We start from the raw sequence: 137139 nt of genomic DNA on the forward strand, positions 1-137139 counted from the left end.
TACATCCTGGAGACTGAGGGCCGGGCTCAGGCTCCAATCGCCTTTATACCGGGGTCTGTGGGAGGAGCCACAGGAGCAGTCAGCGGGGGGGGGGGGGTGTCCAGACAGGTATATGTAGTTCACCACATTCATCAACCCCCAGACACCCCTCTCCCCACACAAAAAACAAAGAGAAAGAATGGGCAACAACACAAAATATAAAAACTTTTAAGAATGAAAAAGTTCATAGTCCACAGTCCAAATCCATAAACACAGAACCTTGGTAACATCCTCCAACATCATCGAAAGAGAGAGATACAGCTCAAATGCTGAGGCCTACTCTCAGGGCACAGTGGCAGACTACGTAGTCTCTCTCTCCAGATCCCATAGGCAAATAAAAGGCAGGTAGTCAGTGCTCGCCTTCTGCAATTGCCTCGATATTTCAATCTTCCTTGTCGCTTTAATTGGTAAATCATGGAAGCATTAATTGGTGAAATGGAGTTGAACATCAGCTCATGCCACGTCTCATAGTTTCTTCATCTCATGGCTTGCCTTCCCTGCTTTCTGAATCTTCTCAGAGACAGCAAAGTGCTGGATCACTCAATCGATCTCTAAACTGTAAATCACAGGCTACAACAGTTCCAGGAACACACTTAAGATGAAAGAAAAATATGTAAAATAAGTGAAATAAACAATTTTGTGGTCTATCCAGAAGATGTCGACTGAGGGAGCATTGAACGTAAGCACCATCTTGACCAGAATCCTTTCCCTTGTATAGAAATGTCAAGCACCAAAGGACATGTTTTTAATGATAGAAGGAAGAAATTTAAAGTTGATGTGAGAGGCAAGTATTTTTTTGACACAAAGAATGGCTGGTAGAATGAAATAGGTTATCAGGGGAAGTAGTGGAGGCAGGCAGTTTGGTGGAGTTTAAGAGGCTTTTAGATAGACATATGAAAATGAAGTGTTGGTGGAATATGGGTGATACGTAGGAGACACTTAGTACAAATTGGCCTCAAGATTGGCACAGTATATCAGGGCCTGAATGGCTTGTCCCATCTGTTCCATGTCTTTGGTATGTGGGAGGAAACATGGACACTTGGAAGAAACCCAAGTGGTCACAGCAAGAATGTGCAAACTCGCCACAGACTTTGTGCAAGTTCAGCATTTATTCCAGGGACCTGATGCTGTGAGGCCACAGCATCAGATCTACTAGCTGAACTAAAATGCCACCCCAGCATTTACATCATGTCAAAGTAGTGTTACTTTTCGCCCCTAAACATCACTGAGGGCCAAGCTGGGTACATAATTTCCCCGTTTTAATCAAAATTTGTACATCAGATCCTTGAGCAAATGTTCCACTCTGGATCCCAAATGAAATGGTAAATGCCTTCAGTGACAACACAGCACAGGGATGGGGTTTTGTTCACATCAACATTGCATAGCAACACAAAGGGCATCTTATGTTTCATGACCAGATTCTTTCCTGCATTTGGTATATAGACAAATCCTAGTCTCCAAAATTACATTGAAGAAATTTTCCTCAGGGAGAAAGGCAACTTTAGTAAAACGTAAAGAAATAAAAATGGATTTATAAGAAGCATGAATAGGAGTAAGAGAATAGGAAAATTAAATGGCACAGCCCTCAATGTGCAAATACTCCCATGCAAATATGAGTTGTTATCTTCACTGGATATTTCCTCACTATCACTATGGAGAACTGGAACTACCAGGGGCCTGGATCAGTTTCTCAGCTCATTTGCCTCTATCAGAAAAAGAGTTAATATTTCAGGTTAATGATCTATTAAAGAGATTCGTACACCATGCAAACAGCCTGTGGCCCACAGAGTCTAGTTGATAAATTAAGTGCTTGTTCAGCTTAATCTTACATCATTCCCATTTTATTCTCCCCGTATTCCCATCAACTACCCACAGATTCTACCACTCAACTACACATTAAAGGTAATTTACAGTGCCATTGGCTTTCCTATGCTCGTGCCTTTGAGATATGGGAGGGAAATTAAGCAAACAGGAAAGCCCACACAAGTCACAGGAAACACATACAGATTCCACACGGGCAGCATCAAGTTCAGGATTGAATCCCGATCATAGAAGCTGTGGGGTTGAAGCTCTATTAGCTGCAGCACTATTTGACTCTTTTGGGGCCACAAGATTCAGCAGGGCAAACAGGGGTAGGAGCTCAGGTATGATAAGCATCATTGACATGTGAAAAGTTTTGGTTAAAAAAAATCATCAGCCTGAAGTGTTAAATTTAACGCAAATATTTTTTATTTTATTTGACTTCAATACAATTCTGTGAACTATGTGCAAACATAGAGTCATAGGATAATGTAGAATGGAAGCAGACCCACTAGATAATTGAATCCATGCTGACTGTAGTTCACTCCAACTTACTCCCATTTTCTCTCATTTGCTCTATATCCCTCTAAACCATTCCTATCCATGTGCTTATCTAAATAACTTTTAAGTTTTGTTATTGTACCTACCTTAATCACTTTCTCTGGCAGCTCTTTCAATACACATGCCACTTTCTGCATAAAGAAGTTGCCCCTTGGGTCCCTTTTAAATTTTTCACTTCTTACCTTAAATCCATTTCCCCTAGCTTTTACTTCTCTTGACATGGGAAAATATAGTGTGCATTCACTCTATCTATACCCCTATTCAATTTTTGAGAAAAAGCTAACCTGGCCAAAATATTTACAGAAATACACCAATTTGATCAGAATAACCTGAAATGAATTCTTCCCGATTGATGTAAACTTTGCACTCATCTTTCTGTCATTATCCTTTGCTGAACTGATATCATGGATATCTCACACTGTCTGTGCAATGCTTCAACTAAAGAAACAAGTTTCCATTTTCACAACAGTCCAAAACAGTTAACTTAGAGGGATTACAGAAATGACCAATCTTCTGCAAACACACAGATAGATGCAGTCAAAAATATAATTCAGGACTATGGCTGCATTTAAATCTCTGCCAGTGGCTATTTTGATAAAATGGTGGAGATTAACTGATAAAAGATTTAACACTCAATAAACTGGTTACATTCATGTAGTTTAGCACTTGTAGGTTGATCCATGGTGCATCAAAATGAAAAAAAAGAGTTTGAAATCTGTCCATAAAAACACAAAATGCTGGCAGAACTCAGCAGGCCAGACAGCATCTATGGGAGGAGGTAGTGACGATGTTTCGGGCCGAAACCCTTCATCACGTTTGGCCATAATGACCATCATTATGTTTGAAGGGAAAAGGATGAGGCTTGTAAGCTGAACAACACCATCCCAACCATGAAGCATGGGGGTGGCAGCATTATGTTGTGGGAGTACTTTGTTGCAGGAGGGGCTGGTGCACTTCACAAAATAGATGGCATCATGAGGAAGGAAAATTATGTGGCTATATTGAAGCAACATCTCAAGACATCAGCCAGGAAGTTAAAGCTCGGTCGCAAATGGGTCTTCCAAATGAACAATGACCCCAAGTATACCACCAAAGTTGTGGCAAAATTGCTTAAGGACAACAGAGTCAAGGTATTGGAGTGACCATCACAAAGTCCTGACCTCAATCTGATAGAAAATTTGTGGGCAGAAAAAGCATGTGCGAGCAAGGAGGCCTACAAACCTGACTCAGTTACACCAGTTCTGTCTGGAGGAATGGAACAAAATTCCAGTAACTTACTGTGAGAAGCTTGTGGAAGGCTACCCAAAATGTTTGGCCCAAGTTAAACAATTTAAAGGCAATGCTACCAAATACTAACAAAGTGTATGTAAACTTCTAACCCACTGAGAATGTGATGAAAGAATTAAAAGCTGAAATAAATCATTCTCTCTACTATTATTCTGACATTTCACATTCTTAAAATAAAGTAGTAATCCTAACTGACCTAAGACAGGGAATGCTTTCTAGGATTAAATGTCAGGAATTGGGAAAAACTGAGTTTAAATGTGTTTGGCTAGGGTGTATGTAAACTTCTGACTTCAACTGTATGTAATTGATTTGTTTATTTAATATATTTTATTTTATTTATTATTTTTTCTCTCCCTGCTAGATTATGTATTGCATTGAACTGCTTCTGCTAAGTTAACAAATTTCACGCCACATGCCGGTGATAATAAATCTGATTCTGATTCTGATTCATAAGTAGTGAGTACCAGGTGATGATGATGATGATGATGATGATAATAATAATAATAATTTTTAAAAAGCAGAAATGGCTGGCTACATCAGAAATATAGATGCAATTCAATTACACAATAGATAACTGGATGATGTACACTGAATGAATTGAACAGTATTTTGAAGCAAATGAAATAGCCAATGAAAAGTAAGTGCCAGCTTTGCTGAGTGTATTAGGTGGAAAAGCATACAGTTTGCTGAGAAGTTTAACAGCTCCAACCAAACCAGAAAAAATTAGGTTTGCTGATCTTGTGAATGTAAATCAGGAACATTTAGAACCAAAACCATTGTTGATTGCGGAGCACTTTAGGTTTCATAAGCAGAATCAAAAGGAAAGGGAGCCCAATTCAGCTAACATGGCTGAATTGAAGAAGTTGTCTGAGCATTGTCAGTTCAGTGGTGGGCTCAATGACGCACTGAGTGATTGTTTAATTTGTGGAATTTTACAAAACAAACCATTCAAAAGTGGCTCCTAACTGAAGCACAACTCACATTTAAAAGAGCAGTTGAAATTTCTGTATTAATGAAAATAGCATCCAGAGATGCAATTAAGTTGAGCATACACAAAATTGCAATGTCTAAACAGAAACCGGCTTGGCTGAACAAATTGTGTTTACCATTGTGGCAGGGACTCACATGTCAGCCCAATGCAGATCTAAAGGTGAAACTTACAGAAAATGCCACAAAGTATAACACATACAAAGAGCATGTCATGCAGACAAAGATAAATGGACTGCACATGGAAGGGAAAAAGCTACAAAGTCAAGTTGCAGATTCAAAAAGAGCAATAATGTGGATGCTGTTGATCACAAATCTGATAATGATGAGAGTGACATGGGACTGGGTAGATTTAAGCTTTACAATGTGAAATTTAATGAGACAAGCAATATGGCTTACAGCAGAAGTGAACGGCAAATTCATTAAAATGGAATTGTACACTGACTCAGCTGTTTCAGTCATTACACAAAATTAGTTTGAATTGCATTTCAAAGATACTGAACTGAAGCCTGCTGATATTCCACTAAGAACTCATACTGGAGAAAAGCTAAAAGCTGTGGGAATGACAATTGTAACAGTGAAATACAACAGCCAACAAGCCACATTGGCCTTGTATATAGTAAAAGCAGGAAGGCCAGCATTGTGGGCCCATGAGTGGCTGATACAAATATAACTTTATTAAAGATCCATCCACTAACTGCATGCCACATTTCCTGAATGAAGGTGATGGGTCAAATGAAAATGAATTAAGAAAGGTACTGGATGATGCCACAGCAGTGCTCAAGGATGACATTGGAAAACTCAAACATATCAAAGGTAAACTAATGTTAAATGAAAAAGCCACACCCAAGTTTTACAAAGTCCGTCCAGTTCCTTATACCACCCATGACAAAATAGCCAGTGAGCTAGATCATATGGAGACAGAAGGAATTCTTTCCAAGATCAAGTGGAGCCCATGGACAACCCCAATGGGTCCAGTAGCCAAGAAGAATGGGTCTGTCAGGATGGTGATTTTAAGATCACCATCAACCCAGTACTGAAAGTAGATCAATACCTTCTGGCTGGATAGACGATATCTTTGTAAATCTTTCTGGAGGGAAACACTTAAACAAATTGGACTTAGATGAGGCCTACCTACAGATGGAGATGGAAGAAGAGTCCGAAGTTTTTCTCACCACAAACATGCACAAAGTGATTTATTGCTATATTAGGCTTGTTTTTGGAGTACCATCTGTACCTGCACTCAAAGCTGTAGACCAGGTCCAGGTCCTGCATGGCTGCTCAGACACTCTACTTGGTTGACATCATTGAGGATGACAAGGAACATCTCCAAAATCTCAAGACGATGTTAAAAAGATTAGAAGATAATGGGCTCAGAGCATGTTGTAGTAAGTGTGAATTCTTTAAACCGAACATTACTTACCGTGCTCACATGATTGATGCACCAGGATTACACAAGCGTGCCGAGAAAATTCAAGCAGTGGTGGATGCCCCAAGGCCAAAGGACATGTCACAGTTGCGTCCCTTTTAAGGATTTGCCAATTACTATACCAGGCTCCTGCTAAACCTGGCTACTGTACTTCACCCCTTGAATTCATTAAGACAGACCAGGAAGAAGAGGCAATGGACAAAGCAGAGTGTGGTGATTTTACAAAAGGCAAAGGAAATGGTAATGTCAGACATTGTACTCACACATTATATCATTGAGTGAAGCTTTCCTGTGATGCCTCACATTATGATGTAGGAACAGTCATGTCACATGACCTGACTGATGGAAGAGAACACCCCCATAGCCTTTGCATCGCATTTCCTTACTACTGCAGAGAAAAATTACACATAGGTTGACAAAGAGGCCTTGAGTCTGGTGTGTGATGTAAAACGTTTGAACTGGTACTTGTATAGGACAGAGTTTACCATCAGCCACTAGAGTCCATTTTCAATCCACAGAAGGGTGTTCCACTAACAGCAGCAGCACAAATGCAGAGATGTGCTCTATTTCTCAGAGGGCACAATTACAAGTTCAAATTCAAGAGCACAACTAATCATGGAAATGCTGATGGATTGTCTAGTTTACCCTTGGAAAAGGAAATAAATTGCAATGCAGCATACTCCACAGCCGTCAATTCACCAGCCATGTGGTGCTTTGTACTCATGTTTGGAGTTCCTCAGACCCAACTGAGGGCTTCTCAAACAAGGAGGTTTGATGTTTCACTCTTGGACAAGCAGTCTGGGCAAGGGACTATAGACGTGATCAAAAGTGTGCACTTGGAAAGATTAAGGGCAGAACTAGACCATTCTCCTACACAGTAGAGATCACGTCTGATGTCATCTGAAAATGACACATCAATCACTTGAGGAGAGCAGAGTCAATTGTTAGAGAATAAAAGTGTCCAGAGCTGTCAGAACTAATTTCTGCTGTCCCAGAGTCAACTCCTACAACCGTCATGGAGAACGCCCCAGAACCTGAGATTGTTTCACAGCCACAGGTCTCAGCTGTGAAGCAGAGTGATCCCCCTAACCCGTGCCACCACCCCCCCCCCCCCACCCCCGGTCGGGAAAGGCGTTATCCCAGAAGAGTAGGAAATCCTCCACAGTGATTAAATCTTTAAGCCTGAATGGGACCATTTAAAATTTACTATGCTGTGAGTGTCTGTATATATATATATACATACACACACACACACATATATATATATATATATATATAGAGAGAGAGAGAGAGTGTGTGTGTGTGTGTGTGTGTGTGTGTAGATACTGTATCTCAGAATCAGTGGGCCCTCCATACCAGTGATGCAGCCAGTTAGAATGGTCTCCGCAGTACATCAGTCAAAATTTGACTGTCTTTGATTATCTGTCTCTATCAATCCGTTGGGCCCAGGATCCCTTGATGAGGACTAGTGTGTGTCCCCTTGCCTTCCCCTCCTGAAGTCCATAACCAATTCCTTGGGTTTACTGATGTTGAGTGCAAGGTTGTTGCAACACTGCATAACCAGCTGATCTATCTCAGTCTTGTACACCTCTTCATCACCATCTGAGATTCTGCTGACAACAGTTGTGTCATTGGCGAATTTATAGATGGTACTTGTGCTGTGCCTAGCCACACTGTCATGGATGTAAAGAGAGTAGAACAGTGGGCTAAGCACGCATCCTCAAGGTGCGTTAATATAGATGGTCAGCAAAGAGAGATGGAATTTCCAATGCACACAGATTGTGGTCTTCCAGTGAGGAGGTCAAGGATCCAGTTGCAGAGGGAGGAACAAAGGCCTAGGTTTTGAAACTCGTTGATTAGAACTGACGGGATGATGATGTTGAACGCTGAGCTGGTATCTATAAGCAGCAGCTTGGTGTAGGCATTGCTCTTGTCCAGGTGGTCCAATGCTGAGTAGGGAGCCAGTATGAAATAAATGTACGAGGGGTGATTGACAAGTTTGTAGCCTAAGGTAGAAGGAGATGAGTTATTAACTTCAAACTTTCACTCAAAGAGTTGAACTGCATGTGCATGTAACGAGAGCTGTATAACTCATCTCCTTCTACCTTAGGCCACAAACTTATCAATCACCCGTGCTGTGGACACTTTCTGGAGGTCCAAGATCCATATGTTCCACAACCACTGTACTAAATGTGTAAATGTAGGAGGGGACTATGTCGAAAAATAAATGTGCTAGGTTATCTAAAATTGAGCACAAACTTATCAATCACCCCTTGTGTGTCAAATGAAAGATACTGGGAACCTGCAATCTGTAAATCTGTTGCTCATTGTTGTCCATAGAAACCATAAAACTACTTGCTCACGTTGTAATTGCTAATTTCTCCAACAAACCCTTTAAGTGGAGTTGAATTAAATTGATGAGGGAAGCAGTCATTGCAAAAGCACATTTTGTCCTACTGAAGCTCTGTGGATTCACAGCACTGTCAGAATCTCCATGATAAATCTGAATTTCCCGTAACTGTTCTCTTATCTCAGCTACTGATGATTTTTCTTAGGTTACTGAATTTTATGGGAAAAGTAACATAAAAGCCTTCTGCATGTTCAGATATTTCACTTCCTGAGCCTCTATCAGTTCTTCTGTATATCATCTTTACAGACTTCAAAGCATCACCTATAAAATGGGATTTTGAATGGAAATAAGTCTTATGATAATGGAGATAGTGAGGGCAGAGTATAACATGTAAGTTGCCAATTTTTCTTCAAATTTCAGCAAGACAGTACAAGCCAAATATGCAGTATGCAATATCTTTGAAATTTTCCATCCAAGTTGCCATAAATTTTCAGCAATTTTTTTTTCGACAGCTTTGGCTCTGGAATGCAATAGTGTTAGCACTTCACCCATTACAAATATGGGATGAGCTTGACAAAATAGGCAGTGAAAGAATTAATTCATATATTTAGCAATAAAGTAGCTTTGTTTCGCACATAGTTGTGTTCCTTCCTAGAATTGGCAGGAATAAATGAATGTCAATTGCAAATAAACTGGAACCAGTTATAAATTGGGAAAAAATTAATTTATTGCTCTGTATAATAAGTAAACCTTAAGTGATTATATTGTAATCTCCTGAATATCATTGAAATAATTGGCAATGAAGTTGTACTTGACATTCAAAGAGGAAGACAAGCTACAGTGGTGCACTTTCTGAGCAGTTATACCTTTCAATTTAATAACCTAATATTATGATTGCAATATTGTACCTCTGAGAGAATAAAGTACCTTTTAGTCTGTTTCTCTCTCTCTCAGATATTCTTTCTTTGCAAACAGAATTGTTTGCAGAAAGAGAAAGTGATAAGTGGTTGTGTCAAGAAAAGATGAATTAAAACCAAGTCCTCCGTGCATCCTGTGACATGAACATATGACTTTGGTTGGAACGATGTGATTGAAAGTACACTACCAGGTGGATGTAAGTGAAAAATGCATTATGCTGCATGATGGATGTTCATAGTAAGGCTTGAAGTACTTTGACAACATGAGCCATTTGTGGGTCATTTTGTTGAAAGAGAGAAAGATAAAGGGACTTGAGGCAAAGTGCATCTGCTGATTTGCATAATCTTTCAGGAACACATTTATCTAATAATCAAAATTGGAGGCTTGTTGAGGATCTTGTTATCCATTGCTGATATAATTCTTTATACTATTTGCTTCCAAGAATACAGAATGCTGAAAGATTATTTTTCTCTAATAGATCTCTTCCTTGGAGTCCCTCCCGTCTCCTCTGAGCTCTTAACTCTGTCTTATTTCCTCTCCATAAGCTTCTGTTGCTATGAGTAAGGAAGCAGGGGAACCTGTGGTTTCCTGTACGCTCTGCAGACAACGATTTCTGAACATCTTTACTTTGTTTCAAATTGACCAAGCTGATATCTTAAGCTGCTGCAATGCTTCATATTCTGCAGTAGAAAGCAATTTCCTGTTCACTGAGGTCAGCCCCAGAATCATAGGCTTTTTTCACATGGGAAGTACAGTATGTCTGCACTGTTTAAATGACACTGGCCCAAGAAATACAGTATATACCAGACTGAGCAGGTGAGTGCAAATTCCACATCCGTCCACTTATGAAGGTGTAAAGATATAAATTAAGCTGGCCATTTGAACCTGTTTTGGTATTCAATAACTTCATCTTCAAACTGTGCCATCTATCCACACCTGCCCTGTATCCCAAAAGCAATTGATCAGTCACAGACATAAATTGAGGAACTGGCTAATGTCAGTTCCTTTTTGTGGAAAGGAGTTCAAACTTACACCATCTTTTGATAAAGGAATGTTTCCTAACTTCAATTCTGAGTGGCCCAGCCATTATCCACCAGGTTCTGGAGACTCCTAACAGCAAAGCTATTTTAGTCACTGCATCATTTTCCATGATTAGATTTCAATCAAATCAGTTCCTAAATTCTATGGGAACCCTGGTTTGTAGTTTAACCCTCCTCAAAGCATAGTCCTCACAGTACCCCAAGGGTTAAGATCATACACGCAGGAGCAGAATTAGGCCATTTGGTCCTTCAAGTCCACTCTGTCATTCCATCATGGCTGGTTTATTATCTCTCAACCCATTCTCCTGCCTTCTTCCTATAACCCTTTGATACACTGACGAATCAAGAACCTATCAACCATATGCTTTAAATATATCCAATGACTTGGTCTCTACAGCCATCTGTAGCAATGAATTCTACAGATTCACTCCTGACTGACTAAAGGAATTTCTCCTCATCTCAGTTCTAAATGGACGAACCTTTATTCTGAGGCTGTGCCCTCTGGCCGTAGACTCCCCCAATATAGGAAACATTCTCTCCACATCCACCCTATCAAGGCCTTTCAATGTTCAGTAGGTTTTAATGAGATCCACACCTCGTTCTTCTAAACTCCAGCAAATACAGTCCCAAAACCATCAAGCGCTCCTCATATGTTAACCCTTTCAATCGCGGAATCATTCTCGTGAACCTCCTCTTGACCCTGTCCAATGCCGGCACATATTTTCTTAGAAAAGGGAGCACAAAACTGCTCACAATACTGCGAGTAGGATCTGGCCAATGTCTTTCAAAGTCTCAGCATTACATCCTTACTTTTATATTCTAGTACTCTCAAAATGAATGCTGATATTGCATTTGCCTTCCTCACCACTGACTCATTCTGTAAGTTAACCTTTAGGGAATCCTATACGAGGACTCCCAAATCCCTTTGCACCTCGGATTTCTGAATTTTCTCCATTTAGAAAATAGTACACAACTTTATTCCTTGTACCAATGTGGATTACCATATTCTTCCTTACACTATTTTCAACCTGCTATTTCTTTGTCCATTTTCCCCCCTGCCCCTCCACCTTTCTTCGTATCATTTGCAAACTTAGCCACAAAGCCATCAATTCTGTCACACACTGTAGTGCTGAGAGAAGAGCTGCCTATCTTAGCCTCAACAGAGTTGGATCACATCAATCCAGTCATAGGTTAAGGGTCAAAGGTGAATTATTTAAAGGGAACTTGAGGGGGAATTTCTTCACTCAGAGAGTGGTAGAAGTGTGGAATGAGCTGCCAGTGGAAATGGTGAATGTTGAATGATTTCACCATTTATGATAAAATTGGATGATATATGTATGGAGGGCTGTGTCCAGGTAAGGGTCAATGGAAATAGCTGAATAACAGTTTGGTACAGACTAGATGGGTCGAAAGTTCTGATTTTGTGATGTAGAACTCTAGGACTCTATAAGTGGCCTGGTCCTCCAGATATATTGACTGGCATCGTAAAAGTCATTTTCATTATTTTCTACACAAGCCCAAGGTGTTGTAATGATTTACATATAATGAACCCTGAAGTGTCTCTGTATTCCCCTCTGCTACTCTTTCTTATCACATAGAAAGTACATTATTTTAGGCAAAGGCTGGAATGACCTCTCATTCTAACTCCGCAGAAATTTCCTCCAGTTTGTAGTACAGTGGTAAATGAGCAGAGCTGCTGCCTCACGATGCCAGAAACCCGGGTTCAATCTCACCCCAGTGTACAGGGTATCCAGGTTCAATCTCACCCCAGTGTACAGGGTATCCAGGTTCAATCTCACCCCAGTGTACAGGGGTATCCGGGTTCAATCTCACCCCAGTGTACAGGGTATCCAGGTTCAATCTCACCCCAGTGTACAGCAGTATCTGGGTTCAATCTCACCCCAGTGTACAGCAGTATCTGGGTTCGATCTCACCCCAGTGTACAGGGGTATCCGGGTTCAATCTAACCCCAGTGTACAGGGTATCTGGGTTCAATCTCACCCCAGTGTATAGGGGTATCCGGGTTCAATCTCACCCCAGTGTACAGGGGTATCCGGGTTCAATCTCACCCCAGTGTACAGGGTATCCGGGTTCAATCTAACCCCAGTGTACAGGGGTATCCGGGTTCAATCTAACCCCAGGTACAGCAGTATCTGGGTTCGATCTCACCCCAGTGTACAGGGGTATCTGGGTTCAATCTAACCCCAGTGTACAGGGGTATCCAGGTTCAATCTAACCCCAGTGTACAGCGTATCTGGGTTCAATCTAACCCCAGTGTACAGGGGTATCCCGGTTCAATTTCACTCCAGTGGACAGGGGTATCCGGGTTCAATCTCACCCCAGTGTACAGGGGTATCCAGGTTCAATCTCACCCCAGTGTACAGGGTATCCAGGTTCAATCTCACCCCAGTGTACAGGAGTATCCGGGTTCAATTTCACCCCAGTGTACAGCAGTATCTGGGCTCGATCTCACCCCAGTGTACAGCGGTATCCGGGTAAAATCTCACCCCAGTGTACAGGGTATCTGGGTTCAATCTCACCCCAGTGTACAGGGTATCCAGGTTCAATCTCACCCCAGTGTACAGGGGTATCCGGGTTCAATTTCACCCCAGTGTACAGGGGTATCTGGGTTCAATCTCACCCCAGTGTACAGGGTATCCAGGTTCAATCTCACCCCAGTGTACAGTAGTATCTGGGTTTGATCTCACCCCAGTGTACAGGGCTATCCAGGTTCAATCTAACCCCAGTGTACAGGGGTATCCGGGTTCAATCTAACCCCAGTGTACAGGGTATCTGGGTTCAATCTAACCCCAGTGTACAGGGTATCCAGGTTCAATCTCACCCCAGTGTACAGCAGTATCTGGGTTCGATCTCACCCCAGTGTACAGGGGTATCCGGGTTCAATTTCACCCCAGTGTACAGGGGTATCCGGGTTCAATCTCACCCCAGTGTACAGCAGTATCTGGGTTCGATCTCACCCCAGTGTACAGCAGTGTACACCAGGACTTAAGAACTTTTTAAAAGCTATTATTAATGCTTTTTGAGATAGTGATTTAGATGCATATCATTTTTTTTTACTGAGTTAAGTATTGTATGTAATTAGTTTTGCTACAACAAGTGTATGGGACATTGGAAAAAAAAAGTTGTATTTCCCCATGGGGATGAATAAAGTATCTATCTATCTATCTATCTAACCCCAGTGTACAGGGGTATCCGGGTTCAATTTCACCCCAGTGGACAGGGGTAACCGGGTTCAATCTCACCCCAGTGTACAGGGGTATCCGGGTTCAATCTCACCCCAGTGTACAGGGGTATCTGTGTTCAATCTCACCCCAGTGTACAGGGGTATCTGGGTTCAATCTCACCCTAGTGCTAGAGGATTACAGATGTTCCAGACATGATGGGGGCATTGCAATATGCTTGAGGATGTTGCACTGTTGATCAGGAGGTGTATTTCTGTAGAACCCAGAGAGGATATCCTGGAAGCGTATGGATATAACTTGGAAATGAGAAAAGGTAATCTCTTTGATAGGGTTATACTTCAGGCCTCACAAGAGTTACCCAGAACCAGATAGGAAGACAAAGCACAGTATAGTGAAAAACGTTGGGTTCAAAGGTTCAAAGTTTCATTTTGTTATCAAAGTGTACAACTTGAAATTCTTATTCTCTGGGTAGCCATGAAACCAAGAAAGCAAAGAAAGGCAGTGTGATCATCAAGCCCCTAAACCCCCTCCCTGCACAAAAACAAACAGAAACGGAACAGGCACATCAACCCCCAAATCCATCCACCTGCACAAAAAACCTAACAAAACAGGACAGGCACATCAGCTCCCTAATCCCTCCTCTCACACAAAAAAAAGGGAACAGGCGCATCAACCCCCAAATCCCCCTCCCCGCACAGACAAACAAGAAAGATCCTGTGGGATACACAGAATATAAAAAACGATAAGACTGAGAAAAGTCAGTAGTCCAAGTCCATATCCAAAATGCAGGAAACTTGGGCAGCATCCTCTGGGCCCAGCGGCGGCCCTTTCCCTCGCGGTAGCAGAGCCTCCAAAAGCCAAGCAGCCGCCGCTCACACTCCACAATCGCATCAATGCTTCAATCTCTCTCCTTGCCTTTAATGGCGAACAATGGACGCTCTGATCAACAAAATAGAGTCGAACAACTGCCCTGTCCTGCAGCCTTCTCGCCATGAAGTTTGCACACTGTCTCTGTCTCCTGAAATCCTCTTGGAGACTGCAGAGCGTTGAAGCACCTTAACAATCTCCATGCTTCTGCATTCACCTCAGTGTTTCGATCTCCCTCGACACTTTAATCGGCAAACAATGGAAGCTTTAATCAGTGAAATGGAGACGAACATCGGCTCACAACCTGTCTGCCATGATGTTCCCGCACGCTACCTCTGCCTCCCAGAATCCTCTGGGAGACTGCAGAGCGTTGGAACACCCAAACTACCTCCAAACAGCAAATCAGAGGCTCCAACAGTTCTAGGATCACATCCTAATGGTGACTCCTTTGCCTGCATCTTTGGAAACAGCTCTATTTCTATCTTTAATATCCCTAGTTTTCCCTTTCAGGGTTTTTTTTGAAGACCCTGACCTGGAGTTATGTGCTGACTTTGGTTCGTTGTGGGAATGGGACATGCAATTGGGGTCTCACGACTGGTCGTTATCATTATACCAAGGACACAGCCTAGAAGATTAGCTCACCTTCAGAGTTTTGGGATTTCGTGGCTCTGGAGGCAGACAGACTCGAGGTTGATGCCTCTGCAGGAGATCGGTGCGTCGTGGGAGACAGAAGATCTCTGGCTGTGTGCCCAGAGACCCGAGTTCTTTGGGCACAGAGCTCAGAAAAAGTGACACAACAGACTTTTAATATTGTCAATCAGTGAGTTGTTTGTTACGTCTTCCGTCTTGCTGTGAAATGGGGACACCTCTTTTTCCCTTATTAGGGAGAGAGAGGGAGTTTGTGTATGTCGAATACCGAGTGAACGAGTAGTCTTTGGGGTACTGCAAGTCTGTGTCTTTATTGATGCCTTGCTACATGCTTGAGTGCTCAGTGGGGGGGGGGTGCCGATTCTTTTTATTGCTGGTGGGGGGGGGGGATCGTTGCTTTGCTGCTGCTTACGCATGGGAGAGGGGAGCTGGGCGGGACTTTGGGGTTCTAACATTTAACTGTCATTCATTCTTTGGGGCACTCCTCTGTTTTCGTGGATGGTTGCAAAGTAAAAGAATTTCAGGATGTATATTGTATATATTTCTCTGACATGAAATGTACCTTTGAAAACGAAAAACAAATGTAAACAACATGAAAGGAGTGAAATATATGGTTACATGGTTTATCCAGGAGACGTCGACCAAAGGAGCATTGTATGCAGGCACCATTTTGACTGGGAGTCCTCACTTCCGTTTGATTGCGTGGACTTGTAGTAGTGAGAGATTTTAACTTTCCCAATATTGTGTAGGGTTGCCTTCAAGTCATAGAACTGAATGGCGTAGTAGGCCCTTCTGATCACTATGTCAATGTTGGCCATCATACCTATCTATACTAATCACACTGGCATGCATTAGTTCCATATCCTTCTTTGCCTCACTCGTGCTGGTACCTGTTCAAATGTCTCTTAAATCATACTGTTCCGCCCTCCATCGCTTCTTTTGGCAACCCCTTCCAGACACAAACTACTCTTTGTGTGAATTACTCCTCGTATCCCTTTACAATCTTCCCCCTCTCACCTTAAACCTAAGCCTTCTTCACCTGTGCTGTCACTTTCCGCAAACACAGTACTTGTATCCTTAGATCTTTCTGTACAACCTCCCTCCTGAGGCTCAGCAGTTCATTGTTTATGTCCTGCCCTGGCTTAACTTCTCTAAATATGTCAATTCATTGAGTCTGAGTTAAATTCAATCTGCCATTCCTTTACCTACTTTCCCATTTGAAGTAGGTCCTGTTGTAACCTTAACATTTTTCACTGTACACAGTACACTGATCTTGGTGTCATTTGCGAACTTATTAACTATGCCATCTAAATTCTCATCCAGATCATTAATATGAATGCACCTGGTCCTGATCTGTGCAGCCCACTCTTCACAGAGCTCCAATCTGAATTGACTTTACTACTTACATCTTTCATATACATGAAGAGTAAAAATCTTTACGTTATGTTTCCGTTCAAATGTGCAATTACAGTCATTTATAATAAATATTATGTACAACAGGATTATCAATATAACATAGAAATGCATTTGTGTCAGCATGAATTAATCAGTCTGATGGCCTGGTGGAAGGAGCTGTCCTGGAGCCTGTTGGTCCTGGCTTTAATGCTGCGGTACCATTTCCCGGATGGTAACAGCTGGATCAGTTTGTGGTTGGGGTGTCTCGGGTCTCCAAAGATCCTTCGGGCTCTTTTTACACACCTGTCTTTGTAAATGTCCTGAATAGTGGGAAGTTCACATCTACAGATGCGCTGGGCTGTCCGCACCACTCTCTGCAGAGTCCTGCGATTGAGGGAGGTACAGTTCCCATACCAGGCAGTGATGTAGCCAGTCAGGATGCTCTCAATCCTGCCCCTATAGAAAGTTCTTAGAAGTTGAGCGGCCATACCAAATTTCTTCATCCATCTGAGGTGAAAGAGGAGCTGTTGTGCCTTTTTCACCACACAGCCGGTATATACAGACCATGTGAGATCCTCGGTGCTGAGGAACTTAAAGCTGTTCACCCTCTCAACCCCAGATCTATTGATGTCAATAGGGGTCAGCCTGTCTCCATTCCTCCTGTAATCCAGAACCAGCTCCTTTGTTTTTGCGACATTGAGGGAGAGCTTGTTTTGTTGACATCACTGTGTTAGGGTGATGACTTCCTCTGTAGGCTACCTCATTACTATCTGAGATTAGTCTCATCAGCAAATTTAATTAACAGATTGGAGCTGTGGGTGGCGTCAAAGTCATGGGTATACAGAGAGTAAAGGAGGGGACTTAGTACACAGCCTTGAGGGGTACCTGTGTTGAGGGTCAGAGGGGCAGAGGTGAGAGATCTGAAAAACAACCCTCCACTACCACCCTCTGACTGCTTCTGCCAAATCTATTTCGTGTCATTTGGCTATTTCACACTGGATCCCATATGATCTAATCTTCCAGAGTAACCTACCATGCAGGACCTTGTCAACGTCCTTGTCAAAATCCATGCAGACATTGTCCTCCATCCTACCTTCATCAATCCTCTTTGCAACTCTTCAAAATACCCTACCAAATTTGTGAGACGTGATTTCCCATGCACAAATCGAAGGTGACTATCCCTAACCAGCCCTTGCTTTTCTATGGACTATTTTTTCCCCATAGATGCTGAGTTCCTCCAGCATTTTGTGTCTTCAGCATCTACAGATTTTCTCTTGTTTCCAGATGCAAGTTGTTCCTGTTGCTCAAAATTCCCGCCAGTAACACTGTCACAAGTGATGAAGTGCCTTGGCTTGTTCTTGCGGCCATTTTTAAAATCAAGGCACAACATTACCTACAGTCTAGTCTTCCAGTGCCTCGCTCATGGCTAAAGATCATGCAAATGGATGAGACACCATACACCCTCATCCTCAGGCCAGCAAATTGTCAGCTGGTTCCAGAGTTGGAGTTCCATGCGGGCATGAGGAATCCCTAGATTTACGAATTGCTGAGACCAGAGTTCGAGATCTAGTGTTCAGGGTCCTGTCATCAGTGAGGCTGGAGTCTGGGGCATCTCTTATCCCTTCCTCTATCATGATTGCAGCATCTATACCTGCAATACTGAACAGGCTCCTCCATCAGCTAGGTTTCTATCATGTCTATGGTATCCTGGTCCTATGTATAAGTCCATGAATCGATGCCCTGAGTTCTTCTGCCTTACACATCAGGCTTCTTGCACTAAAAAAGATGCTGTTCTGTCTATCATATTTTCCTCACTTCTATTCTAGCCCTTGCCGGTCCTGTCTACTGGGCTTGCACACTTTAGCATTTATATATGCTTCAACTTACCCATCAATTTTCCAGTCTTCCAGTTCCAGAAGAATGGAAAATTGCAAATGTCACTCCACTCTTCAAGGAGGGAGAGAGACAGAAGAAAGTAAATTATAGGCCAGTTAGTCTGGCCTCAATGGTTAGGAAGATGTTGGAGTCAATTATTAAGAACAAGATCTCAGGGTACCTCGAGGCACATGATAAAATAGGTGATAGTCAGCAAGGGAAAACCTTGCCTGACAAATCTGTTGGAATTCTTTGAAGAAATAACAAGCAGCATAGACAAAGAAGAATTGGTTGATGTTGTGTTCTTGGATTTTCAGAAGGTCTTTGACAAGGTGCCACACATGAGGCTGTTCAATAAGTTACGAGCCCATGGTATTACAGGAAAGATTCTAGCACGGATAAAGCAGTGGGCTCATTGCAAGGAGGCAAAGAGTAGGAGCAAATTGAGCCTTTGCTGGCTGGCTGCCAGTGGACTAGTGATGTTCCACATGGGTCTGTGTTAAGGCTGATCCGTTTAATGTTTTATGTCAATGATTTGGATGATGGAACCGATGGCTTTGTTGCAAAGTCTGTACACGAGATGAAGAGAGGTGGAGGAATAGGTAGTTTTGAGGAAGTAGAGAGGCTCCAGAAGGACTTAGACAGATTAGGAGAATGGACAAGGAAATGACAGATGGAATATTGTGTTGGGAAGTGTATGGTTGAAGAAATGAAAGGATTGACTATTTTCTAAGTGGAGAGAAAATACAAAAATCTGAGGCGCAAAGGGTCTTGGGAGTCCTTGTGCAGGATTCCCTAAAAGTTAATGTGCAGGTTGAGTCTGTGGTGAGGAAGGCAAATGCAATGTTAGCATTAATTTGAAGAGGACTAGAATATAACCATATAACAATTACAGCACGAAAACAGGCCATCTCGGCCCTTCTAGTCCGTGCCGAATGCTTACTCTCACCTAGTCCCACCGACCTGCACTCAGCCCATAACCCTCCATTCCTTTCTTGTCCATATACCTATCCAATTTTACTTTAAAAGCAAGGATGTAATGTTGAGACTTTAAAAAACACTGGTGAGGCCTCACATGGAATATTGTGAGCAATTCTGGGCTCCTTATCTTAGAAAAGATGTGCTGAAACTGGATGGAGTAGTGGATGGACATACTAACCCAGACAGGAGAAGACACAAGAACTGCCAGGCTGTGTGGGCTAACTGGCACTCAATTTCTAACACTAATTAGTTCTCCTTCAACTAACCTCACACATTCCAGCCAGGTCAGAATTGGAGAACGCTGGCAAATACAAGTTTGGTTTCCATTCCCAGACAATTTCAGGACCACAATGAAGTGTGCCATATGCTTTGTTATGAAGAAAGGTCCTCATACTATTTCCCTTGGACATGTTCCAATTTTATTCCTTTGTGGAGATGAGGTCCTGGCAACAATTCACCAACTTAACGTGAAGTGAATTCCGAGAGAGTTTGTTGACTTCCCTTTGTAAGAAACAGAAGCCCCAAAAAACTGCTAAAATTGTCATTTATGATATTATTATTTGGGTATTGCCTTCTTGTTCTGATCCACAGAGCTGTCTGTGGATATTGGATGGATCCAGTAACATAGGAAATATAATAATACTTGCAACATAGGTGAAAGTCAATATAATCTCTACCTTGATCTAAGTAAATTAATTTTATTACCATGGCATAAATTCATTTTATTACCACGGACTGTAATTAAAGATATTTTAAGTGTCAGCTGTATTTACCTTTAGTATGTTTTACTTAGAAGTTCACTATTTATTTTAAGAAGTAGATAAACTGAAATAATTTAGGAGGAATTAAATGTTTCCATTTATTTGTTCCTTTATCTTAAACTCTCAAGGCAAGTTGCGACAAGATCAGTTCGCTACAACTAGCCCTGGGTCACTTGTTAGCAATGATATTCTGCAGAATTAGAAAAAGGCAACAGCCAAAATTGAAAACACTTCTGCCAGTGTATTAATTTTGTTCTGTTGAAGACTTGGAACTAAACAGACCTTTTCTAAATTGATAGATGATATAAGTACAAGGGCAATTAGTTTTTGCAACGTGAGATTCAGTGTAGCATAATAACTGAATGTTGCATTTTTTTGAACAAGTTTCCCCTTTGCCAAAATGTTTACTGTTGAATACTTTCCTATATCTTCAAGTTCTGTTTTGAATAACAAAAAAGGCAGCTATAGATTTTATATATATATATATATATGTGGCATGTTTAAGTACCTAAAGTGTGTCACAAGTACATTATCAACAGAATTTGACACCAAGCTACAATAAGTGATCAAATGAACACAGGGCTAGAATTCAAGGAATGCTGGGATGCTGGAGGACTTTAGGGTCTGAAGGAAAAAAAGTGTTAGCATGAAATTGTCTTATGTTCCAATGATACAAAATGGCTCTCAGCATCCAGAGGCCATTTTGGTCACACGTCTTTGCCTTTTCTACATCTGACCAGTTTTTTAAAGCACTATTCTCTTCCTTCACCTTTTTAAGTTCTAATCTTTTTCTTCACCTCCTTGCCCGAGTCTTTCACTCGGGTAAAGGGGCAGACCGCTCTCTGTCATTATCGTGCAGTCCCCCTATAGCTGTGGACACACGACAGACTGCAGGAGCTAGAATCTGGAGCAACAAGCAATTTGCTGGAGGAACTCAGTGGCTTCAGCAGCATCTGCAAGAAGGAAAGAATTATTGACAATTTTGGGTTGAAACCCTGCTTCAGGATTTAATCATCTGCAGCATGCTATGCTGAGTCTGTAACAATGATAATCACAGATGGTTACTGGTTACAGAAGCTTGACACCTACTATTTATTGCCCTGGGCACCTAAAAACCAACCTATTAGCACAGGATTGTAAAAACAAATATGAACTCTTTGAGGAAAGTACTGCTCTTCAGAGGCACCTGCTGGCCAGATTGTGGAATTGCAGGATGCCACCAAATGTACAAAGAAGATCTTGATAAAATATAATAGGTTTGGTTTTATGACGTGTGATGTAGATATGGATTTTACTGATATTGGACCATTGATTGTAACATACATTATAATAGATGGTTCTTCTTTAAGAATTGTAAAATATGACCAACTCTTCTTCATATTGTTACAGCATAGAGGCTACCAGAAAGTCAGTCTACCTTTGTAAAAGCTGACGGAAACTATTTGTCTTAATAGACAAAAACACTGCTTTGAATAAAGCACATGATTTTATAAATAAAGTACCTTCATCTTATTAGTTTAAGTCTCTGGATATCCATTAAAGAGAAATTCCAAGACCAATACATTAAAAAATACAGATGACAGGATCCAGAAATTCATCAATGCCACAGTTTAATTGCACAATAACCATTCCAGTGCCATACCAAACTTGTTCTGACACTGTCAAAATAACGTACTAAGCAAAATGCCTTGAATTCTGGAGGCTCTCAGCAAATTGGACATCTTTGGAGAGCAGAACAGGATGATGTGGTATCAACAGAAATGGAAATATTGTATACCAATGTCCATACAAAATTAGAGAGGAAGCAGGTTACTCAGTCCCTTGTGCCTGATCTCTCATCGAATAAATTCAATGGATTTGATTGTAATTACATCTCTCCAGTGCTCCTTGCCTATTCAGATTCTATTTACTGCCTCTTAAACAAACATTCAAGGACTTTATTCCTACTACCCTTTGAAGGAAAGAGTTTCCAAGGCTCAAGTGCCCCATGAGAAAAGATTTTGCCTCAATTCCATCTTAAGTTGGTGGTTCTTTCTTTCAAAATAATGCCCTGCCCAAATGGTCTCTTACTCTCTCCCAATTTCAATCCATCCCCTCCCCATCAGGTTCTGTCTGCCCATCATCCCTCACTCCACCTAGGTCTACCAATCACCTACCAGCCCCTGCTTCACTCCTCCCCCTTGCTTTTTTATATTGGCTATATTCTTTCTCCATTCTCACTTCTAATGCAGGGTCTCAACCCAAAACATCGCCCATTCCTTTGCCTCCACAGGTACTCCCTGAGCTGCTGTGTTCCTCCACAGTTTTATGCCACCATTGTCATCTCTACAAAACCCTTCGTACACAGAAGAGTTGCCAACCAATATCAGTGACCTCTCTCAAACCAGCAATCTCTGCATTGAGACCCAAGTTATACTCAATATGTTAGTTGGGCAGGCCACATCATTTGCATGTCTAATGCCAGACTCTTAGAATGGACACATAATTCCAAAAGCTCCTTCATGAGAAGGGGTTACAAGGTGGGCAGTAAAAAAGATGCAAGGATGTGCTGAAGTATTACTTGAATAAATGAAATAACGCCACGGACTCCTTAAAGCTCTCCCAGTGTAAGTCCATGTCTCAGAAACTACTGATGCCAAGTGCACCATCAATTCTTCTCCAGATATGAGTTTTTGATCTTCAAATACCATTTCTTCAAACAGAAACTCAAATATCATTTGCATACTAAGACTGTTAACAAATCCAGTAGGTTAGGCTCATCTGGAAGGTTATATTACACGGATAAGCTAGCTAATCTGATGCAAAATAGGTTTGATGATTGGACTTAGAGTGTTGTAGTTCAGAATAGAGTCCTGTGATCAGTGGTGTGCCACAGGAATCAGTGATGGGTGCTTTATTGTTCATCATATATGTTGTTTAAGGAGACTTGGCATATCATTGAAGACTCAACTTCTACAGATGGACAGTGGAAAGAATTTTGACTGGTTGTGTCATAGCCTGGGATGGAAATTCCAATGCACAGGAATGCAAAAGGCTACTGAGTGTGGTAGACTCAGCTACATCCATCACAGGTACAACTTTCCCTAGCATTAAGGACAGCTGCTGAAGATGATACCTCAAGGGTCGTTGGGGGGGGAGGGCGACATCCATCATTAGGGTCCTCCACCATCCATGCCAGAAGGTACAGGAACCTGAAGACACTCACCTCAAGTTCAACAATAGCTTATTTGCCATTGCCATTTGGTTCTTAAACTGAGCTGTAAACAATCCCTTGTACTATATTTCATTCTCTCGCTTTCTCCCTCTATCATGATGCTAGTTTATCATGTAAATTACATACAATTTATGCTAACTTAATTTATGTTAAGTTTTTTCGGAGTATTGTTTGTAGTCTTGGTCACCTACCTACAGGAAGTATGTAAATAAGGTTGAAAAAGTATAGAGCAAATTTACAAGGATGTTGCTGAGTCTGAAGGACCTGAGGTATATGGAAAATTGGATAAGTTAGGAACTTATTCCTTGGAATATAGAAGACTGAGCGGAGATTGATAGAGGTATACAAAATTATGAGGCCTATAGATAAGATAAATGCAAGTAGGCTTTTTTCCACTGAGGTTGGATTGGACTACAACCAGAGGTCAAGGGTTAAGGGTGAAAGGTGAAATGTTTAAGGAGAACATGAGGGGAAACTTCTTCACTCAGAGGGTGGTGAGAGTGAGAAAGGAGCTGTCAGCACAAGTAGTGCACGTGAACTCAATTTCAACGTATAAAGAGAAGTTTGGACAGCTACCTGTATGGGAGAGGTATGGAGGCCATAGTCCGGGGTTGATAGGACTAGGCAGTTTAAATGGCTCAGCACAGACTAGAAGGGCTGAATGGATTGTTTCACTGTTATTCTTCTCTATGACTCTGACTCTAATTTATGCTTGTCAATATTTTGAATGTACTCTGTTGTTCAGCAAAATATAAATTTTAATGACATGTATACCTTGTGTCTGGATGCCGAAAGCAATAAATTTGAACTTATACGATGTATACAATATGGATGAGAATTTAGATGGGATGGTTGATAGCTTTGCGGATGACACCACAATTGATGGTGTAGTATTCAGCGAAGAAGGTTACCTGAAGTCACAACAGGATCAAGTTCAACAGGGAAATTAGGCAAAGGGATGGCTGTTGGAATTTAACACAGACTAGTACCAAATAATGCTTTTTGGGAACTCAAGCCAGGATGGGACAAACACTGTGAAATACAGGACTCCAAGGAGTGTTTAGCACCAAGAGAACTTGGAGTAAAAGTGGACACAGCAGTGGACAAGTGTAGCATATATGCCTTCATTCGTCAGGGCACTGAGTACAGGAAGTGGGACATTATATTACCGCACTTGCAGTATTGTGTGCAGTTGTGATCACCATGCTGTAGGAAGGTTATGATTAAGCCAGAGTGGGAGCAGTAAAAATTCACAAGGATGGAGCTTGACTAGTGGTATAAATGAGACTCCTTTCCTGGGGACAAGGAGGCTGAGGGGCTGAACTTATAAAAGTATGAAAGGTATAGATAAAGTTGGTGGCCACAGTCTTTTCCCCAGGGCAGGGAAGTCTAAAACTAGAGAGTACAGGTGAAAGGTGAGAGGGGAAAGATTTGTGAGATCTGTGGAGCAGATTTCTCATATTGTGGGTATATAGAATGAGCTACCAGAAGAAGTGGTACAATCACAGTATGTTGACAGGCCGACTAGGGGGAATGCCATACTAGATCTAGTATTAGGTAACAAACCGGGTCAGGTCACAGATCTCTCAGTGGGTGAGCATCTGGCTGACAGTGATCACTGCTCCCTGACCTTTAGCATTATATGGAAAAGGATAGAATCAGAGAGGACAGGAAAATTTTTAATTGGGGAAGGGCAAATTATGAGGCTATAAGACTAGAACTTGCGGGTGTGAATTGAGATGATGTTTTTGCAGGGAAATGTACTATGGACATGTGGTCGATGTTTAAGGATCTCTTGCAGGATGTTAGGGATAAATTTGTCCTGGTGAGGAAGATAAAGAATGGTAGGGTGAAGGAATCATGGGTGACAAGTGAGGTGGAAAATCTAGTCAGGTGGAAGAAGGCAGCATACATGAGGTTTAGGAAGCAAGGATCAGATGGGTCTATTGAGGAATATAGGGTAGCAAGAAAGGAGCTTAAGAAGGGGGCATGAGAAGGCCTTGGCGAGTAGGGTAAGGGAAAACCCCAAGGCATTCTTCAATTATGTGAAGAGCAAAAGGATGACAGGAGTGAAGGTAGGACCAATTAGAGATAAAAGTGGGAAGATGTGCCTGGAGGCTGTGGAAGTGAGTGAGGTCCTCAATCAATACTTCTCTTCGGTGTTCACCAATGAGAGGGAACTTGATGACGGTGAGGACAATATGAGTGAGGTTGATGTTCTGGAGCATGTTGATATTAAGGTGTTGGAGTTGTTAAAATACATTAGGACGGATAAGTCCCAAGGCCTGATGGAATATTTCCCAGGCTGCTCCACGAGGTGAGGGAAGAGATTCCTGAGCCTCTGGCTAAGATCTTTATGTCCTCGTTGTCCACAGGAATGGTACCAGAGGATTGGAGAGAGGCGAATGTTGTCCCCTTGTTCAAAAAAGGTAGTAGGGATAGTCCAGGTAATTATAGACCAGTGAGCCTTACGTCTGTGATGGGAAAGTTGTTGGAAAAGATTCTTAGAGATAGGATCTATGGGCATTTAGAGAATCATGGTCTGATCAGGGACAGTCAGCATGTCTTTGTGAAGGGCAGATCATGTCTAATAAGCCTCATAGAGTTCTTTGAGGAGGTGACCAGGCATATAGATGAGGGTAGTGCAGTGGATGTGATCTACATGGATTTTAGTAAGGCATTTGATAAGGTTCCACATGGTAGGCTTATTCAGAAAGTCAGAAGGCATGGGATCCAGGGAAGTTTGGCCAGGTGGATTCAGAATTGGCTTACCTGCAGAAGGCAGAGGGTCGTGGTGGAGGGAGTACATTCAGATTGGAGGGTTGTGACTAGTGGTGTCCCACAAGGATCTGTTCTGGGACCTCTACTTTTCGTGATTTTTATTAATGACCTGGATGTGGGGGTAGAAGGGTGGGTTGGCAAGTTTGCAGACAACACAAAGGTTGGTGGTGTTGTAGATAGAGTAGAGAATTGTCGAAGATTGCAGAGAGGCATTGATAGGATGCAGAAGTGGGCTGAGAAGTGGCAGATGGAGTTCAACCCGGAGAAGTGTGAGGTGGTACACTTTGGAAGGACAAACTCCAAGGCAGAGTACAAAGTAAATGGCAGGAAACTTGGTAGTGTGGAGGAGCAGAGGGATCTGGGGGTACATGTCCACAGATCCCTGAAAGTTGCCTCACAGGTAGATAGGGTAGTTAAGAAAGCTTATGGGGTGTTAGCTTTCATAAGTCGAGGGACAGAGTTTAAGAGTCTCGATGTAATGATGCAGCTCTATAAAACTCTGGTTAGGCCACACTTGGAATACTGTGTCCAGTTCTGGTGGCCTCACTATAGGAAGGATGTGGAAGCATTGGAAAGGGTACAGAGGAGATTTACCAGGATGCTGCCTGGTTTAGAGAGTATGGATTATGATCAGAGATTAAGGGAGCTAGGGCTTTACTCTTTGGAGAGGAGGAGGATGAGAGGAGACATGATAGAGGTGTACAAGATATTAGGAGGAATAGACAGAGTGGACAGCCAGCGACTCTTCCCCAGGGCACCACTGCTCAGTACAAGAGGACATGGCTTTAAGGTAAGGGGAGGGAAGTTCAAGGGGGATATTAGAGGAAGGTTTTTTTTACTCAGAGAGTGGTTGGTGCGTGGAATGCACTGCCTGAGTCAGTGGTGGAGGCAGATACACTAGTGAAGTTTAAGAGAATACTAGACAGGTATATGGAGGAATTTAAGGTGGGGGGTTATATAGGGAGGCAGGGTTTGAGGGTCGGCACAACATTGTGGGCTGAAGGGCCTGTAATGTGCTGTACTATTCTATGTTCTATGTAATCACAATGTTCACAAAGCAGGTGCATAGATAGGAAAGGTTGAGAGGAATATGGTCCAAACTCAGGCAAATGGGGTCAGCATGGATTAGTAGAGCCTACTTCCACACTCCACAGCTCTATACCTCTATTACTCCATGACTCAGCTAATAAAGGCAAATATCTCATCTGATTTCTTAATTGTTTTATGTGCTTGTCTTACTGCCTCTGAGATCTGTGGACGTGCATTTCAAAGTCCTTCTGTTCCTCTGCACCTCCCAGAATCCAACCTTTGATCATTATTCACTAACCTATTTGTCCTCCCCAAAGACATTATTGTGCACTTTGCTGGAGTGAATTCCATTTCTCTGTTTTGTGGTCTCACTATATCTGTATCCAAAAGTCAAGCTACAAGGCAGAGATTTTCAGCTGATGTTAATTCTTTTTCTCCACAGATGCTGCCTGAACTGCTGAGTATTTCCAGCATTCCATTTCAGGAATACAAATGCGGTGTTAGTTTTCATTTCGAGAGAACTAGAACACAAGTTCAAGGTTTTAATGCTAAAGCTTTCTAAGGCATTGCTCAGACCGCACTTGGAGTATTGTGAGCAGTTTAAGGCCCCTTATCTAAAGGTGTGCTAGCACTGGAGAGAGTCCAGTGGAGTTCACTAGAATGATCTTGAAGATGAAAGGGTTAATATATGAAGTTTGTTTGGTGGCTCTGGGCCTGTACTCACTGGAGGTTAGAAGAATGAGAGTGGATCTCATGAAAACATCAAATATTGAAAATCCTGGATAAAGTGGATGTGGAGAGGATGTTGCCTATAGTGGGGGAATCTAGGACCGAGGGCACAGCCTCAGAATACAAAGACATCCCTTTAGATCAAAGATGAGGAGGAATGTCTTAAGCCAGAGAGCATGAATCTGTGGAATTCATTGCCACAGATTGTTGTGGAAGCCGAGTCATTGGGTATATTTAAAGCCACAGTGGATAGGCTCTTGCTTAGTAAGGTGTCAAAGGTTATGGGGAGAAGGCATGAGAATGGGATTGAGAGGGATAATAAATCAGCCACGTTGAAATGGTGGAGCAGACTCAATGGGCCGAATGGCCGAATTCTGCTCCTGTGTCTTACAGTCTCATGGTCTTATCAGTTTGTAATGGTCTCACTTCAGCAATCTTGCTGTCTTCATGCACTATGTTTGTAGCTAAGGAAGATGAAAAATGATAATCGGAGCTTGCACTGTATTTCTTTTAATAAAATTGTTCATGGAGAGCCTGGACACCAAGGAGTCCTCTGGACACCATAAACACAAGAGATTTTGCAGCTGCTGAAGATCCAGAACAACACATATAAACACTGGAGGAACTCAGCAGGTCAGGCAGCATCTATTGAAATGACAAAACAGGGAATGTGTCAGGTCAAGACACTTCTTCTGGACTTCCCCAGTCTTGCAGAAGGGTCTTGGCCTGAAATATCAACTGTTTATTCATTGCCATAGATTCTGCCTGACCTTCTGAGTTCCTCCAGCATTCTGTGTGTGTTGCTATGAAGGTTTCCGGGTTGCTTTGCCTTTATCACCTTACCCTCTCCTTCTACTCCTCTGTGGCAGGGTATTTAGTTGTCCATCTATTATGAGATGTAAAAAAAGATAAAAATATTACGCCTTTACTTACTTGTTTGATATCTATTCTTGTTATTTGACCCGATGTTTCCGGAACATTTAATGAGATTTCCATGTGAGCCAAATGCTCACTTCTGACTTGACATTTAGTTTAATGATGAATGGTGACTGTTTATACTCTGTTGCTCTTGTTCACAACGTGGATTATCATTCTCCTCACTAATCTTACGATGATTAATTATTGGCATGTTCATTAATTAGTGAATTAGGATGATCCTTCAAAACATTATTACCTATAAAAGTAATGAAGTGTAGCATGGAAACTCTCGGTAAAGCCTGTTGTGAAGATAAACCCATCTTCACCCTACTCTTGTCAAAGTATGTACTTTCTACTGTCTCCATGTCAATGAAGGTTATCAGCCTTCATTAGAAAGCAATTCCCAAGACTACAGCAAGCATTACTGAATGTGGCTTTTTTGATGTACAAGTCACACAAATAGAAATTCTTGCAAAGCCCATGCTACAGAGCACATGCAATGCTGAATTAATTTTTTTGTACAGCATTAGTATACATATATGACAATATTTCTCCTTAAAACCTTCAATTTCATTGGAATAAATTAATTGCATCTATTTCAATTTTAACTGCTGCAAGTGTTAAAATTGCAGATTGAACTTTATCTGCATTGTTCAAAGGCTACCACACATAGTTTAGTTGCCATTCAAATATCAAAGACATCAACGTACATTTATTATCAAAGAATGTATAAATTATACACCTTGAGATTTGTTTGCTTACAGGCAGCCACAATGCAAGAAACACGAAGAATCTAATTTAATAAAGACCAGAACAACCGTGCAGAGAAAGAGGAAAAAAAACACACGTCATGCAAACGGGATGGGAACAGGAGCTTTCCGAATGAGATTGAGTCCTTAGATCCACCCTCTGGAGGTCCCAAGCCTCAACCTCAGTTCATCAATTAGTGGGGCCAAAAATGGCAAAACTACAGAGATGGCAGCCAGCGGAGAGAGGAATGAACATCACGGGAGAGCAGGCAAAATCAGCCCAACCCTTGCCTCCACACTTGGGCTTTCCAGTCTATCTGGCCTGGCATTTAAATTATCTACACACCGCGAGGCACCTCATTCTACTGCCCAGAACCTAGAGTAGCAACGCACTAGGCCGCACAGCCCGAAGTCCTTCTCAATCTCACCAAATCAGCTCCACACATGGAGCGATCAAACCTCACACTGGGTTAGGTGGATGGGCATTGAAACTCTGCCACATCGAATCCTCTCCAAATTGTTCACTCCAACAGTGACAGTGATACAAACTCCGTCTGTGACCGTGTCTTGAACACATTGGGCTCCAGCTCTGTAATACACCAGTCTGGCTCATCCCTCGAATCAGCTTCGACTCCACTTGCTTCTTCCTTGTTTGCGGTGATAGTTGGCTGCAGCTTGCTCCAGAAACATCATGGTTTCCTCCAAATTTCCATTCGTTTTTCAGTGCTTCTGAGATAGCAGCAACACTGAGGAATGAAGTGGCAATTTGATGCTCATGTTAAACTATGGCCATCATCATTCTGAAAAGGGCTCCAACAATATCTTCCATGTACTGAACAATCCAGAGCATAAACATACTAAAGAAAAATCCTCCATCTCTGTGTTGACATTTCAAATACCAAAACAGCAATATATACAGGGTGCACGATTTCTGATTAACATCAAAGAGTGCCCTTTAAATATTAACTGTTACCTCACTAATGAAAATATCTATTGCTCACATGCACTTCATGTATTATTCCACTACAAATTAACTTAAAATGCTATGATAAAAATTAACAACAGCAGCAAAACAAAGATGCTCATTACTGACCTAAGGTATACTTTGTGCCATTTCCAGTAGAGCTTGCTGTCAGGCATCAGTTACAAAGAATACAAACAAGCTGGATGAACTCAGCAGGTCGGGCAGCATCCGTTGAAAGAAGCAGTCAACGTTTCGGGTTGAGACCCTTCGTCCCAGTTACAAAGAATCTCTGATGCCAGCAGTAGAGAGATTTCTAGACACAAAGGGTATCAAGGGGTAAGGGGAGAGAGAGAGGAAGTGTCGCCTGCCAGATGGACAATCAGAGAGAATGCCAGATTTGGCTCAAAAACCAAATGGTCTATCCTGCTCCTATTTATTATATGAATAGCAAAGTATTTTGCAAAAGTTTCAATCTAGGGAGGAGGGGTATGATTTTCAGTTGGTATTTTAAACATTTTACTGACCCCAAAATGAAAATAGAATGTATATAACATAATGTTATCTGAACTATTTTAATTAAATATGTATTTCGATATGATATTGATGGAGGCCTTTTGGCCCATCTGTTCATGCCAACTTCCAGAGGAACAACATCCCTCTCCATATCTCCCTCTAAGCTAGCAAAATTCTCTCTTCACAAGTGTCCATTAAATCCCATAGACCATAGGACCATAAGACAGACCATTAAGCCCATCTAGTCTTAACATATAACCATATAACTATGTAACAATTACAGCATGGAAACAGGCCATCTGGGCCCTTCTAGTCCGTGCCGAACGCTTACTCTCCCCTAGTCCCACTGGCCCGCACTCAGCCCATAACCCTCCATTCCTTTCCTGTCCATATATCTATCCATTTTTTTTGAAATGACAATATCGAACCTGCCTCTACCACTTCTACTGGAAGCTCATTCCACACAGCTACCACTCTCTGAGTAAAGAAGTTCCCCCTCGTGTTACCCCTAAACTTTTGCCCCTTAACTCTCAACTCCTGTCCTCTTGTTTGAACCTACTCTCAATTGAAAAAGCCTATCCACGTCAACTCTATCTATCCCCCTCATAATTTTAAATACCTCTATCAAGTCCCCCCTCAACCTTCTACGTTCCAAAGAATAAAGACGTAACTTGTTCAACCTCTTTCTGTAACTTAGGTGCTGAAACCCAGGTAACATTCTAGTAAATCTCCTCTATACTCTCTCTATCTTGTTGACATCTTTCCTATAATTTGGTGACCAGAACTGTACACAATACTCCAAATATGACCTCACCAATGCCTTGTACAATTTTAACATTACATCTCAACTCCTATACTCAATGCTCTGATTTATAAAGGCTAGCATACCAAAAGCTTTCTTCACCACCCTATCCACATGAGATTCCACCTTCAGGGAACTATGCACCATTATTCCTAGATCACTCTGTTCTACTGCATTACTCAATGCCCTACCGTTTACCATGTATGTCCTATACTGATAATTCCTACCAAAATGTAGCACCTCACACTTATCAGCATTAAACTCCATCTGCCATCTTTCAGCCCACTCTTCTAACTGGCCTAAATCTCTCTGCAAGCTTTGAAAACCTACTTCATTATCCACAACGCCACCTATCTTAGTATCATCTGCATACTTACTAATCCAATTTACCACCCCATCATCCAGATCATTAATGTATATGACAAACAACATTGGACCCAGTACAGATCCCTAAGGCACAACACTAGTCACCGGCCTCCAACCTGACAAACAGTTATCCACCACTACTCTCTGGCATCTCCCATCCAGCCACTGTTGAATCCATTTTACTACTTCAATATTAATACCTAACGATTGAACCTTCCTAACTAACCTTCCGTGTGGAACCTTGTCAAAGGCCTTACTGAAGTCCATATAGACAACATCCACTGCTTTACCCTCGTCAACTTTCCTTGTAACTTCTTCAAAAAATTCAATAAGATTTGTCAAACATGACCTTCCACGCACAAATCCATGTTGACTGTTCCTAATCAGTCCCTGTCTATCCAGATATTTATATATACCATCTCTAAGAATACTTTCCATTTATTTACCCACCACTGACATCAAACTTACAGGTCGATAATTGCTAGGTTTACTCTTAGAACCCTTTTTAAAAAATGGAACCACATGAGCAATACGCCAATCCTCCGGCACCATCCCCGTTTCTAATGACATTTGAAATATTTCTGTCAGAGCCCCTGCTATTTCTACACTAACTTCCCTCAAGGTCCTAGACCATCCACCATCAGTACCATCAAGGTACTGACTATCCACCCTATCTATGCCTCTCATAATCTTGTAGACCTCTATCAAGTCCCCTCTCATTCTTCTACGCTCCAAAGAGAAAAGTCCCAGCTCTGCTAATCTTGCTTCATATGACTTGTTCCCCAAACCAGGCAACATCCTGGTAAATCTCCTCTGCACCCTCTCCATAGCTTGTACATCCTTCCTATAATGAGATCACCAGAGTTGAACACAATACTCTAAGTGCGGTCTCACCAGAGATTTGTAGAGTTGCAACATGACCTCTCTACTCTTGAACTCAAACCCCTGTTAATGAAGCCTAGCATCCCATAGGCCTTCTTAACCACCCTGTCAACCTGCGCAGCGACCTTGAGGGATGTATGGATTTGAACCTCAAGGTTCTTTTGTTCATCCACACTCTTAGGTAACTGACCATCAATCCTGTACTCAGTCTTCCGGTTTGTCCTTCCAAAATGCATAATTTAATTTCATTTAATTTCACCTTACTTGCTAAAGCAACCTCGTATCTTCTTTTAGCTTTTCTAATTTCTTTCTTAAGATTCTTTTTACATTCTTTATATTCCTTGAGCACCTCATTTACTCCATGCTGCCTATATTTATTGTAGATATCTTTCTTTTTCCGAACCAAGTTTCCAATATCCCTTGAAAACCATGGCTCTCTCAAACTTTTAACCTTTCCTTTCAACCTAACAGGAACATGAAGATTCTGTACCCTCAAAATTTCACCTTTAAATGACCTCCATTTCTCTATTACATCCTTCCCATAAAACAAATTGTCCCAATCCACTCCTTCTAAATCCTTTCGCATCTCCTCAAAGTTAGCCTTTCTCCAATCAAAAATCTCAACCCTGGGTCCAGTCCTATCCTTCGCCATAATTATATTGAATCTAATGGCATTGTGATCACTAAACCCTAGTGCTCCCCAACACATACCTCCATCACCTGACCTATCTCATTCCCTAACAGAAGATCCAACACTGCCCCTTCTCTAGTTGGCACCTCTATGTATTGCTGCAAAAAGCTATCCTGCACACATTTCACAAACTCTAAACCATCCAGCCCTTTTACAGAATGGGCTTCCCAGTCTATGTGTGGAAAATTAAAATCTCCCACAATCACAACCCTGTGTTTACTACAAATATCTGCTATCTCCTTACAAATTTGCTCTTCCAATTCTCGCTCCCCATTAGGTGGTCTATAATACACCCCTATAAGTGTTACTACACCTTTCCCATTCCTCAATTCCACCCAAATAGTCTCCCTAGATGAGCCCTCTAATCTATCCTGCCAAAGCACCGCTGTAATATTTTCTCTGACAAGCAATACAATACCTCCCCCTCTTGCCCCTCTGATTCTATCACACCTGAAGCAACGGAATCCAGGAATATTTAGTTGCCAACCACACCCCTGCAGCAATCATGTTTCACTAATAGCTACAACATCATATTTCCAGGTATCAATCCATGCTCTAAGCTCATCCACCTTTCTTACAATGTTCCTAGCATTAAAATAGATGCATTTAAGAAATTCTCCACATCTTGCTCTCTGTTTATCCCTAATGGTGCAAACAACTTTACTATCTTCTTTTTCTTCCTTCTCCCCTACATCTTCAGTCTGAGCACTCCCCTTCTCTATCACCTGCCTATCCTCCCTCACACACTGTCTACAAGCTTTCCCTATTTGTGAACTAACCTTCTCTCTTCTAGTCTCTTCTCAATTTGATTCCCACTCCCCCAACCATTCTAGTTTAAAGTCTCTCCAGTAGCTTTAGCAAATCTCCCCGCCAGGATATTGGTCTCCCTGGGATTTAAGTGCAACCCGTCCTTTTTGTACAGGTCACACCTGCCCCAAAAGAGGTCTCAATGATCCAGAAACTTTAATCCCTGTCCCTCGCTCCAATTCCTCAGCCACGCATTTATCCTCCACCTCATTCCATTCCTGAGTAATCCTGAGATTACTGAGATTACTACCTTTGCGGTCCTTCTTCTGAACTGCCTTCCTAACTCCCTATATTCTCCTTTCAGGACCTCTTCCCTTTTCCTACCTATGTCATTGGTACCTATATGTACCACGACCTCTGGCTCCTCATCCTCCCACTTCAGGATATTTTGGACGCGATCAAAAACATCCCGACCCTGCACCAGGGAGGCAAACTACCATCCGGGTCTCCTGACTGCGTCCACAGAATCGCCTATCTGACCCCCTAACTATCGAGTCCCCTATTACTACTGTCTTCCTCTTCCTTTCCCTACCCTTCTGAGCTACAGGGCCAGACTCTGTGCTGGAGGCACGGCCACTGTTGCTTCCCCCAGGAAGGCTGTCCCCCCCAACGGTACTCAAACAGGAGTACTTATTGTCAAGGGGTACAGCCACTGGGGTACTCTCTGGTACCTGACTCTTCCCATTCCCTCTCCTAACTATGACCCACTTGTCTGCCTCCTGTGGCCCTGGTGTGACCACCTGCCTGTAACTCCTCTCTATCAATTCCTCACTCTCCCTGACCAGACGAAGGTCATCGAGCTGCATCTCCAGTTCCCTAACACGGTCCCTTAGGAGCTGCAGCTCGGCGCACCTGGCATTCTATAATGAAATATCCCTCTCAACACCATTCTCCTGCCTTCTACCTGTAACCTTTGATGTCCTTACTAATCAAGAACATATTAATCCCGCCTTTAAGTATACCCAATGACTTGGCCTCTACAGTCATCTGTGGCAATGAATTCCAGATTCATCACCCTCTATTTAAAGAAATTACTCCTCATTTCTGTTCTAAAGGGACATTCCTCTATTCTGAGGCTGTGTCCTCTTGCCTTAGACTTCCCCGCTATTGAAAACATCCTCTTCACATCCACTCTATCTTAGCCTTTCAGTAGTTGGTAGGTTTCAATGAGATTCCCCCTATTTTTCTAAACTCCAGTGGGAACAAGTCCAGAGTCATTAAATGTTTCTCAAACAATAACCCTTTCATTCCTGGAATCATTCTTGTGAACCTCCCTGGACCCGCTCCAATGTCAACACATCTTTTCTTAGATAACAGGCCCAAATTACTCATAATACCGCATGTGCAGTCTGTCCAATGTCTTAAAAAGCCTTAGCATTACATCCTCGCTTTTATACTCCAGTTCTCTTAAAAATGAATGCTAACAGTGCATCTGCCTTTCTTACCACCGACTCAACCGGCAAGTTAATCTTTAGGTGAATCATGCGGCGTGAAGGTGAATGATAATTAGAGATAAAAGTGGGAAGATGTGCCTGGAGGCTGTGGAAGTGAGTGAGGTCCTCAATGAATACTTCTCTTCGGTATTCACCAACGAGAGGGAACTTGATGACGGTGAGGACAATATGAGTGAGGTTGATGTTCTGGAGCATGTTGATATTAAGGGAGAGGAGGTGTTGGAGTTGTTAAAATACATTAGGACGGATAAGTCTCCAGGGCCTGACGGTATATTCCCCAGGCTGCTCCACGAGAGAGGGAAGAGATTGCTGAGCCTCTGGCTGGGATCTTTATGTCCTTGTTGTCCACGGGAATGGTACCGGAGGATTGGAGGGAGGCAAATGTTGTCCCCTTGTTCGAAAAAGGTAGTAGGGATAGTCCAGGTAATTATAGACCAGTGAGCCTTATGTCTGCGGTGGGAAAGCTGTTGGAAAAGATTCTTAGAGATAGGATCTATGGGCATTTAGAGAATCATGGTCTGATCAGGGACAGTCAGCATGGCTTTGTGAAGGGCAGATCGTGCCTAACAAGCTTGATAGAGTTCTTTGAGGAGGTAACCAGGCATATAGATGAGGGTAGTGTAGTGGATGTTATCTACATGGATTTTAGTAAGGCATTTGACAAGGTTCCACAAGGTAGGCTTATTCAGAAAGTCAGAAGGCATGAGATCCAGGGAAGTTTGGCCAGGTGGATTCAGAATTGGCTTGCCTGCAGAAGGCAGAGGGTCGTGGTGGAGGGAGTACATTCAGATTGGAGGGTTGTGACTAGTGGTGTCCCACAAGGATCTGTTCTGGGACCTCTACTTTTTGTGATTTTTATTAACGACCTGGATGTGGTGGTAGAAGGGTGGGTTGGCAAGTTTGCAGACGACACAAAGGTTGGTGGTGTTGAGAATAGTGTAGAGGATTGTCGAAGATTGCAGAGAGACATTGATAGGTTGCAGAAGTGGGCTGAGAAGTGGCAGATGGAGTTCAATGCGGAGAAGTGTGAGGTGGTACACTTTGGAAGGACAAACTCCAAGGCAGCGTACAAAGTAAATGACAGGATACTTGGTAGTGTGGAAGAGCAGAGGGATCTGGGGGCACATGTCCACAGATCCCTGAAAGTTGCCTCACAGGTAGATAGGGTAGCTAAGAAAGCTTATGGGGTGTTAGCTTTCATAAGTCGAGGGATAGAGTTTAAGAGATGCGATGTAATGATGCAGTTCTATAAAACTCTAGTTAGGCCACACTTGGAGTACTGTTTCCAGTTCTGGTTGCTTCACTATAGGAAGGATGTGGAAGCATTGGAAAGGGTACAGAGGAGATTTACCAGGATGCTGCCTGGTTTAGAGAGTGTGGATTATGATCAGAGCTTAAGGGAGTTAGGGCTTTACTCTTTGGAGAGAAGGAGGATGAGAGGAGCCGTGATAGAGGTGTACAAGATATTAAGAGGAATAGACAGAGTGGACAGCCAGCGCCTCTTCCCCAGGGCACCACTGCTCAGTACAAGAGGACATGGCTTTAAGGTAAGGGGAGGGAAGTTCAAGGGGGATATTAGAGGAAGGTTTTTCACTCAGAGAGTGGTTGGTGCGTGGAATGCACTGCCTGAGTCAGTGGTGGAGGCAGACACACTAGTGAAGTTTAAGAGACTACTAGACAGGTATATGGAGGAACTTAAGGTGGGAGGTTATATGGGAGGCAGGGTTTGAGGGTCGGCACAACATTGTGGGCTGAAGGGCCTGTAACGTGCTGTACAATTCTATGTTCTATGCGTGGGGACTCCATGATCTCCGTACCCCTGATTTCTGAATTTTCTCCCGAAGTGCACGACCATACACTTCCTTACACTATATCCAATCCGCCACTTCTTTGTCCATTTTCCTAATCTGTCCAAGTCCTTCTGCAGTTTCCTTGCTTCCTCAACATTACCTGTCCCTCCACCTATCTTCATGTCCTTTGTAGAATTGGCCACAAAGCCATCAGTTCCGTCATTCAAATCATTGACCTATAACGTGAAAGAAACAGTCCCCACACCAGCCCTTGTGAAACGCCATTAATCACCAGCAGCCAAGCAGAAAAGGCCCTCTTTAGTCCCACTCCTTGCATCTATTGATTCTTCCTGTCATTAAACTACAGGAAGGAGTAACTTCCAGCGGCCATTTAACCCGTTAGCTCTTCTCTTGGATGAGCAACGGCAGAGAGAACGTGAAGACTTTGCTGTGAAACCAGGGACCCTGCAGCTGTGTAGCAGTGGCAGAGAGAACGTGAAGACTTTGCTGTGAAACCAGGGACCCTGCAGCTGTGTAGCAGTGGCAGAGAGAACGTGAAGACTTTGCTGTGAAACCAGGGACCCTGCAGCTGTGTAGCAGTGGCAGAGAGAACGTGAAGACTTTGCTGTGAAAACCAGGGACCCTGCAGCTGTGTAGCAGTGGCACTGACTATAAGACAAAGGTTATTTTAAAATCCATTACATTTTGAAATATTTATCTAATGGAATTATACTACATATATTGTGACGGCCCGCACACACGGGACTCGAACCGCCATCGGGAGCTGTGGGCAGACACGTGGTAGTGTGTTTGGAACTACCCGCTTGGGGCGGACCTTCCGGGGACAGTCTGACGTCACGTCCGCCCCGAGGGTCACAGGGGCCCGTGGGAGGGGAGATTTCAGCACACGATTTTGAATCAGTAAAGGCATTCTGAGTTCAGCTCTCTCTGCCTCCGTGTGTTTCTTTAGTAGTGCGTTGAGTGCGACTACATTGGTGACCCTGACGTTCTAGACGGCATCTGGAGCCAGTGACTCAGCGACCAGCCATGAGTTCGAGCAACTCGCACAGCGCAGTCTCTCTGAAGCTCCCGACTTTCTGGGCCACTCAGCCCCATGTTTGGTTCCAGCAGGCTGAGGCATCACAGAGACATTACAATATCAGAGACATTACAGCCGGCGCCACGCGGTACTACTACGTGGTCAGCACGCTCGACCAGGAGATGGCAGGCCGGATTATCGACTTCCTACGCCAGCCACGAACGGAGGACAGGTACACTAAGCTTAAGGCGTTCCTGATCCGTACCTTCGGACTCTCCCACCACGAACGGGCCGCGCGGCTCCTACACATGGACGGCCTGGGCGACCGCACGCCGTCCGAGCTCATGAACGATATGCTGGCGCTCATGGACGGCCATAAGCCATGTCTTTTATTCGAACAGTTGTTCCTCGAGCAAATGCCAGAGGACATTCGCCTCCTCCTTGCGTGTGAGGATTTCAGCGACCCACGCAGGGTCGCGGCTAAAGCAGATGTCCTTTGGCAGAGCAAGCAACGTGGAGCAGCCTCCATTGGCCTAGCCACGATCGCGCACCCCAAAGCCCAGGCCCCGCAACCAAAGCCATCGAGACCCATGGGAGAGAAGGACGAAAGTTCAGAACAATGGTGTTTCTATCACCAAAGATGGGGCTCAGGCGCGCGCCACTGCCGTCCACCATGTGCTTTTCCGGGGAACACCTGGGCCAGCCGTCGCTAATGGCTACGACGGCTGGCCACCGAGACAGCCTCCTGTACCTCTGGGACCGACACTCTGGGCGGTGCTTCCTGGTAGACACGGGGGCCAAAGTCAGTGTACTACCCCCCTCGAACATGGACACTCGTAATCTGGTCCCAGGCCCCGAACTCACCGCTGCAAATGGCACCAGCATTCGGACGTACTATCTCACTGAATTTCAGGTCCAGCCAATTCACTTGGACTTTCATGTTGGCAGCGGTGTCACAGCCACTACTAGGGGCAAATTTCTTACGAGCCAACTGCCTCCTGGTCGACCTAAAAGGCCGGCGTTTGGTCCACACCGAGACGTTCCAGACTTTCCAGCTTGGAGAAGCCAAGCTACTGGCCCTCCACCTGGATTCCGTGACCCTCTCGGGTAACGAATTCGCCAGGGTGTTGGCGGAATTCCCCTCCATAGTCACCCCACAGTTCTCCATGGCCGACCCTAAGCACGTTGTGCAGCACCACATCCCCACGCAAGGCCTGCCGCTGCACACACGAGCTCGCGGGCTCCCACCCGACAAGCTCCACCTCGCCAAGGAGGAGTTCCGTAAGATGGAAGAGCTGGGGATTGTACGCCGCTCAGACATCCCGTGGGCATCCCCGCTGCATATGGTGCCCAAGTCCGCAGGAGGATGAAGGCCCTGCGGAGACTACAGAAGGATCAACAACGCCACAACCGCCGACAGATACCCGGTACCCCACATCCAGGACTTCACGGCGAACCTGCACAGAGTGACCATTTTCTCGAAAATCAACCTGGTCAGGGGATACCATCAGAGTCCATGGAGGCGTTCGAGCAGACCAAGGAGGCCCTCCGAGTGCATCCGAGAGCTGATGTACCCACGACACTCACAGTCGACGCGTCTGACACGGCAGTCGAGGACCAGTGGCGACCACTCGCTTTCTTCAGCCGGCACCTAAGGCCACCAGAAGTGAAGTACAGCGCTTTCGACAGAGAGTTGCTAGCGCTCTACCTGGCTGTCCGGCATTTCCGGTACTTCCTCGAGGGAAGGGAGTTCACCATGTATACGGACCACAAGCCCCTCACCTTCGCACTGGCCAAGGTATCGGACCCATGGTCGGCTCACAGCAGAGGCACCTGTCCTTTATTTCAGAATTCACCACGGACGTCCGCCACATCGCAGGGAAGAACAACGTCATCACCAACACGCTGTCTCCCCCCGCCTCCACTCAGTAGGCATATCGTCCTCAGGAATAGACTACGCAGCACTGGCAGAAGCACAACAGTCAGACACCGAGATCCCGGCTTACTGCGCCGCCGTTTCGGGGCTCCAGTTGGAGGATGTCTCCATCGGCCCGGCAGTGAATCGACTCCTGTGAGACGTGTCTACTGGCAAACCCCGACCCGTGGTTCCAGCGGCATGGAGGCACCGGGTGATCGACAAACTGCACGACGTCGCCTACCCGTCCGTTCGGGTGTTCGACACGCTGCACGACCTGGACCACCCGTCCATCCGGGTGTTCGGCACGGCCCGGCCCACCCATCCGTCCGGGTGTTCGACACGGCCCGGCCCACCCGTCCATCCGGGTGTTCGACATGACCCGGCCCACCCGTCCATCCGGGTGTTCAGCACGCTGCACGACCCGGCCCACCCGTCCATCCGGGTGTTCGACACGACCCGGCACACCCGTCCATCCGGGTGTTCGACACGACCCGGCCCACCCGTCCATCCGGGTGTTCGACACGACCCGGCCCACCCGTCCGTCCGGGTGTTCGACACGCTGCACGACCCGGCCCACCCGTCCGTCCGGGTGTTCGACACGACCCGGCCCACCCGTCCATCCGGGTGTTCGACATGACCCGGCCCACCCGTCCATCCGGGTGTTCAGCACGCTGCACGACCCGGACCACCCGTCCATCCGGGTGTTCGACACGACCTGGCCCACCCGTCCATCCGGGTGTTCGACACGACCCGGCCCACACGTCCATCCGGGTGTTCGACACGACCCGGCCCACCCGTCCTTCCGGGTGTTCGACACGACCTGGCCCACCCGTCCATCCGGGTGTTCGACACGCTACACGACCCGGCCCACCCATCCGTCCGGGAGTTCGACACGCTGCACGACCCGGCCCACCCGTCCATCCGGTTGTTCGACACGACCCGGCCCACACGTCCATCCGGGTGTTCGACACGATCCGGCCCACCCGTCCATCCGGGTGTTCGACACGACCCGGCCCACCCGTCCATCCGGTTGTTCGACACGACCCGGCCCACACGTCCATCCGGGTGTTCGACACGATCCGGCCCACCCGTCTGTCCGGGTGTTCGACACGACCCGGCCCACCCGTCCGTCCGGGTGTTCGACACGACCCGGCCCACCCGTCCGTCCGGGTGTTCGACACGATCCGGCCCACCCGTCTGTCCGGGTGTTCGACACGATCCGGCTCACCCGTCCATCTGGGTGTTCGACACGACCCGGCCCACCCGTCCATCCGGGTGTTCGACACGCTGTACGACCTTGCCCACCCGTCCATCCGGGTGTTCGACACAACCCGGCCCACACGTCCGTCCGGGTGTTCGACACGCTACACGACCCGGCCCACCCGTCCGTCCGGGTGTTCGACACGATCCGGCCCACCCGTCCGTCCGGGTGTTCGACACGACCCGGCCCACCCGTCCGTCCGGGTGTTCGACACGACCCGGCCCACCCGTCCATCCGGGTGTTCGACACGACCCGGCCCACACGTCCGTCCGGGTGTTCGACACGACCCGGCCCACCCGTCCATCCGGGTGTTCGACACGACCCGGCCCACCCGTCCTTCCGGGTGTTCGACACGACCTGGCCCACCCGTCCATCCGGGTGTTCGACACGCTACACGACCCGGCCCACCCATCCGTCCGGGAGTTCGACACGCTGCACGACCCGGCCCACCCGTCCATCCGGTTGTTCGACACGACCCGGCCCACACGTCCATCCGGGTGTTCGACACGATCCGGCCCACCCGTCCATCCGGGTGTTCGACACGACCCGGCCCACCCGTCCATCCGGTTGTTCGACACGACCCGGCCCACACGTCCATCCGGGTGTTCGACACGACCCGGCCCACCCGTCCATCCGGTTGTTCGACACGATCCGGCTCACCCGTCCATCTGGGTGTTCGACACGACCCGGCCCACCCGTCCATCCGGTTGTTCGACACGCTGTACGACCTGGCCCACCCGTCCATCCGGGTGTTCGACACGCTGTACGACCTTGCCCACCCGTCCATCCGGGTGTTCGACACAACCCGGCCCACACGTCCGTCCGGGTGTTCGACACGCTACACGACCCGGCCCACCCGTCCGTCCGGGTGTTCGACACGATCCGGCCCACCCGTCCGTCCGGGTGTTCGACACGACCCGGCCCACCCGTCCATCCGGGTGTTCGACACGACCCGGCCCACCCGTCCATCCGGTTGTTCGACACGCTGTACGACCTGGCCCACCCGTCCATCCGGGTGTTCGACACGCTGTACGACCTTGCCCACCCGTCCATCCGGGTGTTCGACACAACCCGGCCCACCCGTCCGTCCGGGTGTTCGACACGATCCGGCCCACCCGTCCGTCCGGGTGTTCGACACGACCCGGCCCACCCGTCCATCCGGGTGTTCGACACGACCCGGCCCACCCGTCCATCCGGTTGTTCGACACGCTGTACGACCTGGCCCACCCGTCCATCCGGGTGTTCGACACGCTGTACGACCTTGCCCACCCGTCCATCCGGGAGTTCGACACAACCCGGCCCACCCGTCCGTCCGGGTGTTCGACACGACCCGGCCCACCCGTCCATCCGGGTGTTCGACACGACCCGGCCCACCCGTCCATCCGGGTGTTCGACACGGTACACGACCCGTCCACCCGTCCGTCCGGGAGTTCGACACGCTGCACGACCCGGCCCACCCGTCCATCCGGGTGTTCGACATGACCCGGCCCACCCGTCCATCCGGGTGTTCGACACGATCCGGCCCACCCGTCCATCCGGGTGTTCGACACGACCCGGCCCACCCGTCCATCCGGGTGTTCGACATGACCCGGCCCACCCGTCCATCCGGGTGTTCGACATGACCCGGCCCACCCGTCCATCCGGGTGTTCGACACGATCCGGCCCACCCATCCATCCGGGTGTTCGACACGACCCGGCCCACCCGTCCATCCGGGTGTTCAGCACGCTGCACGACCTGGCCCACCCGTCCATCCGGGTGTTCGACACGACCCGGCACACCCGTCCATCCGTGTGTTCGACACGACCCGGACCACCCGTCCGTCCGGGTGTTCGACACGCTGCACGACCCGGCCCACCCGTCCGTCCGGGTGTTCGACATGACACGGCCCACCCGTCCGTCCGGGTGTTCGATACAACCCGGCCCACCCGTCCGTCCGGGCGTTCGACACGCTACACGACCCGGCCCACCCGTCCGTCCGGGTGTTCGATACAACCCGGCCCACCCGTCCATCCGGGTGTTCGACTCGCTGCACGACCCGGCCCACCCGTCCGTCCGGGTGTTCGACACGAACCGGCCCACCCGTCCGTCAGGGTGTTCGACACACTGCACGACCCGGCCCACCCGTCCATCCGGATGTTCGACACGACCCGGCCCACCCGTCCATCCGAGTGTTCGACACGATCCGGCCCACCCGTCCATCCGAGTGTTCGAAACTACCCGGCCCACCCGTCCATCCGGGTGTTCGACACGCTGCACGACCCGGCCCACCCGTTCATCTGGGTGCTCGACACGCTGCACGACCCGGCCCACCCGTCCATCCGGGTGTTCGACACGACCCGGCCCACCCGTCCATCCGAGTGTTCGACACGATCCGGCCCACCCGTCCATCCGAGTGTTCGAAACGACCCGGCCCACCCGTCCATCCGGGTGTTCGACACGCTGCACGACCCGGCCCACCCGTTCATCTGGGTGCTCGACACGCTGCACGACCCGGCCCACCCGTCCATCCGGGTGTTCGACACGACCCGGCCCACCTGTCCATCCGGGTGTTCGACACGACCTGGCCCACCCATCCATCCGGGTGTTCGACACGACCCGGCCCACCCGTCCTTCCGGGTGTTCGACACGACCTGGCCCACCCGTCCATCCGGGTGTTCGACACGCTGCACGACCCGGCCCACCCGTCCGTCCGGGTGTTCGACACGCTGTACGACCTGGCCCACCCGTCCAGCCGGGTGTTCGACACGACCCGGCCCACCCGTCCATCCGGGTGTTCGACACGCTGTACGACCTGGCCCACCCGTTCATCTGGGTGTTCGACACGACTCGGCCCACCCGTCCATCCGGGTGTTTGACACGCTGTACGTCCTGGCCCACCCGTCCATCCGCGTGTTCGACACGACCCGGCCCACCCGTCCATCCGGGAGTTCGACACGCTGCACGACCCGGCCCACCCGTCCGTCCGGGCGTCCATCAAGCTGGTCGCAGACAGATTCGTCTGGCACGGTTTACGCAAACAGGTCAGACACTGGGCCAGGACCTGCGTACACTGCCAGACCGCCAAAATCCAGCGACACGTGAAGGCTCCCCTCCAGCAGTTCCAGCCGACGCACAGGAGGTTCCGACACATCGATACGGACATCGTTGGCCCCCTGCCAGGTATATCTTTACCATGGTAGACAGGTTCACCAGATGGCCGGAAGCCGTACCACTCGCAGACTCGTCCACTGAGTCCTGCACCAGGACACTCATTGCTAACTGGATCGCCAGGTTCAGCCTCCCAACGGACATCACCTCCGACAGAGGGGCACAGTTCACGTCTGGCTTGTGGACAGCTCTAGCGCAGCTCCTGGGCACCCAGCTGCATCACACCACAGCGTACCATCCCCAGTCCAACGGTTTGGTAGAGCGATTCCACTGGCATCTCAAGTTGGCCCTGATGGCGTGCCTCAGCGGCCCCAACTGGACAAATGAGCTTCCCTGGGTCCTACTGGGCATCTGCACAGCCCCCTAGGAGGACTACGGCACCCCCCTGATGGTCTCATGCAAGTTCGCACCAGAGGCCCGAGGTTCGGAAGAAACTCCAGCGGCGGTGCTAACGAGGCTGCGGGACAAGGTAGGGACCCTGGCACCGGTCCCAACCTCCAGGCATGGTCCCACATCATCCTTCACCCCTAAAGACCTCTGAGACTGTGTGTGTGTTTTTATTCGCAGGGGCATGCACAGATCACCTCTACAGCGGCCATACGAGGGACCCTTCAAGGTGATCCGGCACAATGGAACCACGTTTGTCGTGGAGGTGGGTCGCTGGGAAGAGACTTTTACAGTGGACTGCCTCAAACCAGCGCACTTGGACATTGAGCAGCCAGTGAGGGTACCCGCACCGCGCCGGTGAGGCCGACCACCCAGGCAAGCCACACAGACTGGGGGCTCCACTCCCCCGATGGACAGTTCTGGGGGGGTAGTGTGGTGGCCCGCACACACGGGACTCGAACCGCCATCGGGAGCCGCGGGCAGACACACGGTAGCACGTATGGAACTACCTGCTCGGGGAGGACCTTCCGGGGACAGTCTGTCATCACGTCCGCCCCGCGGGTTGCAGGGGTCCATGGGAGGGGAGATTTAAGCGCGTGATTTTGAATCAGTAAAGGCTTTCTGAGTTCAGCTCTCTCTGCCTCTGTGTGTTTCTTTAGTAGCGCGTTGCGTGCGACTACAATATAAACTTTTAATATCTTACTGCTTTGTGAAGCAGTTGTTTTATCCCCGTACACAATGAAAAACTCGGATGTTATGAGACAAACTATAAGACAAATAGCTTTTAAATGCCAAATATGTTTATAAGGTCATTGATTTCACCTGAAAATGGAAAAGTAGGCTGCAAAATACGCAATGTTGAATAGGAGTAAATCTCTAATCACAACTTCATGATTTCTACTTTGAAGTATGTTTACTGTAATTAGACCAGAAAATGATGCAGAAATTCTAAATCGAGGATCTTATGTTACTGACATTGACTGGAATTGTTCATGGATTAGACAATAACATCTGAGCAGTTTCTAATTTTACTAATAAACACTTTCAATTTTCCTATTCCAATACAAATTAACTTATAACGTTATGAATTTCCACAGTTGCTGTCATTTTGATGGTGTAATGATGCCAAGTGCAGATATTTTTGCTATCATTGTATTGGTAAAACTCAGGTATTGATTTTCAATTTGTTCCTATGGATGGTATTCTGTGTTGATATTTATCTCATCATTAATAATACATTAATTAGGAACTATTTTTGAGCTCTGGTGATGAGTTAAATATAAATTATAAAGTATCCCAGATATTTCATAATCATTTATTTATACGCTACTTGTATAATTATTCAAAGACTATAGTAAAGATTTTACTTGATTATGATTATTACTCATTGCAAAAATTCACTAGATTTTCATGAGATTAGAGTAAAATGTATGATGAACTAATTTGGAGTTTCCTGATACCAGCTTTCAACCATTTTCTTGCAATCTATAAGAAAAAATGAAACATTATAATTTTTTTGATGGCAATGTATCCAATTTTAAATTATTCCCACACTTTCTGGCATTTATTTCTCAATGTGACTAATGGCTTCATGTCAATCTTACATTCCATGAACTTCAGTATCGAACAAGTCACAAACAATAAGGATCATAAGAAACTTCATATAACAGGATAATCCTATTGATATTTTTGAAGGGAAAGGAAACATGATAAATAATATACATTGGGTAATTCTGTACGGTGAATTAAATGAAGCCTGAAACTATGATTTCTTTTAACCATTCAATTAATTATATAACAGTAACCATATTTACAGTGTGGGCTTTTCCATTCAGCCCTTAGTAAATTTACCTCTATTTGCCCTTCAAGTTTAAATAAATGAGGCATGGTGCAGCAGGGGTCAACTAATTTCAAAGTGGGCTATCACTGGCTTGTCAGACCCTCCTATCCATTTATTATTTTGTAAAATAGATATCAAACTCAGAATTGAAACGTAGCACTGTGCAAAAGTCGTTGGCACACATATAAAATCTCTGCAAAGTGATGATGCTTTGAAAAATAATGAAATCTGAAGTTTCTAAATATCAACAAAATACTATAAAGAGCAGTAAATAGTAAAAATCTAAATCAAATCAACATTTGACGTGGCCACCCTTTGCTTTTAAAACTGCATCAATTCTCTTAGGTACACTGTCATGCAGTTTTATAAGAAATCGGCTGGTGATTTGTTCCAAATATCTTGGATAACTTGTCACAGCACATCTGCAGATATTGGCTGTCTCGCTTGTTTCTGTCTCTTCAGGTAATCCCAGACAGCCTCAATGATGTTGAGACCAGGGCTCTGTGGAGTCCATACTATATGAAACCATATAAAAATTCTGGGGTGGGGGGGGGGCTAAGACTTTTGCAAGGTACTGTATAATAATCTTCCCTATTTCTGATATCCTAATCTGTGTTGGACATAACAATATTTATTTGTCAAAGCTGATGTTTCCTCCCCAGAATCATTCCAACAAATGACACGCAAACATGCACCTCCTATTATTGTAAATATTAATTAAACAGGCGAACGTTTAATGAATTAATGTGTACAATTACAATCAAGATAAAAATTGAAGAATGTTAAACTTCAGTTATTTTTTTCATAAAGTTTGAGCTTGCTCTCCTCTTAGAATCTAAATCTTTAATTGAATTGCTTAATTTGTTGGTTTGAGTCTGCAGCAGTCTTCTTCCCTGGGTTTTCCCCATCTTGCTATGAATCTGTTAACCTTTGTTAGTGCAAAAGTTCACAGCATTGTCAGAAATCTGATGCCATAACTCATATGTGTGCCAGGACATTGCTATCAGAAGATTACAGGGAGGAGTGTAGGGAAAAGTGTCCATTATTCGGCTCCTTATATAAAACAGCTTTGGAATTTGAATTCATATAAAATAATATATATGTTTCAAAAACTAGTTTCAGTAATGGTGACACTGAAATAACAGGACTATCATAAATACCATTCTTGTTCAGCCATATCCTTTGGGCCTGGAAGTCTGCCTTTCTGTTTTTGACTCCACACAGATAACAATGTAGTTGATTTAAATGCCCTCTGAAATGACAGAACAAGCCATTGAGTTGTATAAAATCACAGACAGACAACCAGCATTAACTTAGGGATCAAATTCAGTCAAGACAAAATAACTTCCCAGTCACTCCATTTTGCCAAGTCCTCCTCACAAATTTCCATCAACTAGTGACTAAATTGGGAGAGCTGTCACCTGGACTAGTCAACCAGAAATAATCGTATTTCAAAATGCCAGGTTCCTCCAACACAATCCTCCTCAGAAAAAGAAGCAGTTGATGCCTACCAGCAGAAAGATCTGAACCATATTCAACCGCAGGCAGACACAATAACATTCAAATTGCATGACAGTCGAACAGTGACCACCTCAAACAAGAGAGTAAGTCAGTAAAAATGGGTAAATTGGTTTATTATTGCCACATAAGAATCAGAATCAGGTTTATTAATACTGTCTATTATGATGTGAAACCTGCAGCAGCTGTATGGTGCAAAGACAAAGTTACTGTAAATTAAAAAGTAAATACAGTGCAAATAAAGGAATAATGAGATAGTGTTCATTAAGAATTCTGATAGAGGGCCAGAAACTGTTTTTGAATCATTGAGTGTGGATCTTAAGGCTCCTGTACCTCCTTCCTGATGGCAGTAGAAAGAAGAGGGCATGCCCTAGATGATGAGAGTCCTTAATAGAACATAGCACAATACAGGCCCTTTGGCCCACAATGTTGTGCTAACCCTGTAACCTACTCTAGAAACTGCCAAGAATTACCCTACTGCATAGCCCTCTACTTTTCTAAGCTCCATGTACCTAACAGACTCTTAAAAGACCCTATTGTATCCACCTCTACCACTGTTGCCAGCAGAGCATTCTGCACACCCACCACCCTCTGTGTGAAAAACTTACCCTTCTGTACCTACTTCCAAGCACCTTAAAACTATGCCCCCTCATGTTAACCCTTTCAGCCCTGGGGAAAAGCCTCTAGTTATCCACATGATCAATGCCTCTCATCATCTTATACACATCTATCAGGTCACCTCTCATCCTCTGTCACTCCATGGAGAAAAGGCCAAGATTACCTATTCTCATAAGGTTTGCATTCCAATATAGCAACATTCTTGTAAATCTCCTCTGCACTCTTTCTATAATATCCACATCATTCTTGTAATGAGGTGACCAGAACTGAACACAGTACTCCAAGTGGGGTCTGACCAAGGCCTTATATAGCTGTAACCTTACCTCACAGCTCTTGAACTTAATCCTATGGTTCATGAATGCCAGCACACCATACACCTTCTTAACAACACTGTCAACCTGCACAGCAGCTTTGAGTGTCCTATGGACACAGACCCCAAGAACTCACTGATCCTCCACATTGCCAAGAGTCTTACCATTAATATTATATTCTGTCTTCTAATTTGACCTACCAAAATGAACCACTTCACACTTATCTGGGTTGAACTCCATCTGCCACTTCTCAGCCCAGTACTGCATCCTATTGATGTAACTTCTGACAACCCTCCAGTCTATCCACAACACCCCCAACTTTTGAGTCATCAGCAAACTTGCTAACCCACCCTTCTACTTCCTCATCCAGGTCATTTATAAAAATCAGAAAGAGGAGGGGTCCCAGAACAGATCCCTGCGGAACAGCACTAGTCCATGCAGAACACAAACCATCTACAACTACCCTTTGCCTTCTGTGGATAAGCCAATTCAGGATCCACAAAGCAAAGTCTCTTTGGATCCCATGCCTCCTTACTTTCTGAATGAGCCTTGCATGGGGAACCTTATCAAGAGCCTTACTGAAATCCATATACACTACATCCACTGCTCTACCTTCATCAATGTGTTTTGTTAATGATGCATGCAGTCTTCTTAAGACACCACTATCTGAGGATGTCCACGGTGATCAGCCTATGACACCACTATCTGAGGATGTCCACGGTGATCAGCCTATGTCACCACTATCTGAGGATGTCCACGGTGATCAGCCTATGACACCACTATCTGAGGATGTCCACGGTGATCAGCCCATGACACCACTATCTGAGGATGTCCACGGTGATCAGTCTATGACACCACTATCTGAGGACGTCCACGGTGATCAGCCTGACACCACTATCTGAGGATGTCCACGGTGATCAGTCTATGACACCACTATCTGAGGATGTCCATGGTGATCAGTCTATGACACCACTATCTGAGGATGTCCACGGTGATCAGCCTATGACACCACTATCTGAGGATGTCCACGGTGATCAGCCTGACCCCACTATCTGAGGATGTCCACGGTGATCAGCCTATGACACCACTATCTGAGGATGTCCACGGTGATCAGCCTGACCCCACTATCTGAGGATGTCCATGGTGATCAGTCTAAGACACCACTATCTGAGGATGTCCACGGTGATCAGCCTGACACCACTATCTGAGGATATCCACGGTGATCAGCCTGACACCACTATCTGAGGATGTCCACGGTGATCAGCCTATGACACCACTATCTGAGGATGTCCACGATGATCAGCCTGACACCACTATCTGAGGATGTCCACGGTGATCAGCCTATGACACCACTATCTGAGGATGTCCACGGTGATCATCCTGACACCACTATCTGAGGATGTCCACGATGATCAGCCTGACACCACTATCTGAGGATGTCCACGGTGATCAGCCTATGACACCACTATCTGAGGATGTCCATGGTGATCAGCCTATGACACCACTATCTGAGGATGTCCACGATGATCAGCCTGACACCACTATCTGAGGATGTCCACGGTGATCTGCCTATGACACCACTATCTGAGGATGTCCACAGTGATCAGCCTGACACCACTATCTGAGGATGTCCACGGTGATCAGTCTATGACACCACTTTCTGAGGATGTCCATGGTGATCAGTCTATGACACCACTATCTGAGGATGTCCACGGTGATCAGCCTATGACACCACTATCTGAGGATGTCCACGGTGATCAGCCTGACACCACTATTTGAGGATGTCCACGGTGATCAGTCTATGACACCACTATCTGAGGATGTCCACGGTGATCAGCCTATGACACCACTATCTGAGGATGTCCACGGTGATCAGCCTATGACACCACTATCTGAGGATGTCCACGGTGATCAGCCTGACCCCACTATCTGAGGATGTCCACGGTGATCAGCCTATGACACCACTATCTGAGGATGTCCACGGTGATCAGCCTGACCCCACTATCTGAGGATGTCCATGGTGATCAGTCTAAGACACCACTATCTGAGGATGTCCACGGTGATCAGCCTGACACCACTATCTGAGGATATCCACGGTGATCAGCCTGACACCACTATCTGAGGATGTCCACGGTGATCAGCCTATGACACCACTATCTGAGGATGTCCACGATGATCAGCCTGACACCACTATCTGAGGATGTCCACGGTGATCAGCCTATGACACCACTATCTGAGGATGTCCACGGTGATCAGCCTGACACCACTATCTGAGGATGTCCACGGTGATCAGTCTATGACACCACTATCTGAGGAAGTCCATGGTGATCAGCCTATGACACCACTATCTGAGGATGTCCACGATGATCAGCCTGACACCACTATCTGAGGATGTCCACGGTGATCAGCCTGAGACACCACTATCTGAGGATGTCCACGGTGATCAGCCCATGATTCAGCTGGCTGAGTCTACAACTCGTTGCAGCATTTGCATTACAGCCTCCAGGCAAGGAGGTGACACAATCAATCAGAAGGCCCTCCACCACACATCTACGGAACACGTGAAAGAGCTTTTGGTGACACACCACATCTCAAAAATAATTATGGGATATATGTGAAATTAAGTGAATTGCATATTTCATGGTGCTACCATGTCATACGTGTGCGCTTCGCGTGAAGGTTTTTTTTTTAAGAAACCCGAGATGACTACCTAACTGTTGAAGTGCAGAGATTATTGACTTTTAAAAACAGCACAAGTAAGGGTCAAGTAAAAAAAACGAATGTAGCATGTTTATCTTTGAAAGGGTTGAGAGAGAATATGATTGAGTTTTAAAATATGCAGGAAGCAGGCAAATTCATGGGTTCATCAACAGTGAGTACTGGGTGAAACAATCAAAAATTTAAAAAAAGAAGAAATATCTGACTATATTGGAAAGATTGACATATTTGATTGCACAAGAGATAAGTAGATTTTGTATACTGAATAGATCGAGCAATACTCCAAAGCAAATTGAATAACCAATGAGAAACAAGAACCAGTTTTCCTGAATGTATTAGATCTAAAGGCATAGCTTGCTTAGAAGTTTAACAGCTCCAACCAAACTAGATGAAATGAGGTTTGCTGATATCATGAAAGTAAATCAGGGAAATTTAGAAATGAAACCATTATTGACTATAGAATGCTTTAGGTTTCATAAGCAGAATCAAAAGGAAAGGTATTCTATTTCAGCTCACGTGGCTGAATAAAATAAATTGTTGAAGCATTGTCAGTTCAGTGATGGGCTTAACGATGCACTGGGAATTTTTTTATTCAGAATCAGATTTATTATCACCGGCATGTGATGTGAAATTTGTTAACATAGCAGCAGCAGTTCAATGCAATACATAATATAGCAGAGAAAAAATAATTTAAAAACTTTTAAAAAGTAATAATAAATAAATAAGTAAATCAATTACGTATATTGAATAGATTAAAAAACGTGCAAAAACAGAAATACTGTATATTTTTAAAAAGTGAGGTAGTGTTCATGGGTTCAATGTCCATTTAGGAATCGGATTGCAGAGGGGAAGAAGCTGTTCCTGAATCGCTGAGTGTGTGCCTTCAGGCTTCTGTACCTCCTACCTGATGCCAACAGTGAGAAAAGGGCATGCCCTGGGTGCTGGAGGTCCTTAATAATGGACGCTGCCTTTCTGAGACACCACTCCCTAAAGATGTCCTGGGTACTTTGTAGGCTAGTGCCCAAGATGGAGCTGACTAGATTTACAACCTTCTGCAGCTTCTTTCGGTCCTGTGCAGTAGCCCCTCCATACCAGACAGTGACGCAGCCTGTCAGAATGCTCTCCACGGTACAACTAGAGAAGTTTTTGAGTGTATTTGTTGGCATGCCAAATCTCTTCAAACTCCTAATGGTATAGTCACTGTCTTGCCTTCTTTATAACAACATCGGTATGTTGGGACCAGGTTAGATCCTCAGAGATCTTAACACCTAGGAACTTGAAGCTGCTCACTCTCTCCACTTCTGATCCCTCTATGAGGATTGGCAAGAGTTCCTTCATCTTACCCTTCCTGAAGTCCACAATCAGCTCTTTTGTCTTACTGATGTTGAGTGCCAGGTTGTTGCTGCAGCGCCACTCCACTAGTTGGCATATCTCACTCCTGTACACCCTCTTGTCACTATCTGAGATTCTAACAACAATGGCTGTATTGCCGGCAAATTTATAGATGGTATTTGAGCTATGCCTAGCCACACAGTCATGGGTATACAGAGAGTGGAGCAGTGGGCTAAGCACACAACCCTGAGGTGTGCCAGTGTTGATTGTCAGCGAGGAGGATACGTTATCATCAATCCGCACAGATTCTGGTCTTCCGGTTAGGAAGTCAAGGGTCCAATTGCAGAGGGAGGTACAGAGGCCCAGGTTCTGCAACTTCTCAATCAGGATTGTGGGAATGATGGCATTAAATGCTGAGCTATAGTCGATGAACAGCATCCTGCTGTAGGTGTTTATGTTGTCCAGGTGATCTAAAGCCATGTGAGATTGCGTCTGCCGGTAACCTATTGTGGCGATAGGCAAATTGCAATGGGTCCAGGTCCTTGCTGAGGCAGGAGTTCAGCCTAGTCATGACCAACCTCTCAAAGTATTTCATCACTGTCAATGTGAGTGCTACCGGGCAATAGTCATTAAGGCAGCCCACATTATTCTTCTTAGGCACTGGAATAATTGTTGCTTTTTTGATGCAAGTGGGAACTTCTACCCATAGCAGTCAGAGGTTGAAAATGTTCCTGAATACTCTTGCTAGTTGGTTGGCATGGGTTTTCAGAGCCTTGCTAGGTACTCCATCTGGACTTTACGCCTTGCGAGGGTTCACTCTCTTTAAAGTTAGCCTAACATTGGCATCTGAGATGGAGATCACAGGGTCACCAGGTGCAGCAGGGATCTGCATAGCTGTAGTTGTGTCCTCCCTTTCAAAGTGTGTATAGAAGGCATTGAGTTTATCTGGTAGTGAAGCATTGCTGCCATTCATACCATTGTGTTTCGTTTCGTAGGAAGTAATGTCTTGCAGACCCTGCCAGAGTTCATTTAGTTTGTGTAATCTTACAAGAAAGCATTCAAAAATGGCTTCTAACTGAAGTACAACTCACATTTAAAAGAGCATTTAAAATTGCAGTATCAATGGAAACAGCAGCCAGAGATACAATTACATTGCAGTCTGGAATGAAGGTGAACGGGAACAAAATTACAACATCTAAACAGGAACCTGGTTGGTGGCCCAAACAAATTGTGTTGTTGTTGTGGGAGGGGATCACATGCCAAACCAGTGCAAGTTTAAAGGTAAAACTTACAGAAAATGTCACAAAGTAGGACTCATATTGTACAAAGAGCACATTGGGCAGACAAAAATAAATGGACTGCACAGGGAAGAGAAAAAGATAAAAAGTCAAGTTGCAGTTACAAAAAGAGTACTGATTTCCATGCTGTTAATGAAAAATCTGATAATGACGAGAGCAACACAGGACTACTGGGTCAATTTATAAATGGAGTTAGAGCAAAATCTGGCTACACAGTTGATTGTATAGGGAAAAAACAAGGGGATGAGGACGTAGCTTCAGTATTAACCACTTATATTTGGTAACATTACTGTTACCAGTATCTTGGGGATCACCAGTGACCAGCTACACTGTGACTACGAGAACAATTCAGAGGTAGGGCATTCTGAAATGAATAGCACTCCTCCTGATACACCAAAGCTTTTCCAATGTCTACATGGCAGCTCAAGGGTGCAATGAAGTACTCGTTATGTACCTGATTAGTACCGAACCTACAATGTTTGATGTTCAATACCAAGCTTTTTCTTGCATATTTGACATGAATAGAAAAGTTTTAGAGGTATTAGGTCAAGGAATAGGATTAGCTCAGAGAAACATCTTGGTCATCATGGTTGTTGTGTGACCAAAGGGGCCTGTTTCAACACTGTATAACTCTATTGCTTTATGACTCTCGATGACACTTGTCCACTCTAAACATTCACTTCTTCCTCGGCTTTGTGCAACTTTGCAGTGGTCATCTAGGGAATGCAGTCCAGTTGCTTAGTTAGGCTACTCTGACAGAATCTTCCGAGCCTGAGGATCTCAAACACCCTGTCATGGTCCAGTCCAGTAACTACTCATTTCAGTTAATTTCCTTTTCCCCGTGTTCCACTGGGCTCCTTGATTGGGAACCTGATCCTCATTCGAACTGGCAGCATGTAACCTCTGACTTTCACTTACTCGCTGCTGGTTCGGCACCTCAGCAGAGCAGCTATGCAAGTTCCGAGCGGCTGAGAATCAGGGAACGTCTTCATGAGCTTCTCCATGTCAACATCTGTATTGACAGTCGTCGGTTGGTTTAGTCGTCTCGTTCCCAGCTGAGTATATCCAGCCATTTGCCGCTACTCTGAGTAGGGAATTCTGTCTCTTCGTGTCTAGCTGAGGATTGCTGGCAATTTGCCGCTCCTCCGACCCAATATGTGAATCGTCTGTCTTTGTTTGGTGTTGTCATCTCTCTGTTCCAGTTCCAAGCTCAGATTTCCAAGTTCCAGGTTCCGAGTCCTAAGTCCCGAGTTCCAGTCCGGTCAGGGCTCTGAGTTCCAGTCCAGTCAGGGCTCTGTGTTCCAGTCCAGTCAGGGCTCTGTGTTCCGGTCCAGTCAGGGCTCTATGTTCCAGTCCGGTCAGGGCTCTGTGTTCCAGTCCAGTCAGGGCTCTGAGTTCCAGTCCAGTCAGGGCTCTCTGTCCCAATCCAGTCAGGGCTCTGAGTTCCAGTCCAGTCAGGGCTCTGTGGTCCAGTCCAGTCAGGGCTCCGAGTTACAGTCCAGTCAGGGCTCTGTGTTCCAGTCCGGTCAGGGCTCTGTGTTCCAGTCCAGTCAGGGCTCTGTGTTCCAGTCCAGTCAGGGCTCTGTGTTCCAGTCCAGTCAGGGCTCCGAGTTCCAGTCCGGTCAGGGCTCTGAGTTCCAGTCCAGTCAGGGCTCTGTGCTCCAGTCCAGTCAGGGCTCCGAGTTCCAGTCCAGTCAGGGCTCTGAGTTCCAGTCCAGTCAGGGTTCTGTGTTCCAGTCCAGTCAGGGCTCTGAGTTCCAGTCCGGACAGAGCCCCGAGTTCCAGTCCAGTCAGGGCTCTGTGTTCCAGTCCAGTCAGGGCTCCGAGTTCCAGTCCAGTCAGGGCTCCGAGTTCCAGTCCAGTCAGGGCTCTGTGTTCCAGTCCAGTCAGGGCTCCGAGTTCCAGTCCAGTCAGGGCTCTGTATTCCAGTCCAGTCAGGGCTCTGAGTTCCAGTCCAGTCAGGGCTCTGTGTTCCAGTCCAGTCAGGGCTCCGAGTTCCAGTCCGGTCAGGGCTCTGTGTTCCAGTCCAGTCAGGGCTCAGAGTTCCAGTCCAGACAGGGCTCTGTGTTCCAGTTCAGTCAGGGCTCTATGTTCCAGTCCAGTCAGGGCTCTGTGTTCCAGTCCAGACAGGGCTCAGAGTTCCAGTCCAGACAGGGCTCTGTGTTCCAGTTCAGTCAGGGCTCTATGTTCCAGTCCAGTCAGGGCTCTGAGTTCCATTCCGGTCAGGGCTCCGAGCTCCAGTCCAGTCAGGGCTCTGTGTTCCAGTCCAGTCAGGGCTTCGAGTTCCAGTCCAGTCAGGGCTCCGAGTTCCAGTCCAGTCAGGGCTCTGTGTTCCAATCCAGTCAGGGCTCCATGTTCCAGTCCAGTCAGGGCTCTGTGTTCCAGTCCAGTCAGGGCTCTGTGTTCTAGTCCAGTCAGGGCTCTGAGTTCCAGTCCAGTCAGGGCTCTGTGTTCAAGTCCAGTCAGGGCTCTGTGTTCCAGTCCAGTCAGGGCTCTGAGTTCCAGTCCAGTCAGGGCTCCGTGTTCCAGTCCAGTCAGGGCTCTGTGTTCTAGTCCAGTCAGGGCTCTGAGTTCCAGTCCAGTCAGGGCTCTGTGTTCCAGTCCAGTCAGGGCTCTGTGTTCCAGTCCAGTCAGGGCTCTGAGTTCCAGTCCAGTCAGGGCTCTGTGTTCCAGTCCAGTCAGGGCTCCGAGTTACAGTCCAGTCAGGGCTCTGTGTACCAGTCCAGTCAGGGCTCTGTGTTCCAGTCCAGTCAGGGCTCAGAGTTCCAGTCCAGTCAGGGCTCTGTGTTCCAGTCCAGTCAGGGCTCTGTGTTCCGGTCCAGTCAGGGCTCTATGTTCCAGTCCGGTCAGGGCTCTGTGTTCCAGTCCAGTCAGGGCTCTGAGTTCCAGTCCAGTCAGGGCTCTCTGTTCCAGTCCGGTTAGGGCTCTGAGTTCCAGTCCAGTCAGGGCGCTGTGGTCCAGTCCAGTCAGGGCTCCGAGTTCCAGTCCAGTCAGGGCTCTGTGTTCCAGTCCAGTCAGGGCTCTGTGTTCCAGTCCAGTCAGGGCTCCGAATTCCAGTCCAGTCAGGGCTCCGAGTTCCAGTCCAGTCAGGGCTCTGTTTTCCAGTCCAGTCAGGGCTCAGAGTTCCAGTCCAGTCAGGGCTCCGAGTTCCAGTCCAGTCAGGGCTCTGTGTTCCAGTCCAGTCAGGGCTCTGTGTTCCAGTCCAGTCAGGGCTCCGAGTTCTAGTCCAGTCAGGACTCTGTGTTCCAATCCAGTCAGGGCTCCGAGTTCCAGTCCAGTCAGGGCTCTGTGTTCAAGTCCGGTCAGGGCTCCGAGTTCCAGTCCAGTCAGGGCTCCGAGTTCCAGTCCGGTCAGGGAGCTGTGTTCCAGTCCAGTCAGGGCTCCGAGTTCCATTCCAGTCAGGGCTCCGAGTTCCATTCCAGTCAGGGCTCTGTGTTCCAGTCCAGTCAGGGCTCTGTGTTCCAGTCCAGTCAGGGCTCTGTGTTCCAGTCCAGTCAGGGCTCCGAGTTCCAGTCCAGTCAGGACTCTGTGTTCCAGTCCGGTCAGGGTTCTGTGTTCCAGTCCAGTCAGGGCTCCGAGTTCCAGTCCAGTCAGGGCTCTGAGTTCCAGTCCAGTCAGGGCTCAGTGTTCCAGTCCGGTCAGGGCTCTGTGTTCCAGTCCGGTCAGGGCTCTGTGTTCCAGTCCAGTCAGGGCTCCGAGTTCCAGTCCAGTCAGGCTCCGTGTTCCAGTCCAGTCAGGGCTCCGTGTTCCAGTCCAGTCAGGGCTCTGAGTTCCAGTCCGGTCAGGGCTCTGAGTTCCAGTCCAGTCAGGGCTCTGTGTTCCAGTCCAGTCAGGGCTCTGTGTTCCAGTCCGGTCAGGGCTCTGAGTTCCAGTCCAGTGAGGGTTCCGAGTTCCAGTCCAGTCAGGGCTCTGTGTTCCAGTCCAGTCAGGGCTCTGTGATCCAGTCCAGTCAGGGCTCCGAGTTCCAGTCCAGTCAGGGCTCTGTGTTCCAGTCCAGTCAGGGCTCCAAGTTCCAGTCCAGTCAGGGCTCCGAGTTCCAGTCCGGTCAGGGTTCCGATTTCCAGTCCAGTCAGGGCTCCGAGTTCCAGTCCAGTCAGGGCTCTGTGTTCCAATCCAGTCAGGGCTCCGAGTTCCAGTCCAGTCAGGGCTCTGTGTTCCAGTTCAGTCAGGGCTCTATGTTCCAGTCCAGTCAGGGCTCTGAGTTCCATTCCGGTCAGGGCTCTGTGTTCCAGTCCAGTCAGGGCTTCGAGTTCCAGTCCAGTCGGTGCTCCGTGTTCCAGTCCAGTCAGGGCTCCAAGTTCCAGTCCAGTCAGGGCTCTGTGTTCCAGTCCAGTCAGGGCTCTGTGTTCCAGTCCGGTCAGGGCCCTGAGTTCCAGTCCAGTCAGGGCTCTGTGTTCCAGTCCAGTCAGGGCTCCGAGTTCCAGTCCAGTCAGGGCTCTGTGTTCCAGTCCAGTCAGGGCTCTGTATTCCTGTCCTGTCAGGGCTCTGTGTTCCAGTCCAGACAGGGCTCTGTGTTCCAGTCCAGTCAGGGCTCCGAGTTCCAGTACAGTCAGGGCTCTGTGTTCCAGTCCAGTCAGGGCTCTGTGTTCCAGTCCAGTCAGGGCTCTGTGTTCCAGTCCGGTCAGGGCTCTGAGTTCCAGTCCAGTCAGTGCTCCGTGTTCCAGTCCAGTCAGGGCTCTGTATTCCAGTCCAGTCAGGGCTCCGAGTTCCAGTCCAGTCAGGGCTCTGTGTTCCAGTCCAGTCAGGGCTCCGAGTACCAGTCCAGTTAGGGCTCTGTGTTCCAGTCCAGTCAGGGCTCCGAGTTCCAGTCCAGTTAGGGCTCTGTGTTCCAGTCCAGTCAGGGCTCCGAGTTCCAGTCCAGTCAGGGCTCTGTGTTCCAGTCCGGTCAGGGCTCTGTGTTCCAGTCCGGTCAGGGCTCTGTGTTGCAGTCCAGTCAGGGCTCTGAGTTCCAGTCCAGTCAGGGCTCTGTGTTCCAGTCCAGTCAGGGCTCTGTGTTCCAGTCCAGTCAGGGCTCTGAGTTCCAGTCCGGTCATGGCTCTGTGTTCCAGTCCAGTCAGTGCTCCGTGTTCCAGTCCAGTCAGGGCTCCAAGTTCCAGTCCAGTCAGGGCTCTGGGATCCAGTCCAGTCAGGGTTCTGTGTTCCATTCCAGTCAGGGCTCTGAGTTCCAGTCCAGTCAGGGCTCTGTGTTCCAGTCCAGTCAGGGCTCTGTGTTCCAGTCCAGTCAGGGCTCTGAGTTCCAGTCCGGTCATGGCTCCGTGTTCCAGTCCAGTCAGGGCTCTGAGTTCCAGTCCAGTCAGGGCTCCAAGTTCCAGTCCAGTCAGGGCTCCGTGTTCCAGTCCAGTCAGGGCTCTGAGTTCCAGTCCAGTCAGGGCTCCAAGTTCCAGTCCAGTCAGGGCTCCGAGTTCCAGTCCAGTCAGGGCTCTGTGTTCCAGTCCAGTCAGGGCTCCAAGTTCCAGTCCAGTCAGGGCTCCGAGTTCCAGTCCAGACAGGGCTCTGTGTTCCAGTTCAGTCAGGGCTCTATGTTCCAGTCCAGTCAGGGCTCTGAGTTCCATTCCGGTCAGGGCTCCGAGCTCCAGTCCAGTCAGGGCTCTGTGTTCCAGTCCAGTCAGGGCTTCGAGTTCCAGTCCAGTCAGGGCTCCGAGTTCCAGTCCAGTCAGGGCTCTGTGTTCCAATCCAGTCAGGGCTCCATGTTCCAGTCCAGTCAGGGCTCTGTGTTCCAGTCCAGTCAGGGCTCTGTGTTCTAGTCCAGTCAGGGCTCTGAGTTCCAGTCCAGTCAGGGCTCTGTGTTCAAGTCCAGTCAGGGCTCTGTGTTCCAGTCCAGTCAGGGCTCTGAGTTCCAGTCCAGTCAGGGCTCCGTGTTCCAGTCCAGTCAGGGCTCTGTGTTCTAGTCCAGTCAGGGCTCTGAGTTCCAGTCCAGTCAGGGCTCTGTGTTCCAGTCCAGTCAGGGCTCTGTGTTCCAGTCCAGTCAGGGCTCTGAGTTCCAGTCCAGTCAGGGCTCTGTGTTCCAGTCCAGTCAGGGCTCCGAGTTCCAGTCCAGTCAGGGCTCTGTGTACCAGTCCAGTCAGGGCTCTGTGTTCCAGTCCAGTCAGGGCTCAGAGTTCCAGTCCAGTCAGGGCTCTGTGTTCCAGTCCAGTCAGGGCTCTGTGTTCCGGTCCAGTCAGGGCTCTATGTTCCAGTCCGGTCAGGGCTCTGTGTTCCAGTCCAGTCAGGGCTCTGAGTTCCAGTCCAGTCAGGGCTCTCTGTTCCAGTCCGGTTAGGGCTCTGAGTTCCAGTCCAGTCAGGGCGCTGTGGTCCAGTCCAGTCAGGGCTCCGAGTTCCAGTCCAGTCAGGGCTCTGTGTTCCAGTCCAGTCAGGGCTCAGAGTTCCAGTCCAGACAGGGCTCTGTGTTCCAGTTCAGTCAGGGCTCTATGTTCCAGTCCAGTCAGGGCTCTGAGTTCCATTCCGGTCAGGGCTCCGAGCTCCAGTCCAGTCAGGGCTCTGTGTTCCAGTCCAGTCAGGGCTTCGAGTTCCAGTCCAGTCAGGGCTCCGAGTTCCAGTCCAGTCAGGGCTCTGTGTTCCAATCCAGTCAGGGCTCCATGTTCCAGTCCAGTCAGGGCTCTGTGTTCCAGTCCAGTCAGGGCTCTGTGTTCTAGTCCAGTCAGGGCTCTGAGTTCCAGTCCAGTCAGGGCTCTGTGTTCAAGTCCAGTCAGGGCTCTGTGTTCCAGTCCAGTCAGGGCTCTGAGTTCCAGTCCAGTCAGGGCTCCGTGTTCCAGTCCAGTCAGGGCTCTGTGTTCTAGTCCAGTCAGGGCTCTGAGTTCCAGTCCAGTCAGGGCTCTGTGTTCCAGTCCAGTCAGGGCTCTGTGTTCCAGTCCAGTCAGGGCTCTGAGTTCCAGTCCAGTCAGGGCTCTGTGTTCCAGTCCAGTCAGGGCTCCGAGTTCCAGTCCAGTCAGGGCTCTGTGTACCAGTCCAGTCAGGGCTCTGTGTTCCAGTCCAGTCAGGGCTCAGAGTTCCAGTCCAGTCAGGGCTCTGTGTTCCAGTCCAGTCAGGGCTCTGTGTTCCGGTCCAGTCAGGGCTCTATGTTCCAGTCCGGTCAGGGCTCTGTGTTCCAGTCCAGTCAGGGCTCTGAGTTCCAGTCCAGTCAGGGCTCTCTGTTCCAGTCCGGTTAGGGCTCTGAGTTCCAGTCCAGTCAGGGCGCTGTGGTCCAGTCCAGTCAGGGCTCCGAGTTCCAGTCCAGTCAGGGCTCTGTGTTCCAGTCCAGTCAGGGCTCTGTGTTCCAGTCCAGTCAGGGCTCCGAATTCCAGTCCAGTCAGGGCTCCGAGTTCCAGTCCAGTCAGGGCTCTGTTTTCCAGTCCAGTCAGGGCTCAGAGTTCCAGTCCAGTCAGGGCTCCGAGTTCCAGTCCGGTCAGGGCTCTGTGTTCCAGTCCAGTCAGGGCTCTGTGTTCCGGTCCAGTCAGGGCTCTGTGTTCCAGTCCAGTCAGGGTTCTGTGTTCCAGTCCGGTCAGGGCTCTGAGTTCCAGTCCAGTCAGGGCTCCGTGTTCCAGCCCAGTCAGGGCTCTGTATTCCAGTCCAGTCAGGGCTCCGAGTTCCAGTCCAGTCAGGGCTCTGTGTTCCAGTCCGGTCAGGGCTCTGAGTTCCAGTCCAGTCAGGGCTCCGTTTTCCAGCCCAGTCAGGGCTCTGTATTCCAGTCCAGTCAGGGCTCCGAGTTCCAGTCCAGTCAGGGCTCTGTGTTCCAGTCCAGTCAGGGCTCCGAGTTCCAGTCCAGTTAGGGCTCTGTGTTCCAGACCAGTCAGGGCTCTGAGTTCCAGTCCGGTCAGGGCTCTGTGTTGCAGTACAGTCAGGGCTCCGATTTCCAGTCCAGTCAGGGCTCTGTGTTCCAGTCCAGTCAGGGCTCTGTGTTCCAGTCCGGTCAGGGCTCTGTGTTCCAGTCCGGTCAGGGCTCTATGTTCCAGTCCAGTCAGGACTCTGTGTTCCAGTCCAGTCAGGGCTCCGAGTTCCAGTCCAGTCTGGGCTCCGAGTTCCAGTCCAGTCAGGGCTCTGTGTTCCAGTCCAGTCAGGGCTCTATATTCCAGTCCAGTCAGGGCTCTGTGTTCCAGTCCAGTCAGGGCTTTGTGTTCCAGTCCGGTCAGGGCTCACTGTTCCTGTCCAGTCAGGGCTCTGTGTTCAGGTCCAGTCAGGGCTCTGAGTTCCAGTCCGGTCAGGGCTCTCTGTTCCAGTCCAGTCAGGGCTCTGTGTTCCAGTCCAGTCAGGGCTCTGTGTTCCAGTCCAGTCAGAGCTCTGAGTTCCAATCCGGTCAGGGCTCTGTGTTCCAGTCCGGTCAGGGCTCTGTGTTCCAGTCCGGTCAGGGCTCCGTGTTCCAGTCCAGTCAGGGCTCTGTGTTGCAGTCCAGTCAGGGCTCCGAGTTCCAGTCCAGTCAGGGCTCTGTGTTCCAGTCCAGTCAGGGCTCTCAGTTCCAGTCCAGTCAGGGCTCCGAGTTCCAGTCCAGTCAGGGCTCTGAGTTCCAGTCCAGTCAGGGCACTGTGTTCCAGTCCAGTCAGGGCTCTGAGTTCCAGTCCAGTCAGGGCTCCGAGTTCCAGTCCGGTCAGGGCTCCGAGTTCCAGTCCAGTCAGGGCTCTGAGTTCCAGTCCAGTCAGGGCTCCGAGTTCCAGTCCAGTCAGGGCTCTGTGTTCCAGTCCAGTCAGGGCTCCGAATTCCAGTCCGGTCAGGGCTCCGAGTTCCAGTCCGGTCAGGGCTCCGAGTTCCAGTCCGGTCAGGGCTCTGAGTTACAGTCCAGTCAGGGCTCTGTGTTCAGGTCCAGTCAGGGCTCCGAGTTCCAGTACGGTCAGGGCTCCGAGTTCCAGTCCAGTCAGGGCTCTGAGTTCCAGTCCAGTCAGGGCTCCGAGTTCCAGTCCAGTCAGGGCTCTGTTTTCCAGTCCGGTCAGGGCTCCGAGTTCCAGTCCAGTCAGTGCTCTGATTTCCAGTCCAGTCAGGGCTCCGAGTTCCAGTCCAGTCAGGGCTCTGAGTTCCAGTCCAGTCAGGGCTCCGAGTTCCAGTCCGGTCAGGGCTCCGAGTTCCAGTCCAGTCAGGTCTCTGAGTTCCAGTCCAGTCAGGGCTCCGAGTTCCAGTCCAGTCAGGGCTCTGTGTTGCAGTCCAGTCAGGGCTCTGTGTTCCAGTCCAGTCAGGGCTCCGAGTTCCAGTCCAGTCAGGGCTCTGTGTTCCAGTCCAGTCAGGGCTCTGTGTTGCAGCCCAGTCAGGGCTCTGTGTTCCAATCCAGTCAGGGCTCCGAGTTCCCCTCCTGTTAGGGCTCTGTGTTCCAGTCCAGTCAGGGCTCCGAGTTCCAGTCCGGTCAGGGCTCTGTGTTCCAGTCCAGTCAGGGCTCTGTGTTCCGGTCCAGTCAGGGCTCTGTGTTCCAGTCCAGTCAGGGCTCTGTGTTCCAGTCCGGTCAGGGCTCTGAGTTCCAGTCCAGTCAGGGCTCCGTGTTCCAGCCCAGTCAGGGCTCTGTATTCCAGTCCAGTCAGGGCTCCGAGTTCCAGTCCAGTCAGGGCTCTGTGTTCCAGTCCGGTCAGGGCTCTGAGTTCCAGTCCAGTCAGGGCTCCGTTTTCCAGCCCAGTCAGGGCTCTGTATTCCAGTCCAGTCAGGGCTCCGAGTTCCAGTCCAGTCAGGGCTCTGTGTTCCAGTCCAGTCAGGGCTCCGAGTTCCAGTCCAGTCAGGGCTCCGAGTTCCAGTCCAGTCAGGGCTCCGAGTTCCAGTCCGGTCAGGGCTCCGAGTTCCAGTCCAGTCAGGGCTCTGAGTTCCAGTCCAGTCAGGGCTCCGAGTTCCAGTCCAGTCAGGGCTCTGTGTTCCAGTCCAGTCAGGGCTCCGAATTCCAGTCCGGTCAGGGCTCCGAGTTCCAGTCCGGTCAGGGCTCCGAGTTCCAGTCCGGTCAGGGCTCTGAGTTACAGTCCAGTCAGGGCTCTGTGTTCAGGTCCAGTCAGGGCTCCGAGTTCCAGTCCGGTCAGTGCTCCGAGTTCCAGTCCAGTCAGGGCTCTGAGTTCCAGTCCAGTCAGGGCTCCGAGTTCCAGTCCAGTCAGGGCTCTGTTTTCCAGTCCGGTCAGGGCTCCGAGTTCCAGTCCAGTCAGTGCTCTGATTTCCAGTCCAGTCAGGGCTCCGAGTTCCAGTCCAGTCAGGGCTCTGAGTTCCAGTCCAGTCAGGGCTCCGAGTTCCAGTCCGGTCAGGGCTCCGAGTTCCAGTCCAGTCAGGTCTCTGAGTTCCAGTCCAGTCAGGGCTCCGAGTTCCAGTCCAGTCAGGGCTCTGTGTTGCAGTCCAGTCAGGGCTCTGTGTTCCAGTCCAGTCAGGGCTCCGAGTTCCAGTCCAGTCAGGGCTCTGTGTTCCAGTCCAGTCAGGGCTCTGTGTTGCAGCCCAGTCAGGGCTCTGTGTTCCAATCCAGTCAGGGCTCCGAGTTCCCGTCCTGTTAGGGCTCTGTGTTCCAGTCCAGTCAGGGCTCCGAGTTCCAGTCCGGTCAGGGCTCTGTGTTCCAGTCCAGTCAGGGCTCTGTGTTCCGGTCCAGTCAGGGCTCTGTGTTCCAGTCCAGTCAGGGCTCTGTGTTCCAGTCCGGTCAGGGCTCTGAGTTCCAGTCCAGTCAGGGCTCCGTGTTCCAGCCCAGTCAGGGCTCTGTATTCCAGTCCAGTCAGGGCTCCGAGTTCCAGTCCAGTCAGGGCTCTGTGTTCCAGTCCGGTCAGGGCTCTGAGTTCCAGTCCAGTCAGGGCTCCGTTTTCCAGCCCAGTCAGGGCTCTGTATTCCAGTCCAGTCAGGGCTCCGAGTTCCAGTCCAGTCAGGGCTCTGTGTTCCAGTCCAGTCAGGGCTCCGAGTTCCAGTCCAGTTAGGGCTCTGTGTTCCAGACCAGTCAGGGCTCTGAGTTCCAGTCCGGTCAGGGCTCTGTGTTGCAGTACAGTCAGGGCTCCGATTTCCAGTCCAGTCAGGGCTCTGTGTTCCAGTCCAGTCAGGGCTCTGTGTTCCAGTCCGGTCAGGGCTCTGTGTTCCAGTCCGGTCAGGGCTCTATGTTCCAGTCCAGTCAGGACTCTGTATTCCAGTCCGGTCAGGGCTCTCAGTTCCAGTCCAGTCAGGGCTCTGTGTTCCAGTCCAGTCAGTGCTCTGTGTTCCAGTCCGGTCAGGGCTCTGTGTTCCAGTCCAGTCAGGGCTCCGAGTTCCAGTCCAGTCTGGGCTCCGAGTTCCAGTCCAGTCAGGGCTCTGTGTTCCAGTCCAGTCAGGGCTCTATGTTCCAGTCCAGTCAGGGCTCTGTGTTCCAGTCCAGTCAGGGCTTTGTGTTCCAGTCCGGTCAGGGCTCACTGTTCCTGTCCAGTCAGGGCTCTGTGTTCAGGTCCAGTCAGGGCTCTGAGTTCCAGTCCGGTCAGGGCTCTCTGTTCCAGTCCAGTCAGGGCTCTGTGTTCCAGTCCAGTCAGGGCTCTGTGTTCCAGTCCAGTCAGAGCTCTGAGTTCCAATCCGGTCAGGGCTCTGTGTTCCAGTCCGTTCAGGGCTCTGTGTTGCAGTCCAGTCAGGGCTCCGAGTTCCAGTCCAGTCAGGGCTCTGTGTTCCAGTCCAGTCAGGGCTCTCAGTTCCAGTCCAGTCAGGGCTCCGAGTTCCAGTCCAGTCAGGGCTCTGAGTTCCAGTCCAGTCAGGGCTCCGAGTTCCAGTCCGGTCAGGGCTCCGAGTTCCAGTCCAGTCAGGGCTCTGAGTTCCAGTCCAGTCAGGGCTCCGAGTTCCAGTCCAGTCAGGGCTCTGTGTTCCAGTCCAGTCAGGGCTCCGAATTCCAGTCCGGTCAGGGCTCCGAGTTCCAGTCTGGTCAGGGCTCTGAGTTCCAGTCCAGTCAGGGCTCCGTGTTCCAGCCCAGTCAGGGCTCTGTATTCCAGTCCAGTCAGGGCTCCGAGTTCCAGTCCAGTCAGGGCTCTGTGTTCCAGTCCGGTCAGGGCTCTGAGTTCCAGTCCAGTCAGGGCTCCGTTTTCCAGCCCAGTCAGGGCTCTGTATTCCAGTCCAGTCAGGGCTCCGAGTTCCAGTCCAGTCAGGGCTCTGTGTTCCAGTCCAGTCAGGGCTCCGAGTTCCAGTCCAGTCAGGGCTCTGAGTTCCAGTCCAGTCAGGGCTCCGAGTTCCAGTCCGGTCAGGGCTCCGAGTTCCAGTCCAGTCAGGGCTCTGAGTTCCAGTCCAGTCAGGGCTCCGAGTTCCAGTCCAGTCAGGGCTCTGTGTTCCAGTCCAGTCAGGGCTCCGAATTCCAGTCCGGTCAGGGCTCCGAGTTCCAGTCCAGTCAGGGCTCCGAGTTCCAGTCCAGTCAGGGCTCTGTGTTCCAGTCCAGTCAGGGCTCTGTGTTCCAGTCCAGTCAGGGCTCCGAGTTCTAGTCCAGTCAGGACTCTGTGTTCCAATCCAGTCAGGGCTCCGAGTTCCAGTCCAGTCAGGGCTCTGTGTTCAAGTCCGGTCAGGGCTCCGAGTTCCAGTCCAGTCAGGGCTCCGAGTTCCAGTCCGGTCAGGGAGCTGTGTTCCAGTCCAGTCAGGGCTCCGAGTTCCATTCCAGTCAGGGCTCCGAGTTCCATTCCAGTCAGGGCTCTGTGTTCCAGTCCAGTCAGGGCTCTGTGTTCCAGTCCAGTCAGGGCTCTGTGTTCCAGTCCAGTCAGGGCTCCGAGTTCCAGTCCAGTCAGGACTCTGTGTTCCAGTCCGGTCAGGGTTCTGTGTTCCAGTCCAGTCAGGGCTCCGAGTTCCAGTCCAGTCAGGGCTCTGAGTTCCAGTCCAGTCAGGGCTCAGTGTTCCAGTCCGGTCAGGGCTCTGTGTTCCAGTCCGGTCAGGGCTCTGTGTTCCAGTCCAGTCAGGGCTCCGAGTTCCAGTCCAGTCAGGCTCCGTGTTCCAGTCCAGTCAGGGCTCCGTGTTCCAGTCCAGTCAGGGCTCTGAGTTCCAGTCCGGTCAGGGCTCTGAGTTCCAGTCCAGTCAGGGCTCTGTGTTCCAGTCCAGTCAGGGCTCTGTGTTCCAGTCCGGTCAGGGCTCTGAGTTCCAGTCCAGTGAGGGTTCCGAGTTCCAGTCCAGTCAGGGCTCTGAGTTCCAGTCCAGTCAGGGCTCTGTGATCCAGTCCAGTCAGGGCTCCGAGTTCCAGTCCAGTCAGGGCTCTGTGTTCCAGTCCAGTCAGGGCTCCAAGTTCCAGTCCAGTCAGGGCTCCGAGTTCCAGTCCGGTCAGGGTTCCGAGTTCCAGTCCAGTCAGGGCTCCGAGTTCCAGTCCAGTCAGGGCTCTGTGTTCCAATCCAGTCAGGGCTCCGAGTTCCAGTCCAGTCAGGGCTCTGTGTTCCAGTTCAGTCAGGGCTCTATGTTCCAGTCCAGTCAGGGCTCTGAGTTCCATTCCGGTCAGGGCTCTGTGTTCCAGTCCAGTCAGGGCTTCGAGTTCCAGTCCAGTCGGTGCTCCGTGTTCCAGTCCAGTCAGGGCTCCAAGTTCCAGTCCAGTCAGGGCTCTGTGTTCCAGTCCAGTCAGGGCTCTGTGTTCCAGTCCGGTCAGGGCCCTGAGTTCCAGTCCAGTCAGGGCTCTGTGTTCCAGTCCAGTCAGGGCTCCGAGTTCCAGTCCAGTCAGGGCTCTGTGTTCCAGTCCAGTCAGGGCTCTGTATTCCTGTCCTGTCAGGGCTCTGTGTTCCAGTCCAGACAGGGCTCTGTGTTCCAGTCCAGTCAGGGCTCCGAGTTCCAGTACAGTCAGGGCTCTGTGTTCCAGTCCAGTCAGGGCTCTGTGTTCCAGTCCAGTCAGGGCTCTGTGTTCCAGTCCGGTCAGGGCTCTGAGTTCCAGTCCAGTCAGTGCTCCGTGTTCCAGTCCAGTCAGGGCTCTGTATTCCAGTCCAGTCAGGGCTCCGAGTTCCAGTCCAGTCAGGGCTCTGTGTTCCAGTCCAGTCAGGGCTCCGAGTACCAGTCCAGTTAGGGCTCTGTGTTCCAGTCCAGTCAGGGCTCCGAGTTCCAGTCCAGTTAGGGCTCTGTGTTCCAGTCCAGTCAGGGCTCCGAGTTCCAGTCCAGTCAGGGCTCTGTGTTCCAGTCCGGTCAGGGCTCTGTGTTCCAGTCCGGTCAGGGCTCTGTGTTGCAGTCCAGTCAGGGCTCTGAGTTCCAGTCCAGTCAGGGCTCTGTGTTCCAGTCCAGTCAGGGCTCTGTGTTCCAGTCCAGTCAGGGCTCTGAGTTCCAGTCCGGTCATGGCTCTGTGTTCCAGTCCAGTCAGTGCTCCGTGTTCCAGTCCAGTCAGGGCTCCAAGTTCCAGTCCAGTCAGGGCTCTGGGATCCAGTCCAGTCAGGGTTCTGTGTTCCATTCCAGTCAGGGCTCTGAGTTCCAGTCCAGTCAGGGCTCTGTGTTCCAGTCCAGTCAGGGCTCTGTGTTCCAGTCCAGTCAGGGCTCTGAGTTCCAGTCCGGTCATGGCTCCGTGTTCCAGTCCAGTCAGGGCTCTGAGTTCCAGTCCAGTCAGGGCTCCAAGTTCCAGTCCAGTCAGGGCTCCGTGTTCCAGTCCAGTCAGGGCTCTGAGTTCCAGTCCAGTCAGGGCTCCAAGTTCCAGTCCAGTCAGGGCTCCGAGTTCCAGTCCAGTCAGGGCTCTGTGTTCCAGTCCAGTCAGGGCACCAAGTTCCAGTCCAGTCAGGGCTCCGAGTTCCAGTCCAGACAGGGCTCTGTGTTCCAGTTCAGTCAGGGCTCTATGTTCCAGTCCAGTCAGGGCTCTGAGTTCCATTCCGGTCAGGGCTCCGAGCTCCAGTCCAGTCAGGGCTCTGTGTTCCAGTCCAGTCAGGGCTTCGAGTTCCAGTCCAGTCAGGGCTCCGAGTTCCAGTCCAGTCAGGGCTCTGTGTTCCAATCCAGTCAGGGCTCCATGTTCCAGTCCAGTCAGGGCTCTGTGTTCCAGTCCAGTCAGGGCTCTGTGTTCTAGTCCAGTCAGGGCTCTGAGTTCCAGTCCAGTCAGGGCTCTGTGTTCAAGTCCAGTCAGGGCTCTGTGTTCCAGTCCAGTCAGGGCTCTGAGTTCCAGTCCAGTCAGGGCTCCGTGTTCCAGTCCAGTCAGGGCTCTGTGTTCTAGTCCAGTCAGGGCTCTGAGTTCCAGTCCAGTCAGGGCTCTGTGTTCCAGTCCAGTCAGGGCTCTGTGTTCCAGTCCAGTCAGGGCTCTGAGTTCCAGTCCAGTCAGGGCTCTGTGTTCCAGTCCAGTCAGGGCTCCGAGTTCCAGTCCAGTCAGGGCTCTGTGTACCAGTCCAGTCAGGGCTCTGTGTTCCAGTCCAGTCAGGGCTCAGAGTTCCAGTCCAGTCAGGGCTCTGTGTTCCAGTCCAGTCAGGGCTCTGTGTTCCGGTCCAGTCAGGGCTCTATGTTCCAGTCCGGTCAGGGCTCTGTGTTCCAGTCCAGTCAGGGCTCTGAGTTCCAGTCCAGTCAGGGCTCTCTGTTCCAGTCCGGTTAGGGCTCTGAGTTCCAGTCCAGTCAGGGCGCTGTGGTCCAGTCCAGTCAGGGCTCCGAGTTCCAGTCCAGTCAGGGCTCTGTGTTCCAGTCCAGTCAGGGCTCAGAGTTCCAGTCCAGACAGGGCTCTGTGTTCCAGTTCAGTCAGGGCTCTATGTTCCAGTCCAGTCAGGGCTCTGAGTTCCATTCCGGTCAGGGCTCCGAGCTCCAGTCCAGTCAGGGCTCTGTGTTCCAGTCCAGTCAGGGCTTCGAGTTCCAGTCCAGTCAGGGCTCCGAGTTCCAGTCCAGTCAGGGCTCTGTGTTCCAATCCAGTCAGGGCTCCATGTTCCAGTCCAGTCAGGGCTCTGTGTTCCAGTCCAGTCAGGGCTCTGTGTTCTAGTCCAGTCAGGGCTCTGAGTTCCAGTCCAGTCAGGGCTCTGTGTTCAAGTCCAGTCAGGGCTCTGTGTTCCAGTCCAGTCAGGGCTCTGAGTTCCAGTCCAGTCAGGGCTCCGTGTTCCAGTCCAGTCAGGGCTCTGTGTTCTAGTCCAGTCAGGGCTCTGAGTTCCAGTCCAGTCAGGGCTCTGTGTTCCAGTCCAGTCAGGGCTCTGTGTTCCAGTCCAGTCAGGGCTCTGAGTTCCAGTCCAGTCAGGGCTCTGTGTTCCAGTCCAGTCAGGGCTCCGAGTTCCAGTCCAGTCAGGGCTCTGTGTACCAGTCCAGTCAGGGCTCTGTGTTCCAGTCCAGTCAGGGCTCAGAGTTCCAGTCCAGTCAGGGCTCTGTGTTCCAGTCCAGTCAGGGCTCTGTGTTCCGGTCCAGTCAGGGCTCTATGTTCCAGTCCGGTCAGGGCTCTGTGTTCCAGTCCAGTCAGGGCTCTGAGTTCCAGTCCAGTCAGGGCTCTCTGTTCCAGTCCGGTTAGGGCTCTGAGTTCCAGTCCAGTCAGGGCGCTGTGGTCCAGTCCAGTCAGGGCTCCGAGTTCCAGTCCAGTCAGGGCTCTGTGTTCCAGTCCAGTCAGGGCTCTGTGTTCCAGTCCAGTCAGGGCTCCGAATTCCAGTCCAGTCAGGGCTCCGAGTTCCAGTCCAGTCAGGGCTCTGTTTTCCAGTCCAGTCAGGGCTCAGAGTTCCAGTCCAGTCAGGGCTCCGAGTTCCAGTCCGGTCAGGGCTCTGTGTTCCAGTCCAGTCAGGGCTCTGTGTTCCGGTCCAGTCAGGGCTCTGTGTTCCAGTCCAGTCAGGGTTCTGTGTTCCAGTCCGGTCAGGGCTCTGAGTTCCAGTCCAGTCAGGGCTCCGTGTTCCAGCCCAGTCAGGGCTCTGTATTCCAGTCCAGTCAGGGCTCCGAGTTCCAGTCCAGTCAGGGCTCTGTGTTCCAGTCCGGTCAGGGCTCTGAGTTCCAGTCCAGTCAGGGCTCCGTTTTCCAGCCCAGTCAGGGCTCTGTATTCCAGTCCAGTCAGGGCTCCGAGTTCCAGTCCAGTCAGGGCTCTGTGTTCCAGTCCAGTCAGGGCTCCGAGTTCCAGTCCAGTTAGGGCTCTGTGTTCCAGACCAGTCAGGGCTCTGAGTTCCAGTCCGGTCAGGGCTCTGTGTTGCAGTACAGTCAGGGCTCCGATTTCCAGTCCAGTCAGGGCTCTGTGTTCCAGTCCAGTCAGGGCTCTGTGTTCCAGTCCGGTCAGGGCTCTGTGTTCCAGTCCGGTCAGGGCTCTATGTTCCAGTCCAGTCAGGACTCTGTGTTCCAGTCCAGTCAGGGCTCCGAGTTCCAGTCCAGTCTGGGCTCCGAGTTCCAGTCCAGTCAGGGCTCTGTGTTCCAGTCCAGTCAGGGCTCTATATTCCAGTCCAGTCAGGGCTCTGTGTTCCAGTCCAGTCAGGGCTTTGTGTTCCAGTCCGGTCAGGGCTCACTGTTCCTGTCCAGTCAGGGCTCTGTGTTCAGGTCCAGTCAGGGCTCTGAGTTCCAGTCCGGTCAGGGCTCTCTGTTCCAGTCCAGTCAGGGCTCTGTGTTCCAGTCCAGTCAGGGCTCTGTGTTCCAGTCCAGTCAGAGCTCTGAGTTCCAATCCGGTCAGGGCTCTGTGTTCCAGTCCGGTCAGGGCTCTGTGTTCCAGTCCGGTCAGGGCTCCGTGTTCCAGTCCAGTCAGGGCTCTGTGTTGCAGTCCAGTCAGGGCTCCGAGTTCCAGTCCAGTCAGGGCTCTGTGTTCCAGTCCAGTCAGGGCTCTCAGTTCCAGTCCAGTCAGGGCTCCGAGTTCCAGTCCAGTCAGGGCTCTGAGTTCCAGTCCAGTCAGGGCACTGTGTTCCAGTCCAGTCAGGGCTCTGAGTTCCAGTCCAGTCAGGGCTCCGAGTTCCAGTCCGGTCAGGGCTCCGAGTTCCAGTCCAGTCAGGGCTCTGAGTTCCAGTCCAGTCAGGGCTCCGAGTTCCAGTCCAGTCAGGGCTCTGTGTTCCAGTCCAGTCAGGGCTCCGAATTCCAGTCCGGTCAGGGCTCCGAGTTCCAGTCCGGTCAGGGCTCCGAGTTCCAGTCCGGTCAGGGCTCTGAGTTACAGTCCAGTCAGGGCTCTGTGTTCAGGTCCAGTCAGGGCTCCGAGTTCCAGTACGGTCAGGGCTCCGAGTTCCAGTCCAGTCAGGGCTCTGAGTTCCAGTCCAGTCAGGGCTCCGAGTTCCAGTCCAGTCAGGGCTCTGTTTTCCAGTCCGGTCAGGGCTCCGAGTTCCAGTCCAGTCAGTGCTCTGATTTCCAGTCCAGTCAGGGCTCCGAGTTCCAGTCCAGTCAGGGCTCTGAGTTCCAGTCCAGTCAGGGCTCCGAGTTCCAGTCCGGTCAGGGCTCCGAGTTCCAGTCCAGTCAGGTCTCTGAGTTCCAGTCCAGTCAGGGCTCCGAGTTCCAGTCCAGTCAGGGCTCTGTGTTGCAGTCCAGTCAGGGCTCTGTGTTCCAGTCCAGTCAGGGCTCCGAGTTCCAGTCCAGTCAGGGCTCTGTGTTCCAGTCCAGTCAGGGCTCTGTGTTGCAGCCCAGTCAGGGCTCTGTGTTCCAATCCAGTCAGGGCTCCGAGTTCCCCTCCTGTTAGGGCTCTGTGTTCCAGTCCAGTCAGGGCTCCGAGTTCCAGTCCGGTCAGGGCTCTGTGTTCCAGTCCAGTCAGGGCTCTGTGTTCCGGTCCAGTCAGGGCTCTGTGTTCCAGTCCAGTCAGGGCTCTGTGTTCCAGTCCGGTCAGGGCTCTGAGTTCCAGTCCAGTCAGGGCTCCGTGTTCCAGCCCAGTCAGGGCTCTGTATTCCAGTCCAGTCAGGGCTCCGAGTTCCAGTCCAGTCAGGGCTCTGTGTTCCAGTCCGGTCAGGGCTCTGAGTTCCAGTCCAGTCAGGGCTCCGTTTTCCAGCCCAGTCAGGGCTCTGTATTCCAGTCCAGTCAGGGCTCCGAGTTCCAGTCCAGTCAGGGCTCTGTGTTCCAGTCCAGTCAGGGCTCCGAGTTCCAGTCCAGTCAGGGCTCCGAGTTCCAGTCCAGTCAGGGCTCCGAGTTCCAGTCCGGTCAGGGCTCCGAGTTCCAGTCCAGTCAGGGCTCTGAGTTCCAGTCCAGTCAGGGCTCCGAGTTCCAGTCCAGTCAGGGCTCTGTGTTCCAGTCCAGTCAGGGCTCCGAATTCCAGTCCGGTCAGGGCTCCGAGTTCCAGTCCGGTCAGGGCTCCGAGTTCCAGTCCGGTCAGGGCTCTGAGTTACAGTCCAGTCAGGGCTCTGTGTTCAGGTCCAGTCAGGGCTCCGAGTTCCAGTCCGGTCAGTGCTCCGAGTTCCAGTCCAGTCAGGGCTCTGAGTTCCAGTCCAGTCAGGGCTCCGAGTTCCAGTCCAGTCAGGGCTCTGTTTTCCAGTCCGGTCAGGGCTCCGAGTTCCAGTCCAGTCAGTGCTCTGATTTCCAGTCCAGTCAGGGCTCCGAGTTCCAGTCCAGTCAGGGCTCTGAGTTCCAGTCCAGTCAGGGCTCCGAGTTCCAGTCCGGTCAGGGCTCCGAGTTCCAGTCCAGTCAGGTCTCTGAGTTCCAGTCCAGTCAGGGCTCCGAGTTCCAGTCCAGTCAGGGCTCTGTGTTGCAGTCCAGTCAGGGCTCTGTGTTCCAGTCCAGTCAGGGCTCCGAGTTCCAGTCCAGTCAGGGCTCTGTGTTCCAGTCCAGTCAGGGCTCTGTGTTGCAGCCCAGTCAGGGCTCTGTGTTCCAATCCAGTCAGGGCTCCGAGTTCCCGTCCTGTTAGGGCTCTGTGTTCCAGTCCAGTCAGGGCTCCGAGTTCCAGTCCGGTCAGGGCTCTGTGTTCCAGTCCAGTCAGGGCTCTGTGTTCCGGTCCAGTCACGGCTCTGTGTTCCAGTCCAGTCAGGGCTCTGTGTTCCAGTCCGGTCAGGGCTCTGAGTTCCAGTCCAGTCAGGGCTCCGTGTTCCAGCCCAGTCAGGGCTCTGTATTCCAGTCCAGTCAGGGCTCCGAGTTCCAGTCCAGTCAGGGCTCTGTGTTCCAGTCCGGTCAGGGCTCTGAGTTCCAGTCCAGTCAGGGCTCCGTTTTCCAGCCCAGTCAGGGCTCTGTATTCCAGTCCAGTCAGGGCTCCGAGTTCCAGTCCAGTCAGGGCTCTGTGTTCCAGTCCAGTCAGGGCTCCGAGTTCCAGTCCAGTTAGGGCTCTGTGTTCCAGACCAGTCAGGGCTCTGAGTTCCAGTCCGGTCAGGGCTCTGTGTTGCAGTACAGTCAGGGCTCCGATTTCCAGTCCAGTCAGGGCTCTGTGTTCCAGTCCAGTCAGGGCTCTGTGTTCCAGTCCGGTCAGGGCTCTGTGTTCCAGTCCGGTCAGGGCTCTATGTTCCAGTCCAGTCAGGACTCTGTATTCCAGTCCGGTCAGGGCTCTCAGTTCCAGTCCAGTCAGGGCTCTGTGTTCCAGTCCAGTCAGTGCTCTGTGTTCCAGTCCGGTCAGGGCTCTGTGTTCCAGTCCAGTCAGGGCTCCGAGTTCCAGTCCAGTCTGGGCTCCGAGTTCCAGTCCAGTCAGGGCTCTGTGTTCCAGTCCAGTCAGGGCTCTATGTTCCAGTCCAGTCAGGGCTCTGTGTTCCAGTCCAGTCAGGGCTTTGTGTTCCAGTCCGGTCAGGGCTCACTGTTCCTGTCCAGTCAGGGCTCTGTGTTCAGGTCCAGTCAGGGCTCTGAGTTCCAGTCCGGTCAGGGCTCTCTGTTCCAGTCCAGTCAGGGCTCTGTGTTCCAGTCCAGTCAGGGCTCTGTGTTCCAGTCCAGTCAGAGCTCTGAGTTCCAATCCGGTCAGGGCTCTGTGTTCCAGTCCGTTCAGGGCTCTGTGTTGCAGTCCAGTCAGGGCTCCGAGTTCCAGTCCAGTCAGGGCTCTGTGTTCCAGTCCAGTCAGGGCTCTCAGTTCCAGTCCAGTCAGGGCTCCGAGTTCCAGTCCAGTCAGGGCTCTGAGTTCCAGTCCAGTCAGGGCTCCGAGTTCCAGTCCGGTCAGGGCTCCGAGTTCCAGTCCAGTCAGGGCTCTGAGTTCCAGTCCAGTCAGGGCTCCGAGTTCCAGTCCAGTCAGGGCTCTGTGTTCCAGTCCAGTCAGGGCTCCGAATTCCAGTCCGGTCAGGGCTCCGAGTTCCAGTCCGGTCAGGGCTCTGAGTTCCAGTCCAGTCAGGGCTCCGTGTTCCAGCCCAGTCAGGGCTCTGTATTCCAGTCCAGTCAGGGCTCCGAGTTCCAGTCCAGTCAGGGCTCTGTGTTCCAGTCCGGTCAGGGCTCTGAGTTCCAGTCCAGTCAGGGCTCCGTTTTCCAGCCCAGTCAGGGCTCTGTATTCCAGTCCAGTCAGGGCTCCGAGTTCCAGTCCAGTCAGGGCTCTGTGTTCCAGTCCAGTCAGGGCTCCGAGTTCCAGTCCAGTCAGGGCTCTGAGTTCCAGTCCAGTCAGGGCTCCGAGTTCCAGTCCGGTCAGGGCTCCGAGTTCCAGTCCAGTCAGGGCTCTGAGTTCCAGTCCAGTCAGGGCTCCGAGTTCCAGTCCAGTCAGGGCTCTGTGTTCCAGTCCAGTCAGGGCTCCGAATTCCAGTCCGGTCAGGGCTCCGAGTTCCAGTCCGGTCAGGGCTCCGAGTTCCAGTCCGGTCAGGGCTCTGAGTTACAGTCCAGTCAGGGCTCTGTGTTCAGGTCCAGTCAGGGCTCCGAGTTCCAGTCCGGTCAGTGCTCCGAGTTCCAGTCCAGTCAGGGCTCTGAGTTCCAGTCCAGTCAGGGCTCCGAGTTCCAGTCCAGTCAGGGCTCTGTTTTCCAGTCCGGTCAGGGCTCCGAGTTCCAGTCCAGTCAGTGCTCTGATTTCCAGTCCAGTCAGGGCTCCGAGTTCCAGTCCAGTCAGGGCTCTGAGTTCCAGTCCAGTCAGGGCTCCGAGTTCCAGTCCGGTCAGGGCTCCGAGTTCCAGTCCAGTCAGGTCTCTGAGTTCCAGTCCAGTCAGGTCTCCGAGTTCCAGTCCAGTCAGGGCTCTGTGTTGCAGTCCAGTCAGGGCTCTGTGTTCCAGTCCAGTCAGGGCTCCGAGTTCCAGTCCAGTCAGGGCTCTGTGTTCCAGTCCGGTCAGGGCTCTGAGTTCCAGTCCAGTCAGGGCTCCGTTTTCCAGCCCAGTCAGGGCTCCGAATTCCAGTCCGGTCAGGGCTCCGAGTTCCAGTCCGGTCAGGGCTCCGAGTTCCAGTCCGGTCAGGGCTCTGAGTTACAGTCCAGTCAGGGCTCTGTGTTCAGGTCCAGTCAGGGCTCCGAGTTCCAGTCCGGTCAGTGCTCCGAGTTCCAGTCCAGTCAGGGCTCTGAGTTCCAGTCCAGTCAGGGCTCCGAGTTCCAGTCCAGTCAGGGCTCTGTTTTCCAGTCCGGTCAGGGCTCCAAGTTCCAGTCCAGTCAGTGCTCTGATTTCCAGTCCAGTCAGGGCTCCGAGTTCCAGTCCAGTCAGGGCTCTGAGTTCCAGTCCAGTCAGGGCTCCGAGTTCCAGTCCGGTCAGGGCTCCGAGTTCCAGTCCAGTCAGGTCTCTGAGTTCCAGTCCAGTCAGGGCTCCGAGTTCCAGTCCAGTCAGGGCTCTGTGTTGCAGTCCAGTCAGGGCTCTGTGTTCCAGTCCAGTCAGGGCTCCGAGTTCCAGTCCAGTCAGGGCTCTGTGTTCCAGTCCAGTCAGGGCTCTGTGTTGCAGCCCAGTCAGGGCTCTGTGTTCCAATCCAGTCAGGGCTCCGAGTTCCGGTCCTGTTAGGGCTCTGTGTTCCAGTCCAGTCAGGGCTCCGAGTTCCAGTCCGGTCAGGGCTCTGTGTTCCAGTCCAGTCAGGGCTCTGTGTTCCGGTCCAGTCAGGGCTCTGTGTTCCAGTCCAGTCAGGGCTCTGTGTTCCAGTCCGGTCAGGGCTCTGAGTTCCAGTCCAGTCAGGGCTCCGTGTTCCAGCCCAGTCAGGGCTCTGTATTCCAGTCCAGTCAGGGCTCCGAGTTCCAGTCCAGTCAGGGCTCTGTGTTCCAGTCCGGTCAGGGCTCTGAGTTCCAGTCCAGTCAGGGCTCCGTTTTCCAGCCCAGTCAGGGCTCTGTATTCCAGTCCAGTCAGGGCTCCGAGTTCCAGTCCAGTCAGGGCTCTGTGTTCCAGTCCAGTCAGGGCTCCGAGTTCCAGTCCAGTTAGGGCTCTGTGTTCCAGACCAGTCAGGGCTCTGAGTTCCAGTCCGGTCAGGGCTCTGTGTTGCAGTACAGTCAGGGCTCCGATTTCCAGTCCAGTCAGGGCTCTGTGTTCCAGTCCAGTCAGGGCTCTGTGTTCCAGTCCGGTCAGGGCTCTGTGTTCCAGTCCGGTCAGGGCTCTATGTTCCAGTCCAGTCAGGACTCTGTATTCCAGTCCGGTCAGGGCTCTCAGTTCCAGTCCAGTCAGGGCTCTGTGTTCCAGTCCAGTCAGTGCTCTGTGTTCCAGTCCGGTCAGGGCTCTGTGTTCCAGTCCAGTCAGGGCTCCGAGTTCCAGTCCAGTCTGGGCTCCGAGTTCCAGTCCAGTCAGGGCTCTGTGTTCCAGTCCAGTCAGGGCTCTATGTTCCAGTCCAGTCAGGGCTCTGTGTTCCAGTCCAGTCAGGGCTTTGTGTTCCAGTCCGGTCAGGGCTCACTGTTCCTGTCCAGTCAGGGCTCTGTGTTCAGGTCCAGTCAGGGCTCTGAGTTCCAGTCCGGTCAGGGCTCTCTGTTCCAGTCCAGTCAGGGCTCTGTGTTCCAGTCCAGTCAGGGCTCTGTGTTCCAGTCCAGTCAGAGCTCTGAGTTCCAATCCGGTCAGGGCTCTGTGTTCCAGTCCGGTCAGGGCTCTGTGTTGCAGTCCAGTCAGGGCTCCGAGTTCCAGTCCAGTCAGGGCTCTGTGTTCCAGTCCAGTCAGGGCTCTCAGTTCCAGTCCAGTCAGGGCTCCGAGTTCCAGTCCAGTCAGGGCTCTGAGTTCCAGTCCAGTCAGGGCTCCGAGTTCCAGTCCGGTCAGGGCTCCGAGTTCCAGTCCAGTCAGGGCTCTGAGTTCCAGTCCAGTCAGGGCTCCGAGTTCCAGTCCAGTCAGGGCTCTGTGTTCCAGTCCAGTCAGGGCTCCGAATTCCAGTCCGGTCAGGGCTCCGAGTTCCAGTCCGGTCAGGGCTCTGAGTTCCAGTCCAGTCAGGGCTCCGTGTTCCAGCCCAGTCAGGGCTCTGTATTCCAGTCCAGTCAGGGCTCCGAGTTCCAGTCCAGTCAGGGCTCTGTGTTCCAGTCCGGTCAGGGCTCTGAGTTCCAGTCCAGTCAGGGCTCCGTTTTCCAGCCCAGTCAGGGCTCTGTATTCCAGTCCAGTCAGGGCTCCGAGTTCCAGTCCAGTCAGGGCTCTGTGTTCCAGTCCAGTCAGGGCTCCGAGTTCCAGTCCAGTCAGGGCTCTGAGTTCCAGTCCAGTCAGGGCTCCGAGTTCCAGTCCGGTCAGGGCTCCGAGTTCCAGTCCAGTCAGGGCTCTGAGTTCCAGTCCAGTCAGGGCTCCGAGTTCCAGTCCAGTCAGGGCTCTGTGTTCCAGTCCAGTCAGGGCTCCGAATTCCAGTCCGGTCAGGGCTCCGAGTTCCAGTCCGGTCAGGGCTCCGAGTTCCAGTCCGGTCAGGGCTCTGAGTTACAGTCCAGTCAGGGCTCTGTGTTCAGGTCCAGTCAGGGCTCCGAGTTCCAGTCCGGTCAGTGCTCCGAGTTCCAGTCCAGTCAGGGCTCTGAGTTCCAGTCCAGTCAGGGCTCCGAGTTCCAGTCCAGTCAGGGCTCTGTTTTCCAGTCCGGTCAGGGCTCCGAGTTCCAGTCCAGTCAGTGCTCTGATTTCCAGTCCAGTCAGGGCTCCGAGTTCCAGTCCAGTCAGGGCTCTGAGTTCCAGTCCAGTCAGGGCTCCGAGTTCCAGTCCGGTCAGGGCTCCGAGTTCCAGTCCAGTCAGGTCTCTGAGTTCCAGTCCAGTCAGGTCTCCGAGTTCCAGTCCAGTCAGGGCTCTGTGTTGCAGTCCAGTCAGGGCTCTGTGTTCCAGTCCAGTCAGGGCTCCGAGTTCCAGTCCAGTCAGGGCTCTGTGTTCCAGTCCAGTCAGGGCTCTGTGTTGCAGCCCAGTCAGGGCTCTGTGTTCCAATCCAGTCAGGGCTCCGAGTTCCCGTCCTGTTAGGGCTCTGTGTTCCAGTCCAGTCAGGGCTCCGAGTTCCAGTCCGGTCAGGGCTCTGTGTTCCAGTCCAGTCAGGGCTCTGTGTTCCGGTCCAGTCAGGGCTCTGTGTTCCAGTCCAGTCAGGGCTCTGTGTTCCAGTCCGGTCAGGGCTCTGAGTTCCAGTCCAGTCAGGGCTCCGTATTCCAGTCCAGTCAGGGCTCCGAGTTCCAGTCCAGTCAGGGCTCTGTGTTCCAGTCCGGTCAGGGCTCTGAGTTCCAGTCCAGTCAGGGCTCCGTTTTCCAGCCCAGTCAGGGCTCTGTATTCCAGTCCAGTCAGGGCTCCGAGTTCCAGTCCAGTCAGGGCTCTGTGTTCCAGTCCAGTCAGGGCTCCGAGTTCCAGTCCAGTTAGGGCTCTGTGTTCCAGACCAGTCAGGGCTCTGAGTTCCAGTCCGGTCAGGGCTCTGTGTTGCAGTACAGTCAGGGCTCCGATTTCCAGTCCAGTCAGGGCTCTGTGTTCCAGTCCAGTCAGGGCTCTGTGTTCCAGTCCGGTCAGGGCTCTGTGTTCCAGTCCGGTCAGGGCTCTATGTTCCAGTCCAGTCAGGACTCTGTATTCCAGTCCGGTCAGGGCTCTCAGTTCCAGTCCAGTCAGGGCTCTGTGTTCCAGTCCAGTCAGTGCTCTGTGTTCCAGTCCGGTCAGGGCTCTGTGTTCCAGTCCAGTCAGGGCTCCGAGTTCCAGTCCAGTCTGGGCTCCGAGTTCCAGTCCAGTCAGGGCTCTATGTTCCAGTCCAGTCAGGGCTCTGTGTTCCAGTCCAGTCAGGGCTTTGTGTTCCAGTCCGGTCAGGGCTCACTGTTCCTGTCCAGTCAGGGCTCTGTGTTCAGGTCCAGTCAGGGCTCTGAGTTCCAGTCCGGTCAGGGCTCTCTGTTCCAGTCCAGTCAGGGCTCTGTGTTCCAGTCCAGTCAGGGCTCTGTGTTCCAGTCCAGTCAGAGCTCTGAGTTCCAATCCGGTCAGGGCTCTGTGTTCCAGTCCGGTCAGGGCTCTGTGTTGCAGTCCAGTCAGGGCTCCGAGTTCCAGTCCAGTCAGGGCTCTGTGTTCCAGTCCAGTCAGGGCTCTCAGTTCCAGTCCAGTCAGGGCTCCGAGTTCCAGTCCAGTCAGGGCTCTGAGTTCCAGTCCAGTCAGGGCTCCGAGTTCCAGTCCGGTCAGGGCTCCGAGTTCCAGTCCAGTCAGGGCTCTGAGTTCCAGTCCAGTCAGGGCTCCGAGTTCCAGTCCAGTCAGGGCTCTGTGTTCCAGTCCAGTCAGGGCTCCGAATTCCAGTCCGGTCAGGGCTCCGAGTTCCAGTCCGGTCAGGGCTCCGAGTTCCAGTCCGGTCAGGGCTCTGAGTTACAGTCCAGTCAGGGCTCTGTGTTCAGGTCCAGTCAGGGCTCCGAGTTCCAGTCCGGTCAGGGCTCCGAGTTCCAGTCCAGTCAGGGCTCTGAGTTCCAGTCCAGTCAGGGCTCCGAGTTCCAGTCCAGTCAGGGCTCTGTTTTCCAGTCCAGTCAGGGCTCCGAGTTCCAGTCCAGTCAGTGCTCTGATTTCCAGTCCAGTCAGGGCTCCGAGTTCCAGTCCAGTCAGGGCTCTGAGTTCCAGTCCAGTCAGGGCTCCGAGTTCCAGTCCGGTCAGGGCTCCGAGTTCCAGTCCAGTCAGGTCTCTGAGTTCCAGTCCAGTCAGGGCTCCGAGTTCCAGTCCAGTCAGGGCTCTGTGTTGCAGTCCAGTCAGGGCTCTGTGTTCCAGTCCAGTCAGGGCTCCGAGTTCCAGTCCAGTCAGGGCTCTGTGTTCCAGTCCAGTCAGGGCTCTGTGTTGCAGCCCAGTCAGGGCTCTGTGTTCCAATCCAGTCAGGGCTCCGAGTTCCAGTCCGGTCAGGGCTCTGTGTTCCAGTCCAGTCAGGGCTCTGTGTTCCAGTCCAGTCAGGGCTCTGGGTTCCAGTCCAGTCAGGGCTCTGTGTTCCAGTCCAGTCAGGGCTCTGAGTTCCAGTCCGGTCAGGGCTCTGTGTTGCAGTCCAGTCAGGGCTCTGTGTTCCAGTCCAGTCAGGGCTCCGAGTTCCAGTCCAGTGAGGGCTCTGTGTTCCAGTCCAGTCAGGGCTCTCTGTTGCAGCCCAGTCAGGGCTCTGTCTTCCAATCCAGTCAGGGCTCCGAGTTCCCGTCCTGTTAGGGCTCTGTGTTCCAGTCCAGTCAGGGCTCTGAGTTCCAGTCCGGTCAGGGCTCTGTGTTGCAGTCCAGTCAGGGCTCCGAGTTCCAGTCCAGTCAGGGCTCTGTGTTGCTGTCCAGTCAGGGCTCTGTGTTCCAATCCAGTCAGGGCTCTGAGATCCAGTCCAGTCAGGACTCTGTATTCCAGTCCGGTCAGGGCTCTCAGTTCCAGTACAGTCAGGGCTCCGATTTCCAGTCCAGTCAGGGCTCTGTGTTCCAGTCCAGTCAGGGCTCAGTGTTCCAGTCCGGTCAGGGCTCTGTGTTCCAGTACGGTCAGGGCTCTATGTTCCAGTCCAGTCAGGACTCCGTATTCCAGTACGGTCAGGGCTCTCAGTTCCAGTCCAGTCAGGGCTCTGTGTTCCAGTCCAGTCAGTGCTCTGTGTTCCAGTCCAGTCTGGGCTCCGAGTTCCAGTCCAGTCAGGGCTCTGTGTTCCAGTCCAGTCAGGGCTCTATGTTCCAGTCCAGTCAGGGCTCTGTGTTCCAGTCCAGTCAGGGTTTTGTGTTGCAGTCCGGTCAGGGCTCTCTGTTCCTGTCCAGTCAGGGCTCTGTGTTCAGGTCCAGTCAGGGCTCTGAGTTCCAGTCCGGTCAGGGCTCTCTGTTCCAGTCCAGTCAGGGCTCTGTGTTCCAGTCCAGTCTGGGCTCTGTGTTCCAGTCCAGTCAGAGCTCTGAGTTCCAGTCTGGTCAGGGCTCTGTGTTCCATTCCTGTCAGGGCTCAGTGTTCCAGTCCTGTCAGGCCTCTGTGTTCCAGTCCAGTCAGGGCTCCGAGTTCCAGTCCAGTCAGGGCTCTGTGTTCCAGTCCGGTCAGGGCTCTGTGTCCCAGTCCGGTCAGGGCTCTGTGTTGCAGTCCAGTCAGGGCTCCGAGTTCCAGTCCAGTCAGGGCTCTGTGTTCCAGTCCAGTCAGGGCTCTGTGTTCCAGTCCAGTCAGGGCACTGTGTTCCAGTCCAGTCAGGGCTCTGAGTTCCAGTCCAGTCAGGGCTCCGAGTTCTAGTCCGGTCAGGGCTCCGAGTTCCAGTCCAGTCAGGGCTCCGAGTTCCAGTCCGGTCAGGGCTCCGAGTTCCAGTCCGGTCAGGGCTCCGAGTTCCAGTCCGGTCAGGGCTCTGAGTTCCAGTCCAGACAGGGCTCCGAGTTCCAGTCCAGTCAGGGCTCTGTGTTCCAGTCCAGTCAGGGCTCCGAGTTCCAGTCCGGTCAGGGCTCCGAGTTCCAGTCCGGTCATGGCTCCGAGTTCCAGTCCAGTCAGGGCTCTGAGTTCCAGTCCAGTCAGGACTCCGAGTTCCTGTCCAGTCAGGGCTCTGAGTTCCAGTCCAGTCAGGGCTCCGAGTTCCAGTCCAGTCAGGGCTCTGAGTTCCAGTCCAGTCAGGGCTCCGAGTTCCAGTCCAGTCAGGGCTCTGTGTTCCAGTCCAGTCAGGGCTCTGTGTTCCAGTCCAGTCAGGGCTTTGTGTTCCAGTCCGGTCAGGGCTCTCTGTTCCTGTCCAGTCAGGGCTCTGTGTTCAGGTCCAGTCAGGGCTCTGAGTTCCAGTCCGGTCAGGGCTCTCTGTTCCAGTCCAGTCAGGGCTCTGTGTTCCAGTCCAGTCTGGGCTCTGTGTTCCAGTCCAGTCAGAGCTCTGAGTTCCAGTCTGGTCAGGGCTCTGTGTTCCATTCCTGTCAGGGCTCAGTGTTCCAGTCCTGTCAGGCCTCTGTGTTCCAGTCCAGTCAGGGCTCCGAGTTCCAGTCCAGTCAGGGCTCTGTGTTCCAGTCCGGTCAGGGCTCTGTGTTCCAGTCCGGTCAGGGCTCTGTGTTCCAGTCCGGTCAGGGCTCTGTGTTCCAGTCCGGTCAGGGCTCCGTGTTCCAGTCCAGTCAGGGCTCTCAGTTCCAGTCCAGTCAGGGCACTGTGTTCCAGTCCAGTCAGGGCTCTGAGTTCCAGTCCAGTCAGGGCTCCGAGTTCCAGTCCGGTCAGGGCTCCGAGTTCCAGTCCGGTCAGGGCTCCTAGTTCCAGTCCAGTCAGGGCTCAGAGTTCCAGTCCAGTCAGGGCTCCGAGTTCCAGTCCGGTCAGGGCTCTGTGTTCCAGTCCAGTCAGGGCTCTGTGTTCCAGTCCAGTCAGGGCTCTGAGTTCCAGTCCGGTCATGGCTCTGTGTTCCAGTCCAGTCAGTGCTCCGTGTTCCAGTCCAGTCAGGGCTCCAAGTTCCAGTCCAGTCAGGGCTTTGGGATCCAGTCCAGTCAGGGTTCTGTGTTCCAGTCCAGTCAGGGCTCTGAGTTCCAGTCCAGTCAGGGCTCTGTGTTCCAGTCCAGTCAGGGCTCTGAGTTCCAGTCCGGTCAGGGCTCTGTGTTGCAGTCCAGTCAGGGCTCCGAGTTCCAGTCCAGTCAGGGCTCTGTGTTGCTGTCCAGTCAGGGCTCTGTGTTCCAATCCAGTCAGGGCTCTGAGATCCAGTCCAGTCAGGACTCTGTATTCCAGTCCGGTCAGGGCTCTCAGTTCCAGTACAGTCAGGGCTCCGATTTCCAGTCCAGTCAGGGCTCTGTGTTCCAGTCCAGTCAGGGCTCAGTGTTCCAGTCCGGTCAGGGCTCTGTGTTCCAGTACGGTCAGGGCTCTATGTTCCAGTCCAGTCAGGACTCCGTATTCCAGTACGGTCAGGGCTCTCAGTTCCAGTCCAGTCAGGGCTCTGTGTTCCAGTCCAGTCAGTGCTCTGTGTTCCAGTCCAGTCTGGGCTCCGAGTTCCAGTCCAGTCAGGGCTCTGTGTTCCAGTCCAGTCAGGGCTCTATGTTCCAGTCCAGTCAGGGCTCTGTGTTCCAGTCCAGTCAGGGTTTTGTGTTGCAGTCCGGTCAGGGCTCTCTGTTCCTGTCCAGTCAGGGCTCTGTGTTCAGGTCCAGTCAGGGCTCTGAGTTCCAGTCCGGTCAGGGCTCTCTGTTCCAGTCCAGTCAGGGCTCTGTGTTCCAGTCCAGTCTGGGCTCTGTGTTCCAGTCCAGTCAGAGCTCTGAGTTCCAGTCTGGTCAGGGCTCTGTGTTCCATTCCTGTCAGGGCTCAGTGTTCCAGTCCTGTCAGGCATCTGTGTTCCAGTCCAGTCAGGGCTCCGAGTTCCAGTCCAGTCAGGGCTCTGTGTTCCAGTCCGGTCAGGGCTCTGTGTCCCAGTCCGGTCAGGGCTCTGTGTTGCAGTCCAGTCAGGGCTCCGAGTTCCAGTCCCGTCAGGGCTCTGTGTTCCAGTCCAGTCAGGGCTCTGTGTTCCAGTCCAGTCAGGGCACTGTGTTCCAGTCCAGTCAGGGCTCTGAGTTCCAGTCCAGTCAGGGCTCCGAGTTCTAGTCCGGTCAGGGCTCCGAGTTCCAGTCCAGTCAGGGCTCCGAGTTCCAGTCCGGTCAGGGCTCCGAGTTCCAGTCCGGTCAGGGCTCCGAGTTCCAGTCCGGTCAGGGCTCTGAGTTCCAGTCCAGACAGGGCTCCGAGTTCCAGTCCAGTCAGGGCTCTGTGTTCCAGTCCAGTCAGGGCTCCGAGTTCCAGTCCGGTCAGGGCTCCGAGTTCCAGTCCGGTCATGGCTCCGAGTTCCAGTCCAGTCAGGGCTCTGAGTTCCAGTCCAGTCAGGACTCCGAGTTCCAGTCCGGTCAGGGCTCCGAGTTCCAGTCCAGTCAGGGCTCTGAGTTCCAGTCCAGTCAGGGCTCCGAGTTCCAGTCCAGTCAGGGCTCTGTGTTCCAGTCCGGTCAGGGCTCCGAGTTCCTGTCCAGTCAGGGCTCTGAGTTCCAGTCCAGTCAGGGCTCCGAGTTCCAGTCCAGTCAGGGCTCTGAGTTCCAGTCCAGTCAGGGCTCCGAGTTCCAGTCCAGTCAGGGCTCTGTGTTCCAGTCCAGTCAGGGCTCTGTGTTCCAGTCCAGTCAGGGCTCTGTGTTCCAGTCCAGTCAGGGCTTTGTGTTCCAGTCCGGTCAGGGCTCTCTGTTCCTGTCCAGTCAGGGCTCTGTGTTCAGGTCCAGTCAGGGCTCTGAGTTCCAGTCCGGTCAGGGCTCTCTGTTCCAGTCCAGTCAGGGCTCTGTGTTCCAGTCCAGTCTGGGTGTGTTCCAGTCCAGTCAGAGCTCTGAGTTCCAGTCTGGTCAGGGCTCTGTGTTCCATTCCTGTCAGGGCTCAGTGTTCCAGTCCTGTCAGGCCTCTGTGTTCCAGTCCAGTCAGGGCTCCGAGTTCCAGTCCAGTCAGGGCTCTGTGTTCCAGTCCGGTCAGGGCTCTGTGTTCCAGTCCGGTCAGGGCTCTGTGTTCCAGTCCGGTCAGGGCTCTGTGTTCCAGTCCGGTCAGGGCTCCGTGTTCCAGTCCAGTCAGGGCTCTCAGTTCCAGTCCAGTCAGGGCACTGTGTTCCAGTCCAGTCAGGGCTCTGAGTTCCAGTCCAGTCAGGGCTCCGAGTTCCAGTCCGGTCAGGGCTCCGAGTTCCAGTCCGGTCAGGGCTCCTAGTTCCAGTCCAGTCAGGGCTCAGAGTTCCAGTCCAGTCAGGGCTCCGAGTTCCAGTCCGGTCAGGGCTCTGTGTTCCAGTCCAGTCAGGGCTCTGTGTTCCAGTCCAGTCAGGGCTCTGAGTTCCAGTCCGGTCATGGCTCTGTGTTCCAGTCCAGTCAGTGCTCCGTGTTCCAGTCCAGTCAGGGCTCCAAGTTCCAGTCCAGTCAGGGCTTTGGGATCCAGTCCAGTCAGGGTTCTGTGTTCCAGTCCAGTCAGGGCTCTGAGTTCCAGTCCAGTCAGGGCTCTGTGTTCCAGTCCAGTCAGGGCTCTGAGTTCCAGTCCGGTCATGGCTCTGTGTTCCAGTCCAGTCGGTGCTCCGTGTTCCAGTCCAGTCAGGGCTCCAAGTTCCAGTCCAGTCAGGGCTCCGAGTTCCAGTCCAGTCAGGGCTCTGTGTTCCAGTCCAGTCAGGGCTCTGAGTTCCAGTCCGGTCAGGGCTCTGTGTTGCAGTCCAGTCAGGGCTCCGAGTTCCAGTCCAGTCAGAGCTCTGTGTTGCTGTCCAGTCAGGGCTCTGTGTTCCAATCCAGTCAGGGCTCTGAGATCCAGTCCAGTCAGGACTCTGTATTCCAGTCCGGTCAGGGCTCTCAGTTCCAGTACAGTCAGGGCTCCGATTTCCAGTCCAGTCAGGGCTCTGTGTTCCAGTCCAGTCAGGGCTCAGTGTTCCAGTCCGGTCAGGGCTCTGTGTTCCAGTACGGTCAGGGCTCTATGTTCCAGTCCAGTCAGGACTCCGTATTCCAGTACGGTCAGGGCTCTCAGTTCCAGTCCAGTCAGGGCTCTGTGTTCCAGTCCAGTCAGTGCTCTGTGTTCCAGTCCAGTCTGGGCTCCGAGTTCCAGTCCAGTCAGGGCTCTGTGTTCCAGTCCAGTCAGGGCTCTATGTTCCAGTCCAGTCAGGGCTCTGTGTTCCAGTCCAGTCAGGGTTTTGTGTTGCAGTCCGGTCTGGGCTCTCTGTTCCTGTCCAGTCAGGGCTCTGTGTTCAGGTCCAGTCAGGGCTCTGAGTTCCAGTCCGGTCAGGGCTCTCTGTTCCAGTCCAGTCAGGGCTCTGTGTTCCAGTCCAGTCTGGGCTCTGTGTTCCAGTCCAGTCAGAGCTCTGAGTTCCAGTCTGGTCAGGGCTCTGTGTTCCATTCCTGTCAGGGCTCAGTGTTCCAGTCCTGTCAGGCCTCTGTGTTCCAGTCCAGTCAGGGCTCCGAGTTCCAGTCCAGTCAGGGCTCTGTGTTCCAGTCCGGTCAGGGCTCTGTGTCCCAGTCCGGTCAGGGCTCTGTGTTGCAGTCCAGTCAGGGCTCCGAGTTCCAGTCCAGTCAGGGCTCTGTGTTCCAGTCCAGTCAGGGCTCTGTGTTCCAGTCCAGTCAGGGCACTGTGTTCCAGTCCAGTCAGGGCTCTGAGTTCCAGTCCAGTCAGGGCTCCGAGTTCTAGTCCGGTCAGGGCTCCGAGTTCCAGTCCAGTCAGGGCTCCGAGTTCCAGTCCGGTCAGGGCTCCGAGTTCCAGTCCGGTCAGGGCTCCGAGTTCCAGTCCGGTCAGGGCTCTGAGTTCCAGTCCAGACAGGGCTCCGAGTTCCAGTCCAGTCAGGGCTCTGTGTTCCAGTCCAGTCAGGGCTCCGAGTTCCAGTCCGGTCAGGGCTCCGAGTTCCAGTCCGGTCATGGCTCCGAGTTCCAGTCCAGTCAGGGCTCTGAGTTCCAGTCCAGTCAGGACTCCGAGTTCCAGTCCGGTCAGGGCTCCGAGTTCCAGTCCAGTCAGGGCTCTGAGTTCCAGTCCAGTCAGGGCTCCGAGTTCCAGTCCAGTCAGGGCTCTGTGTTCCAGTCCGGTCAGGGCTCCGAGTTCCTGTCCAGTCAGGGCTCTGAGTTCCAGTCCAGTCAGGGCTCCGAGTTCCAGTCCAGTCAGGGCTCTGAGTTCCAGTCCAGTCAGGGCTCCGAGTTCCAGTCCAGTCAGGGCTCTGTGTTCCAGTCCAGTCAGGGCTCTGTGTTCCAGTCCAGTCAGGGCTCTGTGTTCCAGTCCAGTCAGGGCTTTGTGTTCCAGTCCGGTCAGGGCTCTCTGTTCCTGTCCAGTCAGGGCTCTGTGTTCAGGTCCAGTCAGGGCTCTGAGTTCCAGTCCGGTCAGGGCTCTCTGTTCCAGTCCAGTCAGGGCTCTGTGTTCCAGTCCAGTCTGGGTGTGTTCCAGTCCAGTCAGAGCTCTGAGTTCCAGTCTGGTCAGGGCTCTGTGTTCCATTCCTGTCAGGGCTCAGTGTTCCAGTCCTGTCAGGCCTCTGTGTTCCAGTCCAGTCAGGGCTCCGAGTTCCAGTCCAGTCAGGGCTCTGTGTTCCAGTCCGGTCAGGGCTCTGTGTTCCAGTCCGGTCAGGGCTCTGTGTTCCAGTCCAGTCAGGGCTCTGTGTTCCAGTCCGGTCAGGGCTCCGTGTTCCAGTCCAGTCAGGGCTCTCAGTTCCAGTCCAGTCAGGGCACTGTGTTCCAGTCCAGTCAGGGCTCTGAGTTCCAGTCCAGTCAGGGCTCCGAGTTCCAGTCCGGTCAGGGCTCCGAGTTCCAGTCCGGTCAGGGCTCCTAGTTCCAGTCCAGTCAGGGCTCAGAGTTCCAGTCCAGTCAGGGCTCCGAGTTCCAGTCCGGTCAGGGCTCTGTGTTCCAGTCCAGTCAGGGCTCTGTGTTCCAGTCCAGTCAGGGCTCTGAGTTCCAGTCCGGTCATGGCTCTGTGTTCCAGTCCAGTCAGTGCTCCGTGTTCCAGTCCAGTCAGGGCTCCAAGTTCCAGTCCAGTCAGGGCTTTGGGATCCAGTCCAGTCAGGGTTCTGTGTTCCAGTCCAGTCAGGGCTCTGAGTTCCAGTCCAGTCAGGGCTCTGTGTTCCAGTCCAGTCAGGGCTCTGTGTTCCAGTCCAGTCAGGGCTCTGAGTTCCAGTCCGGTCATGGCTCTGTGTTCCAGTCCAGTCGGTGCTCCGTGTTCCAGTCCAGTCAGGGCTCCAAGTTCCAGTCCAGTCAGGGCTCCGAGTTCCAGTCCAGTCAGGGCTCTGTGTTCCAGTCCAGTCAGGGCTCTGTGTTCCAGTCCGGTCAGGGCCCTGAGTTCCAGTCCAGTCAGGGCTCTGTGTTCCAGTCCAGTCAGGGCTCCGAGTTCCAGTCCAGTCAGGGCTCCGAGTTCCAGTCCAGTCAGGGCTCTGTATTCCTGTCCTGTCAGGGCTCTGTGTTCCAGTCCAGACAGGGCTCTGTGTTCCAGTCCAGTCAGGGCTCCGAGTTCCAGTACAGTCAGGGCTCTGTGTTCCAGTCCAGTCAGGGCTCTGTGTTCCAGTCCAGTCAGGGCTCTGTGTTCCAGTCCGGTCAGGGCTCTGAGTTCCAGTCCAGTCAGGGCTCCGTGTTCCAGTCCAGTCAGGGCTCTGTATTCCAGTCCAGTCAGGGCTCTGTTTTCCAGTCCAGTCAGGTCTCTGGGTTCCAGTCCAGTCAGGGCTCCGAGGTCCAGTCCAGTCAGGGCTCTGTGTTCCAGTCCAGTCAGGGCTCTGTGTTCCAGTCCAGTCAGGGCTCCGAGTTCCAGTCCAGTCAGGGCTCTGTGTTCCAGTCCAGCCAGGGCTCTGTGTTCCAGTCCAGTCAGGGCTCTGTGTTCCAGTCCGGTCAGGGCTCCGAGTTCCAGTCCAGTCAGGGCTCCGTGTTCCAGTCCAGTCAGGGCTCCGAGTTCCAGTCCAGTCAGGGCTCTGTGTTCCAGTCCTGTCAGGGCTCTGGGTTCCAGTCCAGTCAGGGCTCCGAGTTCCAGTCCAGTCAGGACTCCGAGTTCCAGTCCAGTCAGGGCTCCGAGTTCCAGTCCAGTCAGGGCTCTGTGTTCCAGTCCAGTCAGGGCTCCGAGTTCCAGTCCGGTCAGGGCTCTGTGTTCCAGTCCAGTCAGGGCTCTGTGTTCCAGTCCAGTCAGGGCTCTGGGTTCCAGTCCAGTCAGGGCTCTGTGTTCCAGTCCAGTCAGGGTTCTGTGTTCCATTCCAGTCAGGGCTCTGAGTTCCAGTCCAGTCAGGGCTCTGTGTTCCAGTCCAGTCAGGGCTCTGTGTTCCAGTCCAGTCAGGGCTCTGAGTTCCAGTCCGGTCATGGCTCTGTGTTCCAGTCCAGTCAGTGCTCCGTGTTCCAGTCCAGTCAGGGCTCCAAGTTCCAGTCCAGTCAGGGCTCTGGGATCCAGTCCAGTCAGGGTTCTGTGTTCCAGTCCAGTCAGGGCTCTGAGTTCCAGTCCAGTCAGGGCTCTGTGTTCCAGTCCAGTCAGGGCTCTGTGTTCCAGTTCAGTCAGGGCTCTGTGTTCCAGTCCAGTCAGGGCTCCGAGTTCCAGTCCAGTCGGTGCTCCGTGTTCCAGTCCAGTCAGGGCTCCAAGTTCCAGTCCAGTCAGGGCTCCGAGTTCCAGTCCAGTCAGGGCTCTGTGTTCCAGTCCAGTCAGGGCTCTGTGTTCCAGTCCGGTCAGGGCCCTGAGTTCCAGTCCAGTCAGGGCTCTGTGTTCCAGTCCAGTCAGGGCTCCGAGTTCCAGTCCAGTCAGGGCTCCGAGTTCCAGTCCAGTCAGGGCTCTGTATTCCTGTCCTGTCAGGGCTCTGTGTTCCAGTCCAGACAGGGCTCTGTGTTCCAGTCCAGTCAGGGCTCCGAGTTCCAGTACAGTCAGGGCTCTGTGTTCCAGTCCAGTCAGGGCTCTGTGTTCCAGTCCAGTCAGGGCTCTGTGTTCCAGTCCGGTCAGGGCTCTGAGTTCCAGTCCAATCAGGGCTCCGTGTTCCAGTCCAGTCAGGGCTCTGTATTCCAGTCCAGTCAGGGCTCCGAGTTCCAGTCCAGTCAGGGCTCTGTGTTCCAGTCCAGTCAGGGCTCCGAGTTCCAGTCCAGTTAGGGCTCTGTGTTCCAGTCCAGTCAGGGCTCCGAGTTCCAGTCCAGTTAGGGCTCTGAGTTCCAGTCCGGTCAGGGCTCTGTGTTGCAGTCCAGTCAGGGCTCCGAGTTCCAGTCCAGTCAGGGCTCTGTGTTGCTGTCCAGTCAGGGCTCTGTGTTCCAATCCAGTCAGGGCTCTGAGATACAGTCCAGTCAGGACTCTGTATTCCAGTCCGGTCAGGGCTCTCAGTTCCAGTACAGTCAGGGCTCCGATTTCCAGTCCAGTCAGGGCTCTGTGTTCCAGTCCAGTCAGGGCTCTGTGTTCCAGTCTGGTCAGGGCTCTGTGTTCCAGTCCGGGCAGGGCTCTATGTTCCAGTCCAGTCAGGACTCTGTATTCCAGTCCGGTCAGGGCTCTCAGTTCCAGTCCAGTCAGGGCTCTGTGTTCCAGTCCAGTCAGGGCTCTTATTTCCAGTCCAGTCAGGACTCTGTGTTCCAGTCCAGTCAGCGCTCCGAGTTCCAGTCCAGTCAGGGCTCTGTGTTCCAGTCCAGTCAGGGCTCTGTGTTCCAGTCCAGTCAGGGCTCCGAGTTCCAGTCCAGTCAGGGCTCTGTGTTCCAGTCCAGTCAGGGCTCTGTGTTCCAGTCCGGTCAGGGCTCTGAGTTCCAGTCCAGTCAGGGCTCCGTGTTCCAGCCCAGTCAGGGCTCTGTATTCCAGTCCAGTCAGGGCTCCGAGTTCCAGTCCGGTCAGGGCTCTGTGTTCCAGTCCAGTCAGGACTCTGTGTTCCAGTCCAGTCAGGGCTACGAGTTCCAGTCCAGTCTGGGCTCCGAGTTCCAGTCCAGTCAGGGCTCTGTGTTCCAGTCCAGTCAGGGCTCTATGTTCCAGTCCAGTCAGGACTCTGTGTTCCAGTCCAGTCAGGGCTCCGAGTTCCAGTCCAGTCTGGGCTCCGAGTTCCAGTCCAGTCAGGGTTCTGTGTTCCAGTCCAGTCAGGGCTCTGAGTTCCAGTCCAGTCAGGGCTCTGTGTTCCAGTCCAGTCAGGGCTCTGTGTTCCAGTTCAGTCAGGGCTCTGAGTTCCAGTCCGGTCATGGCTCTGTGTTCCAGTCCAGTCGGTGCTCCGTGTTCCAGTCCAGTCAGGGCTCCAAGTTCCAGTCCAGTCAGGGCTCCGAGTTCCAGTCCAGTCAGGGCTCTGTGTTCCAGTCCAGTCAGGGCTCTGTGTTCCAGTCCGGTCAGGGCCCTGAGTTCCAGTCCAGTCAGGGCTCTGTGTTCCAGTCCAGTCAGGGCTCCGAGTTCCAGTCCAGTCAGGGCTCCGAGTTCCAGTCCAGTCAGGGCTCTGTATTCCTGTCCTGTCAGGGCTCTGTGTTCCAGTCCAGACAGGGCTCTGTGTTCCAGTCCAGTCAGGGCTCCGAGTTCCAGTACAGTCAGGGCTCTGTGTTCCAGTCCAGTCAGGGCTCTGTGTTCCAGTCCAGTCAGGGCTCTGTGTTCCAGTCCGGTCAGGGCTCTGAGTTCCAGTCCAATCAGGGCTCCGTGTTCCAGTCCAGTCAGGGCTCTGTATTCCAGTCCAGTCAGGGCTCCGAGTTCCAGTCCAGTCAGGGCTCTGTGTTCCAGTCCAGTCAGGGCTCCGAGTTCCAGTCCAGTTAGGGCTCTGTGTTCCAGTCCAGTCAGGGCTCCGAGTTCCAGTCCAGTTAGGGCTCTGAGTTCCAGTCCGGTCAGGGCTCTGTGTTGCAGTCCAGTCAGGGCTCCGAGTTCCAGTCCAGTCAGGGCTCTGTGTTGCTGTCCAGTCAGGGCTCTGTGTTCCAATCCAGTCAGGGCTCTGAGATACAGTCCAGTCAGGACTCTGTATTCCAGTCCGGTCAGGGCTCTCAGTTCCAGTACAGTCAGGGCTCCGATTTCCAGTCCAGTCAGGGCTCTGTGTTCCAGTCCAGTCAGGGCTCTGTGTTCCAGTCTGGTCAGGGCTCTGTGTTCCAGTCCGGGCAGGGCTCTATGTTCCAGTCCAGTCAGGACTCTGTATTCCAGTCCGGTCAGGGCTCTCAGTTCCAGTCCAGTCAGGGCTCTGTGTTCCAGTCCAGTCAGGGCTCTTATTTCCAGTCCAGTCAGGACTCTGTGTTCCAGTCCAGTCAGCGCTCCGAGTTCCAGTCCAGTCAGGGCTCTGTGTTCCAGTCCAGTCAGGGCTCTGTGTTCCAGTCCAGTCAGGGCTCCGAGTTCCAGTCCAGTCAGGGCTCTGTGTTCCAGTCCAGTCAGGGCTCTGTGTTCCAGTCCGGTCAGGGCTCTGAGTTCCAGTCCAGTCAGGGCTCCGTGTTCCAGCCCAGTCAGGGCTCTGTATTCCAGTCCAGTCAGGGCTCCGAGTTCCAGTCCGGTCAGGGCTCTGTGTTCCAGTCCAGTCAGGACTCTGTGTTCCAGTCCAGTCAGGGCTCCGAGTTCCAGTCCAGTCTGGGCTCCGAGTTCCAGTCCAGTCAGGGCTCTGTGTTCCAGTCCAGTCAGGGCTCTATGTTCCAGTCCAGTCAGGGCTCTGTGTTCCAGTCCAGTCAGGGCTTTGTGTTCCAGTCCGGTCAGGGCTCACTGTTCCTGTCCAGTCAGGGCTCTGTGTTCAGGTCCAGTCAGGGCTCTGAGTTCCAGTCCGGTCAGGGCTCTCTGTTCCAGTCCAGTCAGGGCTCTGTGTTCCAGTCCAGTCAGGGCTCTGTGTTCCAGTCCAGTCAGAGCTCTGAGTTCCAATCCGGTCAGGGCTCTGTGTTCCAGTCCGGTCAGGGCTCTGTGTTCCAGTCCGGTCAGGGCTCCGTGTTCCAGTCCGGTCAGGGCTCTGTGTTGCAGTCCAGTCAGGGCTCCGAGTTCCAGTCCAGTCAGGGCTCTGTGTTCCAGTCCAGTCAGGGCTCTCAGTTCCAGTCCAGTCAGGGCTCCGAGTTCCAGTCCAGTCAGGGCTCTGAGTTCCAGTCCAGTCAGGGCACTGTGTTCCAGTCCAGTCAGGGCTCTGAGTTCCAGTCCAGTCAGGGCTCCGAGTTCCAGTCCAGTCAGGGCTCCGAGTTCCAGTCCGGTCAGGGCTCTCTGTTCCAGTCCAGTCAGGGCTCTGTGTTCCAGTCCAGTCTGGGCTCTGTGTTCCAGTCCAGTCAGAGCTCTGAGTTCCAGTCTGGTCAGGGCTCTGTGTTCCATTCCTGTCAGGGCTCAGTGTTCCAGTCCTGTCAGGCCTCTGTGTTCCAGTCCAGTCAGGGCTCCGAGTTCCAGTCCAGTCAGGGCTCTGTGTTCCAGTCCGGTCAGGGCTCTGTGTCCCAGTCCGGTCAGGGCTCTGTGTTGCAGTCCAGTCAGGGCTCCGAGTTCCAGTCCAGTCAGGGCTCTGTGTTCCAGTCCAGTCAGGGCTCTGTGTTCCAGTCCAGTCAGGGCACTGTGTTCCAGTCCAGTCAGGGCTCTGAGTTCCAGTCCAGTCAGGGCTCCGAGTTCTAGTCCGGTCAGGGCTCCGAGTTCCAGTCCAGTCAGGGCTCCGAGTTCCAGTCCGGTCAGGGCTCCGAGTTCCAGTCCGGTCAGGGCTCCGAGTTCCAGTCCGGTCAGGGCTCTGAGTTCCAGTCCAGACAGGGCTCCGAGTTCCAGTCCAGTCAGGGCTCTGTGTTCCAGTCCAGTCAGGGCTCCGAGTTCCAGTCCGGTCAGGGCTCCGAGTTCCAGTCCGGTCATGGCTCCGAGTTCCAGTCCAGTCAGGGCTCTGAGTTCCAGTCCAGTCAGGACTCCGAGTTCCAGTCCGGTCAGGGCTCCGAGTTCCAGTCCAGTCAGGGCTCTGAGTTCCAGTCCAGTCAGGGCTCCGAGTTCCAGTCCAGTCAGGGCTCTGTGTTCCAGTCCGGTCAGGGCTCCGAGTTCCTGTCCAGTCAGGGCTCTGAGTTCCAGTCCAGTCAGGGCTCCGAGTTCCAGTCCAGTCAGGGCTCTGAGTTCCAGTCCAGTCAGGGCTCCGAGTTCCAGTCCAGTCAGGGCTCTGTGTTCCAGTCCAGTCAGGGCTCTGTGTTCCAGTCCAGTCAGGGCTCTGTGTTCCAGTCCAGTCAGGGCTTTGTGTTCCAGTCCGGTCAGGGCTCTCTGTTCCTGTCCAGTCAGGGCTCTGTGTTCAGGTCCAGTCAGGGCTCTGAGTTCCAGTCCGGTCAGGGCTCTCTGTTCCAGTCCAGTCAGGGCTCTGTGTTCCAGTCCAGTCTGGGTGTGTTCCAGTCCAGTCAGAGCTCTGAGTTCCAGTCTGGTCAGGGCTCTGTGTTCCATTCCTGTCAGGGCTCCGAGTTCCAGTCCAGTCAGGGCTCTGTGTTCCAGTCCGGTCAGGGCTCTGTGTTCCAGTCCGGTCAGGGCTCTGTGTTCCAGTCCAGTCAGGGCTCCGAGTTCCAGTCCAGTCAGGGCTCTGTGTTCCAGTCCAGTCAGGGCTCTGTGTTCCAGTCCGGTCAGGGCCCTGAGTTCCAGTCCAGTCAGGGCTCTGTGTTCCAGTCCAGTCAGGGCTCCGAGTTCCAGTCCAGTCAGGGCTCCGAGTTCCAGTCCAGTCAGGGCTCTGTATTCCTGTCCTGTCAGGGCTCTGTGTTCCAGTCCAGACAGGGCTCTGTGTTCCAGTCCAGTCAGGGCTCCGAGTTCCAGTACAGTCAGGGCTCTGTGTTCCAGTCCAGTCAGGGCTCTGTGTTCCAGTCCAGTCAGGGCTCTGTGTTCCAGTCCGGTCAGGGCTCTGAGTTCCAGTCCAGTCAGGGCTCCGTGTTCCAGTCCAGTCAGGGCTCTGTATTCCAGTCCAGTCAGGGCTCTGTTTTCCAGTCCAGTCAGGTCTCTGGGTTCCAGTCCAGTCAGGGCTCCGAGGTCCAGTCCAGTCAGGGCTCTGTGTTCCAGTCCAGTCAGGGCTCTGTGTTCCAGTCCAGTCAGGGCTCCGAGTTCCAGTCCAGTCAGGGCTCTGTGTTCCAGTCCAGCCAGGGCTCTGTGTTCCAGTCCAGTCAGGGCTCTGTGTTCCAGTCCGGTCAGGGCTCCGAGTTCCAGTCCAGTCAGGGCTCCGTGTTCCAGTCCAGTCAGGGCTCCGAGTTCCAGTCCAGTCAGGGCTCTGTGTTCCAGTCCTGTCAGGGCTCTGGGTTCCAGTCCAGTCAGGGCTCCGAGTTCCAGTCCAGTCAGGACTTCGAGTTCCAGTCCAGTCAGGGCTCCGAGTTCCAGTCCAGTCAGGGCTCTGTGTTCCAGTCCAGTCAGGGCTCCGAGTTCCAGTCCGGTCAGGGCTCTGTGTTCCAGTCCAGTCAGGGCTCTGTGTTCCAGTCCAGTCAGGGCTCTGGGTTCCAGTCCAGTCAGGGCTCTGTGTTCCAGTCCAGTCAGGGTTCTGTGTTCCATTCCAGTCAGGGCTCTGAGTTCCAGTCCAGTCAGGGCTCTGTGTTCCAGTCCAGTCAGGGCTCTGTGTTCCAGTCCAGTCAGGGCTCTGAGTTCCAGTCCGGTCATGGCTCTGTGTTCCAGTCCAGTCAGTGCTCCGTGTTCCAGTCCAGTCAGGGCTCCAAGTTCCAGTCCAGTCAGGGCTCTGGGATCCAGTCCAGTCAGGGTTCTGTGTTCCAGTCCAGTCAGGGCTCTGAGTTCCAGTCCAGTCAGGGCTCTGTGTTCCAGTCCAGTCAGGGCTCTGTGTTCCAGTTCAGTCAGGGCTCTGAGTTCCAGTCCGGTCATGGCTCTGTGTTCCAGTCCAGTCAGGGCTCCAAGTTCCAGTCCAGTCAGGGCTCCAAGTTCCAGTCCAGTCAGGGCTCCGAGTTCCAGTCCAGTCAGGGCTCTGTGTTCCAGTCCAGTCAGGGCTCTGTGTTCCAGTCCGGTCAGGGCCCTGAGTTCCAGTCCAGTCAGGGCTCTGTGTTCCAGTCCAGTCAGGGCTCCGAGTTCCAGTCCAGTCAGGGCTCCGAGTTCCAGTCCAGTCAGGGCTCTGTATTCCTGTCCTGTCAGGGCTCTGTGTTCCAGTCCAGACAGGGCTCTGTGTTCCAGTCCAGTCAGGGCTCCGAGTTCCAGTACAGTCAGGGCTCTGTGTTCCAGTCCAGTCAGGGCTCTGTGTTCCAGTCCAGTCAGGGCTCTGTGTTCCAGTCCGGTCAGGGCTCTGAGTTCCAGTCCAATCAGGGCTCCGTGTTCCAGTCCAGTCAGGGCTCTGTATTCCAGTCCAGTCAGGGCTCCGAGTTCCAGTCCAGTCAGGGCTCTGTGTTCCAGTCCAGTCAGGGCTCCGAGTTCCAGTCCAGTTAGGGCTCTGTGTTCCAGTCCAGTCAGGGCTCCGAGTTCCAGTCCAGTTAGGGCTCTGAGTTCCAGTCCGGTCAGGGCTCTGTGTTGCAGTCCAGTCAGGGCTCCGAGTTCCAGTCCAGTCAGGGCTCTGTGTTGCTGTCCAGTCAGGGCTCTGTGTTCCAATCCAGTCAGGGCTCTGAGATACAGTCCAGTCAGGACTCTGTATTCCAGTCCGGTCAGGGCTCTCAGTTCCAGTACAGTCAGGGCTCCGATTTCCAGTCCAGTCAGGGCTCTGTGTTCCAGTCCAGTCAGGGCTCTGTGTTCCAGTCTGGTCAGGGCTCTGTGTTCCAGTCCGGGCAGGGCTCTATGTTCCAGTCCAGTCAGGACTCTGTATTCCAGTCCGGTCAGGGCTCTCAGTTCCAGTCCAGTCAGGGCTCTGTGTTCCAGTCCAGTCAGGGCTCTTATTTCCAGTCCAGTCAGGACTCTGTGTTCCAGTCCAGTCAGCGCTCCGAGTTCCAGTCCAGTCAGGGCTCTGTGTTCCAGTCCAGTCAGGGCTCTGTGTTCCAGTCCAGTCAGGGCTCCGAGTTCCAGTCCAGTCAGGGCTCTGTGTTCCAGTCCAGTCAGGGCTCTGTGTTCCAGTCCGGTCAGGGCTCTGAGTTCCAGTCCAGTCAGGGCTCCGTGTTCCAGCCCAGTCAGGGCTCTGTATTCCAGTCCAGTCAGGGCTCCGAGTTCCAGTCCGGTCAGGGCTCTGTGTTCCAGTCCAGTCAGGACTCTGTGTTCCAGTCCAGTCAGGGCTCCGAGTTCCAGTCCAGTCTGGGCTCCGAGTTCCAGTCCAGTCAGGGCTCTGTGTTCCAGTCCAGTCAGGGCTCTATGTTCCAGTCCAGTCAGGACTCTGTGTTCCAGTCCAGTCAGGGCTCCGAGTTCCAGTCCAGTCTGGGCTCCGAGTTCCAGTCCAGTCAGGGTTCTGTGTTCCAGTCCAGTCAGGGCTCTGTGTTCCAGTCCAGTCAGGGCTCTGTGTTCCAGTCCAGTCAGGGCTCTGTGTTCCAGTTCAGTCAGGGCTCTGAGTTCCAGTCCGGTCATGGCTCTGTGTTCCAGTCCAGTCGGTGCTCCGTGTTCCAGTCCAGTCAGGGTTCTGTGTTCCAGTCCAGTCAGGGCTCTGTGTTCCAGTCCAGTCAGGGCTCTGTGTTCCAGTCCAGTCAGGGCTCTGTGTTCCAGTCCAGTCAGGGCTCTGTGTTCCAGTCCAGTCAGGGCTCCAAGTTCCAGTCCAGTCAGGGCTCCGAGTTCCAGTCCAGTCAGGGCTCTGTGTTCCAGTCCAGTCAGGGCTCTGTGTTCCAGTCCGGTCAGGGCCCTGAGTTCCAGTCCAGTCAGGGCTCTGTGTTCCAGTCCAGTCAGGGCTCCGAGTTCCAGTCCAGTCAGGGCTCCGAGTTCCAGTCCAGTCAGGGCTCTGTATTCCTGTCCTGTCAGGGCTCTGTGTTCCAGTCCAGACAGGGCTCTGTGTTCCAGTCCAGTCAGGGCTCCGAGTTCCAGTACAGTCAGGGCTCTGTGTTCCAGTCCAGTCAGGGCTCTGTGTTCCAGTCCAGTCAGGGCTCTGTGTTCCAGTCCGGTCAGGGCTCTGAGTTCCAGTCCAATCAGGGCTCCGTGTTCCAGTCCAGTCAGGGCTCTGTATTCCAGTCCAGTCAGGGCTCCGAGTTCCAGTCCAGTCAGGGCTCTGTGTTCCAGTCCAGTCAGGGCTCCGAGTTCCAGTCCAGTTAGGGCTCTGTGTTCCAGTCCAGTCAGGGCTCCGAGTTCCAGTCCAGTTAGGGCTCTGAGTTCCAGTCCGGTCAGGGCTCTGTGTTGCAGTCCAGTCAGGGCTCCGAGTTCCAGTCCAGTCAGGGCTCTGTGTTGCTGTCCAGTCAGGGCTCTGTGTTCCAATCCAGTCAGGGCTCTGAGATACAGTCCAGTCAGGACTCTGTATTCCAGTCCGGTCAGGGCTCTCAGTTCCAGTACAGTCAGGGCTCCGATTTCCAGTCCAGTCAGGGCTCTGTGTTCCAGTCCAGTCAGGGCTCTGTGTTCCAGTCTGTTCAGGGCTCTGTGTTCCAGTCCGGGCAGGGCTCTATGTTCCAGTCCAGTCAGGACTCTGTATTCCAGTCCGGTCAGGGCTCTCAGTTCCAGTCCAGTCAGGGCTCTGTGTTCCAGTCCAGTCAGGGCTCTTATTTCCAGTCCAGTCAGGACTCTGTATTCCAGTCCGGTCAGGGCTCTCAGTTCCAGTCCAGTCAGGGCTCTGTGTTCCAGTCCAGTCAGGGCTCTTATTTCCAGTCCAGTCAGGACTCTGTGTTCCAGTCCAGTCAGCGCTCCGAGTTCCAGTCCAGTCAGGGCTCTGTGTTCCAGTCCAGTCAGGGCTCTGTGTTCCAGTCCAGTCAGGGCTCCGAGTTCCAGTCCAGTCAGGGCTCTGTGTTCCAGTCCAGTCAGGGCTCTGTGTTCCAGTCCGGTCAGGGCTCTGAGTTCCAGTCCAGTCAGGGCTCCGTGTTCCAGCCCAGTCAGGGCTCTGTATTCCAGTCCAGTCAGGGCTCCGAGTTCCAGTCCGGTCAGGGCTCTGTGTTCCAGTCCAGTCAGGACTCTGTGTTCCAGTCCAGTCAGGGCTCCGAGTTCCAGTCCAGTCTGGGCTCCGAGTTCCAGTCCAGTCAGGGCTCTGTGTTCCAGTCCAGTCAGGGCTCTATGTTCCAGTCCAGTCAGGACTCTGTGTTCCAGTCCAGTCAGGGCTCCGAGTTCCAGTCCAGTCTGGGCTCCGAGTTCCAGTCCAGTCAGGGTTCTGTGTTCCAGTCCAGTCAGGGCTCTGAGTTCCAGTCCAGTCAGGGCTCTGTGTTCCAGTCCAGTCAGGGCTCTGTGTTCCAGTTCAGTCAGGGCTCTGAGTTCCAGTCCGGTCATGGCTCTGTGTTCCAGTCCAGTCGGTGCTCCGTGTTCCAGTCCAGTCAGGGCTCCAAGTTCCAGTCCAGTCAGGGCTCCGAGTTCCAGTCCAGTCAGGGCTCTGTGTTCCAGTCCAGTCAGGGCTCTGTGTTCCAGTCCGGTCAGGGCCCTGAGTTCCAGTCCAGTCAGGGCTCTGTGTTCCAGTCCAGTCAGGGCTCCGAGTTCCAGTCCAGTCAGGGCTCCGAGTTCCAGTCCAGTCAGGGCTCTGTATTCCTGTCCTGTCAGGGCTCTGTGTTCCAGTCCAGACAGGGCTCTGTGTTCCAGTCCAGTCAGGGCTCCGAGTTCCAGTACAGTCAGGGCTCTGTGTTCCAGTCCAGTCAGGGCTCTGTGTTCCAGTCCAGTCAGGGCTCTGTGTTCCAGTCCGGTCAGGGCTCTGAGTTCCAGTCCAATCAGGGCTCCGTGTTCCAGTCCAGTCAGGGCTCTGTATTCCAGTCCAGTCAGGGCTCCGAGTTCCAGTCCAGTCAGGGCTCTGTGTTCCAGTCCAGTCAGGGCTCCGAGTTCCAGTCCAGTTAGGGCTCTGTGTTCCAGTCCAGTCAGGGCTCCGAGTTCCAGTCCAGTTAGGGCTCTGAGTTCCAGTCCGGTCAGGGCTCTGTGTTGCAGTCCAGTCAGGGCTCCGAGTTCCAGTCCAGTCAGGGCTCTGTGTTGCTGTCCAGTCAGGGCTCTGTGTTCCAATCCAGTCAGGGCTCTGAGATACAGTCCAGTCAGGACTCTGTATTCCAGTCCGGTCAGGGCTCTCAGTTCCAGTACAGTCAGGGCTCCGATTTCCAGTCCAGTCAGGGCTCTGTGTTCCAGTCCAGTCAGGGCTCTGTGTTCCAGTCTGTTCAGGGCTCTGTGTTCCAGTCCGGGCAGGGCTCTATGTTCCAGTCCAGTCAGGACTCTGTATTCCAGTCCGGTCAGGGCTCTCAGTTCCAGTCCAGTCAGGGCTCTGTGTTCCAGTCCAGTCAGGGCTCTTATTTCCAGTCCAGTCAGGACTCTGTGTTCCAGTCCAGTCAGCGCTCCGAGTTCCAGTCCAGTCAGGGCTCTGTGTTCCAGTCCAGTCAGGGCTCTGTGTTCCAGTCCAGTCAGGGCTCCGAGTTCCAGTCCAGTCAGGGCTCTGTGTTCCAGTCCAGTCAGGGCTCTGTGTTCCAGTCCGGTCAGGGCTCTGAGTTCCAGTCCAGTCAGGGCTCCGTGTTCCAGCCCAGTCAGGGCTCTGTATTCCAGTCCAGTCAGGGCTCCGAGTTCCAGTCCGGTCAGGGCTCTGTGTTCCAGTCCAGTCAGGACTCTGTGTTCCAGTCCAGTCAGGGCTCCGAGTTCCAGTCCAGTCTGGGCTCCGAGTTCCAGTCCAGTCAGGGCTCTGTGTTCCAGTCCAGTCAGGGCTCTATGTTCCAGTCCAGTCAGGGCTCTGTGTTCCAGTCCAGTCAGGGCTTTGTGTTCCAGTCCGGTCAGGGCTCACTGTTCCTGTCCAGTCAGGGCTCTGTGTTCAGGTCCAGTCAGGGCTCTGAGTTCCAGTCCGGTCAGGGCTCTCTGTTCCAGTCCAGTCAGGGCTCTGTGTTCCAGTCCAGTCAGGGCTCTGTGTTCCAGTCCAGTCAGAGCTCTGAGTTCCAATCCGGTCAGGGCTCTGTGTTCCAGTCCGGTCAGGGCTCTGTGTTCCAGTCCGGTCAGGGCTCCGTGTTCCAGTCCAGTCAGGGCTCTGTGTTGCAGTCCAGTCAGGGCTCCGAGTTCCAGTCCAGTCAGGGCTCTGTGTTCCAGTCCAGTCAGGGCACTCAGTTCCAGTCCAGTCAGGGCTCCGAGTTCCAGTCCAGTCAGGGCTCTGAGTTCCAGTCCAGTCAGGGCACTGTGTTCCAGTCCAGTCAGGGCTCTGAGTTCCAGTCCAGTCAGGGCTCCGAGTTCCAGTCCAGTCAGGGCTCCGAGTTCCAGTCCGGTCAGGGCTCCGAGTTCCAGTCCAGTCAGGGCTCTGAGTTCCAGTCCAGTCAGGGCTCCGAGTTCCAGTCCAGTCAGGGCTCTGTGTTCCAGTCCAGTCAGGGTTCCGAATTCCAGTCCGGTCAGGGCTCCGAGTTCCAGTCCGGTCAGGGCTCCGAGTTCCAGTCCGGTCAGGGCTCTGAGTTACAGTCCAGTCAGGGCTCTGTGTTCAGGTCCAGTCAGGGCTCCGAGTTCCAGTCCGGTCAGGGCTCCGAGTTCCAGTCCAGTCAGGGCTCTGAGTTCCAGTCCAGTCAGGGCTCCGAGTTCCAGTCCAGTCAGGGCTCTGTTTTCCACTCCGGTCAGGGCTCCGAGTTCCAGTCCAGTCAGTGCTCTGATTTCCAGTCCAGTCAGGGCTCCGAGTTCCAGTCCGGGCAGGGCTCTATGTTCCAGTCCAGTCAGGACTCTGTATTCCAGTCCGGTCAGGGCTCTCAGTTCCAGTCCAGTCAGGGCTCTGTGTTCCAGTCCAGTCAGGGCTCTTATTTCCAGTCCAGTCAGGACTCTGTGTTCCAGTCCAGTCAGCGCTCCGAGTTCCAGTCCAGTCAGGGCTCTGTGTTCCAGTCCAGTCAGGGCTCTGTGTTCCAGTCCAGTCAGGGCTCCGAGTTCCAGTCCAGTCAGGGCTCTGTGTTCCAGTCCAGTCAGGGCTCTGTGTTCCAGTCCGGTCAGGGCTCTGAGTTCCAGTCCAGTCAGGGCTCCGTGTTCCAGCCCAGTCAGGGCTCTGTATTCCAGTCCAGTCAGGGCTCCGAGTTCCAGTCCGGTCAGGGCTCTGTGTTCCAGTCCAGTCAGGACTCTGTGTTCCAGTCCAGTCAGGGCTCCGAGTTCCAGTCCAGTCTGGGCTCCGAGTTCCAGTCCAGTCAGGGCTCTGTGTTCCAGTCCAGTCAGGGCTCTATGTTCCAGTCCAGTCAGGACTCTGTGTTCCAGTCCAGTCAGGGCTCCGAGTTCCAGTCCAGTCTGGGCTCCGAGTTCCAGTCCAGTCAGGGTTCTGTGTTCCAGTCCAGTCAGGGCTCTGAGTTCCAGTCCAGTCAGGGCTCTGTGTTCCAGTCCAGTCAGGGCTCTGTGTTCCAGTTCAGTCAGGGCTCTGAGTTCCAGTCCGGTCATGGCTCTGTGTTCCAGTCCAGTCGGTGCTCCGTGTTCCAGTCCAGTCAGGGCTCCAAGTTCCAGTCCAGTCAGGGCTCCGAGTTCCAGTCCAGTCAGGGCTCTGTGTTCCAGTCCAGTCAGGGCTCTGTGTTCCAGTCCGGTCAGGGCCCTGAGTTCCAGTCCAGTCAGGGCTCTGTGTTCCAGTCCAGTCAGGGCTCCGAGTTCCAGTCCAGTCAGGGCTCCGAGTTCCAGTCCAGTCAGGGCTCTGTATTCCTGTCCTGTCAGGGCTCTGTGTTCCAGTCCGGTCAGGGCTCAGTGTTTCAGTCCAGTCAGGGCTCCGAGTTCCAGTACAGTCAGGGCTCTGTGTTCCAGTCCAGTCAGGGCTCTGTGTTCCAGTCCAGTCAGGGCTCTGTGTTCCAGTCCGGTCAGGGCTCCGAGTTCCAGTACAGTCAGGGCTCTGTGTTCCAGTCCAGTCAGGGCTCTGTGTTCCAGTCCAGTCAGGGCTCTGTGTTCCAGTCCGGTCAGGGCTCTGAGTTCCAGTCCAATCAGGGCTCCGTGTTCCAGTCCAGTCAGGGCTCTGTATTCCAGTCCAGTCAGGGCTCCGAGTTCCAGTCCAGTCAGGGCTCTGTGTTCCAGTCCAGTCAGGGCTCCGAGTTCCAGTCCAGTTAGGGCTCTGTGTTCCAGTCCAGTCAGGGCTCCGAGTTCCAGTCCAGTTAGGGCTCTGAGTTCCAGTCCGGTCAGGGCTCTGTGTTGCAGTCCAGTCAGGGCTCCGAGTTCCAGTCCAGTCAGGGCTCTGTGTTGCTGTCCAGTCAGGGCTCTGTGTTCCAATCCAGTCAGGGCTCTGAGATACAGTCCAGTCAGGACTCTGTATTCCAGTCCGGTCAGGGCTCTCAGTTCCAGTACAGTCAGGGCTCCGATTTCCAGTCCAGTCAGGGCTCTGTGTTCCAGTCCAGTCAGGGCTCTGTGTTCCAGTCTGTTCAGGGCTCTGTGTTCCAGTCCGGGCAGGGCTCTATGTTCCAGTCCAGTCAGGACTCTGTATTCCAGTCCGGTCAGGGCTCTCAGTTCCAGTCCAGTCAGGGCTCTGTGTTCCAGTCCAGTCAGGGCTCTTATTTCCAGTCCAGTCAGGACTCTGTGTTCCAGTCCAGTCAGCGCTCCGAGTTCCAGTCCAGTCAGGGCTCTGTGTTCCAGTCCAGTCAGGGCTCTGTGTTCCAGTCCAGTCAGGGCTCCGAGTTCCAGTCCAGTCAGGGCTCTGTGTTCCAGTCCAGTCAGGGCTCTGTGTTCCAGTCCGGTCAGGGCTCTGAGTTCCAGTCCAGTCAGGGCTCCGTGTTCCAGCCCAGTCAGGGCTCTGTATTCCAGTCCAGTCAGGGCTCCGAGTTCCAGTCCGGTCAGGGCTCTGTGTTCCAGTCCAGTCAGGACTCTGTGTTCCAGTCCAGTCAGGGCTCCGAGTTCCAGTCCAGTCTGGGCTCCGAGTTCCAGTCCAGTCAGGGCTCTGTGTTCCAGTCCAGTCAGGGCTCTATGTTCCAGTCCAGTCAGGGCTCTGTGTTCCAGTCCAGTCAGGGCTTTGTGTTCCAGTCCGGTCAGGGCTCACTGTTCCTGTCCAGTCAGGGCTCTGTGTTCAGGTCCAGTCAGGGCTCTGAGTTCCAGTCCGGTCAGGGCTCTCTGTTCCAGTCCAGTCAGGGCTCTGTGTTCCAGTCCAGTCAGGGCTCTGTGTTCCAGTCCAGTCAGAGCTCTGAGTTCCAATCCGGTCAGGGCTCTGTGTTCCAGTCCGGTCAGGGCTCTGTGTTCCAGTCCGGTCAGGGCTCCGTGTTCCAGTCCAGTCAGGGCTCTGTGTTGCAGTCCAGTCAGGGCTCCGAGTTCCAGTCCAGTCAGGGCTCTGTGTTCCAGTCCAGTCAGGGCTCTCAGTTCCAGTCCAGTCAGGGCTCCGAGTTCCAGTCCAGTCAGGGCTCTGAGTTCCAGTCCAGTCAGGGCACTGTGTTCCAGTCCAGTCAGGGCTCTGAGTTCCAGTCCAGTCAGGGCTCCGAGTTCCAGTCCAGTCAGGGCTCCGAGTTCCAGTCCGGTCAGGGCTCCGAGTTCCAGTCCAGTCAGGGCTCTGAGTTCCAGTCCAGTCAGGGCTCCGAGTTCCAGTCCAGTCAGGGCTCTGTGTTCCAGTCCAGTCAGGGCTCCGAATTCCAGTCCGGTCAGGGCTCCGAGTTCCAGTCCGGTCAGGGCTCCGAGTTCCAGTCCGGTCAGGGCTCTGAGTTACAGTCCAGTCAGGGCTCTGTGTTCAGGTCCAGTCAGGGCTCCGAGTTCCAGTCCGGTCAGGGCTCCGAGTTCCAGTCCAGTCAGGGCTCTGAGTTCCAGTCCAGTCAGGGCTCCGAGTTCCAGTCCAGTCAGGGCTCTGTTTTCCACTCCGGTCAGGGCTCCGAGTTCCAGTCCAGTCAGTGCTCTGATTTCCAGTCCAGTCAGGGCTCCGAGTTCCAGTCCAGTCAGGGCTCTGAGTTCCAGTCCAGTCAGGGCTCCGAGTTCCAGTCCGGTCAGGGCTCCGAGTTCCAGTCCAGTCAGGTCTCTGAGTTCCAGTCCAGTCAGGGCTCCGAGTTCCAGTCCAGTCAGGGCTCTGTGTTGCAGTCCAGTCAGGGCTCTGTGTTCCAGTCCAGTCAGGGCTCCGAGTTCCAGTCCAGTCAGGGCTCTGTGTTCCAGTCCAGTCAGGGCTCTGAGTTCCCGTCCTGTTAGGGCTCTGTGTTCCAGTCCAGTCAGGGCTCCGAGTTCCAGTCCGGTCAGGGCTCTGTGTTCCAGTCCAGTCAGGGCTCTGTGTTCCGGTCCAGTCAGGGCTCTGGGTTCCAGTCCAGTCAGGGCTCTGTGTTCCAGTCCAGTCAGGGCTCTGAGTTCCAGTCCGGTCAGGGCTCTGTGTTGCAGTCCAGTCAGGGCTCTGTGTTCCAGTCCAGTCAGGGCTCCGAGTTCCAGTCCAGTCAGGGCTCTGTGTTCCAGTCCAGTCAGGGCTCTGTGTTCCAGTCCGGTCAGGGCTCTGAGTTCCAGTCCAGTCAGGGCTCCGTGTTCCAGCCCAGTCAGGGCTCTGTATTCCAGTCCAGTCAGGGCTCCGAGTTCCAGTCCAGTCAGGGCTCTGTGTTCCAGTCCGGTCAGGGCTCTGAGTTCCAGTCCAGTCAGGGCTCCGTTTTCCAGCCCAGTCAGGGCTCTGTATTCCAGTCCAGTCAGGGCTCCGAGGTCCAGTCCAGTCAGGGCTCTGTGTTCCAGTCCAGTCAGGGCTCCGAGTTCCAGTCCAGTTTGGGCTCTGTGTTCCAGACCAGTCAGGGCTCTGAGTTCCAGTCCGGTCAGGGCTCTGTGTTGCAGTACAGTCAGGGCTCCGATTTCCAGTCCAGTCAGGGCTCTGTGTTCCAGTCCAGTCAGGGCTCTGTGTTCCAGTCCGGTCAGGGCTCTGTGTTCCAGTCCGGTCAGGGCTCTATGTTCCAGTCCAGTCAGGACTCTGTATTCCAGTCCGGTCAGGGCTCTCAGTTCCAGTCCAGTCAGGGCTCTGTGTTCCAGTCCAGTCAGGACTCTGTGTTCCAGTCCAGTCAGGGCTCCGAGTTCCAGTCCAGTCTGGGCTCCGAGTTCCAGTCCAGTCAGGGCTCTGTGTTCCAGTCCAGTCAGGGCTCTATGTTCCAGTCCAGTCAGGGCTCTGTGTTCCAGTCCAGTCAGGGCTTTGTGTTCCAGTCCGGTCAGGGCTCACTGTTCCTGTCCAGTCAGGGCTCTGTGTTCAGGTCCAGTCAGGGCTCTGAGTTCCAGTCCGGTCAGGGCTCTCTGTTCCAGTCCAGTCAGGGCTCTGTGTTCCAGTCCAGTCAGGGCTCTGTGTTCCAGTCCAGTCAGAGCTCTGAGTTCCAATCCGGTCAGGGCTCTGTGTTCCAGTCCGGTCAGGGCTCTGTGTTGCAGTCCAGTCAGGGCTCCGAGTTCCAGTCCAGTCAGGGCTCTGTGTTCCAGTCCAGTCAGGGCTCTCAGTTCCAGTCCAGTCAGGGCTCCGAGTTCCAGTCCAGTCAGGGCTCTGAGTTCCAGTCCAGTCAGGGCACTGTGTTCCAGTCCAGTCAGGGCTCTGAGTTCCAGTCCAGTCAGGGCTCCGAGTTCCAGTCCGGTCAGGGCTCTGAGTTCCAGTCCAGTCAGGGCTCCGAGTTCCAGTCCAGTCAGGGCTCTGTGTTCCAGTCCAGTCAGGGCTCCGAATTCCAGTCCGGTCAGGGCTCCGAGTTCCAGTCCGGTCAGGGCTCTGAGTTACAGTCCAGTCAGGGCTCTGTGTTCAGGTCCAGTCAGGGCTCCGAGTTCCAGTCCGGTCAGGGATCCGAGTTCCAGTCCAGTCAGGGCTCTGAGTTCCAGTCCAGTCAGGGCTCCGAGTTCCAGTCCAGTCAGGGCTCTGTTTTCCAGTCCAGTCAGGGCTCCGAGTTCCAGTCCAGTCAGGGCTCTGAGTTCCAGTCCAGTCAGGGCTATGAGTTCCAGTCCGGTCAGGGCTCCGAGTTCCAGTCCAGTCAGGTCTCTGAGTTCCAGTCCAGTCAGGGCTCCGAGTTCCAGTCCAGTCAGGGCTCTGTGTTGCAGTCCAGTCAGGGCTCTGTGTTCCAGTCCAGTCAGGGCTCCGAGTTCCAGTCCAGTCAGGGCTCTGTGTTCCAGTCCAGTCAGGGCTCTGTGTTGCAGCCTAGTCAGGGCTCTGTGTTCCAATCCAGTCAGGGCTCCGAGTTCCAGTCCGGTCAGGGCTCTGTGTTCCAGTCCAGTCAGGGCTCTGTGTTCCAGTCCAGTCAGGGCTCTGGGTTCCAGTCCAGTCAGGGCTCTGTGTTCCAGTCCAGTCAGGGCTCTGAGTTCCAGTCCGGTCAGGGCTCTGTGTTGCAGTCCAGTCAGGGCTCTGTGTTCCAGTCCAGTCAGGGCTCCGAGTTCCAGTCCAGTGAGGGCTCTGTGTTCCAGTCCAGTCAGGGCTCTCTGTTGCAGCCCAGTCAGGGCTCTGTCTTCCAATCCAGTCAGGGCTCCGAGTTCCCGTCCTGTTAGGGCTCTGTGTTCCAGTCCAGTCAGGGCTCTGAGTTCCAGTCCGGTCACGGCTCTGTGTTGCAGTCCAGTCAGGGCTCCGAGTTCCAGTCCAGTCAGGGCTCTGTGTTGCTGTCCAGTCAGGGCTCTGTGTTCCAATCCAGTCAGGGCTCTGAGATCCAGTCCAGTCAGGACTCTGTATTCCAGTCCGGTCAGGGCTCTCAGTTCCAGTACAGTCAGGGCTCCGATTTCCAGTCCAGTCAGGGCTCTGTGTTCCAGTCCAGTCAGGGCTCAGTGTTCCAGTCCGGTCAGGGCTCTGTGTTCCAGTACGGTCAGGGCTCTACGTTCCAGTCCAGTCAGGACTCCGTATTCCAGTACGGTCAGGGCTCTCAGTTCCAGTCCAGTCAGGGCTCTGTGTTCCAGTCCAGTCAGTGCTCTGTGTTCCAGTCCAGACTGGGCTCCGAGTTCCAGTCCAGTCAGGGCTCTGTGTTCCAGTCCAGTCAGGGCTCTATGTTCCAGTCCAGTCAGGGCTCTGTGTTCCAGTCCAGTCAGGGTTTTGTGTTGCAGTCCGGTCAGGGCTCTCTGTTCCTGTCCAGTCAGGGCTCTGTGTTCAGGTCCAGTCAGGGCTCTGAGTTCCAGTCCGGTCAGGGCTCTCTGTTCCAGTCCAGTCAGGGCTCTGTGTTCCAGTCCAGTCTGGGCTCTGTGTTCCAGTCCAGTCAGAGCTCTGAGTTCCAGTCTGGTCAGGGCTCTGTGTTCCATTCCTGTCAGGGCTCAGTGTTCCAGTCCTGTCAGGCCTCTGTGTTCCAGTCCAGTCAGGGCTCCGAGTTCCAGTCCAGTCAGGGCTCTGTGTTCCAGTCCGGTCAGGGCTCTGTGTCCCAGTCCGGTCAGGGCTCTGTGTTGCAGTCCAGTCAGGGCTCCGAGTTCCAGTCCAGTCAGGGCTCTGTGTTCCAGTCCAGTCAGGGCTCTGTGTTCCAGTCCAGTCAGGGCACTGTGTTCCAGTCCAGTCAGGGCTCTGAGTTCCAGTCCAGTCAGGGCTCCGAGTTCTAGTCCGGTCAGGGCTCCGAGTTCCAGTCCAGTCAGGGCTCCGAGTTCCAGTCCGGTCATGGCTCCGAGTTCCAGTCCGGTCAGGGCTCCGAGTTCCAGTCCGGTCAGGGATCTGAGTTCCAGTCCAGACAGGGCTCCGAGTTCCAGTCCAGTCAGGGCTCTGTGTTCCAGTCCAGTCAGGGCACCGAGTTCCAGTCCGGTCAGGGCTCCGAGTTCCAGTCCGGTCATGGCTCCGAGTTCCAGTCCAGTCAGGGCTCTGAGTTCCAGTCCAGTCAGGACTCCGAGTTCCAGTCCGGTCAGGGCTCCGAGTTCCAGTCCAGTCAGGGCTCTGAGTTCCAGTCCAGTCAGGGCTCCGAGTTCCAGACCAGTCAGGGCTCTGTGTTCCAGTCCGGTCAGGGCTCCGAGTTCCTGTCCTGTCAGGGCTCTGAGTTCCAGTCCAGTCAGGGCTCCGAGTTCCAGTCCAGTCAGGGCTCCGAGTTCCAGTCCAGTCAGGGCTCCGAGTTCCAGTCCAGTCTGGGCTCCGAGTTCCAGTCCAGTCAGGGCTCTGTGTTCCAGTCCAGTCAGGGCTCTGTGTTCCAGTCCAGTCAGGGCTTTGTGTTCCAGTCCGGTCAGGGCTCTCTGTTCCTGTCCAGTCAGGGCTCTGTGTTCAGGTCCAGTCAGGGCTCTGAGTTCCAGTCCGGTCAGGGCTCTCTGTTCCAGTCCAGTCAGGGCTCTGTGTTCCAGTCCAGTCTGGGCTCTGTGTTCCAGTCCAGTCAGAGCTCTGAGTTCCAGTCTGGTCAGGGCTCTGTGTTCCATTCCTGTCAGGGCTCAGTGTTCCAGTCCTGTCAGGCCTCTGTGTTCCAGTCCAGTCAGGGCTCCGAGTTCCAGTCCAGTCAGGGCTCTGTGTTCCAGTCCGGTCAGGGCTCTGTGTTCCAGTCCGGTCAGGGCTCTGTGTTCCAGTCCGGTCAGGGCTCTGTGTTCCAGTCCGGTCAGGGCTCCGTGTTCCAGTCCAGTCAGGGCTCTCAGTTCCAGTCCAGTCAGGGCACTGTGTTCCAGTCCAGTCAGGGCTCTGAGTTCCAGTCCAGTCAGGGCTCCGAGTTCCAGTCCGGTCAGGGCTCCGAGTTCCAGTCCAGTCAGGGCTCCTAGTTCCAGTCCAGTCAGGGCTCAGAGTACCAGTCCAGTCAGGGCTCCGAGTTCCAGTCCGGTCAGGGCTCTGTGTTCCAGTCCAGTCAGGGCTCTGTGTTCCAGTCCAGTCAGGGCTCTGAGTTCCAGTCCGGTCATGGCTCTGTGTTCCAGTCCAGTCAGTGCTCCGTGTTCCAGTCCAGTCAGGGCTCCAAGTTCCAGTCCAGTCAGGGCTCTGGGATCCAGTCCAGTCAGGGTTCTGTGTTCCAGTCCAGTCAGGGCTCTGAGTTCCAGTCCAGTCAGGGCTCTGGGTTCCAGTCCAGTCAGGGCTCTGTGTTCCAGTCCAGTCAGGGCTCTGAGTTCCAGTCCGGTCATGGCTCTGTGTTCCATTCCAGTCGGTGCTCCGTGTTCCAGTCCAGTCAGGGCTCCAAGTTCCAGTCCAGTCAGGGCTCCGAGTTCCAGTCCAGTCAGGGCTCTGTGTTCCAGTCCAGTCAGGGCTCTGTGTTCCAGTCCGGTCAGGGCCCTGAGTTCCAGTCCAGTCAGGGCTCTGTGTTCCATTCCAGTCAGGGCTCCGAGTTCCAGTCCAGTCAGGGCTCCGAGTTCCAGTCCAGTCAGGGCTCTGTATTCCTGTCCTGTCAGGGCTCTGTGTTCCAGTCCAGACAGGGCTCTGTGTTCCAGTCCAGTCAGGGCTCCGAGTTCCAGTACAGTCAGGGCTCTGTGTTCCAGTCCAGTCAGGGCTCTGTGTTCCAGTCCAGTCAGGGCTCTGTGTTCCATTCCGGTCAGGGCTCTGAGTTCCAGTCCAGTCAGGGCTCCGTGTTCCAGTCCAGTCAGGGCTCTGTATTCCAGTCCAGTCAGGGCTCCGAGTTCCAGTCCAGTCAGGGCTCTGTGTTCCAGTCCAGTCAGGGCTCCGAGTTCCAGTCCAGTTAGGGCTCTGTGTTCCAGTCCAGTCAGGGCTCCGAGTTCCAGTCCAGTTAGGGCTCTGAGTTCCAGTCCGGTCAGGGCTCTGTGTTGCAGTCCAGTCAGGGCTCCGAGTTCCAGTCCAGTCAGGGCTCTGTGTTCCAGTCCGGTCAGGGCTCCGTGTTCCAGTCCAGTCAGGGCTCTCAGTTCCAGTCCAGTCAGGGCACTGTGTTCCAGTCCAGTCAGGGCTCTGAGTTCCAGTCCAGTCAGGGCTCCGAGTTCCAGTCCGGTCAGGGCTCCGAGTTCCAGTCCAGTCAGGGCTCCTAGTTCCAGTCCAGTCAGGGCTCAGAGTACCAGTCCAGTCAGGGCTCCGAGTTCCAGTCCGGTCAGGGCTCTGTGTTCCAGTCCAGTCAGGGCTCTGTGTTCCAGTCCAGTCAGGGCTCTGAGTTCCAGTCCGGTCATGGCTCTGTGTTCCAGTCCAGTCAGTGCTCCGTGTTCCAGTCCAGTCAGGGCTCCAAGTTCCAGTCCAGTCAGGGCTCTGGGATCCAGTCCAGTCAGGGTTCTGTGTTCCAGTCCAGTCAGGGCTCTGAGTTCCAGTCCAGTCAGGGCTCTGGGTTCCAGTCCAGTCAGGGCTCTGTGTTCCAGTCCAGTCAGGGCTCTGAGTTCCAGTCCGGTCATGGCTCTGTGTTCCATTCCTGTCGGTGCTCCGTGTTCCAGTCCAGTCAGGGCTCCAAGTTCCAGTCCAGTCAGGGCTCCGAGTTCCAGTCCAGTCAGGGCTCTGTGTTCCAGTCCAGTCAGGGCTCTGTGTTCCAGTCCGGTCAGGGCCCTGAGTTCCAGTCCAGTCAGGGCTCTGTGTTCCATTCCAGTCAGGGCTCCGAGTTCCAGTCCAGTCAGGGCTCCGAGTTCCAGTCCAGTCAGGGCTCTGTATTCCTGTCCTGTCAGGGCTCTGTGTTCCAGTCCAGACAGGGCTCTGTGTTCCAGTCCAGTCAGGGCTCCGAGTTCCAGTACAGTCAGGGCTCTGTGTTCCAGTCCAGTCAGGGCTCTGTGTTCCAGTCCAGTCAGGGCTCTGTGTTCCATTCCGGTCAGGGCTCTGAGTTCCAGTCCAGTCAGGGCTCCGTGTTCCAGTCCAGTCAGGGCTCTGTATTCCAGTCCAGTCAGGGCTCCGAGTTCCAGTCCAGTCAGGGCTCTGTGTTCCAGTCCAGTCAGGGCTCCGAGTTCCAGTCCAGTTAGGGCTCTGTGTTCCAGTCCAGTCAGGGCTCCGAGTTCCAGTCCAGTTAGGGCTCTGAGTTCCAGTCCGGTCAGGGCTCTGTGTTGCAGTCCAGTCAGGGCTCCGAGTTCCAGTCCAGTCAGGGCTCTGTGTTGCTGTCCAGTCAGGGCTCTGTGTTCCAATCCAGTCAGGGCTCTGAGATACAGTCCAGTCAGGACTCTGTATTCCAGTCCGGTCAGGGCACTCAGTTCCAGTACAGTCAGGGCTCCGATTTCCAGTCCAGTCAGGGCTCTGTGTTCCAGTCCAGTCAGGGCTCTGTGTTCCAGTCTGGTCAGGGCTCTGTGTTCCAGTCCGGGCAGGGCTCTATGTTCCAGTCCAGTCAGGACTCTGTATTCCAGTCCGGTCAGGGCTCTCAGTTCCAGTCCAGTCAAGGCTCTGTGTTCCAGTCCAGTCAGGGCTCTTATTTCCAGTCCAGTCAGGACTCTGTGTTCCAGTCCAGTCAGCGCTCCGAGTTCCAGTCCAGTCAGGGCTCTGTGTTCCAGTCCAGTCAGGGCTCTGTGTTCCAGTCCAGTCAGGGCTCCGAGTTCCAGTCCAGTCAGGGCTCTGTGTTCCAGTCCAGTCAGGGCTCGGTGTTCCAGTCCGGTCAGGGCTCTGAGTTCCAGTCCAGTCAGGGCTCCGTGTTCCAGCCCAGTCAGGGCTCTGTATTCCAGTCCAGTCAGGGCTCCGAGTTCCAGTCCGGTCAGGGCTCTGTGTTCCAGTCCAGTCAGGACTCTGTGTTCCAGTCCAGTCAGGGCTCCGAGTTCCAGTCCAGTCTGGGCTCCGAGTTCCAGTCCAGTCAGGGCTCTGTGTTCCAGTCCAGTCAGGGCTCTATGTTCCAGTCCAGTCAGGGCTCTGTGTTCCAGTCCAGTCAGGGCTTTGTGTTCCAGTCCGGTCAGAGCTCACTGTTCCTGTCCAGTCAGGGCTCTGTGTTCAGGTCCAGTCAGGGCTCTGAGTTCCAGTCCGGTCAGGGCTCTCTGTTCCAGTCCAGTCAGGGCTCTGTGTTCCAGTCCAGTCAGGGCTCTGTGTTCCAGTCCAGTCAGAGCTCTGAGTTCCAATCCGGTCAGGGCTCTGTGTTCCAGTCCGGTCAGGGCTCTGTGTTCCAGTCCGGTCAGGGCTCCGTGTTCCAGTCCAGTCAGGGCTCTGTGTTGCAGTCCAGTCAGGGCTCCGAGTTCCAGTCCAGTCAGGGCTCTGTGTTCCAGTCCAGTCAGGGCTCTCAGTTCCAGTCCAGTCAGGGCTCTGTGTTCCAGTCCGGTCAGGGCTCTGTGTTCTAGTCCGGTCAGGGCTCCGTGTTCCAGTCCTGTTAGGGCTCTCAGTTCCAGTCCAGTCAGGGCACTGTGTTCCAGTCCAGTCAGGGCTCTGAGTTCCAGTCCAGTCAGGGCTCCGTGTTCCAGTCCGGTCAGGGCTCCGAGTTCCAGTCCGGTCAGGGCTCCTAGTTCCAGTCAAGTCAGGGCTCAGAGTTCCAGTCCAGTCAGGGCTCCGAGTTCCAGTCCGGTCAGGGCTCCGAGTTCCAGTCCAGTCAGGGCTCTGAGTTCCAGTCCAGTCAGGGCTCCGAGTTCCAGTCCAGTCAGGGCTCTGTGTTCCAGTCCAGTCAGGGCTCTGAGTTCCAGTCCGGTCAGGGCTCCGAGTTCCAGTCCGGTCAGGGCTCCGAGTTCCAGTCCAGTCAGGGCTCTGAGTTCCAGTCCAGTCAGGGCTCCGAGTTCCAGTCCGGTCAGGGCTCCGAGTTCCAGTCCAGTCAGGGCTCTGAGTTCCAGTCCGGTCTGGGCTCTGAGTTCCAGTCCAGTCAGGGCTCTGTGTTCCAGTCCAGTCAGGGCTCTGTGTTGCAGTCCAGTCAGGGCTCTGTGTTCCAATCCAGTCAGGGCTCCGCGTTCCAGTCCAGTTAGGGCTCTGTGTTCCAGTCCAGTCAGGGCTCCGAGTTCCAGTCCAGTCAGGGCTCTGTGTTCCAGTCCAGTCAGGGCTCCGAGTTCCAGTCCGGTCAGGGCTCCGAGTTAACAGTCCGGTCAGGGCTCCGAGTTCCAGTCCAATCAGGGCTCCGAGTTCCAGTCCAGTCAGGGCTCTGAGTTCCAGTCCAGTCAGGGCTCCGAGTTCCAGTCCAGTCAGGGCTCTGTGTTCCAGTCCGGTCAGGGCTCCGAGTTCCTGTCCTGTCAGGGCTCTGAGTTCCAGTCCAGTCAGGGCTCCGAGTTCCAGTCCAGTCAGGGCTCCGAGTTCCAGTCCAGTCAGGGCTCCGAGTTCCAGTCCAGTCTGGGCTCCGAGTTCCAGTCCAGTCAGGGCTCTGTGTTCCAGTCCAGTCAGGGCTCTGTGTTCCAGTCCAGTCAGGGCTTTGTGTTCCAGTCCGGTCAGGGCTCTCTGTTCCTGTCCAGTCAGGGCTCTGTGTTCAGGTCCAGTCAGGGCTCTGAGTTCCAGTCCGGTCAGGGCTCTCTGTTCCAGTCCAGTCAGGGCTCAGTGTTCCAGTTCAGTCTGGGCTCTGTGTTCCAGTCCAGTCAGAGCTCTGAGTTCCAGTCTGGTCAGGGCTCTGTGTTCCATTCCTGTCAGGGCTCAGTGTTCCAGTCCTGTCAGGCCTCTGTGTTCCAGTCCAGTCAGGGCTCCGAGTTCCAGTCCAGTCAGGGCTCTGTGCTTCAGTCCGGTCAGGGCTCTGTGTTCCAGTCCGGTCAGGGCTCTGTGTTCCAGTCCGGTCAGGGCTCTGTGTTCCAGTCCGGTCAGGGCTCCGTGTTCCAGTCCAGTCAGGGCTCTCAGTTCCAGTCCAGTCAGGGCACTGTGTTCCAGTTCAGTCAGGGCTCTGAGTTCCAGTCCAGTCAGGGCTCCGAGTTCCAGTCCGGTCAGGGCTCCGAGTTCCAGTCCGGTCAGGGCTCCTAGTTCCAGTCCAGTCAGGGCTCAGAGTTCCAGTCCAGTCAGGGCTCCGAGTTCCAGTCCGGTCAGGGCTCTGTGTTCCAGTCCAGTCAGGGCTCTGTGTTCCAGTCCAGTCAGGGCTCTGAGTTCCAGTCCGGTCATGGCTCTGTGTTCCAGTCCAGTCAGTGCTCCGTGTTCCAGTCCAGTCAGGGCTCCAAGTTCCAGTCCAGTCAGGGCTCTGGGATCCAGTCCAGTCAGGGTTCTGTGTTCCAGTCCAGTCAGGGCTCTGAGTTCCAGTCCAGTCAGGGCTCTGTGTTCCAGTCCAGTCAGGGCTCTGTGTTCCAGTCCAGTCAGGGCTCTGAGTTCCAGTCCGGTCATGGCTCTGTGTTCCAGTCCAGTCGGTGCTCCGTGTTCCAGTCCAGTCAGGGCTCCAAGTTCCAGTCCAGTCAGGGCTCCGAGTTCCAGTCCAGTCAGGGCTCTGTGTTCCAGTCCAGTCAGGGCTCTGTGTTCCAGTCCGGTCAGGGCCCTGAGTTCCAGTCCAGTCAGGGCTCTGTGTTCCAGTCCAGTCAGGGCTCCGAGTTCCAGTCCAGTCAGGGCTCCGAGTTCCAGTCCAGTCAGGGCTCTGTATTCCTGTCCTGTCAGGGCTCTGTGTTCCAGTCCAGACAGGGCTCTGTGTTCCAGTCCAGTCAGGGCTCCGAGTTCCAGTACAGTCAGGGCTCTGTGTTCCAGTCCAGTCAGGGCTCTGTGTTCCAGTCCAGTCAGGGCTCTGTGTTCCATTCCGGTCAGGGCTCTGAGTTCCAGTCCAGTCAGGGCTCCGTGTTCCAGTCCAGTCAGGGCTCTGTATTCCAGTCCAGTCAGGGCTCCGAGTTCCAGTCCAGTCAGGGCTCTGTGTTCCAGTCCAGTCAGGGCTCCGAGTTCCAGTCCAGTTAGGGCTCTGTGTTCCAGTCCAGTCAGGGCTCCGAGTTCCAGTCCAGTTAGGGCTCTGAGTTCCAGTCCGGTCAGGGCTCTGTGTTGCAGTCCAGTCAGGGCTCCGAGTTCCAGTCCAGTCAGGGCTCTGTGTTGCTGTCCAGTCAGGGCTCTGTGTTCCAATCCAGTCAGGGCTCTGAGATACAGTCCAGTCAGGACTCTGTATTCCAGTCCGGTCAGGGCTCTCAGTTCCAGTACAGTCAGGGCTCCGATTTCCAGTCCAGTCAGGGCTCTGTGTTCCAGTCCAGTCAGGGCTCTGTGTTCCAGTCTGGTCAGGGCTCTGTGTTCCAGTCCGGGCAGGGCTCTATGTTCCAGTCCAGTCAGGACTCTGTATTCCAGTCCGGTCAGGGCTCTCAGTTCCAGTCCAGTCAGGGCTCTGTGTTCCAGTCCAGTCAGGGCTCTTATTTCCAGTCCAGTCAGGACTCTGTGTTCCAGTCCAGTCAGCGCTCCGAGTTCCAGTCCAGTCAGGGCTCTGTGTTCCAGTCCAGTCAGGGCTCTGTGTTCCAGTCCAGTCAGGGCTCCGAGTTCCAGTCCAGTCAGTGCTCTGTGTTCCAGTCCAGTCAGGGCTCTGTGTTCCAGTCCGGTCAGGGCTCTGAGTTCCAGTCCAGTCAGGGCTCCGTGTTCCAGCCCAGTCAGGGCTCTGTATTCCAGTCCAGTCAGGGCTCCGAGTTCCAGTCCGGTCAGGGCTCTGTGTTCCAGTCCAGTCAGGACTCTGTGTTCCAGTCCAGTCAGGGCTCCGAGTTCCAGTCCAGTCTGGGCTCCGAGTTCCAGTCCAGTCAGGGCTCTGTGTTCCAGTCCAGTCAGGGCTCTATGTTCCAGTCCAGTCAGGGCTCTGTGTTCCAGTCCAGTCAGGGCTTTGTGTTCCAGTCCGGTCAGAGCTCACTGTTCCTGTCCAGTCAGGGCTCTGTGTTCAGGTCCAGTCAGGGCTCTGAGTTCCAGTCCGGTCAGGGCTCTCTGTTCCAGTCCAGTCAGGGCTCTGTGTTCCAGTCCAGTCAGGGCTCTGTGTTCCAGTCCAGTCAGAGCTCTGAGTTCCAATCCGGTCAGGGCTCTGTGTTCCAGTACGGTCAGGGCTCTGTGTTCCAGTCCGGTCAGGGCTCCGTGTTCCAGTCCAGTCAGGGCTCTGTGTTGCAGTCCAGTCAGGGCTCCGAGTTCCAGTCCAGTCAGGGCTCTGTGTTCCAGTCCAGTCAGGGCTCCGAGTTCCAGTCCAGTCAGGGCTCTGTGTTCCAGTCCAGTCAGGGCTCCGAGTTCCAGTCCGGTCAGGGCTCCGAGTTAACAGTCCGGTCAGGGCTCCGAGTTCCAGTCCAATCAGGGCTCTGAGTTCCAGTCCAGTCAGGGCTCCGAGTTCCAGTCCGGTCAGGGCTCCGAGTTCCAGTCCAGTCAGGGCTCTGCGTTCCAGTCCAGTCAAGGCTCCGAGTTCCAGTCCAGTCAGGGCTCTGTGTTCCAGTCCGGTCAGGGCTCCGAGTTCCAGTCCAGTCAGGTCTCTGAGTTCCAGTCCAGTCAGGGCTCCGAGTTCCAGTCCAGTCAGGGCCCTGAGTTCCAGTCCAGTCAGGGCTCTGTGTTCCAATCCAGTCAGGGCTCTGTGTTCCAGTCCAGTCAGGGCTCCGATTTCCAGTCCGGTCAGGGCTCCTAGTTCCAGTCCAGTCAGGGCTCCGAGTTCCAGTCCAGTCAGGGCTCCGAGTTCCAGTCCAGTCAGGGCTCTGTGCACCAGTGCAGTCAGGGCTCCGAATTCCAGTCCAGTCAGGGCTCCGAGTTCCAATCCAGTCAGGGCTCTGTGTTCCAGTCCAGTCAGGGCTCCGAGTTCCAGTCCAGTCAGGGCTCCGAGTTCCAGTCCAGTCAGGGCTCTGTGTTCCAGTCCAGTCAGGGCTCCGAGTTCCAGTCCAGTCAGGGCTCTGTGTTCCAGTCCAGTCAGGGCTCTGTGTTCCAGTCCAGTCAGGGCTCTGTGTTCCAGTCCAGTCAGGGCTCCGAGTTCCAGTCCGGTCAGGGCTCTGTGTTCCAGTCCGGTCAGGGCTCTGTGTTCCAGTCCGGTCAGGACTCTGAGTTCCAATCCAGTCAGGGCTCCGTGTTCCAGTCCAGTCAGGGCTCCGAGTTCCAGTCCAGTCAGGGCTCTGTGTTCCAGTCCAGTCAGGGCTCTGTGTTCCAGTCCAGTCAGGGCTCCGAGTTCCAGTCCAGTCAGGGCTCCGAGTTCCAGTCCAGTCAGGGCTCTGTATTCCTGTCCTGTCAGGGCTCTGTGTTCCAGTCCAGACAGGGCTCTGTGTTCCAGTCCAGTCAGGGCTCCGAGTTCCAGTCCAGTCAGGGCTCTGTGTACCAGTCCAGTCAGGGCTCTGTGTTCCAGTCCTGTCAGGGCTCTGTGTTCCAGTCCAGACAGGGCTCTGTGTTCCAGTCCAGTCAGGGCTCCGAGTTCCAGTCCAGTCAGGGCTCTGTGTTCCAGTCCAGTCAGGGATCTGTGTTCCAGTCCGGTCAGGGCTCTGAGTTCCAGTCCAGTCAGGGCTCCGTGTTCCAGTCCAGTCAGGGCTCTGTATTCCAGTCCAGTCAGGGCTCCGAGTTCCAGTCCAGTCAGGGCTCTGTGTTCCAGTCCAGTCAGGGCTCCGAGTTCCAGTCCAGTTAGGGCTCTGTGTTCCAGTCCAGTCAGGGCTCTGAGTTCCAGTCCGGTCAGGGCTCTGTGTTGCAGTCCAGTCAGGGCTCCGAGTTCCAGTCCAGTCAGGGCTCTGTGTTGCTGTCCAGTAAGGGCTCTGTGTTCCAATCCAGTCAGGGCTCTGAGATCCAGTCCAGTCAGGACTTTGTATTCCAGTCCGGTCAGGGCTCTCAGTTCCAGTACAGTCAGGGCTCCGATTTCCAGTCCAGTCAGGGCTCTGTGTTCCAGTCCAGTCAGGGCTCTGTGTTCCAGTCCGGTCAGGGCTCTGTGTTCCAGTCCGGTCAGGGCTCGATGTTCCAGTCCAGTCAGGACTCTGTATTCCAGTCCGGTCAGGGCTCTCAGTTACAGTCCAGTCAGGGCTCTGTGTTCCAGTCCAGTCAGTGCTCTGTGTTCCAGTCCTGTCAGGGCTCTGTGTTCCAGTCCAGTCAGGACTCTGTGTTCCAGTCCAGTCAGGGCTCCGAGTTCCAGTCCAGTCTGGGCTCCGAGTTCCAGTCCAGTCAGGGCTCTGTGTTCCAGTCCAGTCAGGGCTCTATGTTCCAGTCCAGTCAGGGCTCTGTGTTCCAGTCCAGTCAGGGCTTTGTGTTCCAGTCCGGTCAGGGCTCTCTGTTCCTGTCCAGTCAGGGCTCTGTGTTCAGATCCAGTCAGGGCTCTGAGTTCCAGTCCGGTCAGGGCTCTCTGTTCCAGTCCAGTCAGGGCTCTGTGTTCCAGTCCAGTCAGGGCTCTGTGTTCCAGTCCAGTCAGAGCTCTGAGTTCCAGTCTGGTCAGGGCTCTGTGTTCCATTCCTGTCAGGGCTCTGTGTTCCAGTCTTGTCAGGCCTCTGTGTTCCAGTCCAGTCAGGGCTCCGAGTTCCAGTCCAGTCAGGGCTCTGTGTTCCAGTCCGGTCAGGGCTCTGTGTTCCAGTCCGGTCAGGGCTCTGTGTTCCAGTCCGGTCAGGGCTCCGTGTTCCAGTCCAGTCAGGGCTCTGTGTTGCAGTCCAGTCAGGGCTCCGAGTTCCAGTCCAGTCAGGGCTCTGTGTTCCAGTCCAGTCAGGGCTCTCAGTTCCAGTCCAGTCAGGGCTCCGAGATCCAGTCCAGTCAGGGCTCTGAGTTCCAGTCCAGTCAGGGCACTGTGTTCCAGTCCAGTCAGGGCTCTGAGTTCCATTCCAGTCAGGGCTCCGAGTTCCAGTCCGGTCAGGGCTCCGAGTTCCAGTCCGGTCAGGGCTCCGAGTTCCAGTCCAGTCAGGGCTCTGAGTTCCAGTCCAGTCAGGGCTCCGAGTTCCAGTCCAGTCAGGGCTCTGTGTTCCAGTCCAGTCAGGGCTCCGAATTCCAGTCAGGTCAGGGCTCCGAGTTCCAGTCCGGTCAGGGCTCCGAGTTCCAGTCCGGTCAGGGCTCCGAGTTCCAGTCCGGTCAGGGCTCTGAGTTACAGTCCAGTCAGGGCTCTGTGTTCCAGTCCAGTCAGGGCTCCGAGTTCCAGTCCGGTCTGGGCTCTGAGTTCCAGTCCGGTCAGGGCTCTGAATTGCAGTCCAGTCAGGGCTCTGTGTTCCAATCCAGTCAGGGCTCCGAGTTCCAGTCCAGTCAGGGCTTTGTGTTGCAGTCCAGTCAGGGCTCTGTGTTCCAGTCCAGTCAGGGCTCCGAGTTCCAGTCCGGTCAGGGCTCCGAGTTAACAGTCCGGTCAGGGCTCCGAGTTCCAGTCCAATCAGGGCTCTGAGTTCCAGTCCAGTCAGGGCTCCGAGTTCCAGTACGGTCAGGGCTCCGAGTTCCAGTCCAGTCAGGGCTCTGAGTTCCAGTCCAGTCAGGGCTCCGAGTTCCAGTCCAGTCAGGGCTCTGTGTTCCAGTCCGGTCAGGGCTCCGAGTTCCAGTCCAGTCAGGGCTCTGAGTTCCAGTCCAGTCAGGGCTCCGAGTTCCAGTCCAGTCAGGGCTCTGAGTTCCAGTCCAGTCAGGGCTCCGAGTTCCAGTCCGGTCAGGGCTCCGAGTTCAAGTCCAGTCAGTGCTCTGAGTTCCAGTCCAGTCAGGGCTCCCAGTTCCAGTCCAGTCAGGGCTCTGAGTTCCAGTCCAGTCAGGGCTCCGAGTTCCAGTCCAGTCAGGGCCCTGAGTTCCAGTCCAGTCAGGGCTCTGTGTTCCAATCCAGTCAGGGCTCTGTGTTCCAGTCCAGTCAGGGCTCCGATTTCCAGTCCGGTCAGGGCTCCTAGTTCCAGTCCAGTCAGGGCTCCGAGTTCCAGTCCAGTCAGGGCTCCGAGTTCCAGTCCAGTCAGGGCTCTGTGCACCAGTGCAGTCAGGGCTCCGAATTCCAGTCCAGTCAGGGCTCCGAGTTCCAATCCAGTCAGGGCTCTGTGTTCCAGTCCAGTCAGGGCTCCGAGTTCCAGTCCAGTCAGGGCTCCGAGTTCCAGTCCAGTCAGGGCTCTGTGTTCCAGTCCAGTCAGGGCTCCGAGTTCCAGTCCAGTCAGGGCTCTGTGTTCCAGTCCAGTCAGGGCTCTGTGTTCCAGTCCAGTCAGGGCTCTGTGTTCCAGTCCAGTCAGGGCTCCGAGTTCCAGTCCGGTCAGGGCTCTGTGTTCCAGTCCAGTCAGGGCTTTGTGTTCCAGTCCGGTCAGGACTCTGAGTTCCAATCCAGTCAGGGCTCCGTGTTCCAGTCCAGTCAGGGCTCCGAGTTCCAGTCCAGTCAGGGCTCTGTGTTCCAGTCCAGTCAGGGCTCTGTGTTCCAGTCCAGTCAGGGCTCCGAGTTCCAGTCCAGTCAGGGCTCCGAGTTCCAGTCCAGTCAGGGCTCTGTATTCCTGTCCTGTCAGGGCTCTGTGTTCCAGTCCAGACAGGGCTCTGTGTTCCAGACCAGTCAGGGCTCCGAGTTCCAGTCCAGTCAGGGCTCTGTGTACCTGTCCAGTCAGGGCTCTGTGTTCCAGTCCTGTCAGGGCTCTGTGTTCCAGTCCAGACAGGGCTCTGTGTTCCAGTCCAGTCAGGGCTCCGAGTTCCAGTCCAGTCAGGGCTCTGTGTTCCAGTCCAGTCAGGGCTCTGTCTTCCAGTCCGGTCAGGGCTCTGAGTTCCAGTCCAGTCAGGGCTCCGTGTTCCAGTCCAGTCAGGGCTCTGTATTCCAGTCCAGTCAGGGCTCCGAGTTCCAGTCCAGTCAGGGCTCTGTGTTCCAGTCCAGTCAGGGCTCCGAGATCCAGTCCAGTTAGGGCTCTGTGTTCCAGTCCAGTCAGGGCTCTGAGTTCCAGTCCGGTCAGGGCTCTGTGTTGCAGTCCAGTCAGGGCTCCGAGTTCCAGTCCAGTCAGGGCTCTGTGTTGCTGTCCAGTAATGGCTCTGTGTTCCAATCCAGTCAGGGCTCTGAGATCCAGTCCAGTCAGGACTTTGTATTCCAGTCCGGTCAGGGCTCTCAGTTCCAGTACAGTCAGGGCTCCGATTTCCAGTCCAGTCAGGGCTCTGTGTTCCAGTCCAGTCAGGGCTCTGTGTTCCAGTCCGGTCAGGGCTCTGTGTTCCAGTCCGGTCAGGGCTCTATGTTCCAGTCCAGTCAGGACTCTGTATTCCAGTCCGGTCAGGGCTCTCAGTTACAGTCCAGTCAGGGCTCTGTGTTCCAGTCCAGTCAGTGCTCTGTGTTCCAGTCCTGTCAGGGCTCTGTGTTCCAGTCCAGTCAGGACTCTGTGTTCCAGTCCAGTCAGGGCTCCGAGTTCCAGTCCAGTCTGGGCTCCGAGTTCCAGTCCAGTCAGGGCTCTGTGTTCCAGTCCAGTCAGGGCTCTATGTTCCAGTCCAGTCAGGGCTCTGTGTTCCAGTCCAGTCAGGGCTTTGTGTTCCAGTCCGGTCCGGGCTCTCTGTTCCTATCCAGTCAGGGCTCTGTGTTCAGATCCAGTCAGGGCTCTGAGTTCCAGTCCGGTCAGGGCTCTCTGTTCCAGTCCAGTCAGGGCTCTGTGTTCCAGTCCAGTCAGGGCTCTGTGTTCCAGTCCAGTCAGAGCTCTGAGTTCCAGTCTGGTCAGGGCTCTGTGTTCCATTCCTGTCAGGGCTCTGTGTTCCAGTCTTGTCAGGCCTCTGTGTTCCAGTCCAGTCAGGGCTCCGAGTTCCAGTCCAGTCAGGGCTCTGAGTTCCAGTCCGGTCAGGGCTCTGTGTTCCAGTCCGGTCAGGGCTCTGTGTTCCAGTCCGGTCAGGGCTCCGTGTTCCAGTCCAGTCAGGGCTCTGTGTTGCAGTCCAGTCAGGGCTCCGAGTTCCAGTCCAGTCAGGGCTCTGTGTTCCAGTCCAGTCAGGGCTCTCAGTTCCAGTCCAGTCAGGGCTCCGAGTTCCAGTCCAGTCAGGGCTCTGAGTTCCAGTCCAGTCAGGGCACTGTGTTCCAGTCCAGTCAGGGCTCTGAGTTCCATTCCAGTCAGGGCTCCGAGTTCCAGTCCGGTCAGGGCTCCGAGTCCCAGTCCGGTCAGGGCTCCGAGTTCCAGTCCAGTCAGGGCTCTGAGTTCCAGTCCAGTCAGGGCTCCGAGTTCCAGTCCAGTCAGGGCTCTGTGTTCCAGTCCAGTCAGGGCTCCGAATTCCAGTCCGGTCAGGGCTCCGAGTTCCAGTCCGGTCAGGGCTCCGAGTTCCAGTCCGGTCAGGGCTCCGAGTTCCAGTCCGGTCAGGGCTCTGAGTTACAGTCCAGTCAGGGCTCTGTATTCCAGTCCAGTCAGGGCTCCGAGTTCCAGTCCGGTCTGGGCTCTGAGTTCCAGTCCGGTCAGGGCTCTGAATTGCAGTCCAGTCAGGGCTCTGTGTTCCAATCCAGTCAGGGCTCCGAGTTCCAGTCCAGTCAGGGCTTTGTGTTGCAGTCCAGTCAGGGCTCTGTGTTCCAATCCAGTCAGGGCTCCGAGTTCCAGTCCAGTCAGGGCTCTGTGTTGCAGTCCAGTCAGGGCTCTGTGTTCCAGTCCAGTCAGGGCTCCGAGTTCCAGTCCAGTCAGGGCTCTGTGTTCCATTCCAGTCAGGGCTCTGTGTTGCAGTCCAGTCAGGGCTCTGTGTTCCAATCCAGTCAGGGCTCCGAGTTCCAGTCCAGTTAGGGCTCTGTGTTCCAGTCCAGTCAGGGCTCCGAGTTCCAGTCCAGTCAGGGCTCTGTGTTCCAGTCCAGTCAGGGCTCCGAGTTCCAGTCCGGTCAGGGCTCCGATTTAACAGTCCGGTCAGGGCTCCGAGTTCCAGTCCAATCAGGGCTCTGAGTTCCAGTCCAGTCAGGGCTCCGAGTTCCAGTCCGGTCAGGGCTCCGAGTTCCAGTCCAGTCAGGGCTCTGAGTTCCAGTCCAGTCAGGGCTCCGAGTTCCAGTCCAGTCAGGGCTCTGTGTTCCAGTCCGGTCAGGGCTCCGAATTCCAGTCCAGTCAGGGCTCTGAGTTCCAGTCCAGTCAGGGCTCCGAGTTCCAGTCCAGTCAGGGCTCTGAGTTCCAGTCCAGTCAGGGCTCCGAGTTCCAGTCCGGTCAGGGCTCCGAGTTCAAGTCCAGTCAGGGCTCTGTGTTCCAGTCCGGTCAGGGCTCTGAGTTCCAGTCCAGTCAGGGCTCCGTGTTCCAGTCCAGTCAGGGCTCTGTATTCCAGTCCAGTCAGGGCTCCGAGTTCCAGTCCAGTCAGGGCTCTGTGTTCCAGTCCAGTCAGGGCTCCGAGATCCAGTCCAGTTAGGGCTCTGTGTTCCAGTCCAGTCAGGGCTCTGAGTTCCAGTCCGGTCAGGGCTCTGTGTTGCAGTCCAGTCAGGGCTCCGAGTTCCAGTCCAGTCAGGGCTCTGTGTTGCTGTCCAGTAATGGCTCTGTGTTCCAATCCAGTCAGGGCTCTGAGATCCAGTCCAGTCAGGACTTTGTATTCCAGTCCGGTCAGGGCTCTCAGTTCCAGTACAGTCAGGGCTCCGATTTCCAGTCCAGTCAGGGCTCTGTGTTCCAGTCCAGTCAGGGCTCTGTGTTCCAGTCCGGTCAGGGCTCTGTGTTCCAGTCCAGTCAGAGCTCTGAGTTCCAGTCTGGTCAGGGCTCTGTGTTCCATTCCTGTCAGGGCTCTGTGTTCCAGTCTTGTCAGGCCTCTGTGTTCCAGTCCAGTCAGGGCTCCGAGTTCCAGTCCAGTCAGGGCTCTGAGTTCCAGTCCGGTCAGGGCTCTGTGTTCCAGTCCGGTCAGGGCTCTGTGTTCCAGTCCGGTCAGGGCTCCGTGTTCCAGTCCAGTCAGGGCTCTGTGTTGCAGTCCAGTCAGGGCTCCGAGTTCCAGTCCAGTCAGGGCTCTGTGTTCCAGTCCAGTCAGGGCTCTCAGTTCCAGTCCAGTCAGGGCTCCGAGTTCCAGTCCAGTCAGGGCTCTGAGTTCCAGTCCAGTCAGGGCACTGTGTTCCAGTCCAGTCAGGGCTCTGAGTTCCATTCCAGTCAGGGCTCCGAGTTCCAGTCCGGTCAGGGCTCCGAGTCCCAGTCCGGTCAGGGCTCCGAGTTCCAGTCCAGTCAGGGCTCTGAGTTCCAGTCCAGTCAGAGCTCCGAGTTCCAGTCCAGTCAGGGCTCTGTGTTCCAGTCCAGTCAGGGCTCCGAATTCCAGTCCGGTCAGGGCTCCGAGTTCCAGTCCGGTCAGGGCTCCGAGTTCCAGTCCGGTCAGGGCTCCGAGTTCCAGTCCAGTCAGGGCTCCGAGTCCCAGTCCAGTCAGGGCTCTGTGTTCCAGTCCAGTCAGGGCTCCGAGTTCCAGTCCAGTCAGGGCTCCGAGTCCCAGTCCTGTCAGGGCTCTGTGTTCCTGTCCAGTTAGGGCTCTGTGTTCCAGTCAGGTCAGGACTCCGAGTTCCAGTCCGGTCAGGGCCCTGTGTTCCAGTCCGGTCAGGGCTCTGAGTTCCAGTCCGGTCAGGGCTCTGTGTTCCAGTCCAGTCAGGGCTCTGTGTTCCAGTCCAGTCAGGGCTCTGAGTTCCAGTCCAGTCAGGGCTCTGAGATCCAGTCCAGTCAGGACTCTGTATTCCAGTCCGGTCAGGGCTATGAGTTCCAGTCCAGTCAGGGTTCTGTGTTCCAGTCCGGTCAGGGCTCTGTGTTCCAGTCCGGTCCGGGCTCCGAGTTCCAGTCCAGTCAGGTTCTGTGTTCCAGTCCAGTCAGAGCTCTGTTTTCCAGTCCAGTCAGGGCTCTGTGTTCCAGTCCAGTCTGGGCTCCGAGTTCCAGTCCAGTCAGGGCTCCGAGTTCCAGTCCAGTCAGGGCTCTGAGTTCCAGTCCAGTCAGGGCTCTGTGTTCCAGTCCAGTCAGGGCTCTGTGTTCCAGTCCAGTCAGGGCTCTATGTTCCAGTCCAGTCAGGGCTCTGTGTTCCAGTCCAGTCAGGGCTCCGAGTTCCATTCCAGTCAGGGCTCTGTGTTCCAGTCCAGTCAGGGCTCTGTGTTCCAGTCCAGTCAGGGCTCTGTGTTCCAGTCCAGTCAGGGCTCTATGTTCCAGTCCGGTCAGGGCTCTGTTTTCCAGTCCGGTCAGGGCTCTGTGTTCCAGTCTGGTCAGGGCTCTGTGTTCCAGTCCAGTCAGGGCTCTGTGTTCCAGTCTGGTCAGGGCTCTGTGTTCCAGTCCAGTCAGGGCTCTGTGTTCCAGTCCAGTCAGGGCTCTGAGTTCCAGTCCAGTCAGGGCTCTGTGTTCCAGTCCAGTCAGGGCTCTGTGTTCCAGTCCAGTCAGGGCTCTGAGTTCCAGTCCAGTCAGGGCTCTGTGTTCCAGTCCGATCAGTGCTCTGTGTTCCAGTCCAGTCAGGGCTCTGTGTTCCATTCCAGTCAGGGCTCTGTGTTCCAGTCCGGTCAGTGCTCTGTTTTCCAGTCCAGTCAGGGCTCTGAGTCTGAGTTCCAGTCCAATCAGGGCTCTGAGTTCCATTCCAGTCAGGGCTCTGTGTTCCAGTCCAGTCAGGGCTCTGTGTTCCAGTCCAGTCAGGACTCTGAGTTCCAGTCCAGTCAGGGCTCTGTGTTCCAGTCCGATCAGTGCTCTGTGTTCCAGTCCAGTCAGGGCTCTGTTTTCCAGTCCAGTCACGGCTCTGTGTTCCAGTCCAGTCTGGGCTCCGACTTCCAGTCCAGTCAGGGCTCCGAGTTCCAGTCCAGTCAGGGCTCTGTGTTCCAGTCCAGTCAGGGCTCTGTGTTCCAGTCCAGTCAGGGCTCTGTGTTCCAGTCCAGTCAGGGCTCTATGTTCCAGTCCAGTCAGGGCTCTGTGTTCCAGTCCAGTCAGGGCTCCGAGTTCCATTCCAGTCAGGGCTCTGTGTTCCAGTCCAGTCAGGGCTCTGTGTTCCAGTCCAGTCAGGGCTCTGTGTTCCAGTCCAGTCAGGGCTCTATGTTCCAGTCCGGTCAGGGCTCTGTTTTCCAGTCCGGTCAGGGCTCTGTGTTCCAGTCCGGTCAGGGCCCTGTGTTCCAGTCCGGTCAGGGCTCTGAGTTCCAGTCCGGTCAGGGTTCTGTGTTCCAGTCCAGTCAGGGCTCTGTGTTCCAGTCCAGTCAGGGCTCTGAGTTCCAGTCCAGTCAGGGCTCTGAGATCCAGTCCAGTCAGGACTCTGTATTCCAGTCCGGTCAGGGCTCTGAGTTCCAGTCCAGTCAGGGTTCTGTGTTCCAGTCCAGTCAGAGCTCTGTTTTCCAGTCCAGTCAGGGCTCTGTGTTCCAGTCCAGTCTGGGCTCCGAGTTCCAGTCCAGTCAGGGCTCCGAGTTCCAGTCCAGTCAGGGCTCTGTGTTCCAGTCCAGTCAGGGCTCTGTGTTCCAGTCCAGTCAGGGCTCTATGTTCCAGTCCAGTCAGGGCTCTGTGTTCCAGTCCAGTCAGGGCTCCGAGTTCCATTCCAGTCAGGGCTCTGTGTTCCAGTCCAGTCAGGGCTCTGTGTTCCAGTCCAGTCAGGGCTCTGTGTTCCAGTCCAGTCAGGGCTCTATGTTCCAGTCCGGTCAGGGCTCTGTTTTCCAGTCCGGTCAGGGCTCTGTGTTCCAGTCTGGTCAGGGCTCTGTGTTCCAGTCCAGTCAGGGCTCTGTGTTCCAGTCTGGTCAGGGCTCTGTGTTCCAGTCCAGTCAGGGCTCTGTGTTCCAGTCCATTCAGGGCTCTGAGTTCCAGTCCGGTCAGGGCTCTCTGTTCCAGTCCAGTCAGGGCTCTGTGTTCCAGTCCAGTCAGGGCTCTGAGTTCCAGTCCAGTCAGGGCTCTGTGTTCCAGTCCGGTCAGGGCTCTGTGTTCCTGTCCAGTCAGGGCTCCGAGTTCCAGTCCAGTCAGGGCTCCGAGTTCCAGTCCAGTCAGGGCTCTGTGTTCCAGTCCAGTCAGGGCTCTGTGTTCCACTCCAGTCAGGGCTCTGTGTTCCAGTCCAGTCAGGGCTCTATGTTCCAGTCCAGTCAGGGCTCTGTGTTCCAGTCCAGTCAGGGCTCCGAGTTCCATTCCAGTCAGGGCTCTGTGTTCCAGTCCAGTCAGGGCTCTGTGTTCCAGTCCAGTCAGGGCTCTGTGTTCCAGTCCAGTCAGGGCTCTATGTTCCAGTCCGGTCAGGGCTCTGTTTTCCAGTCCGGTCAGGGCTCTGTGTTCCAGTCCGGTCAGGGCCCTGTGTTCCAGTCCGGTCAGGGCTCTGAGTTCCAGTCCGGTCAGGGCTCTGTGTTCCAGTCCAGTCAGGGCTCTGTGTTCCAGTCCAGTCAGGGCTCTGAGTTCCAGTCCAGTCAGGGCTCTGAGATCCAGTCCAGTCAGGACTCTGTATTCCAGTCCGGTCAGGGCTCTGAGTTCCAGTCCAGTCAGGGTTCTGTGTTCCAGTCCAGTCAGAGCTCTGTTTTCCAGTCCAGTCAGGGCTCTGTGTTCCAGTCCAGTCTGGGCTCCGAGTTCCAGTCCAGTCAGGGCTCTGTGTTCCAGTCCAGTCAGGGCTCTGTGTTCCAGTCCAGTCAGGGCTCTGTGTTCCAGTCCAGTCAGGGCTCTATGTTCCAGTCCGGTCAGGGCTCTGTTTTCCAGTCCGGTCAGGGCTCTGTGTTCCAGTCCGGTCAGGGCCCTGTGTTCCAGTCCGGTCAGGGCTCTGAGTTCCAGTCCGGTCAGGGCTCTGTGTTCCAGTCCAGTCAGGGCTCTGTGTTCCAGTCCAGTCAGGGCTCTGAGTTCCAGTCCAGTCAGGGCTCTGAGATCCAGTCCAGTCAGGACTCTGTATTCCAGTCCGGTCAGGGCTCTGAGTTCCAGTCCAGTCAGGGTTCTGTGTTCCAGTCCAGTCAGAGCTCTGTTTTCCAGTCCAGTCAGGGCTCTGTGTTCCAGTCCAGTCTGGGCTCCGAGTTCCAGTCCAGTAGGGGCTCTGTGTTCCAGTCCAGTCAGGGCTCTGAGTTCCAGTCCAGTCAGGGCTCTGAGATCCAGTCCAGTCAGGACTCTGTATTCCAGTCCGGTCAGGGCTCTGAGTTCCAGTCCAGTCAGGGTTCTGTGTTCCAGTCCAGTCAGAGCTCTGTTTTCCAGCCCAGTCAGGGCTCTGTGTTCCAGTCCAGTCAGGGCTCTGTGTTCCATTCCAGTCAGGGCTCTGTGTTCCAGTCCGGTCAGGGCTCTGTGTTCCAGTCCAGTCAGGGCTCTGTGTTCCAGTCCAGTCAGGACTCTGTATTCCAGTCCGGTCAGGGCTCTGAGTTCCAGTCCAGTCAGGGTTCTGTGTTCCAGTCCAGTCAGAGCTCTGTTTTCCAGTCCAGTCAGGGCTCAGTGTTCCAGTCCTGTCAGGGCTCTGTGTTCCAGTCCAGACAGGGCTCTGTGTTCCAGTACAGTCAGGGCTCCGAGTTCCAGTCCAGTCAGGGCTCTGTGTTCCAGTCCAGTCAGGGCTCTGTGTTCCAGTCCGGTCAGGGCTCTGAGTTCCAGTCCAGTCAGGGCTCCGTGTTCCAGTCCAGTCAGGGCTCTGAGTTCCAGTCCAGTCAGGGCTCTGAGTTCCAGTCCAGTCAGGACTCTGTATTCCAGTCCGGTCAGGGCTCTGAGTTCCAGTCCAGTCAGGGTTCTGTGTTCCAGTCCAGTCAGAGCTCTGTTTTCCAGTCCAGTCAGGGCTCTGTGTTCCAGTCCAGTCTGGGCTCCGAGTTCCAGTCCAGTCAGGGCTCCGAGTTCCAGTCCAGTCAGGGCTCTGTGTTCCAGTCCAGTCAGGGCTCTGTGTTCCAGTCCAGTCAGGGCTCTGTGTTCCAGTCCAGTCAGGGCTCTATGTTCCAGTCCAGTCAGGGCTCTGTGTTCCAGTCCAGTCAGGGCTCCGAGTTCCATTCCAGTCAGGGCTCTGTGTTCCAGTCCAGTCAGGGCTCTGTGTTCCAGTCCAGTCAGGGCTCTGTGTTCCAGTCCAGTCAGGACTCTGTATTCCAGTCCGGTCAGGGCTCTGAGTTCCAGTCCAGTCAGGGTTCTGTGTTCCAGTCCAGTCAGAGCTCTGTTTTCCAGTCCAGTCAGGGCTCTGTGTTCCAGTCCAGTCTGGGCTCCGAGTTCCAGTCCAGTCAGGGCTCCGAGTTCCAGTCCAGTCATGGCTCTGTGTTCCAGTCCAGTCAGGGCTCTGTGTTCCAGTCCAGTCAGGGCTCTGTGTTCCAGTCCAGTCAGGGCTCTATATTCCAGTCCAGTCAGGGCTCTGTGTTCCAGTCCAGTCAGGGCTCCGAGTTCCATTCCAGTCAGGGCTCTGTGTTCCACTCCAGTCAGGGCTCTGTGTTCCAGTCCAGTCAGGGCTCTGTGTTCCAGTCCAGTCAGGGCTCTATGTTCCAGTCCGGTCAGGGCTCTGTTTTCCAGTCCGGTCAGGGCTCTGTGTTCCAGTCCGGTCAGGGCCCTGTGTTCCAGTCCGGTCAGGGCTCTGAGTTCCAGTCCGGTCAGGGCTCTGTGTTCCAGTCCAGTCAGGGCTCTGCGTTCCAGTCCAGTCAGGGCTCTGAGTTCCAGTCCAGTCAGGGCTCTGAGATCCAGTCCAGTCAGGACTCTGTATTCCAGTCCGGTCAGGGCTCTGAGTTCCAGTCCAGTCAGGGTTCTGTGTTCCAGTCCAGTCAGAGCTCTGTTTTCCAGTCCAGTCAGGGCTCTGTGTTCCAGTCCAGTCTGGGCTCCGAGTTCCAGTCCAGTCAGGGCTCTGTGTTCCAGTCCAGTCAGGGCTCTGAGTTCCAGTCCAGTCAGGGCTCTGAGATCCAGTCCAGTCAGGACTCTGTATTCCAGTCCGGTCAGGGCTCTGAGTTCCAGTCCAGTCAGGGTTCTGTGTTCCAGTCCAGTCAGAGCTCTGTTTTCCAGTCCAGTCAGGGCTCTGTGTTCCAGTCCAGTCAGGGCTCTGTGTTCCATTCCAGTCAGGGCTCTGTGTTCCAGTCCGGTCAGTGCTCTGTGTTCCAGTCCAGTCAGGGCTCTGAGTCTGAGTTCCAGTCCAATCAGGGCTCTGAGTTCCATTCCAGTCAGGGCTCTGTGTTCCAGTCCAGTCAGGGCTCTGTGTTCCAGTCCAGTCAGGGCTCCGAGTTCCAGTCCAGTCAGGGCTCTGTGTTCCAGTCCAGTCAGGGCTCCGAGTTCCAGTACAGTCAGGGCTCTGTGTTCCAGTCCAGTCAGGGCTCCGAGTTCCAGTCCAGTCAGGGCTCTGTGTTCCAGTCCAGTCAGGGCTCTGAGTTCCAGTCCGGTCAGGGCTCTGTATTCCAGTCCAGTCAGGGCTCCGAGTTCCAGTCCAGTCAGGGCTCTGTGTTTCAGTCCAGTCAGGGCTCTGTGTTCCAGTCCAGTCTTGGCTTTGTGTTGCAGTCCAGTCAGGGCTCCGAGTTCCAGTCCAGTCAGGGCTCCGAGTCCCAGTCCAGTCAGGGCTCTGTGTTCCAGTCCAGTCAGGGCTCCGAGTTCCAGTCCAGTCAGGGCTCCGAGTCCCAGTCCTGTCAGGGCTCTGTGTTCCTGTCCAGTTAGGGCTCTGTGTTCCAGTCAGGTCAGGACTCCGAGTTCCAGTCCGGTCAGGGCCCTGTGTTCCAGTCCGGTCAGGGCTCTGAGTTCCAGTCCGGTCAGGGCTCTCTGTTCCAGTCCAGTCAGGGCTCTCTGTTCCAGTCCAGTCAGGGCTCTGAGTTCCAGTCCAGTCAGGGCTCTGAGATCCAGTCCAGTCAGGACTCTGTATTCCAGTCCGGTCAGGGCTCTGAGTTCCAGTCCAGTCAGGGTTCTGTGTTCCAGTCCAGTCAGAGCTCTGTTTTCCAGTCCAGTCAGGGCTCTGTGCTCCAGTCCAGTCTGGGCTCCGAGTTCCAGTACAGTCAGGGCTCCGAGTTCCAGTCCAGTCAGGGCTCTGTGTTCCAGTCCAGTCAGGGCTCTGTGTTCCAGTCCAGTCAGGGCTCTGTGTTCCAGTCCAGTCAGGGCTCTATGTTCCAGTCCAGTCAGGGCTCTGTGTTCCAGTCCAGTCAGGGCTCCGAGTTCCATTCCAGTCAGGGCTCTGTGTTCCAGTCCAGTCAGGGCTCTGTGTTCCAGTCCAGTCAGGGCTCTATGTTCCAGTCCGGTCAGGGCTCTGTTTTCCAGTCCGGTCAGGGCTCTGTGTTCCAGTCCGGTCAGGGCCCTGTGTTCCAGTCCGGTCAGGGCTCTGAGTTCCAGTCCGGTCAGGGCTCTGTGTTCCAGTCCAGTCAGGGCTCTGTGTTCCAGTCCAGTCAGGGCTCTGTGTTCCAGTCCAGTCTGGGCTCCGAGTTCCAGTCCAGTAGGGGCTCTGAGTTCCAGTCCAGTCAGGGCTCTGAGTTCCAGTCCAGTCAGGGCTCTGAGATCCAGTCCAGTCAGGACTCTGTATTCCAGTCCGGTCAGGGCTCTGAGTTCCAGTCCAGTCAGGGTTCTGTGTTCCAGTCCAGTCAGAGCTCTGTTTTCCAGTCCAGTCAGGGCTCTGTGTTCCAGTCCAGTCAGGGCTCTGTGTTCCATTCCAGTCAGGGCTCTGTGTTCCAGTCCGGTCAGGGCTCTGTGTTCCAGTCCAGTCAGGGCTCTGTGTTCCAGTCCAGTCAGGACTCTGTATTCCAGTCCGGTCAGGGCTCTGAGTTCCAGTCCAGTCAGGGTTCTGTGTTCCAGTCCAGTCAGAGCTCTGTTTTCCAGTCTGGTCAGGGCTCAGTGTTCCAGTCCTGTCAGGGCTCTGTGTTCCAGTCCAGACAGGGCTCTGTGTTCCAGTACAGTCAGGGCTCCGAGTTCCAGTCCAGTCAGGGCTCTGTGTTCCAGTCCAGTCAGGGCTCTGTGTTCCAGTCCGGTCAGGGCTCTGAGTTCCAGTCCAGTCAGGGCTCCGTGTTCCAGTCCAGTCAGGGCTCTGAGTTCCAGTCCAGTCAGGGCTCTGAGTTCCAGTCCAGTCAGGACTCTGTATTCCAGTCCGGTCAGGGCTCTGAGTTCCAGTCCAGTCAGGGTTCTGTGTTCCAGTCCAGTCAGAGCTCTGTTTTCCAGTCCAGTCAGGGCTCTGTGTTCCAGTCCAGTCTGGGCTCCGAGTTCCAGTCCAGTCAGGGCTCCGAGTTCCAGTCCAGTCAGGGCTCTGTGTTCCAGTCCAGTCAGGGCTCTGTGTTCCAGTCCAGTCAGGGCTCTGTGTTCCAGTCCTGTCAGGGCTCTATGTTCCAGTCCAGTCAGGGCTCTGTGTTCCAGTCCAGTCAGGGCTCCGAGTTCCATTCCAGTCAGGGCTCTGTGTTCCAGTCCAGTCAGGGCTCTGTGTTCCAGTCCAGTCAGGGCTCTGTGTTCCAGTCCAGTCAGGACTCTGTATTCCAGTCCGGTCAGGGCTCTGAGTTCCAGTCCAGTCAGGGTTCTGTGTTCCAGTCCAGTCAGAGCTCTGTTTTCCAGTCCAGTCAGGGCTCTGTGTTCCAGTCCAGTCTGGGCTCCGAGTTCCAGTCCAGTCAGGGCTCCGAGTTCCAGTCCAGTCAGGGCTCTGTGTTCCAGTCCAGTCAGGGCTCTGTGTTCCAGTCCAGTCAGGGCTCTGTGTTCCAGTCCAGTCAGGGCTCTATATTCCAGTCCAGTCAGGGCTCTGTGTTCCAGTCCAGTCAGGGCTCCGAGTTCCATTCCAGTCAGGGCTCTGTGTTCCACTCCAGTCAGGGCTCTGTGTTCCAGTCCAGTCAGGGCTCTGTGTTCCAGTCCAGTCAGGGCTCTATGTTCCAGTCCGGTCAGGGCTCTGTTTTCCAGTCCGGTCAGGGCTCTGTGTTCCAGTCCGGTCAGGGCCCTGTGTTCCAGTCCGGTCAGGGCTCTGAGTTCCAGTCCGGTCAGGGCTCTGTGTTCCAGTCCAGTCAGGGCTCTGTGTTCCAGTCCAGTCAGGGCTCTGAGTTCCAGTCCAGTCAGGGCTCTGAGATCCAGTCCAGTCAGGACTCTGTATTCCAGTCCGGTCAGGGCTCTGAGTTCCAGTCCAGTCAGGGTTCTGTGTTCCAGTCCAGTCAGAGCTCTGTTTTCCAGTCCAGTCAGGGCTCTGTGTTCCAGTCCAGTCTGGGCTCCGAGTTCCAGTCCAGTCAGGGCTCTGTGTTCCAGTCCAGTCAGGGCTCTGAGTTCCAGTCCAGTCAGGGCTCTGAGATCCAGTCCAGTCAGGACTCTGTATTCCAGTCCGGTCAGGGCTCTGAGTTCCAGTCCAGTCAGGGTTCTGTGTTCCAGTCCAGTCAGAGCTCTGTTTTCCAGTCCAGTCAGGGCTCTGTGTTCCAGTCCAGTCAGGGCTCTGTGTTCCATTCCAGTCAGGGCTCTGTGTTCCAGTCCGGTCAGTGCTCTGTGTTCCAGTCCAGTCAGGGCTCTGAGTCTGAGTTCCAGTCCAATCAGGGCTCTGAGTTCCATTCCAGTCAGGGCTCTGTGTTCCAGTCCAGTCAGGGCTCTGTGTTCCAGTCCAGTCAGGGCTCCGAGTTCCAGTCCAGTCAGGGCTCTGTGTTCCAGTCCAGTCAGGGCTCCGAGTTCCAGTACAGTCAGGGCTCTGTGTTCCAGTCCAGTCAGGGCTCCGAGTTCCAGTCCAGTCAGGGCTCTGTGTTCCAGTCCAGTCAGGGCTCTGAGTTCCAGTCCGGTCAGGGCTCTGTATTCCAGTCCAGTCAGGGCTCCGAGTTCCAGTCCAGTCAGGGCTCTGTGTTTCAGTCCAGTCAGGGCTCTGTGTTCCAGTCCAGTCTTGGCTTTGTGTTGCAGTCCAGTCAGGGCTCCGAGTTCCAGTCCAGTCAGGGCTCCGAGTCCCAGTCCAGTCAGGGCTCTGTGTTCCAGTCCAGTCAGGGCTCCGAGTTCCAGTCCAGTCAGGGCTCCGAGTCCCAGTCCTGTCAGGGCTCTGTGTTCCTGTCCAGTTAGGGCTCTGTGTTCCAGTCAGGTCAGGACTCCGAGTTCCAGTCCGGTCAGGGCCCTGTGTTCCTGTCCGGTCAGGGCTCTGAGTTCCAGTCCGGTCAGGGCTCTCTGTTCCAGTCCAGTCAGGGCTCTGTGTTCCAGTCCAGTCAGGGCTCTGAGTTCCAGTCCAGTCAGGGCTCTGAGATCCAGTCCAGTCAGGACTCTGTATTCCAGTCCGGTCAGGGCTCTGAGTTCCAGTCCAGTCAGGGTTCTGTGTTCCAGTCCAGTCAGAGCTCTGTTTTCCAGTCCAGTCAGGGCTCTGTGCTCCAGTCCAGTCTGGGCTCCGAGTTCCAGTACAGTCAGGGCTCCGAGTTCCAGTCCAGTCAGGGCTCTGTGTTCCAGTCCAGTCAGGGCTCTGTGTTCCAGTCCAGTCAGGGCTCTGTGTTCCAGTCCAGTCAGGGCTCTATGTTCCAGTCCAGTCAGGGCTCTGTGTTCCAGTCCAGTCAGGGCTCCGAGTTCCATTCCAGTCAGGGCTCTGTGTTCCAGTCCAGTCAGGGCTCTGTGTTCCAGTCCAGTCAGGGCTCTATGTTCCAGTCCGGTCAGGGCTCTGTTTTCCAGTCCGGTCAGGGCTCTGTGTTCCAGTCCGGTCAGGGCCCTGTGTTCCAGTCCGGTCAGGGCTCTGAGTTCCAGTCCGGTCAGGGCTCTGTGTTCCAGTCCAGTCAGGGCTCTGTGTTCCAGTCCAGTCAGGGCTCTGAGTTCCAGTCCAGTCAGGGCTCTGAGATCCAGTCCAGTCAGGACTCTGTATTCCAGTCCGGTCAGGGCTCTGAGTTCCAGTCCAGTCAGGGTTCTGTGTTCCAGTCCAGTCAGAGCTCTGTTTTCCAGTCCAGTCAGGGCTCTGTGCTCCAGTCCAGTCTGGGCTCCGAGTTCCAGTACAGTCAGGGCTCCGAGTTCCAGTCCAGTCAGGGCTCTGTGTTCCAGTCCAGTCAGGGCTCTGTGTTCCAGTCCAGTCAGGGCTCTGTGTTCCAGTCCAGTCAGGGCTCTATGTTCCAGTCCAGTCAGGGCTCTGTGTTCCAGTCCAGTCAGGGCTCCGAGTTCCATTCCAGTCAGGGCTCTGTGTTCCAGTCCAGTCAGGGCTCTGTGTTCCAGTCCAGTCAGGGCTCTATGTTCCAGTCCGGTCAGGGCTCTGTTTTCCAGTCCGGTCAGGGCTCTGTGTTCCAGTCCGGTCAGGGCCCTGTGTTCCAGTCCGGTCAGGGCTCTGAGTTCCAGTCCGGTCAGGGCTCTGTGTTCCAGTCCAGTCAGGGCTCTGTGTTCCAGTCCAGTCAGGGCTCTGAGTTCCAGTCCAGTCAGGGCTCTGAGATCCAGTCCAGTCAGGACTCTGTATTCCAGTCCGGTCAGGGCTCTGAGTTCCAGTCCAGTCAGGGTTCTGTGTTCCAGTCCAGTCAGAGCTCTGTTTTCCAGTCCAGTCAGGGCTCTGTGTTCCAGTCCAGTCTGGGCTCCGAGTTCCAGTCCAGTCAGGGCTCCGAGTTCCAGTCCAGTCAGGGCTCTGTGTTCCAGTCCAGTCAGGGCTCTGTGTTCCAGTCCAGTCAGGGCTCTGTGTTCCAGTCCAGTCAGGGCTCTATGTTCCAGTCCAGTCAGGGCTCTGTGTTCCAGTCCAGTCAGGGCTCCGAGTTCCATTCCAGTCAGGGCTCTGTGTTCCAGTCCAGTCAGGGCTCTGTGTTCCAGTCCAGTCAGGGCTCTGTGTTCCAGTCCAGTCAGGGCTCTGTGTTCCAGTCAGTTCAGGACTCCGAGTTCCAGTCCAGTCAGGGCCCTGTGTTCCAGTCCGGTCAGGGCTCTGAGTTCCAGTCCGGTCAGGGCTCTGTGTTCCAGTCCGGTCAGGGCTCGGTGTTCCAGTCCAGTCAGGGCTCTGAGTTCCAGTCCGGTCAGGGCTCTGTGTTCCAGTCCAGTCAGGGCTCTGTGTTCCAGTCCAGTCAGGGCTC

The sequence above is a fragment of the Hemitrygon akajei genome, chromosome 8 (assembly GCF_048418815.1).
Source record: "Hemitrygon akajei chromosome 8, sHemAka1.3, whole genome shotgun sequence".
In the NCBI taxonomy this organism is placed as follows: Eukaryota; Metazoa; Chordata; class Chondrichthyes; order Myliobatiformes; family Dasyatidae; genus Hemitrygon; species Hemitrygon akajei.